The 139082-nt window shown below is 32.4% G+C and overlaps 3 protein-coding genes and 2 long non-coding RNA genes across 8 annotated transcripts; 4 read left to right on the top strand and 1 right to left on the bottom strand.

Annotated features, from left to right (window-relative positions):
* The first annotated feature begins 13977 nt into the window (after positions 1-13977).
* LOC126736939 (E3 ubiquitin-protein ligase RNF113A) lies at positions 13978-46764 on the top strand. 2 transcript variants are annotated; one of them, XM_050441606.1, is made up of 6 exons: positions 13978-14047; positions 15895-16007; positions 21952-22187; positions 27757-28115; positions 28206-28319; positions 46525-46764. In XM_050441606.1, the coding sequence occupies exons 2-6, from the start codon at positions 15896-15898 to the stop codon at positions 46700-46702; spliced, it is 999 nt and encodes a 332-aa protein (XP_050297563.1). In that variant the 5' UTR covers positions 13978-14047; position 15895; the 3' UTR covers positions 46703-46764. The 2 variants fall into 2 exon arrangements, with proteins under 2 accessions (XP_050297563.1, XP_050297562.1); XM_050441605.1 differs by lacking the exon at positions 13978-14047 and adding an exon at positions 15736-15754.
* Positions 46765-77129: 30365 nt separating this feature from the next.
* On the bottom strand, positions 77130-116913 carry LOC126736935 (anaphase-promoting complex subunit 11). Of its 3 annotated transcripts, none has more exons than XM_050441598.1 (6): positions 116598-116897; positions 78241-79974; positions 78032-78186; positions 77808-77975; positions 77551-77728; positions 77130-77491 (listed from the first exon to the last, which is right to left on the bottom strand). In XM_050441598.1, the coding sequence occupies exons 1-6, from the start codon at positions 116605-116607 to the stop codon at positions 77334-77336; spliced, it is 2403 nt and encodes an 800-aa protein (XP_050297555.1). In that variant the 5' UTR covers positions 116608-116897; the 3' UTR covers positions 77130-77333. The 3 variants fall into 3 exon arrangements, with proteins under 3 accessions (XP_050297555.1, XP_050297556.1, XP_050297557.1); XM_050441599.1 differs by having other exon boundaries at positions 78241-78381; positions 116598-116882; XM_050441600.1 differs by lacking the exons at positions 77130-77491; positions 77551-77728; positions 77808-77975; positions 78032-78186; positions 78241-79974 and adding an exon at positions 85846-86287 and having other exon boundaries at positions 116598-116913.
* Positions 115128-116300, top strand: LOC126736948 (uncharacterized). Its single transcript, XR_007660839.1, has 2 exons — positions 115128-115863; positions 115991-116300. It is a non-coding gene; the product is annotated as an uncharacterized LOC126736948 (long non-coding RNA).
* Positions 116914-116954: 41 nt separating the features above from the next.
* LOC126736942 (uncharacterized) lies at positions 116955-117936 on the top strand. The gene is made up of 2 exons (XR_007660833.1): positions 116955-117626; positions 117688-117936. It is a non-coding gene; the product is annotated as an uncharacterized LOC126736942 (long non-coding RNA).
* An 8194-nt stretch (positions 117937-126130) lies between these two features.
* LOC126736938 (uncharacterized) lies at positions 126131-130675 on the top strand. Its single transcript, XM_050441604.1, has 2 exons — positions 126131-129942; positions 130375-130675. Exon 1 carries the CDS (start codon positions 127439-127441, stop codon positions 128468-128470), a length of 1032 nt encoding a protein of 343 aa, XP_050297561.1. The 5' UTR covers positions 126131-127438; the 3' UTR covers positions 128471-129942; positions 130375-130675.
* Positions 130676-139082: the final 8407 nt, after the last annotated feature.

Below are 139082 nucleotides of genomic sequence, written 5' to 3'. Positions count from 1 at the left end.
ATTTGGCATTTATAAGATTCTGTGTTTTTTCTGAAATGTTTGGTTGAAAAGGGAAAAAGGTCTAATTTGAGTGTTTTTGTGAACTGTTTGGATGGTAAAAACTTGTGCCGCAGAAGGCGATTTAAGCCGATCTTTTCACAAGTAAATACCGATACTGTCATAACATCATAACAAGGAAGAACCATCATAATAAACATAAAATAGGGAATCATAGAAATAAACCTAAATAAAAACTTATTAAAATATTTAATTTCCATAAAATTGCTTTTTATGAGGTTATTAGATAGGTTACCTTTACTATGATATGAAGTACGTTAAAAAAACTTATAAAGGGTTCATAAACAGTAATATTGTTTATAAAGTCCAGTGCAACGATATATTAGAAGGGTCACCCGTCAAAACCCCAGCATTTTACTTCTCAAACAATGTAAATAGAAGGTGGATGACATTGTTTGGCAGGTGGAATGCTGGTGTTTTGACGGGTGACCATTCTAATATATCGTTGCACTGGACTTTAACTTAAAGCATAATCTATTACCAATGGATATTTATCATGTAAATATTTTTTGACGACGTCACTGGTAAAAATTCCTTGTGCCGGTGGAATCAGCAGGGCGATCGGCATTGCGATGTTGCTTTTTTCTCTAATATACGTTTAGCTACAATCATTTAACTTTGAATATTGACTTCTTCATCGAGCATCTTATCATATTTTATTTAAAAAAACTTCATTTATTAACTTCAAGTTAATTCGACGTGGCGTTAAAGAAAACTCAGGTCTTAAGCTTTAATATCGCTATCATTTCATATTAGGCCATCCTCAGATTCTAAGTATAATAATTTAGAGTACAGTCTATTTATCTTATTAAATCTTATGTAAAGATTTAATAAGATAAATAGACTTTATTTGGGAATGGAAGCTGATTAATTTAATTAATTTAATACTTCAGCCTTTTTTTGTACCCTGAGCCAGTCCTCAGTATTTATATTGGGCGGTAAATGTATAAGGAATAAAAGTATAGGCAATAATCATGAAATAAAGCTCGACTTACCCATAAGATAGCTTAAAGGACGATAAAATGGGTCACACCCTTAGCACATAAAAAGTAGCAGCCGGAAAAGCAGTAGTAGCAGTACATCAAGAACTCGCGCGCGCTGTAATGACAACTAGGCTCGTCGTCAACATTTTTCTGCTCGGGTACTTTTTTCTAACATTCTTATTCCATCATAGATACCAGGGCAATTGGATAAGAATAAAGAAAATGCAAGCAAGCAGAAAGGAAATATCGGGAAAAAATTACAAATAAAGTTTGTCGAGCATAAAAAGTATGTGAGTAAACATCGTATAAAAATAAAAAAATTAATCTTTCGATTTAATTGCAAATGACCACTGTAGATACCAAAATGTATAGCCTTATCTGACTATGTAAAAAAATATTAAAAAAACAAAAATAAAATGACATAAAAAGATGCATGGGATCAAACCATTTCCACCCCCATGAAATGCTTCAGCATTGAATTTAAATTGGTAGTGGTAAAGGACATAACTTAACCAATAGTCGTTTGTAGATACCCTTAGCCGTCTTAACAATAGCCACTCGAAAAATTTTATCGAAACCGGAAATAAGTTCTATTATACGACCGAGTTGCCAATTAAAGGTTTGTTCTCACTGCAAATTTCTTACAAGTTTGAAACTGTTTCCAAACCATTCTTGATGCGCATGTGTAAAATATTACAACTTCTGATCGATTTGAAACCGTCTGTGCGAACATCAAATACGGGTTGAGTGGAGAAGAAAAATAACCTCGTTTTTTTATGCCAATGGGAAATGGAAAAATAAATAAAACATAAACAAAAAAAAAATACACACAAAACCCACTATAACCTTAAAATAGCTGTATATTATTAATAGAGTTTAAGATTGTGTGATTATTTGCTACTTACGGGCTTACTCTAAAATGGTCGACAAATTCTATAATAGTAATAGTTATATTCTATTATTATATTCTATTAAATTGGGACGCAGTTACATTAAAATAGTTCTCGTAAAAGTAAATCTTCCTTAAAAGTCTGTGTCGGAATCAACACTCGGAATCGACAAAATTCTGATCAGATTCTTTCGACGATTCAAAATCACTCATTTCCTTAATGTTTATTTTTAGACTAATTCTACAATTTTTCAAAACAAATAGCAAGGGCTATATACAAAAGGATAAAATACAAACAACAATTTAGAGGTTATGTTTATATTCCGAAGATCAGCGTTGACTGGCTGTACGAATTCTCTGACACTTTGCTTGAAATAAATCCGAAAACAAGTCTGACTATCAGATGACAATCAGAAATTTGTGTAAGAACATCAAACTTTTGGTTTGAAACCGATCAGAAGTTTCTGTGCGAACGCATTTTACTCTATTGCGCATGCTTATTTGTGGAAAACTTGTTTCTTACTGCTGTGAGAACAAACCTTAAGTAGTAATGCATGTTCCTCCTTAATTAGCACCAAGGTACCTTGTTTTACGGAATCCGTTTTCGTATGCCATTTAACTCATTGTTGTAGAGTATGTAAATACTCCGATTTACATTGTTTCCAAAAATCATTATGTAAACGTACTAATAGTTCTATCTATCTAGATCCATCTAGCTAATCGACTTATGTTAATATGAGACAAATCGGGGTCTGGGAGGGCAGTCAAAGGCTCTAAACACAAAAAATGGCCTAGAGTAAGGGCGGTAAGGTCACTAGGGTCGCTACTCATGGGACTAATTGGCCTTAATTAAGAACAGCTTAATTAAGAGCAGCAGGACCTGTGTTAGGACTATACTAACTGATTGTTCTTCGTATGTAAGAATCTGTAATCCTACTACCCTTAAAAGATGAGTTTTCACACATTTAATGTTTCACTTCCAGATTCCCCCCATATGAGGACTAGCAGGTGGAATAAAACGAAATGATAAAGTTTCTTGAGCAACGCAGTCTGCAAAGATTTGTCGTAAGTATTTTATATATTAACACGACGTCGTCTAGCTAAAAAACTTCAGTTGCGAAGCATATAAACTAGCAAACATTCAGGGCCTTCATTTTGCGCCTCGTACTTTGCTCAATGTGATTGTGAAAGATCTACAAAAATCTACGCCAGTATGTAAAAAGGGTTTTGCCTGCAAAATTTAAAATTTGGGCAAATCGCCCATAAAAGGTTGGAAAGAAACAGATCAGAAACAGATTATGACGTTTTGGCTAGTAGTATCTGGTAAATTTAAAACATTCAGGAAGAGATTTTGAATTTGCGATTTCTTAACTTCATGAGAACTTTTATTTTTTCTGTTATCCAAGGGGTGAAAGCGTTTTTTATTTTGTTTTGTTATAAATAGAGCGTACGTGTCTAAAACTTTAATTATATTATTATTAAAGAAATTCATCTTTAGGGAATAGTTAAGCTAGCATTGATGAAATTTTCAAAATTTATATTGTTATAGTTACGAAATTTGAATTTTGATTTCTTTTCTTCTACTATTTTATATTCAAAAATAGCATAAATTAACTTGTGATCTAATATTTCTTGTGATATCGAAATTGAATTAGCTTTTTTGGATAGCAAATGGCTACTAGATATTATGCATAGACCACTGCGCATCCAATTTTAGACGGATACATAGGGGGCCGCTATTGTTGTATATTGTATGGTCTTCCCCTTCTGTTACATCTGATCAGCTGTTTTTGGCAATTCATTTTATTTGTTTTGAATTAGAGCAGTCGAGATTATTTATTTTGTTCTTTCTGTTTACAAGTCGAAATTTCAATATATTTTTTTTGTATTGGAAGCCTGTTAGTTTTAGTAAATTTATATGTGACAGGAAAAAACACATACAATGCAGCTATATTCTCGTGAAAGAAGATCATACTAGTAGTGGCGATATTATCGATGTTTTTGAAACATCGATCTTCTTGATCGATGTTTTTGCCATAAATGTTTCATATCTATGCACTATCCAGACCCAGATGAAGTTTCAATTTATAAGTGAAGTGTTTATTTATTAAACCCTCTAATGCTTAAATTTATTTCTGCATTAAATACATTATTTTTATATAATTTTGTTATTTAAAACATAAATCTAATAATATAAACTTACTTAGACGTCTCTTTCATTCCCTAGCTGTCCGATAAAAATGGGACGCCTTGAGGCGGACCGGTGCATTACCGCTATATTGTGTTATGAAATAATATAGAAAAATGCTTTTATTTTTTATTATGAAAATCAAAGAAACAGGATTTGGTTGGAGAGTTACATAAGCTTAAATTACATCTTAGACAAAATGCTTGAGTTTCTGACGTACATTTTGGAAATTTACACTGTTTTTTACCTGATCGATCACGGAATATGCACCAATATCCTACTTGATCGAATCGAACGTCTTTTGTTGGTAGGTATGCTCGCTTTTTTGGTACAGGTGATGATCTAGGGGAACAAAGAGGATGGTCGACCAACGCTTCTTTTACGTCCGATTTGTCCATAATTGCAAATCGATTCAGCCACAATCGACCTAAAAACTAGTAACTCGATTTTTTCTTTTTCAGAGTGAATGTGGTGGTACAATATGTACGAATTTACGATCGCGACGTCTATAAGATGATACAAGATGCGGTTAAACCATCATCACCAACCAAGTATCTTTTCTCTTTTCGATCCCAGCGAGCTGACTTTAGAACTTTATTTACGTACGTAGAGGCAAAATTTTTTGTCCCAGCGTAAGAAGATATGAGTCGAACAGTCTTGGTGTCATGCCACAAAACAGAGGTTATATCAATACCAAATGCATTTCCTACATATTCTTCCGAATAACCTCTTTCCACCTTTTTTTGCTATTTCAGCATCACTCGATAACTTACAATTGGGTACACGATTTGGGCGCACAGTGCCTAATGAGTAAATACCTCTACTTCGGAGATAAACAACTAGGCCCAGAGACGTGTAAAAATTATCAAAATAAACGATGTGGCTTACAAAATTTGGAATATGCTGTGATAAACGGACCACCACATTAGAGGATGCCCCTAGATTTGGAGAGTTTGGAGGAATTATACTATCTCCTGCACCAGTATATTTCAAAAGCATACGAAAAGCCTGAAGAATCACAAAGGGGAAAAAATCTAAAACCTCACTTATGCGGTTTATTAGGTAGATATTGCCTAAGAGGGCTTCCAGTCATTTTTGTTGCGCACATTTGTTCATCCACGCAAAGTCTTGGAAGCATTGGTACGGATAAAAATACATTGTTAAAATGTGTTATGAGGGGCCGAACCTTATACAAACTGTCATATTCTGGTCTACCTTTGCCAGGCATCGTTAAGTTATCGTTGAAATGAAGACCGTCGAATCTCCTCAAATCGCAATACCGGCATCGTCTGACGAATCCCTTCAAAAGAATGTCTTCCCCAATATGATCTTACATTTGGATAACGATAAACCGACATATATATAAGTATTCCAATATATTGTCGTAGTTCAGTTGCATCTGTAGTGAACCTCGTGGAAATATTTTTTTGGCGTGCATATAAATTAGTCTGTTTGGTCAGATGCTGAAAAAAATCGTCATTCAAAAAGTACCGAACGCAATCAAAGGGAGTGTTTAGATCCTTCAAAACAGCTGGAAGTTGTTTTTCTCCCCGAAATACGACTTCATTTATGTGTAATTAAAGATTTTTTTTCCTCCAAATAATAGATTTGAATTTCGGCGAAGTTAGTTATGCCAGTAATATCCCCCGAAAACGTCCCTGTGGTAGGAACTTCTGGCCCATCTTCTTCTTCAGCAGGTTCAGGCGGTCGGACACGATTAGAACGCTTATAAGTTGATTTACGCTTTGAACTACTAGCACTAGCAAGAGGTTCATCTTCTTCAGTGGGTGGTTTAGGTACATTAAAACTAGTACTTGGTTTCGTGCTTGGTTCACTTATTGACGAATTATCAGATGATTCGGCTGGTTGCTCTGGCTCTATTTCTTCAAAGTTGTCTACAACTTCAAAAGATGTTTCATTATGATCGAGTTTTAACTCATCTTCGGCAGTAACCAACTTGCTAAGAGGCTCATCGCTGTCGTAGCTATCGTCACTGTCGTCACTGTTTATATCACTCTCGCTATCAGTGTCGTCAGGAAGACCCTCAATTATGTCAAACGCCTCATCTGATGATATTTTGAAAGTACCAAAATACTTGCGACATCCAGCCATAACTGAAAATATCGCAAAATCTATTATATGTAATAACGTTGATTTACCAATTTGTAGAAAAATTTATATTAGGCATTAGATATGTCCGCCTGTAGGCGGGTACGCTTGTAGAGAGGCTCTTGGCGGTCCTATTTAATTTTAGCAACAACTAACATAAATTTCTTAAAACAATAAGGTACAAATAACTTACCGATAATTTTCTTAACACCAAAATCCATTTGAAAACAATTTAAAACTTTCCACCAAAATAACAATCACGTACGGACTTTTTGACACGATTTTTCACGCTTTTTGACCCGATTTCAAATGAAAATTATTTGAACCAGGCGTTGTTGACGTCGATGCAAAAAGTAGGCAACCAAATATACATTAGAATATTGAGTAGAATTTAGTAGATTTTAGTAGCCGAAAGGCAAGCATATGCAGTAGCGTTAATAAAAGACATATTTTGGTTTTAAACGGAATTTGAATGAAGTCCGCCTTAAGGCGGGCAGGTGCATTAGAGGGCCATATTTTAGCCATATTTTAGCGAGTAAGCGCCTTACTCGGTTGCCTTACATCTTAAGCGTTACGTCATCATATGGTTGCGCTCGAATGACGTCATATCTAACAGCTGTCAGAGTTTAAGTATTACCTATACATTTCATCGATATTGCATTCGTTTTGAAGAATGACCTAAACCATGAAAACACCTATTTGTCTAAGTTTTTAAAACATTTTGAGTCTAAATCCGATCTCATAAATTTTTAGGAGATCTAGATTGTAACCAAATACAAATTAATTTCGCCCTGAAAACGTTTATAAAGGGCAAACATTTGCCCAAGAGGAAATACATTAAACAAAAAAGTTACTGGCGTATAACCTCACTCATACTTTTTTCCACAGAAATAAACAAACTAATCAAAAATCAATTTAAAAAAATATCCTTACAACCTCTCCTTTACGTTCTTCACTGTATTTTTTGCAAATCTATTCGCTCTTTTGATAATTTATTCTTTTCTGCATTTTTATTTGATTTGGATATCTTAACGGTCGTATATACATTAATATTAAATAATTTAATCATAATACTAAAAAAAAAAAAATAAAGAAATATAATGCTTCTTAACTCTAAAAAAATATTAAAAAATTGATATCAATATTATTGTTTATTATTGTTTGTATAGCTTCCCTTTGACTTTGACATATCGAGTTTATTGACTTATATGACTTTCTTTGACATATTTCGTTTGTTAGCGGTCTCGGGAGACTCTCGTGCCTTACAGCGCCTTATACGGTGACGTCATGCTTATATGCTGTCATCGCTCGAATGAGATGCCTTAAAGACGCTTATAGTCGCTTACTCGCTAAAATATGGCTTTAATTTTGGTTAAGTCAATCTTCGATGGTTTCCTGATATAGATGATACGAGATTTCTTTCATATCCATAATCAGTTCGCAGTCGTGAATGTGGAGTGTTGTGTGTACAATGAATGAAATGAAAGTATGTTTAGTAGCTGCAACAATGGCAATCAGCGTCAAATTAAAAGATACAAGAAAATTAAAAAACAAGCAACGGCGGACATGGAGCTAAGCATGGTTGCTGCAATGGTCCAAATTCACTCACACAAACTTGTTGGAAGAACTACGTTTGGAACCATTTCTCCGTCTCAACCTTGCGGAGATACCTGATAAAACTTGGATTTAAGCTTAAGATGGTTAACAAAAGAGCTGCTCTAATGGAATTGTCAGGTGGTCTATAGAATGTTTGGAAAAAACTAAAACATTTTGGGAGGAAGAAAGATCCATATATTATTTAGCCAAAACATGGTATGATATAATTATGATTGATGTATGATCTCCATTCTCTGGGAAAAAGTCTCTTTTTTGCCATAGTAAGAAAACCATATTAATAAAACAAGTTTAAAATTTTGATTTTGACAGCGTACTGCCCCTGTTGTGCTTCAGCGACACAATAAAGACTGCTTCTTCCTCCATTCTCTGGAAAAAATTCCCTTTTATGTTATGGTAAGAAAAACACTGTTTTTATTAAGAAAACAAGTTTAGTTTTTTACAGTTTTTGTCCATGATTTGTCTTACAGAGATACTATAAAACCGGTTTAATTATTTTTTTACCGTTACTGCCACACTTGTTCTGTTCCAGAGAGGCAAGACTACTTCTTTCATAATTTACTGGAAGAAAAAAGGCTATTTTACATCTGAGTTGTAATTATTAAAAAAAAAAATATTGTAAATTTATTATTATTAATTAAATTTAAAAAATATTTCTGCTACTTGTATACACTTTTAAAATCTCTTTTAATATCCGTATGCTTCAGTGCGAGATGAAGTTGGAATCTATAGCGGCAACGGAGAAACTGTTTTCTTCCCTAATGGAAGAAACTGCTAAAGAACAAAGGCAAAAGAAGAGAGTTTAGAAAATTGTATTAACTCTTTGGGCCAGATTCAAAAGAGTGGTTAAATTTATAAAACTAAACCCAAAAATCCGGAATAATAAAATTTAAAGGCCGGACCTATGCAACTTTTCACACTTGAATGGCTAGGACTAAGGTCAGACGTCTAACAAAATAGTACGTGGACGTCTGAAGTCAAATTTTACGATTAAAATGTATAAATGTAAAAAATATGTTTAAAACATTTATTTATTTAATGGAACGATTAAATATCGCTGAATATTACTTTATGACTCTTCTCACATAAAATTTTGCGATTTAAACATGCATGCCATGTGACAATACAAGCAACACGGACACACGGACTATTCGCAGCACATCAAAGATTCTAATAGATCTCTGAACTGGACTTTACTTATACCATAAAAAGAATTTTTATGGAAACTAAATGTTTTATAATTATCGATTTCTTAATAAGTTTTTATTATTCTACGTTTATGACGACAGTGAAAAGATCGGCCTAAATCGGCCTTTTTCCCATGGTGCGACACAAACGGCACAAGTTTTTACTATCGTAACAGTTCACAAAAACCATAAAATGACTCAACCTTTTTCCCTTTTCAATCAAAAACTAAAGAAAAAACACAAAAGTTCACAAATGCCGAATGTAAACACAAAGCCGTTGGTCAAAATGACATCAGCTTATGCCTGCGGTGTTGTCATTTCAAATTTTTTAGAAGCGGTTCTTGGGAATAAGAATATTAATAATTGTTTGTTGCTTTGAAGATGTTATTTTTGCCCTTAGAATAACTTATATCTATTTCTACTTTATATTAATATCATCACTCACTTAATAGGAGCGTTGATAGTAAGGGGGCGGAGCCTCTGGCGGACATATTGAGGGCAGGTACCTCAGGTCTGCCAAACAGGTTGCCTAACAGGAACAACCTAAATAATATAAATTATACAAAAAACAATAACATTCTCTATCTATTAAGTCTTCCTGAAACTGTAAAAAAATTGATATTCTTATAACCAAATTGAGAACTTTAAGCGCAAATCCTGCTCTTAAGTTACTCCTAGGTGCCAACTAAGCAACTCTGGGAGATTTATCAAGTTGACTAAGCATTGTTAGTTGGAATTCACAGTCACTTTTTCCTAAAAAATCTGAATATATTGACTTCCTTCTCACCAATAATGGATGTGGCATTGGTCCAGGAAACTTTTCTTAGGCCCTACACAAAATGTAAAATATCTAATTATAAAATCTACAGAAACGATAGACCTAACGTTGTGGGCGGAGGCACAGCTATAATAATTAAAAGAAATATAATTCATAAGGAAGCACCGCAAGGGGAAACAGACCCGGTAATTGAGAATACGGCTATAAAAGTTTTCATTGCCAATAAAGAAATACTATTAATCTCAGTTTATAAACCACCTAATAAATTATTAAGTCACAAAGAGTTAGACGCGCTTTTCATTGAAGACATTCCAACAATAGCCGCAGGGGATTGGAATGCTAAAAGCAGATCCTGGGGATGTTATAAGGAAAATAGTTCCGGGCAAAAACTGGAGAGATATGTCAGAGAAAATACAGTAAGGGTAGCAGCTCCTTCAGAGCCAACTCACTATCATATTTTGACGCCAGACATTTTAGATATAGCAGTAATAAAAAACCTTACCCATAATGTCGCTGTGGAAAATCTTGATCACCTAAGTTCCTCTGACCACTCCCCAATCTTTATCTCCATAGCGCAAGCTTTCAAAAAAGATCCCTTTCCGGACAAAAAGGTAACAAACTGGCAGTTTTTTACTGAATTGTTATCCAACACCCATCCCTTACCAACCCCTAATACAGAAGAAGAAGTTGAATAAAAGGTGGACGAAATCATAAATTCAGCCTATGAAAAAGCTACAATGAGAATCCCTATCCCAAACACCCACACACTGGTGTTCCCAGCGAGAATAAAAAACTTAATAAGAACAAGAAACAGACTTAACAAACAGGCTAGGTTACGCAAAGACCCAGAAGCAAGAAAAATAGTCTAACCAAAAGGATAAAAAATGAAGTCCGCAACTTCAGGAATGAAAGGTGGAATAATTTCTTAGAGGAATTAAATAATGATTATGAAAATCAAATTAAATACTGAAGAGTCTCTAAGGTACTGAGAGTAAGAGCCAAAACAGAGTTCCCGCCCATACAAATACCAGATGGAAGCCTAGTTTATGCAGACATAGAAAAGGTAGAAGCATTCAACAATTCATTAAAAACCAATTCAACTTAAACAATTTTCCAGAGGACCACACTTTATTAGCTCAAGTTAATCAAACCTATAGCGAAATAGAAAATACTCAAAATCAAACAATAACTATCCCAAAAAGAATCAGATTTTAAGAAATAAGAGACATAATCTCAAATCAACAAAATAGAAAAGCATCAGGTGTAGATGGCATAAACAATAAGATGCTTAAAATGTTACCCGACCACATAATATACGATTTAATGATAATTTTTAATCAATTCCTCTCCCTCTGCTATTTCCCAAACGCATGGAAAAGGGCAATAGTAAAGCTTATTCCTAAACTCGGGAAGAATTTAGCAAAACCTGAAAATTATCGTCCCGTTAGTTTACTCCCATCAATAGGGAAAATATTTGAGAGCGGTGCTGAGTAGACTAAAAGAGGAATTAGAAATATTAAAAATTATCCCGGTAGAACAGTGTGGTTTCGTGAAGGGCCTATCTACAGAAATTCAAACTTACAAGGATCCAGCAAAGTTTAGTGGATTTGTTCAATGCCAAGTACTCAACCGCCATTATCACGCTCGATATCGAGAAAGCTTTCGATAGAGTGTAGCATGGCGGTTTGATTCATAAAATAGCGGCAAAATAATGCGACTTTCGTTTTGCCGCTTTTAAAATGGGCGCTCGGTATTATTGATACAGGGCGTCAAAATGAGAAATATAAAATCGTTTTTTTGATGTAAGTCGACTGTTTCATGAGGTATTAAATTAAAATTTGGTGTAAGGGGGTTTTTTGGAACGAGAAATAGAAATCCGTTCACGGATTTGCTATACCTTGCAGGGGGCGCCACCTGCGGTATATTGCATGTGTTAAAAATACCAACACTTTTTTGTTTCCCTGTATAATAAAGTTCTAGTAAAAAATTATAATTATCCAATCTTTTCTTGTAAAAAAAGTATTCTTAGTAAATGTCGGCCTGAGAATCCGTTTATTAGATATCTTAATTTTAAAATCTAGATACTTCTTTCTAAACAAATTGGCTGACCTCGGGATCTAGTAACTTTTTACGTACTGTCAAAGTAACAAATTTAAACGCTTCTGACGCTCTTTACAAGCTTCTCAATTACTCCTAAAATAAATCTACGTTTTGTAATTACATATTTGTATTTGATATGTTTTCTTACAACTTATAAAACCATAATGACTCATAGACCAAGAAATGCACCCTTTTCCAAAATGGCGGATATGTTTTTGATGTTTGGCAAGTTTAAATATTATTGTAAATGGTAAATACCTGTCAATTCTTAACTAGGAAAATGTGACTCTAATGCTAGTTTAGCCGCTAGACTCTATACCCAGACATTCCCAAATGGATTTCATCCCAAAAAAAATATTTTTTAAATTTGATTAACTGTCTAAGGGAGACTGGAAGTTTCATCGAAAGACAGAAGGGTAATTGCGGCGGATCTCGTGCGGTGCAATTAGGGCTAGAGGAAGAAATTTTAAGAATTGTCGAAGAATCACCAAAAAATAATACTAGGGCTTTGGCTGAACGGATGAGAATTGAGAAAACCGAGACACATAATATTTTACGGAGATCAAAAACTTTACCCATTTCATCTTAACCCGAATACCCGACGATCCTGAGGCAAGACTTGCTTTTTGTACATGGTTATGTGAAATGAATAATAAAAATGTGGATTTTATAAGGGCGATTCTGTTTACTGATGAGGCCACGTTCACGAGAAACAGCATGACAAATATCCATAACGCACACGTATTGACTAAAGAGAATCCTAGGGCCATAGTTGAGACACATCATCAAGTGCAGGTGTTCTGGATTACTTTCTTTTAGGACCTGTCATTTTACCAGCTTTGACTGGTGATTAATTTTTGTTGTTTCTACAAAAAATACTGCCCGATTTGCTTGATGATTTGCCTCTAAATTTAAGACAAAATCTTTGGTTACAACCCGATGGTGCTCCGACTCATTTTGCTATAAATGTTAGGAACTATTTACATCAAGTATTTTGTAATCGCTGGATTGGTAGGGGTCGAGATGGTCCTGTTTCGTGGCCACCCCGTTCGCCCGACCTTATATCTTTGGATTTTTCACTCTGGGGATGTATGAAAGACTTCATGATAATTTAAGGGAAAGAAGCAGCTGGAGAGTATTTCAGGTTGAAACCAAATATTTTTCAAAGCCTTAGATTTTCATTAATAAAGAGGGCTCCTATGTGTATACAAACAAATGGAGGTCACGTAGACAAATAATCTAGGGTGATTATTCTATGATTTTTATTATAATAAGTAATTTAGCATTAATTTAGAAAAAATAATTTACGTTTATTTTGTTAACTTGTTAAAATGTATCTAGTTTTTAAAATTAAGATATCTAATAAACGGAGTCTAAGGCCGACATTTACTAAGAATACTTTTTTTACAAGAAAAGATTGGATAATTAGAATTTTTTACTAGAACTTTATTATACAGGGGTACATTCAGGGGTTTTGGCATTTTTAACACATGCAATATACCACAGGTGGCGCCCTCTGCAAGGTATAGCAAATCCGTGAACGGATTTCAATTTCTCGTTTCAAAAAAACCCCTCACACCAAATTTCAATTTAATATCTTATGAAACACTCGACTTATTAAAAAAAAACGATTTTATATTTCTCATTTTGACGCCCTGTATATTGAATACCGAGCGCCCAAAGCAAAAATGGCATAACGAAAGTCGCATTATTTTGGTTGGATTGGTTGGAAGGATTGGCCTCCTTTTTCCGGACACCCTGTATAATGCGGATTTAATGGGCGGTGCGGGCTGTCCGATTCAGTGGGCACCCTGCTTAATGTCTGGGGCCCGTCCATTCTATTATATCGATCACATGGATGAAACTTGTATGGTGAAAATCGGAATCGTATATCGGCCATCTTGCTTGGCAAAATTGACAGGGAGCTGACAGACAGTTGTTGACATTGACTGATAGAACATCATTTGTCATTGTCATACCATTTGAGTTTGTTTTTCATTTCAATGAATGCCAGCGTAGGTTGAGTTTGCTGTTTGTTTTAAGGATGTTATTTTAAATTCATGACTTTTTTTCTAAAAAGTTCTCTTTCAATATTGGGAGTAGTGTTTTAATTAATTTGCGGCAAGTAATTCCAGGTTTCTGGTAAGAAAATCTGATTTTATTTATTACTATTATGTTTTTGTATTGTCAATCTTTAGTCTTTAATAAAATCAAATTCAGTTGATTTCAATGAAGAAGTTTCACTTTTCAAGTATTTAATTTTTAACTTGATTATTATAAATACATATTACAAAATCTCTGGCCTCTCATTTTCTATTCAACAATTAAAAATTGATTGAAATTTTCCTGACCTTGATATAAGAGTATGTATATTTTAAATGTTTCTGAGAAACAGTAATAAAAGATTTTTTAATTTCCTTCAGTTCATATTACAAGAAAAACATGGAGAGGGATATGCAACGTAAATATTATTAAGACTTTGAGCTATAGAATTTCTTCTGATCAGTTCTCCACAAATTTTAATAATGCTGATACCCCTGGCTTTACACTACAATACATATTTATTTAAACATTTATTTTGTCTTTTTTTACATGAATCATTTAGTAAATTGATTTGTAAGATTTGCACTGTCTATTTTTTTATTTTATTTCCTGCTCGTACCATACCACTTCCTGTGTTCACTGAGACAAGACATAGGTATAGCGGCTAAGAGACCTGAGCACCCGGAATGGATCAGAATTAATGTTTTTCTTACAACATGTTTTTTTAAGAGTTTGTTTTTATTTTCTGCAAACATCTGTCCTTGAATTAAGTTTTTAGTAATATTATAGTTCCAAGATATGTTGTTAGTATTATAAGAGACCAACAAATATATTGTATGTAAGTGATATATGTTTATACTAAAAAGTTGTTTTCATTTTGAAAGAGTTTATTTTGTTTTGTCGATGGATATATTTTTTCTTTCGATAATACTGTATTATAGAATTAATTTTAAAAATTAATATGTATATTATAATTTAAATAATTTTAAAATCTGTTTAATTTTTCTTTAGGAAACAGACACAAGTACATATTAAATAAGAATAATTCATCCTCTATTGACTCTGTGTTAATAAAATGAGGATATTATTAACCTAATGGGAATGCCTTTAGATGTATTATGAGAAAATAGCACAAAAATGTTGACCTTTTCTAATCTGTATAAAATTAGGGTAGTTCAGAGCTAACAAAATAATTTTAAACATTTTTAGATTAATTCTAATTTATATAATGTCTGTTATAATGAATTATTGAATATTATGTATATCATTTTAAGTATTTTTTTTTTCAGGAAAATTAAATAATAAATGTATTAAAGCAAAAAAAACATTGTTTTATTTCCATTTGTCCAATTGGTGATGTGTCGTACACTATTGTTAGTACACTTTCGTAGATTATTGCAGTAAATTAACCTATTTAGATATGTAAAATAAAGCTGAAAAGTTTTATTTTTGTTCAGATCAATATCTGATGCTAACACCTAAACAAAAAGGCTCTTTTCTCTATGAGTAACCTTTTTGATTAGGCGTTTGCTTTAGATATTACGATTAAATGATAAGATTGTCAGATTAAATAGAATGTGATTTCCCGCCTTAATTTGGTCACGCCTTTCTACCATTTCGATTGGTCCAATTAGACACGTCAAACTGTCAAGTTAGTTACAACAGTTTCCGCTGCCAAGCGAGAGGCCGCTAGCTGATTTGTCAGAAGAATTTCTTTCAGTTTGTATGCAACCACCACTTCTCTATATATTTGTGTTCTGTGATATCGATGGTTAAACGTCAAAACCCCTAACCTAATATATATATGTAAATGAGTAAATGTTTTATCTACATATCTGTTTCTGATTTTCATGTGAAATTTGCTAGTTTTTATTTGATTTATATATATATAAATTAATTTACATATAAAGTCTTATAATTATCTAATATTTAAATTTTGCTTTCAGTATGTCAGATAATGAAAAAACTGTAGACAGACCTAGTTGCAGCTTTATCTTTAAAAAAAGGACCATAAAAAATCCAGGAGCCAGGAGGAAACAGCAATCATCATCTGAAGAAGGTATGAGGAGCTTCTGAAGCTTATTCCCTTCTGTCCTATTGACGTATTTAAAAAATACGTCGTTATTTATTCCTTGGCTAACCTAAACTAATTTACACAAAATTATTAATTATAAAGTAAGAAAAGTATTTTTTGAAAATAAATATTAAAATTCCTAGAAAAAAGTATTAACATTTTTTGCTGATGGTTGTCCCTTTAATAATGGTATTAAAATCTTTGTGTAATCAAAGGTTGTGTTCATGAACATTTGAGAATTACCAGATATGTTTTCACATACATAATTGTAACTTGTGTACAATTATGTACAGTGTGGTGACTTTAACTGGAATAAATCCAGTTAAAACTAATCAAATTTTATCTCGTAAAATTCCTGAGACCCGTCAATTTTTGTTTATTTTTTTTCACATTTCAAGATGGTTTTTGTATTTTTTCACCTTCAGGGGGGGTCCAAATTAATCCAATAAACTTTTTTTTTCAAATGGAAAGCCACTTTTTTTAAACTCTCATTGAAAAGAGCTCTTTTTCTTGATTAAATTGCCCTATTTACTTTGTGATTATCTAAAGGAGAAATATGAAAAAAAAAAAAACCTTTAAATTATTAAAAGTCTCGAAATGGTGTGTTTGTTTATTTTATTGGTATCGAGACATTTCCTGACATTGTTGTAGTGTCACTGTTAAAGTGAATTTCAATCAGTTGTTAAATAAGTTAACTTATATTGAAAAAATGCCTTATTTATCCGAATCCCACAAGATTGAAATCTTAATTATGATTGGTTATGGGGACAGAAGTCGTACTCAGCTAGAGGTTGTCCACTTATTCAGGCAGAAATATCCAGATTTGCCACCTATTAATCAAGGTACGGTTAGTAAAATCGAAAGCAGATTTTGAGAAGTTGGGCACGTGAGGGATATTTCACGACAAAGGTCTTCTAAAATCAATGAAAACGCCCAATTAAATGTATTGTTGAATTATGTGAATTAATGATGAAGGCCATTGACGAAAATCGCATATCTTCGGAGTGGATCCTTCTTTCTGAATAGGCTACATTCACCCTAAATAGCCATGTTAATAATGGTAAGGAAAACTAATACACAATATCCCCACAAAACTAATGTTTGGGCTAGCATAATTGGCAGGCAAGTTATAGGGCCCATATTCTTCAATGATACTTTAACTGGGGAAAGATATCTAGAATTTCTTGAACATGAACTAATTCCAGTCTTATGTGCCTTATATCCTATATTTGCTTTAAAAATAGTAATTTTTTGTTATTTGCCGATGATTTAAAGTTTTATAAGGTGATCAGTTCAGAACAAGACATGGTTCTCTTGCAAGATGATCTGAATAGATTCTGTGAATGGTGTGTTGGTAACAGTTTGGCTCTGAATGTGGGTAAATGCAGTTACATTAGTTTCTACAAAAGAAACAAACGGGTAACTTCCTCCTATACTATTGATAATGTTAATCTTAGGTACACTGAAGTAGTAAAGGACCTTGGTATCTTTTTTGATGAACAATTGAATTTTAATACCCATGTAAATACTATTATAACTAAAGCATCTAAGGTCCTTGGTTTTGTCCTGTGCAATTGTAAGGATCTGTCGGTTGAAACTTGCAAAAGGTTGTACATATCACTTGTTGTCTCTTTGTTGGAGTATGGATCAATAATTTGGTCTCCTCTGTACATGAATAATTGTATGGCACTGGAGAGGGTTCAAAATAAATTTCTACGATTCTGCCTTTATAAACTTTGCATTCCAGTTCCTAATGACCATTGTTATGATGAAGCAATGAACTTGCTGAATATGCGGAGTTTACTTAAGAGACGCACTGAGAATGATTTGGTGTTTATTTATAAACTTTTGAATGGCCTTGTGATTTGTCCCGAACTACTTAATAGGATTTCATTTAATATTCCATACCGTAATCTGAGGGCAAATCGATTGTTTTCTTTGCCTTATCATCATCATACCAACTATGCTATGCACTCGCCTGTCGAAAGGACCTTGAGGCGGGTAAACTCTACTGGAATTGAAGTTTTAGGAATTTCCTTATTGCATTTTAGGAGTCTTATTAAGAGTTTGTAGGATTTTGTTTTTTGAATTAATTTTGCTCCATGATTAATGATTTGAAATACATTTGATCATTGTCATTGATAATAATATATTTTGTTTTTTCTTAGCTAATTTTGCATTGTTAATTGTTCTGATTTTGAGAGAATATTGTTACTACTTGTAAAATGGTTTAATTATCCTTGGTATTAAGATTAAGTCTGATAATTATTGTTAATTAATAATTAGTGGTTAGGTAGTATAGCTTTTATTTCTTTTTAAAAAATATATATTTTTTTTTTGTAATGGGGTTGATCCCGTGTATAAATAAATAAATAAATAAATAAAATAAATAAATAAATAAATATCCGAGTCAGTTCGATCCAGATTTGTATGATGAAAGAATCTGGATGCAACAAGATGGTGCTCCCCCACATTATGCCCATAATGTATGCCATTTAGATGACGCCATATTTAGATGACAATTTTCCAAACAGATGGATTGGTAGAAAGGGTGCAATCGAGTGGCCGGCACCGGGAAAACGTGCCGGCCACATCTCACCCCACATAATTTTTTTCTGTGGGGACATTTGAAAAGTCAAATTTATATGAGCAAACCGGGAAACCTAGACGAACTCAAAGAACGTATTAGGCAAGAAATCCGACAAATATCTTGAGAAGTGTTAGAAAATGTCAGAAACGAATTTTATTAACGTCTTGGGCTTTTCCAACAAGTAACTGGTGCCCATTTTGAGCATCTTATACATTAAACGCAACTTTTAATAATTTAATGGTTTTTATTTTTTTTTTCGTATTTCTCCTTTAGATAATCACAAAAGTAAATAGGGCAATTTAATCAAGAAAAAGGACTCTTTTCAATGAGAGTTTAAAAAAAGTGGCTTTCCATTTGGAAAAAAAAAGTTGGGGTTAATTTGGACCCCCCCTGTAGGTGAAAAAATACAAAAACTATCTTGAAATGTAAAAAAAATAAACAAAAATCGACGGGTCTCAGGAATTTTGCGAGATAAATTTTGATTAGTTTTAACTGAATTTATTCCAGTAAGTCACCACACTGTATGTGAATTAAAATGAAATTATCTTGTTTAATGCAATGTTTAATGATAATCTACTGGAACATATTCTACATACACATATGCCTTTACTTTTTTTTGTTTTGGCTGCACTTCATAAATATTTTCCTCTGTGCATGAAATTAGTAAACATTAAGAAAAATGAGTAAAATAAATAATTTTATTTGTAAGCTAGTATTTCAGCCGATAAAGCAAATATTTAGACACACAACAGAAAAATCTTATTATGTGAAACAAATAAGGAAAATATTATTTTGTGTATATACAGGGTGGGCCAATCAAAACAAAACAGCAAGTATTTCATACACCGCTTGTTAAAAAGTATTGCTTATACCAATCGATTTTTATTTCGAGGGGGACACTGAATATTTACAAAATCACTCTGGTACCTACAACTCCCTAAGATTGATGGCATCAGCCCTAAAATCGTAAATGGAAAGGATTACACTTTTACATGTTTTGAAAGAAAGAAAGAAAATGTGCTATATTATGTAAGAATAATCTTGAGTACAAGCATCCTACAAGCTAAAAAAACAAAACAAAAATACAAGTTCAAAAATTGACAAAACAATGAACAAAATTAAACACAAGAAGACAAAACTTTTTGAACATACTTAAATTAAAGATAACTAAAACAATCAATTACGACTAAACCTATCATTCAAAAAGTCATCCAGGTTATAATATGCCTTAGCCAATAAAAGTGTCTTTAATTCTTTTTTAAATTTCTTAACATCCGATATATATCTAACACATAGAGGAACATGATTGTAAATTTTTTTACTCATGTAAATTAATGAGTTTTTGGTAAGGGAAGACGTAGGAATAGGTAGGGGAACATCATTTACACGACGAGTCAAATGGCCAGTGTCAGAGGGTAGTTTGGGATTTTTATGAATAAGAGCAGCTGTTTCTAAGATAAAGAGTGAAAAAAGAGTTAGGATTTTTTCAGAAATGAAGAGGGGTTTGCAAGAATCTCTTAACTTAGCAGAACACAGGTATCTAACTGCTTTTTTTTTAATAACAAAGACAATGTTAAGTAGCCCCTTATTGGTTAAACCCCAAAAAGGCAAGCCATACCGAATATGAGCTATCTAATTGTTGCTATATGATGATTTACCAATCCCTACATCCTCCCTCACCAAGAACTCACTTATATACCTTAGCAAAAAAATTTACAACCATGTTCCTCTATGTATCAGACAAATTTTAGAAGTTAAGAGATTCAAAAAGGAATTAAAATCACTTTTATTATCCAGGGCATATTATAGCCTTGACGATTTTTTTAATGATACCTTTTAACCTGTGCTCTGACATCATTTTAGTGTTTTAGTTTTGTTTCCTGTTAAATAATTTAATTTACTTCTTCTAGATTCTGTTTTATTGACAGCTTTACTTATTTTTTAATGAAATTTATCAAAAAGATGCTTTTTTTTTCTCAATCTGTTTTGTTATGATTAATTTTGGTAATGTGTGTAAATTTTATGGTAAAGTGTTTTAGATGTTATGTTTGTTTGAAATTTGAAATTTAAAGCGAATTTGGAATTTTTTAGTTTCTAGGATGCTTGTACACAAGATTTTGTTGTCTTACGTAATATAGCACATTTTCTTTCTTTCTTTCTTTCGATCTACACACTGCTTTTTATTTTTAGTAATTACACCCAAAATAAAAATTATGTGATAAGTTAAAGCAAAGTAGTACTTTACAATTACTTTAAATGCGGAAAAATGGAGAAAGAGATTTGCGTAATAACTTAATTTTCTAGATTTTTGTGATACCGAGGAACCACAGTGCAATGGTTGGCAATTGCTAAATAAGGCTGTGTAAATTAATATACAGGTGTTCCTTGGATGAAATCAAGCAAAAAAGTTCGTAAGAAGATGTTTCCTAAACATCTTAGATTTTACACTCCAAGGTGGTAAAGTTGAAAAATAAATACATTTTTTAAATAAATTTGATACATGTATACATATATTCGAATATTTTACTGGAAAAACTTCAAAAACAAAATGCTGATTAATGATTAAAATAATCAGATGTAAACGTTATAAATATCCACAATAATAGTTTTTATTTTTTATATGAAAACCATGAAATGGGCAAAAAATTACCAAGAGAATATGCACTAAAAAAAATAAAGAATTCAAAAATATTTTTCATTTCAAGAAAAACCCGTGGGGACCCGTTTCCTTTAAAAAACAATTTAGTTCAAAACTTGCATGAACACATTAGTGTTCATGCAAGTATAAACAAGGCAAATATAAAAATTTCGATTGTGTATAGGAAAAACGCTATGGATGCTTAGAAACTGCGTATCAATTTTCAGAAAAATATCTACAAGGGTATCAAATTTATCAAAAAAAGTATGTTTTTTTCTTTCAAATTTACCTACTGTGTAAAATCTCAGACGTTTAGGAGATATGTTCATTGGAACTTTTTTGCTTAATTTGGTTCAAGAAACGCGCCTTTGTGATAAAACTTTAAACTATTTCAAATTAATATGCTAATTTTCTAAAACTTTAATATGTACTGCCACTGATGAATAGTAATAATCCAAATATTAGTCAATCCAAATAATATTAAAATTTTGTGTTTATTTTCTTTGGTGTAAATTTTGGTGTACAGCTGGAGTATGGCGACTATTTGGGACTGATAGATAAGATATATTCTGCCATTAGAAATCTGCTCTCATTAATGTCATTTGTAACATGAGTTTCATTTATAGATACAGTTGTTAATAGCAGTTCAAAAAATTCTGTAATAGGCTTTATATATTATTCTTCTATAAAATTGTTTTTAGAAAAGGAGGCCAAAAATAGTGATAATGATGAACTACCCTCAGTTGTGCGCCCATCAAAGAGAAAATCTAAAATAAATCCGAATATTCAAAAGAGCAGCCTTTTTAAAAAGAAGCAAAAACTCAGAAATGAACATTCTGGATCAGGCTCTGACAGTGATGAAGTCATGATCAAGTACAAATCTAAAAAATCTGCCATGCTGGCTGGGCCTCAAGATCAAGGAGCCACTGCAACATTGGTAAATAAATCTAAAATCTCATTCAAATATTTATTTTATGTTATCTTTCAAAATATATTTGGTAGTTTATTGAACAATATAAAAACATCAATTAAGATAAGAACTAAATTATATAAAAAAATTAAGTTGAATAATGATTTTTTTAACTAAAAACAAAATAATTCATGTAAAAGTAGTAACTGAAGAAAACTCCAGGGGCTGGTTAATTGGTTGGACATATCCTTTTTCAAGAAATGCATTTCGTTTTCTCTATTAAGATTTTTTCGAAATATCCAAATGAGAACGCGTTGCAAAACTTACAGTTTTATTTAAATTATTCGATATTTTTAGATTGGAAGTAAAAGTACTTATATTGCTTGTAGATGCAATTACGGACTAACAGTAAGGTAAATTTTTATTCAATATATCAATAGCTTCAATATCTGAATTTGTGACATACGAGGGCGGTTCAGTAAGTCTTTAGAAACCAAAAAGTTAATCTTTAAATCCAAAATTCAAAAATTATAAATTATTTGTATATTATTATTAGCAACGTTAATAAAATGGGACCGTGTATTTTTTTGGCTGTTACTTTTAGACAGGTCAAAACGGAGTCCACCGAGTCCATGTAAAAAATATTAAAAGTACTCAATAAAACCTTTTAAATGAGGTAACACAAGATTTCTATTTAATGCATTTATTCAAGATGGCGCTTATGTATTATTTTGACATTTAGAACTGTCGTTTTTATGTCAAAATAAAATAGTGACGCATTTATTTTCGTACACTGATTTTTACCTATTCAAAAATCATAAAAATGTAAAACGTTAAAATAAAAAAAAATACTTTTTTATTAGGCCGCCATTTTGAAACGAGTTAAGATATGGGTCTAATATTTCAGGGTTATAAAGTACTCATTGAGACCTTTAAAATGAGGTATCACACGACCCCCCCCCCCCTTTCTATTTAAAATTTTTTCTCAAGATGCCGCCATCTTGGAATTTACAACTACCTAGTTTATAGTGAAAAATAGTATCTATAGACCAATTTACTTATGCCAAGTTTCAAAAATTTTTTTTGACCCGTTCAAAAAATAAATGGCGGAGGGGACTTCAAAGAAAAGCACTGTATATTTCTTCTTAGTAGTTTTGTTTGGTGTGCTGTTACATAAATATAATTTTTAAAATAATTATTTTCGCATATTCATTATTTTTTAGCAGTGTGTTCCCCATCAAAATATCCATATATCCACGGGTTTAAATCCACTCAAACGGTATTTGATTTAGAACCTGAGATTTAAAGCAACTTACATTATTGTTTTTGTTTTTTTTTATTATGAAGTCCTTTAAAAACAACACTTAATTATGTATATTATGCAAGCGAAGTAGCTTTTAACTACGCTAATAAAGAACATAAATTAACGTTTATAACCCAAAATGTTCAAAAAAAATAATTAAATGATCTTTCGAAGTGGACCTGTTGAAAACATTTATAGATATCAGCTCAAAGCGCCGAGTTTTCAATGCCGATGATGCAAAGCAGGCAAACAGTGATTGCCGGCACACGCGTTTTGTTATGAAAATGTTATGAAAATTCATAACTTTGTTATGAATATTTAAATTGAAAACGATGAGAAAACCTACTTGTTTAATAAAAATACCTAATTTGAACCAATATTCGGTAGTTATATATACTACCGTTATCAAGGTAAATAAAGTTAATTAAAAAAAACAAAGCTCCATTTTAAATCAAATTGAATACCCTTGCAATAAAAGTTATACGGGACCGAGGATTTTTTTTACATTTTCACATTTAAAGCTATAAGCCTTGCCGGACTGATTTCGATGGGCCACACTGTATAATACAATTGAAGCTTCTGCCTACATTTTGTTGAAACATCTATATTTGTAAGATGCTAACAATCTAACATCTTAGCTTGCAAGTAAACTATTGCTTTATTTGGATTCTACAGGGTGTAATTCAAGTTTTGTATAAACATGATTTTGATCTTTGGCCTAAATTAACGTTTAGATGTTTTTTAACTTAATTACACAATACATCTGATGTTTCTTGAAATTCAACGAAATAAAATAATTTAAAAACGAACATTTTCAGATGAGGTTGGGTTGAGTAACTAGAGTGTCATAAAGATAGTTTAAAATAATTTTTTTTCTGTGTTTAATTAAATTTTATCAAGATCTTAACTTTAGAAGTTACGTCCTTGATTATTGCTTTAATTACAGTAGCTCTAAAAAGGTATTAAATTATAATTACAAATAGATTCTGAGGAAAGATGATATGTAAGCAATATTTCAGAAGATAATTTTGTACAGTAAAAATATATCAAAGGCTCTAATTTTATAGTTGCTCTAACTATTCACTTTTTTACAAACTCCTGAAGCCAGTTTACCCCTTTTTTATTTATCACATTAGAGATCAACCAAGCAGTTGCTTTTGCTCTATTTACATAAAATCTTAGCTCAATCAGTGCTGTTCTTTAAATTATAAGAATAAAGTCATAAAATTGAAATTTAAAAAATAAAAAATGTATGGTGCTTACAACTGTTATATTAGATGAAGACTGAATTATCTGAACAGTGTTGCATTAACAGACCATTGGACGAACCACAGATGAGACACCATAAAATATTGTCAAATGCTTTCCCTGATTTCTTCAAAAGTGTTTAAGTAGATTATTAAATAGACTTTTACGAAAAATAAACATACAATATTGATATGATAAAATAACCTCCTTAATTATTCGTGATTGTTCTACAAGTCCCCTGCATTATATCGGGTGGCCCCGAATAACGTCAAAAAAATTGAAATAGGGTGTTATGAATAAGATTAAAAAATGTTAAATTGATGTCAAGTAACCATGAAAAAATAATTTTGATCATGCTTTGTTTTGTATGTGGTCGACATAAGGTTTGTTCTCACAGCAGTAAGAAATAAGTTTTCGACAAATAAACATGCGCAATAGAGGAAAACGCGTTCGCACAGACACTTCTGATCGGTGTCAAATCAAGTTTGATGTTCTTACACAAATTTCTGATTGTCATCTGATAGTCAGACTTGTTTTCGGATTTATTTCAAGCAAAGTGTCAGAGAATTCGTGTAACCAGTCAACGCCGATCTTCGGAATATGAACATAACCTCTAAATTGTTGTTTGCATTTTGTCGTTTTGTATAGTCCCTGATATTCGTTTTGAAAAATTGTATTTTAAATTGTTGGCTTAGTTTAAAAATACACATTAAGGAAATGAGTGATTTTGAATCGTCGGAGGAATCTGATCAGAATTTTGTTAATTCCGAGTTATGTTGATTCCGACACAGACTTTTAAAAAAGATTTACTGGAAGAACGACAATCAAAACTATTTTGATGAAACTGTGTCCCAATTTAATAGAATAGAATTTTTCGATTATTTTAGAGTAAGCCCTGAAGTAAAATCTATTATAATCGATCGATCGATCGATCGATTCGATCTTAAACTCTATTAATAATATACAGCTATTTTAAGGTTGTACTGTAAATTTTCTTTGTTTATGTTTTATTTTATTGCCCTTTTCCCACTGGCATAAAAAAGTGAGGTTATTTTTCTTCTCCACTCAACCCGTATTTGATGTTCGCACAAACGGTTTCAAATCGATCAGAAGTTGTAATATTTTACGCATGCGCATCAGGAATGGTTTAGAAGCAGTTTCAAACTTGTAAGAAATTTGCAGTGAGAACAAACCTATAAATGTCCAAAATAAGTAAACACGTATTTTTCTGAATATTTTGGGGAAACCTTTATTAGAACGCTCCGAAAAATAACGTCATAAAAAGGAAATAAATCAATTAGATATGGGGATTTTATAACATAGATCTCAAGAATATATCATATAATACAAACAACACTTCTCCAAGAAATTAACGCACCACTTTGAAATATTAAAATATTTTATTAGCCTTAATAAAAATTTCTATTATAATGTGTTTATCGTTATAGTTTTTTTTTGCAACAAAACAAAAATATATATATAAGATGTACTAGAATTAGTATGGAATTTGAATGGAATCTGAATAAATTCCATGTGTCCACGAATTTGAAAAGTATTATTATTCGAACACTGTTTATTTGTTGATAATTTTTAATTTGTCTTTATTACCGAGCGTCAATCACGTAATTTAACCCGCGATGAATATGCCCAAGCAGTGATACTGTTGGAAGAAGGTTGGAGTTACCAAAGAATTGGCCGTCGATTTAATGTGTGCCCCACATCCATCTCACGGATGTTAGAAAGATTCCTCGAGACAGGGAATCATATTCGCAGACCAGGGCAAGGACGAAACCGGGTAACTACCCCTATTCAAGATGGGTTTTTAAGAATTTCTGCTCTTCGACAACGTTTTGTAACGCATTGAAGTCTACAAATTCAGCTTCGAGACGTACATGCTATACAAATTAGTACTAAAACTGTTCGCCAGCGACTTACGGGAATACAATTTCAACAACACCTAGGATCGCCGCCCGACGTCCTCTATTAACTGCAGAGCATCGCAGGGGGAAACTGCGTTTTGCCAGAGAATACATTAGTTGGTTAGAAGCTGACTGGGAACGAGCTATTTACTTATACGATTTTATTTGTACAATAACGACAAACGTGTTTGTGCGTTGCGACGACCCAACGAATGATATGCTCAGCGTAACTTCTTACACAACACATTATTTGGTGGGGCATCCATTATGGTGTGGTGTGGTATTTCTTTGACCGCACGTACGGATCTAGATACAAAATGGAACTGTTACAGCTAAAGGTATATATTGGAGATCCTGGAGCAACATGTGGTACCATTCGCCCCTTATATCGGCGAAAATTTATTGCTAATGCAAGACAATGTCATACCTCACGTTGCACAGAGAGTCGCAAATTATCTAGAAGAGGTAGGAATTAACACTATGGAATGGGCAGCACGTAGCCCGGACTTAAATCCGATCGAAAATCTCTGGGATATCGATTAAGAGCGACACCGATCCAACCAAACAATCGCCTGGCGAACTCTTTCAGCGCACCTTCGACAAATAAAACTCAAAATAGAATGTTAGTGGAGGCCAATATGTTATGTTAAAAGAAGATTTGAAAAAATGTAGTCTCATTATATTCTATAACAGACTACAATTAAATCTAAATTGCTGTATGTAAATATGGTATGGTTAGCTAATAAATTATGAAGTATATTATCTTGAAAATTGTTAATATTTACTTTTAATATGCTTAGTCTGTTTTTCTTTTTATATTTAAAAAATTCTCTTTGGCTACATAGATTGCATAAATTTTTCTAATTTTTACGAGAATTGACAAGTTTAAATATCTATATTGTCATGTTTTGATTAAGACAGAGATTTGACTGCTGTTTTTATGTAATGTGATAGGTATTGCTTATATTAGATTTAATTAATGTTATGATAGTGAGATATTGCTTTTTGTTTTTAACTCTGGGTTAAGTGTGATATGTTGTTTTTTAGTTTATAATTGTCTGTAGTGTTGTTATGTTATTTTACACTAGACAATAAATAAATAAATTAACAATTATTGACTTTACAGGAAATAGAAACGGAAAAAGATAGAGATGCCCAAGCCATCTTCGAAAAACGCCTGGAAGTAAATAAGGAACTTGAAGGCAAGGAGGATGATAAAATTTACAGAGGCATCAATAATTATCACCAATATTATAAACCTAAGGACACTGCAGCAGGTAATGCTAGTTCAGGTATGGTGAGAAAAGGACCAATAAGAGCCCCAGAAAATTTAAGAGCTACAGTTAGATGGGACTATCAACCAGATATATGCAAAGACTATAAAGAAACTGGTTTTTGTGGGTTTGGGGACAGTTGTAAATTTTTACATGACAGAAGTGATTACAAGCATGGTTGGCAGTTAGAAAGAGAGTGGCAAGAAGGAACGTAAGTTTATAAAAAAGACAAAAAAGTAATTTGCTTTGTAAAAAGACAAAGTGAAAATAACAAAGTAGAAATAAATGTTGAATTTTTTAGATATGGAGAGGAAAGTGATGATGACAAAAAGTATGAAATTAATTCTGATGAGGAACATTTACCATCCAAATGTGTTATTTGCAGAAAAAGATTTACTGATCCAGTAGTCTCCAAGTAAGTAATAATTATTAGAAATGATGGTAATACAGTGTCCTCTAAAAAATCGTATATTCCAAAACTACACATTTCAAAATATTAGTAATTTCCTTATTTCAAATTATGAATAACTTTGCTTGTGGCTAAAATGGTTCCGCAACGAAATCAAAGAAAAAAGAATAAAATTATTTACTTTAGGTTTGTATATTTTAGTTTTTAAATTTTAATTATTAAGTTATTTTTTTATATAGGTGGTAGTAGTAGTAGTAGTAGTTGGGAGGACAAAAGTTCACTGGTAGGGTTAAAAGTCTCTTTCTGCAAATCTCGGTAATGCCGCTAACTGTCCTTTATAACCTTACCCAGAGGATCATTTAAATCTGCTATTTTCAAAAAATAGTGATGTTTTTTCATAACAGAAAGTGTTTGTAGGTATTTTCCAAAATTAAATAAAACTATTTCTGGCCAATGTTTCTTATTATAGCTAATTCAATATCAGTAGTCTGTCATTGGGAATTGGTATCAATTTAAAAAAAAATCATTAACCAAAAATTAAAAAATATGGATATTGATAGGGAAATAAATTGTATAAGATTATTTACGATTATGTCATGGGGGTCATAGAATAAAATAAAATAGCCATTAAACAAAAAATAAAAACCCAAAATTTTAGTATTCTTACATCTAAAGAAAGTGGTAAGGAGATTCCAGATTATATATAGAAAATATATTTTGTTTATCCAGAGATCTGGCATTTTTAAAGTAAAAAGTAGATTTTGTTCTCCAACATATGTAACTAAGGCAATGGGATTGATGACATTGATTTAAAAACAAAATATTATGTAGGAAGTTCCTTTATAAAATTGATTTGTGAAATGTTTATATTTCTTATGGATGTGTATAACCAATTGTTGAAAATGCTGAGATATCAACAAGATAAATAAAAAAAAAATACCCAAATTAGCAGCTCAATTTATTTTGCGTAAAAATAAATATTACCCCTATAAATTTAGGATTTGCCAAGAACTTAAACCAGGGTGTTAGGAACCGTGTTTTTCTTGGCGGAAGATTTTTTGACTACATTATTAGGTGTAATTGAATCTTTCAGTCTTATTTATTTTTTGCAAATTTTATTTGGCGCATCACGGTTATTCATATTATTTTATGTGATCAACGGCTGTAATTAGGGGTAATTGGTATCAAAGAAACACTAGATATAAAAGATTAATGGCTGTTCCCGGGAACACGGGAAAAAGGGAACACTTAATAACTTTTTTACTTGTTAAGATCTTCCGGTGATTCAGCTTAGTATATTATTACATATTTCGATAGAAAATAATATTCTTAAAAGAATCATACCGTATTTGCTACTTTCTGCTTTATAATAAAAAACAAAAATTTTAAAATAGGATGGCATGAATCCGGTAAGAGTTTTAATTTTTAATCAAGTAATCACGTAAAAAATGTTTTCTGTGTATTACTTAAATATTTTACATGCCTAAGTCATATAAATAAATGCATACAATTAGTAAATTCCAAGTTTATAAAAATAGAAGGCTTTGGTTTATTTCATGGCAGAGATCTTTTTAATGACACGACTGTCATTTTTTTTCAACTAACATTTCACATCATATTTTGTCAAACGACATATGTATTACTATTTCAGAATAAAACGACAAACTTTTCAATGCAACATTTGTTTACAATAGTTTAATACTACATATTTAATTTAATTAAAATACATTCTATTAACATTTACCTACCATAACACACAAATGGTAAACAAATAGGAAAAAAATGTTAGCAATACAGTTTATTCAATAATTTTAAAGTAATTATGCATTTAGAGTGTGCATTCAAAGTGAAGAAAAAATATTAATTTGTTTCAAATTATTCTAAAACTTTTATTACTTAAAACTTATTAAACAAAACTTTTTACTTGTAGAAGTTACCACTTCTTAATTAACTCTATGTTTCCGTGAGTTACGGTTGCTGCAATATATTCTATATTGCTGAATATATGCTTTGAAAAATTTCCGAAATTCTCCATCGTAATTCCTAAAAGGCAACCATCGGAGTAAAATATACAAGGTTTTTTACGTACCACCACACCAAAAAAATCTTGTAAAATTGCCTGTAATGTAAAAAAAGACAAGCGTGTATTGGGAAAAAAATTGCCTTCAAAAGTGGCTGCTTCAAAAAGCGCTAAAAGTAGCCCAATAATGTATGTGATTTAAAAAAAAACATAAGTAAATGCCAAAAATACTGGTGTGGCGATTTTAAGTAAGCTTGTAAAAAAAGTTGTAAGTAATAAAATACAATGAAAACTGTAAAATGTAAATACGTTAATTATTTTTCTAGTTTTTATACTGTTTTGCTCGTATTTTGTAGTTTAAGTAGATTAGCTAAGTTTAGTTAGGGTTCTACTTACCTTTAGTTTATTATTTTCACCTTCTAGTTTCTAAGAAGTTTATCTTTCTTGAGGGCTCATTTGGGTCCCAATTTAGGTTATATTATTGTAAATTATAGTAAGTTTTGTCTCCTTAAATTAACTTCTTTACAAAATGTTAGGGTTCGTCGGAACTTAGGGGTAGGAATAAAATATTATCAGTTTAGTGCGAAGTTTCGCCGGTTTAATTCCAGCTTCCTCCGGCACTGAAATAAGGATATGGGTTTACATACCAAAATAAGAAGTTTCTTTTCTTAAAATAGGCAAAAATTGCAGCCTTTGTTCAAATATAAATACAAAAAAGACAACAAAGTTGAAAGAATTAGAAAATTACAAAAAAAATTAAACCAAGTTCATAAAAAAAAAAAAAATAATAAAAACGTTTCTCCTGAGAAACGTCGTACTAAACTGATAGTGTTTTATTTATACTCCTAAGTTCCGACGAACCCAACATTTTTGCAAAGAAATTATTGTAAATCTCTGTATTTTAAATTTTCTAGAATTTGTGTTAATTAGTTTTGTCATTTACCTTGGAAACAATTATTAAACGACAGTCAACGCGAAGTCAGATTAGAATTTTTGGCGTTACCAATAAAAGTGTGTTCCTTACATAAAAGAGTATTCCTGGAATAAGTGTGTTATAAAAAGAATTATGTTGCTGAATTTCGTTACAGTATTCTTGGCACCATTGATTGAAAATTTAAAGAAATATGTATGTAGAAAATAATCATAATTATAAAACAAAAAGTAGCAAATGCAGTATCATTGTTCTCAGAATATTATTTTCTATTGAAGTACGGAATAATATACCTAAAGTCCCATTTAAAATAAGAAAGTTAGTTTCATTTGGTCGAAATTTAGTGACAGGAAACAATTGAATGTCAATTGAATGTCAAAAGGTACTCTTATAACCATTCTATCGATATACGAAATTTTATTTCTTTATCTTGAAAAAACAGCAGTGGCTTAGCTAGAGCAGCATTGCTGAAGTTGCGTCTCGTGGTTCCGGACGGCGATAACGCTGTGGCGCACGTTTGTGGCTCCTGTCATTGTAATACAATGTGGGAGTACCAATATAAAAGCACTCTATGTAATAAAAAAGTTGGTGCTATGCAACCGTATTGTCGTTTCTAGGATTATCCCTTCGGAATGGTTACTGGTTCTTTTTGGGATCAGTCTTTTTAGTTGACTGGTTTCAGAGTCTGGACTTGGTGGATAATCGTCGCAGGAAGACATAATCGTATCGATCTGCTGCGGCAGCACTTCAAGTGTATGTGACACCGCACCAAGCCACCCACCTAAGCCTCCATAGAAATGTTTTACGGGACGGCCGTGAAAAGGTTGCATATTTTCTCGAACGAGCATACCCAAAGGTATAGGCTGCACATGCGACGTGAACGAGTAATTGCAAGTGGAAGGAGGAAAAAAAATTGCTCCGTGCGCACATTAAAAAGCAGTTACTAAACGTAATAAAAATTTTCCAATTACACAACATTCCAAAACACCATATATATTTTTAAATTTTATTTTGGGTCTTTTTTAATTATAATTCCATAAACCTATCTCTAGAGGCTTTCGAGAAAAAATAATAATTTTGCGTGTTTTTTGTTAAAAACCAAGCTAATTGTTTATTTTTCAGCTATTTAAGTTCCTAAAAAGCTGTAATTTTAAACATCACTAAGAGATCACCTTGATTATCTTCCTATAGCCTGATTTAATCAGGATTATATAGAGTCGTCGAAAATTAAATTAATATGTTTCATTTACTAAAATGGCGAAAAGTTCATTTTTTTAAACACCCTATATTTTATTTTATATTCTAATGGACAATTAAAATACCTGTAATTTAATATAACATATTCCTATAACATATATTCTTATAAGTGGCCGCGTTTTAGAAGTAAATACTTATTTTCATGAAATTTGATCATTTTAAACATTTTTATTTTGTAAATTACTTCGTTCGTCATGAAAATGTCACAATGGTTTAATAAATGACAGTGACATATTGAGTTAAAATATAAACATTGTGATTTATGATCAACTTAATTAAAAAGTCTAAAATTGGAGATATTGACTACTTGAGATCATTGGAGATATTGAGTTTTTGATGAGGCTATCTATTTTATATGGATAATGTGATCAATTAATAGTAAGAACATGTGGAAAATTTAACGAAATGTATCTAGATCTACCATCAATGAATCAGCAAAAGTTTGTCTCTAGATTAAAACCTGAATTAGATAAATCACAGCCAATAAGAAGATAATATTAAGAATGTATTGGTATATTTTACTGCATATCCACAAGCTTAAATTAGAAGCGCTAAGGATCATTTAGGTTTGTCTTTTTATTCAATTTAAATAAATAATAGTTAAAAAAAACTAAGAGAACACTTTTTTATTGCTAATCGAAACTAAAAAGTAGAAAATAATTTTTGATTACAAATAGTTTTTATTACAGTAGAAGAAGCTCGGACAATCAGTAATAATTAATTACCTCTATAATAAAAATCATAAGAAAAATTTAAGTTATTAACAGAATAATTCAAATCAGAGTAAAAAGCGTGGGGTGCTCGATATATTAAATATGACAATTCTATTGGCAACTATCTATGAGAAACGAGTTATGAAAACAATGTAAAATGTACCCCACGCTTTTTGCCTTGATTTGAATTATTTTGTTAATAACATATATTTTATTTTTGATTATCTGACCTTCTACTACTGTAATAAAAACTCTTTGCAATTTAAAATAATTTTCTACTTTTTAGTTCGATTAGTAATAGAATCGTGTTTTTTTTTGTTTTTTTTTTAACTATTTTAATTCATATTTGTTTATTGTAATTTAATCAACAAAACTTTATGAATTCAACTATTTTGATCAAGATAAATTCCTTATTTACTTGCCAAATTTTGTTCCGTAAAATAATTTCGGAATTTATGTTCTGATTATTTTCTTTTAAGTAATAAGAAGCCTTTGTAAATCACGGTTATCATATTACATTTTATATGAATATTAATTAGAGTAACCTGCGTTTTTAAGACTTATTAGTACTGACGCATCTGTAACGAATAAACAAGGTGAGAATGCAACTACCCTAAAGATATTTTGGTCTCCGTTGTGCATGAGCCGCGTGCCCAAGCAAGTGCGAAAGAGTAAGTTGTAGGCTCCAGAAATAAGTAAGACTAACTCTGAGAGTGCAGGCAAGCGCAGTTCGTCCTATCGAGGATCTAAAAAAGAATTTATTAATCCTGACAGTCCTTACTAAGGATAATGAAAAACTGTTCTCAACTTATTGCATTGTCATCCGACCTTGATATGTGTGCAAAGTTTCAAGTTAGTCAGACTTTTTCAGACGAAAGCAGTGAAAATTAAGCTCAAAGATTCACTTACATACATTACATACATACATAGATATAACCCGAGCTAATAAAACTTGTTAAAAAATATTAGACAATTATAAAATGTATCCATACAAGTTCACCAAAGTTCAAGCTTTGAAACCACAAGACTATTAAAGAAGGGTGAAGTCTGTGAAAACATTTGGTTCTATATGGATGAAGACGCTTTTTAACGACTTTTTAAGAAAAATAATTTGGACCGACGAAGCAAAATTTTGCATATTTCAATATTTTGCCTTTTAAAAGATAATCAAGTACAATTTTTCATTTATGACGAGAATTTAAGAACTTAGTGGTAAATTCTGTCAAATTTTTAAAAATTTTAAGAAGTGTAAGCAATTTTTTGGAAAATCTGCCATTGCAAGATTTTTGTCCTTGTTTATTTATTTAACGGTATCCACCAATATTACAAAAATAAAATAACACAAAAGATACTAATAATAATACAACTTAAGCAGTAGATAATAGTAAGACATAAATCAATCAAAGTTACAAATTAATTTAAAGAAACCTGTTTGTTATCACCTTCGATAATAGTGGACTTTATTTAATAACACAATTTAAAGATATGGACTGTATTTTTATTACACATCGAAAGAAACATTTTAACAAAACGTGCAAAAGACGTTATTAATTAGGTGAAGTACAAAATGACGTCACATGTTTGATCTTGGTGACGCGCGAGAACCCCGCCTTTCATCGATCGTACGGGGACTGACTCGACCGTCGACTCGTCGTTTTACTTATATTCCTATGAACGCAAGCGCGGTGAGATGCGCGATGCTACTGACGCCGGCGTTGTGTTTATATATATCCGTGGAACCATTAGTCCTTAACATGCCCCCCGCCTTGAAGCACTGCACTTTATCAGCTTCAACCTTAACAGTCAATTGGCAAAGGACATATTCTAGAAAAAGCGCGTTTGATCACACCACTTGAAGTCTTAATATCAGCAACACGATTAATCTTGTCTTTACCGGGATAAACCGACAAAATTCTACCCAACTTCCAATTCATTGGCGGTACGTTATCCTCCTTGATGATGACTAAACTATTTACCTTAATATCTGATTGTGTTTGTTTCCATTTCGTTTTTTGCTGGAGTTCACTTACGTACTCGTTATTCCAGCGCTTCCAAAATTTTTTTCTTAACTTGCTGAATGCGCTGATATGTGGAAAGTCTATTTTCGGATATTAGTGTTACATTAGGATCGGGTATTCCGGTCAGGCTTTTCCCAATTAAAAAGTGGGCCGGAGTAAGGGGATTATAATCGTTGGGATCAGTTGAAAGGGGAGTAAGTGGACGGGAGTTCAAAATAGCCTCTATTTGGGCCAATAGAGTTGTCAACTCTTCAAAAGTAAAATGTGCGTTACCTGCTACCCTCTTTAGGTGATGTTTTGAAGATTTGACACCCGCTTCCCATAACCCACCGAAATGTGGAGAATTGACTGGAATGAAGTGCCACTGGATCTGTTCGTTTAAATACAACTGTTCAAGATGACATTTCTCATTTATTAAATATTCACCAAGAGCATTTAATTCCCGGTTAGCTCCCTTAAAATTAGTGCCATTATCGCTATAAATATGACTAGGTTTTCCACGACGCGAAACAAATCTGCGAAGTGCCAAAATAAAAGCTTCACTACTCAAATCAGACACGATTTCAAGGTGAATAGCTTTCGTTATGAAACACACGAAAACACTCACATAACATTTTAGCAACCTTGCTCCGCGTCCCCTTTTATCTTTAATATTTAGTGGTCCCATGTAGTCAACACCAACTACATCAAAAACTTTACCAGGAATCAATCTGTTTCTTGGTAGATCACCCATAATAGGCTTAGTCTGCTGCGGCTTAAAACGAAAACATGTCAAGCATTTTCTTACGACAGCCTTGGCTAAATTTCTGCCAGCAATAGGCCAATATACTTCTCTCACAGATGAGAGTAACAACTGTGGTCCCGCATGCATTAAACGTTTATGTTCGAACTCAAAAATAAGCCTAGCCAAACGATGCTTTGATGAAATTAACATAGGATGCTTCTTATTAAAATCATAATTAGATTGATTTAATCTGCCTCCTACACGCATTATCCCATCCTTATCCATGAATGGATTTAAACTTAATATTTTACTTTTGGGATGCAGTTCTTTTTCGGTCAACAATGAATAATACTCATCGGGGAAACTAGTTTGTTGAGAAAATTTGACTAAAGTATTCCTAGACTCAATCAGCTCAAAGAAATTAATACGACCCTTTCTAAGTTCATTTGGTTTCTTTGAAACTTTACAACGCAAGTTGTGGAAATATCTTAACGAAATAGCAAAAAACTTTACCAGTTTCCAAAACTCGGAAAACTGACTAAATACCTGCTCTTGAAAATTAACTGAAACAAAGCTAAACATTTTTCTATCTGGACGTAGCTCAGAAAGGTTTTGAATGGTTACAATGGAAGTGGGCCAATTTTCCTCAGGTTGGTACAAAAACGATGGACCATTCCACCATGTATCTAATTTTGAAATCTGATGCGGAAATACGCCTCTTGATAAAACATCAGCTATATTGTTTTCCGAAGTAATATGTCTCCATTCGTGATTTTCGGTTAAAGTTTGAATTTCATTCACCGTGCTACTCACGAAAGTTTTGAGCAAATTAGGAGCAGCTTTAACCATTCCAGCACTATTGACGAATCCGTTCAAAAGATACACCTCTCAATATTACATGTTAAAGACCTAAGAACCTTTTCAGCTAAGCGAGCTAAAACCAATGCAGCACACAACTCTAATCTAGGGGTAGTCAAAGGCTTTAAAGGACTAACCTTTGATTTAGCACAACACAATCTAACTGTAATAATACCCTGTGCATCAATTGATCTTAGGTATATACAAGCACCATAACTATAATCGCACGCATCTGAAAACCCATGCAGCTCGATTTTTTCAGGCTTTACACAAGTAACATGACGTGGAATTTTAAGGTCATTTATGTAAGGTAACTCTTCACGAAACTTAGTCCAGGTGCTGTGGATTTCAGCTGGCAAACTGTCATCCCAGGATACTTTCTGAAGCCACAATTTTTGTAGCAAAACTTTAGCAACAACAACACATGGTGCGAGAAGTCCTAAAGGATCAAATATCGAAGCTATTTCACTCAAAACGCCACGTTTTGTACTTCTACTTGACCTTTCTTGTATCTTTATCCTGTATGTCAAATAATCAGATTTACACGACCACGTCAACCCGAGAGTTTTGGTATTTTCGCCTTGACCAAATTCCAAAACTTTCGTCCACATCACTCACAGATCTCAAAATTTCAGGCTCATTTGAAAGCCACTTTCTTAATACAAAGCAACCAGTTTTTAAAACGTCAGACACTTTCTAACACACATATTGTCCGTGTTCTATAGAGTCAACTGAGCACAAAAAATCATCCACGTAAAAGGATGTCTCAATGGCTTTAGATGGTCTTACAATCTTGGGCTAATTGCACTAAACATCTGACTGCTAAGAAGCTAGCAGCAGACTGACCGTATGTCACGGTATTTAAATCAAAAATCTTAACCTTCTCATGGGGTGATTCGCGCCAGAAGATTCGTTGCAACGGTCGCTGTGTTGGCTCAATAAGTACGGCCCTATACATCTTAGCAACATCAGAAGACACCACAAACTGATACTCGCGAAATCTGAACAAAATACTCAATAAATCAGGTTGCAACATAGGCCCTACCATTTGTAGATTATTAAGCGACTTACCAGATGTTGTTGGCATACTACAATCGTACACGACTCTAAGATTCGTAGTGATACTCTCTTCTTGTATTACCCCATGATGTGGCAAATAATACGCGAAATCACACCCTTTTTGACTAGCTTCAGTCATATGTTGAAGTGACTCATACTCTTTCATAAACTGGACATATTTTTCCCTAAAAGATGGATTAGATTCAAACTTTCTCTCTAGGTTCAAAAATCTCTTAAAAGCCTTATCTTTTGATTCACCTAAACTTTCTAGCGGTTCTTTAAGCGGCATAGACACAATAAATCTGCCGTCTGCATCTCTACGAAAAGTTCTCTGAAAATGAGCCTCACATTCATTCTCCTCACTAGAGAATATTTTATTATTGCTAGAAAATTCTTGCTCTACTTCCCAAAACTTAAATCAAATTTAATACCTTTTGATTCATTTACGCTAAGATTGCAAACATAAGTACCTATAGAAGGTGGAACTGTCATAGGCCCACAAACTACCCATCCAACCTTAGTTTTTTGCAAAATAGAATTTTGAGGTCCCAAACGTATCTGACCTGTACACAAAAGAGAATAGAATAAATCATTGCCAATCATTAAGTCGATTTTATTTGGCTTATTAAAGGAAGGGTCAGCCAAAGTTACATTATTAGGAATCACAAGTCTGTTTGTGTTTACATAAACAGCTGGAATGCTACTAGTGATATGTAGCATAACTAAACAATTCAAAGTAGTCTTGAAAGTACCATGTAAAGATCTAATATTTAATTCACATTTAAACTTTACTTCAGAAGCATTTTGACCTATGCCACTAATTAGAAGCCTACATTGCTGCATGTCTAAATTAAGCTTATTACACAACTCAGAAGTTATATAAGATGACTGACTCCCAGAATCTAGTAAAGCGCGCGCAGCGTGCCAAGTTGTCTTGCACCTTTACTATAGCCGTCGATAAGAATACAATATTTTCTGTGTTAGAAGGAACACAAGATACAATTTCTCCAGTGGAGTCTTGACTATTCTGCTTCGGCGGTTGAGGTTCGGAGTTCTGCGGGCTAGATTCCCTGTTTTTAATACCATAATCAAGATGCAATAAAACGTTATGTTTACCCTTACAGGCTGGCTTTGTACAACCACCAAACCTACAAAATTTGCTAAAATGACCTGGTCTTAAACATGACAAACAAAGCCTTAATGATTTAGCCTTTTCGACGCGATCATTGACTGATAATTTTAAAAATGACTCACAAGTAGATATAACATGATCCTTTTGACAGATAATACATTTTATTTCATTTGATACAAAACTTCTGCTAGATTTCAGTTTATTTTTGTTATAGCGACTTTGAGAGTAAAACCTTTCCTTTTGCACCGAGTTTGGTACAGTATTTTTCCGTTCAACTGTCTCTAAAAAGTCAGCTCTGGATTTTAAAAACTCCTTTAAATCGTTCCATTCCAATATTGTCAAACGAGTATCTTTAAATTTTTCCCACTCACGCTCTGTATTTCTATCGAGTTTAGTGCTAACCAAATATGCAATCAAAATACCCCAATGATCAGTGTTCTGATTTAAAGTTTTTAATGCATTTAAACCCTTTGACACACTATCAACCAAACTTCTAATTTTGTCTGGCGCCTCACGGTCTATAGTTTCTAATTCAAATAACGATTTTAAATGCATATGTACCAACAGACGATTATTATTGTATCTTTCGCATAAAGTCGTCCAAGCATTTTCATAATTTGCAGCGCAAAAATCTAAAGATTTTATAACTTCTGCAGCTGAGTCTTCTAAACAACCGCGGAGGTAGTGAAACTTTTGAATTGGCACTAAGCTAGTACTCGTGTGTATTAAACTTAAAAATAAATCCCTAAACTCTAACCAAGATCTATAGTCCCCAGAAAATTTAGGTAAAGGAATTTGAGGTAACCTAATTCCACTCAAATCTCCACCATTTTGACTTATTTTATCGCTGCTAACATTACTGCGAACGTCATCATTTATCACACTATGTTTTTTCAACAGAGCGCGTGCCCTAGCCAATAAGCTAAAGAAAGAGTTTTCAAATAAAGCTCTCTCTTCTAAGTCTTTCTTCAAGTTATCGGAGATGTATTCGATTTCTTCTTGAATACCCTGAAATTTGTTATAAATTTCCTCTATTTTTTCTACCCGATTCGTAAGCTCACACATCTCAACATCACCTATTTTTTTTTCAAAATGTGTTTTTTGAGCTTTACAAGCGCCACGACTAATATTTAACTTTTTAAATGCTTCCTCAGCCATATTGAGTTATATTTATAAGTGTCAAACAAATCAAAATAACCCTATTAACGCCAAATAAACTGCTTTTCAAGAAGGGATGTAGGCAAAATAGGACTTACCCACTTTTGACATCAACCTTTCCACAACACAAAATTCTTATTAATTACGGTTCATATGTATTTAGAGCTTATAGGCACTCTAAGAATCACTTTAAGGTCCAAAAAAAATAGAAAAATCACTGTGGTTCACAAAATTGCTACTAAAAAAGCCTTTCACTAAAACAGTACAATTTAACAAAAGTCCTTGATAGTCCGTAATAGGCACAAAACTATTGCCACCAAATTGTCCTAGAGTAGTCACAAAAAACGTTCAAATAAGGTCCAAGTTTTAAAGTCCGATAAAAACCTGGCTATTTTCACACATTCGACTCGAGGGACCAGAATATGTTATCACCTTTGATAATAGTGGACTTTATTTAATAACACAATTTAAAGATATGGACTGTATTTTTATTACACATCGAAAGAAACATGACATTTTAACAAAACGTGCAAAAAACGTTATTAATTAGGTGAAGTACAAAATGACGTCACATGTTTGATCTTGGTGACGCGCGAGAACCTCGCCTTTCATCGATCATACGGGGACTGACTCGACCGTCGACTCGTCGTTTTACTTATATTCCTATGAACGCAAGCGCGGTGAGATGCGCGATACTACTGACGCCGGCGTTGTGTTTATATATATCCGTGGAACGATTAGTCCTTAACACTGTTAAAGTAACGAGTCACTAATTAATTAATTAATTTAAGAGAACTCCTAAAACTGCTAAAAGAAACGTGCAAGTCAAGACTATACCTATCGAAAGAACGTTGCATTCTAGTTATAGGATTATGCTGTCCATAAGAACTACTATCAAAATCTACATAGAAGAGTTTTTTCAGTCTAGTCAATTTTTGCGCCCGAAAATTCAGCCTATTTAAAAGATAATCACAATCAGACATGCCAGATATTAATTTAAAAATAAAACACAAGTCTGAATTATTACGCCTTAACTCAAGTGAGTCCAAAGAGAGAACTGACATGACCGACTTGTAATCAGTATGACCATTAGCTAATGGAACCTTAAGTTTAAAAGAACAATTTCTTAAGAATTTATTTTGGACTTTCTCAATATTTTCAATATGCGATTTATAAAATGGAGACCATACGGGACTAGCATACTCCAAACCAGAACGGACTAACGAACAGTACAGAACTTTATAGACAGAGCATGAGAAGTCTTGACTGCATCTAGTTATAAATCCTAGATTTCTTTACGCTTTCTGAACTAACTTTTTAATATGAGACAAAAATGTCAACTTAGAATCGAAAATTACTCCGAAATCCCTAACTTCCGTTACCCTTTTTAAAATAGTGGAACCTATACTATAATCAAACAATGTAAGATTGCGAATTCTTCCAAAAGTTATTGAATAAAACTTCGGAACATTTAAATCTAAACCATTAAGGTTGCACCATTCATAGAGATTATGCAAGTCATCCTACCATCCTGCCGTAACAATTGACATTGAACATTAGAATCAATAGACAAAAACAATTTCAAATCATCAGCAAATAATAAAAATTTACAATTTCTTACAAATAATCCTATATCATTAACAAAGATTGTAAAAACCAACGGACCCACATGTGACCCCTGAGGAACGCCAGATGGCACAGAAAAGCTGCTAGATAAGAAGTTATTAAGCCGTATACATTGCGATCCACCCAGTAGATAGTCCCTTAGCCAACAAATAACATTTAATTCAAAACCCAAAGCTTGGAGCTTTGCCAGTAGAAGCGCATGATTAACTCTGTCGAACGCCTTCGAAAAATCCGTATAAACAGCATCAACTTGTGAACCCTTACCAAAAGCATTAAACAAATAATCTTCATAACATATCAAGTTAGTAACAGTGGAACGACCTTTTTGAAAACTATGTTGACTGTTAATAATAAGGCTTTTATATTGCCATGACAATTGCTTGGTTACAAGTGCATCCAAAAGTTTAGGCAATGTATACAAACTCCCCGATAATTACTGACATCACTAGTATTACCAGACTTAAATATCGGCGTAATATACGAATCCTTCCAAAAAGAAGGAAATACTCCCGACTTTAAAGACACATTGAATAAAGTGCAAATAGGCTTCGACAGAGTACATACACATTCACCAAGTAGCAAGCTGGGTATGCCATCCGGTCCCGCAGAAGTCTTGCTCTGTAAGCCAAGAATCTCGTCAAAAACCTCTACTAAAGATAACTCTACAAATTTGACATCGAATTGATCCCTTTCAAATACCTGAATATTACATAAACCCTGTTATGTAATATTCAGGTATTTGAAATGCTTTATCAGAATATACGTTTGACAAATATTTGGCAAATAAATTAACAGTATCGCCACCACATTTAGGAATAATATTTGACTTTGTTGGTTTGGGTTGGGTTGAGTTGGGTATTTTGGGTATATTGGGATTCAACTTGACGGAGCTCTGTCTCACTGTGGAGAAAGTGTAAAAAAAGAGCTGTAGGACAGTTTGATGATAGATGGTTTAGTCTTATGGGACCGGGACCATGGGATTGGCCGGCGAAATCGCCAGATCTTACACACCTTGATTTTTATTTGTGGGGTATTATAAAGGTACGCAACAAGTAAACAGTAAAAAAAAACTACATCAGCGAGTTATTACCTGTTTTGAAGAGCTAGATGAAAGCGAAATTAGAAGAGCGATTCACGAGGAAACATGTATAAAATCTCACACGCTCACAAATTAATTTTCACTCATTACTTAGGTATAGGAATGTGTTATATTAAATTAAAGGTATTTTAACTGTAGGAAACAAATAACAAAACATAGGGGATTCCATTTAAAACAATGAATTTTTTGTTATTTTAGTAATTGAAGAATTTTAATTCAATTTTCGAAGACCATGCATGTGAAGTTAATCAAAATGATCTCCTAAAGTCGATGTTTAAAATTTGAGCTTTTTAGGAACTTAAATGGCTGAGATATAAACAATTATAACAATTATAGTTATCCCTTGGTTTTTAACAAAAAACACATACTTTTTTTCTCGAAACCCGCTAAAGATAGGGAAGTATAATTAAAAAAGAATTAAAACGAAAAAGAGAATCAAAATATCTAAAAATATATAGGTGGTATCATTTTTCTATATAAGTAGCAACGCTGCAGTGCTGAACATATTTTAGACCGATAGAGCAATGGCTGTTACCATATCTACCGAATTTTCGGAAGAATGATTCCGTTTTCCATATACGGCTTACGCACCATCGGTCGTCAATTACCCTGTATATTATGTAATTAAAATTATATTATGTGAAAATCGTAAGCCAGTGAACATGCTTGGTTATAAAGGGTTCGTCAATTAACTTTTCCAGTTTTTCGAAATACTGCTCTCTGTTTAGGTATTGAAATACGTAAATGTTTAAGTAGTAGTCTTAAGTGATTATGTTTAGTGTGTACGTGTAATAAACCAGTTAACTATTTTTATGCATCCAGTGTTTTAATTCATACTTTAAGGAACGGTAAAAAAAACGCTACAGTAATATGTAAAATGAATTTTCAAAGTGACATAGTGACGTCTGACAATTAATAATTAAATTATAAAAGTGATTTTACATTTTACATTGGAAACTACATCTCAGCTCTAAAATCACGCAGTGCCTTGTCTAGACTGTATTTCCACGCTTAGAAGATTGTACTAATGTTTAGAAAATAACGGAAACTTGTTTAACCACGTGCTTTGAATGAAATAAAAAATAGTTTCTTTGTAGTTTTCATTATTTTTAAAATTTATTAATTATTGTATTTATATTAGTAATAAATATCTTAAAAATTGTACTGTGGCACCGTTGAATTCGTATTGAAAAATGGAATCCAATATAGTTTACTTTCTTTTGGGGCATATAAAAAAAGTTAAAGGTCGGATATCAAATCTAAAAATAACATCATGTAGGATCTCCAAATTACAAATGAAAACGTGTTTTTTTGATATCTCTTAAAGTAAAAAATAAATGAAATCGATATTGTCAAATTGTCAGGCATGCAAATTTTTTAAGTTTCTTAACGGCATATTAATGCAGTTCAAAGAACCGAACTTTCTCCGTGCATGGTATTTTTACCTTAACACCCTCTACTTATGTGCATATACAGGGTGTCCCGGTTCATGTGTGAAATCTCGCGGATCCAGGTAGAACATCGAAAAATAATACCGAACGTTCCTTATAAAAAAAATTCCTACAGGCCTTCTTTACGAAGATACAGTCTCCTAAAGGACGCTGCTCGAAATTGGTTTTTCATAAATTACTTTTAAACTACCCGGTAGAATTTAATAAAAATTTTCGGTGATGAACACAATTAGGGACCTCTTAAAATGACATCCTTAAAATACATTTACCTTGTTTATTTTACTAGGGGCGGACTAGGTTGTACACTTTAATGCGTATATTTTTAACACCCTCTATGTTAAAGTCTAAAAAGAATAAATTTGGATACCTTGAACTCATCATAGGTTTTTTTTTAATTATTTTGTAAAAGTATTTTTTAGGACACGACAGTATTTTTAGGAACATGTATTATTTTAAATTAAATTATTTACATCGAAATTTCTCTGTTCTTTAAATAACTAGCGTACTTATCTCATTTAAAAAAAATAAAAAAAAAAAACATTGGCTCGTTTATTATTTTTTTTCTCCAAAACGGTTCATTTTATCGATAATGAACAAGAGTACCTTTTTTTTAGCCTAGAGTTCAAGGTATCCAAATTTATTTTTTTTATAGACTTTAACATACAGAGTGTTAAAAATATACGCATTAAAGTGTACAACCTAGTCCGCCCCTGGTAAAGTAAACAAGGTAAATGTATTTTAAGGATGTCATTTTAAGAGGTCCCTAATAGTGTTTATTACCTAAAATTTTTATTAAATTCTACCGGGTAGTTTAAAAGTAATTTATGAAAAACCAATTTCCAGCAGCGTCTTTTAGGAGGCTGTATCTTCGTAAAGAAGGCCTGTAGGAATTTTTTTTATAGGAACGTTCGGTATTATTTTTCGACGTTCTACCTGGATCCGGGAGATTTCCCACATGAACCGGGACACCCTGTAGAAATACGATGCATATTCGAAAAGTAACTTTCCCTAGTCTGACGTTAATCTATCACGAAAGCTAACGAACTTGGAAATTTAAGTCTAAGACGACTCAAAAAAATTGCTGCTATGGGTTTCCAACCTGCACAATTTTTGCAGATTACTTTGGTTCTGTGTACACTAGTCAAATTCTGAACATACCCACTCCTAATTTTTTCGATTACAATTTCAGATATTTATACATAATTAGGGATTTTTCACCCTCACAAAAAGAGTACGTCGTGATAACATATAACTAATTCTACTTGAAAATTGTTTCTTTGTTCTGTCTAGACCCTCTAAGCCGCTACGTTTTTTTTTCTATAATTAGTCAATTTTTGGAAAATGAGCTATATTGTTCCCATCCACAAGTTGATGATGATACTTCGGATGTAACAAATTACCGGCATGTATTCTGAACACCACCTCTAAGGTTTTCGTGAACTAAGTTACAAGGTTCATCATTTTCCTATTGGGTTCAGAAATGTGAGAAACAGCTTAGTTTCAAGCAAAATTTATCAACCGAACTGAACTTAAATATGTGGTCAAACTGAACACTGCTTTAACTATCTGAAAGGGTACCTCTCTGGTGAAACCTAAATTTTGTGTGAAAATTTACATTTTACTGGTCATATCATTTATCTATCAATTATCAATATCAATAACGTTAACTTTGTTAAAATACGGTATTTTGACTTTCACAGAACATACCTATAATGTGTATCTTCTGTCTGGAGCCCAAGCTATGCATATCTTATTTTTAGGCTGGAAAGAGTTAAACGTATGGTTGCAGATACATTCACAATAGATTTTTTAATTACCATGAATTTTATTATGAGAATCTCTGCTCAATACTGATCCTAAAACTGAGCAATGAGCTGGAAGTTCTGGATTTCTTTAGAACTAAAATTGTTTTCTGGGAGCCTTTACTTAGAGAATAAGATAATATATCTCTCGTTCATTGTTAGTTAATTTCTTTGCTGTTTTTTATTTAATTTTAGGCAAGAGTTTATCAAAAACTTATATATTTAACTTATATGCGTACGGCAATGGATTCTCGTATTATCTATTGAGCTAATTTAAGATACAAAAAACTATGCAAATAATGTGTTGAATTATTGTGTTATATTATAATAATCACACTAATTAAAAACTAACATTGTTTTCAGATGTAAACACTATTTTTGTGAAAAATGTGCCCTGGAACGATACAAAAAAACAACCAGATGTTTTGTCTGCAATGGCCAAATAACAACCTTTAATCAAGCTAGAAACCTAATCACACAATTAATGAATATGGAAGAAGGCAAAAAAGGAAATAAGAGTTCAGATGAAGAATCAGATTAATAAAATTTTATTTTTTAGTATTTTGTTTTTTTGTCGGCTTTTTAAATAAAATATATATTGGACTTACTGCTTATCATTTATTAATAATACGGACTCCTATTACAACATTTATGAATCAACTGAAGGCTTCCAAATACCACTTCTGTCACGGCCAATAACGCCATCAAACTACTAAGCATGTATTCCAGTTTGATCACTGGGTTTTGTAGCTTAAATGTGTACACTAGTGCAGCTATTGTGATAAGGGTAAAAAATACTGCTATTGCCGTTATAAGATCTACAAAAAGTAATTTTATGTGAAGCAAAAATTTAATTGTTATATTTTATTATATCGTCTATATTTAATTTTAGTGCTAGGCAATAAAATACTTAAAATTCCGCAGAAAATGAATATTGGTTCTGCATATTCAATAAATGCTAATTCAATTACAGAAACTAAAACCACTTACGTCTTTTTTCTTGCTTAAATCTTCTATAAAGCAAAATCTTACTAAATTCGCAAAGGAGTTTGGTAAAAGTGACTGCGGCGTCTCTTCCAATATTTGGCGTTGATACGATACTAACGTATTTGGCTATGGTCATGATAGTCTCGCAAATCCCAAAAACTGGGAAATAAAACATGTTAAGGTATATGAGACATTCAAACATCAATTCTGCATCTACGTTTATCATTTTTTTTTAAAAACTTCAAATCGTTTAGAATATAAACTTCTCGAAGAACGTGATGCGTCACCGCCCGCAATACCACTTCTATTTTTAAATATTTCTAAAGCCACATGTTTCATAGTTGGTTATTTTTAGAATTGATTGAAAACTAATTGAAATGTGTTATTATGTATTTTGTGTCAGTTTAGGACTTAAAGAGGACTTATATATTGCTCATATAAATAATAAAATAATACAAGGAAATGATTATTTATATATTATATATTATATTTTGTTTGTCAAATATTTTTAATAAAAATTACGTCTTGTTTCTACAATTATTTTATTGGTTATCATGCCACTGTATTTAACTAAATAAAAAATCGTTATAGAAAGGAGAGTAAAAAAAATCATATATTTACTTTTAAAAATAACTTCGTTTCTGCTTTATCGTTATTTTAATTACTTTAATAAATCTCAATTACAATAATTTCCTTATAATACAGGATGTTAATTTAAAAACGTACGATTCTTAATATTTCAAACCCTATGCAAAATTTTAAAAATACAATAACGCGTAAACTTTTGGCATCATTTTGTGCTCTGAATTATTTACTAGTAATATTAACTTATCAATTATTAAATCAAGGGAGGTTTAGTAATTTCTTGTTTTAAAGGTATTAATTATTAATTACCTTTTTAAAAATATGATAAGTTTGGTGTTTAATAGTACCTAATTTTCAAAAAGATTCACACATCAAAATGATCTATGGGACAAAGCTATTATAAAAGACAATTGAATGAAAATGTGAAAAATATTGAAAATAAATACAACTAAATTCATGTTAAGAAACACTGCTGAACATTTTTGGTAGTATAATACCGAAGGGTTAATTGTATGACTTAGAAATAAAAGATCGAAAATTCGAAATAACAAAATTAAAAGAAGCATCGTTCTGAGATTGGGATTGGCAAACTGAGCCGTGCGACAGTCGAGGGCAGTTATTTACTTAGCCGGAAAACCTGAAACGTAAAAAATCGGTAGAGCAACATGGAAAATACTGGGTTTCACTACGCCCCCGCTCCTTCGCAGAGCCGAATGCTTTAAGTTCGACATCGACTGGAATGTGTTTTACGCAGCTTAGAAGGCTGTATAAAAAGGTAGTTCAGAACTTTAAAAGACGATTCTCTGATAAGGTTGAAAGTACATCCTCTACGGCAAGCCTTTGTGAAAAGTGCTGTTCATGGCCCCTGGTGCTACAATGGGGTCACTGTTATTTTCAGATGGCGGCTTCATGACTATAATGAGCGGGAAGCCTTTATAAGTTATGCAATCCACCCACTCCCAGGACTCCGCAACTCGTTTTACGAATCAACCATCAGCCCTCAGGCTTCGTCTTGCATTAAGCATGGTACTGCCAGTAAATCAATAACCTACGAGTGGGTGAACTGAGCAACCAAGTTATTTCTCCCTCCCCTTTAAGTCCCCGGTCATGCATGAATTATATCCCTGTCTCCTTCCATATGAATTAACTCCCCATATTGTCAAACTATTCAAGATCTTTTTAGTTCAGGGCTACGTCTCTAAGCAATGGCGAAAAGTTGTCTTTATTCCGAAACATGGAAGAAGCGATTATGCTGATCCCAAATCGACCAATCACTTTCATCGGTTTTCTGTTAAAGACAGTGGAAAGGCTGATTGATCGCTATCTAAAAGAAAGCATCTTGGTTTAAAGGCCACTGTGCATTTGCAACAATATGCCTACCCGATTGGCAAATCCACGGACCTGGATCTACACTCCCTCATGGGAAAGATGCTTAAAAATAGAAATGCTTCTCGTAGTGCATTTCTAGATATCTGAGGAGTATCTGAACCATGTCTGGTGAAATACATAGGGACAATGCCCTCGCAGCGCTATGAACATTAACTCGAAAAAAACGAAGCTACTACTTTTTATAAGGAGTCGTAACTTTGGCACGCCTGCCACTGTATCTCATTGAGCTTGGCGTGCAGCTAAATTACTCTAGGGCAGTTCGATTCGAAAAAATACGCAATTCACGTCGGTATATTTTGTTTTTAATATTTATACGTCTAGACAGTTTTTTTTCAATTCAAAGTCAAGGGGTTAATTTGTTTCAAAAAGAAAAGTATACCGCCAATTTCTGTTTTAAAAGAGCTTTCCAACAAACCCATCTCATTTAAAAAATTAGGTTTGATCCTTTCGGAGGGGTTGAAAAAAAAATTCTTTAATACATTTTTAAAGGCTGCAAAAAGTATTAGTAGAAGTGTTTTTGCATTTTTCTGAAATATTTTTTCAAAAGCGCTGGCTAATTTATTCCAGTTATATTTTTTAAAAGAAGGTCTGCTAACCTTTGAGTCGACTCGCACAGGAGATTACCATGAAGACATGAACTCAGACGTTTTCGAGGACTATTTTGGTGAAATCATAAAATTTCTTCCGGCTAATTCGGTGGTGGTTATGGATAACGCAAGCTATCATTCACGGCGAATAGAGAAGACGCCAACTTCAAGTTGGAGAAAGCAAGAAATTATCGATTGGCTGACTGCAAAAGGTATTGCGTTTGAAGCAAATTTGATAAAAAAAGAACTGCTGGCAATAGCAAACTTACACAAAACTCGTTTCATGAAATACGCCGTGGAAGATATAGCCGAAAAATATAATATAACTGTACTGCGCTTACCGCCATACCATTGCGAACTAAATCCTATAGAACTGATATGGGCGCAGGTAAAAGGATTTGTAGCAAGACAAAACACGACTTTTAAAATGAAAGATGTTAAGCTACTGTTTGATCAAGCCATTACGGAAGCGACACCAGAGAATTGGCGAAAAGCAGTCCAGCATGTAATTAAGCAAGAGGACAAAATGTGGGATCTTGACAACCTCATCGATCAGACAGTCGATCCTTTAATTATAATGTCAAGAGGTGATGACAGTTTGTCAGATAACGAAGAAGACTACAATCTATTATAATTTAAAATTGTTATACACTGTTCAAAAAGTGCCAGATCCAAAAGTGACATTTTCAACTGTTTTACTCTACATATTATGTTCAATAAATTTGTGAAAAAAATATATTATTCCATTTAAACAAAAGTAACTTTCTAAAATAAAATAGCATTTAAGTACATTAATTATAAGGTAAAAAACAAGTCCCAGTTGCACGCCTTTGGCGAACCGTTTTCAATGTTTATCAGTGGGTAACAATGGGCAAAACTCATAAATTGACCCAAAACCGGGTGGCACTACCTGCAATCAACGAAAAGAAAGAATTTTACATTGAAACTAATACCCAACTAAGGTAGTGGCATAAAATATTGGTGGATCACCAGGTACCACTTTTGCATACCTAATGAGGTTTTATTGCTCTACACACTTCTGAAATAGAGTATAGAGTCCCTACCCTGTATATTGTAGCATTTTTTTACTGTTCGTTTATTTGCAAATTAAAACATTTAATGCATAAGAACAGTCAACTGATGCTAAGATATTTTTCATTAAAATGGCGGCACCTCAGGTTATACCGGGAGTAGGATTCAACTTCGTTATTTTAAATGGAACACCCTATATATTATTATATTTTTGAATTCTACATCTATTTACTTACAAATCTAAATACTAGGATATTATACACAATAATATCCTATATCTAAGTCTAACCATTTTTGACATATTTATGTTTTTATGTCAAAAATTATGCTTGCAGACCATATAATAACTATCAATTTTTTCTATAAGGAAACCTATCTCATCATATTTTGTTAAGGCTCCTTGTATTTATTTCTGCAGTCATACCTTGAGAATAAAACGCAGATTGTTAGGTTTGCTGGGGAGTCCTCTGCATGTTCTGAATCATCGGTGTTCCTTAAGGATCAGTTTTGGGGCCTAATTGTCTTCTTAATCTATATAAATGACTTACACCTTATCGAGCCTAGTGCGACGTTCACTTTATTCACAGATGACACCACTGTGTCCATGTCGACAGAATCTCCAAAAAATACTTTGTCTGAAGCTACCAGAGCGCAGAATAATGTCGAGAAGTGGTTTTGTGCAAACAAACGCCTTCTTAATGCGGGTGAGACTAATAGAATGATGTTTTCACTAAGAAATATGAACGATACTATTAACCAGAACCCAAGCGTACATTTGGAGACACGCACCCCGAGCAATTATAATATTTAAAATACAGAGAAAAGCTATCAGGGTGTTGGCTGGTCTAAACTATAGAGACCGTTGTAGGGAAGCTTTCAGAACTCTTGGTATACTAACTGTTCCTTCTCTCTATATTCTTGAAAACTTACTATTTGTCCATAAAAATATACAGGGCTATGCGACTCATGTAGAGGTTCATGCAGGGCCTCCGTAACCGGGTATGCAAGAGTTCAACATAAAATATAATAATATAATATTTTCACGGAAACCTATACTAAAATATGTGCGGAAGGTTTTGTAACTATAAAGATCTAGCGATATTAAATAAAATCCTTTATTAACAATTAAAGGCTTATTTTAAATTTTTGTTAACATTTTTAAAAAAATTGTATGTAATTGTATTGTAATTTATGTGGAGTTTATGATAAAAATCAGCTTATTACTCTCCTTAATAAGGCAGGAATGTTATTACATACGTGGTTTTCCAATTTCCCTGAATTTATAAAGGAAATATCAGCAGTTTTTCTGACAAAAATTATGTGATATTGTTCGAAAATAATACCAAAGTTTTAGGCGTTCTTTGGAATTCTCAACTCGATATACAGGGTGAGTTTTTTAAAGTGTTACAATGCGATATGTCAAAAACGGCTGCAAATTTTTTTTTGACATTTTCAAGTATACCAGGGGGCACTTTTTGTGATATTTTTGACATTTGTCCCTTTAAATCCTTAAAACATTTTTGATCATAATTCCGTAACCAGCAGAGCAATTTTAAAAATTTTTTGTAAACAGACTTCATATCTTATGTGGATTCGTATTTAAGAATAAAAAACACATCATTCCATTTAAAATAAGGAAGTGACCCTCTCCCCCTCTTAGGGGGATGAAGGGACAAATGTCAAAAATATCAAAAAGTGCCCCCCGGTATACTTGAAATGTCAAAAAAAAAATTGCAGCCGTTTTTGACATATCGCATTGTAACACTTTAAAAAACTCACCCTGTATATTTGCTATATCTTTTCTATTTCTAATTTTTCTATTAAAGAAGCTTTTAACAAAAGAGAAGTCCTCTTCTTAACATCTCAAATTTTCGACCCCCTTGAGTTAATAAATCCAGTAACAGTAACAAATTTGGCTTGAAAAAATTGATTGGAATGATAATCTGAGCTATGACACATTAAAGGGATGGTTAAGTTTCCTAATAACCTTCATAATATTAAAGATCTTCAGATTCCCAGGTCCTATTTTAATGAGAATGAGATATTGTTTATAGAGCTACATGCCTTTTCAGACGCCAGTCTAAAGGCCTATGCTGCTTGTGTCTATCTTCGAGTCATGTATAAATCTAGTGTGGTTGTATACTGGTGAGGTCACCAGGGTGCCATTATCTTGGCCATTATACTGGTGAGGAGGTGAGGTGAGCCGTGTTGCCTCCTTAAGAAAATTGTTTCCTCGTTTGGAGTTCAAGGGCAAAGTAGCAAACTTACTCAACGAGTTTTAGCTTAGTCTTAAAAGAAAATATTGCCTTTCACTCTGTAAATTTTTGGTGTGAATCGGAGATAGTTTTAGCCTGGTTGCGCTCACGCTGGTCAGAATTAGTCTCTTTATATTTCCAAAGATTTTAAATGGTGGTATATAAAATTAAAGGAAAATCCCGCCGATATTCTAATAATATGTAATATTACCTTCAGATCTAAAAACCTCAGAATTATGGTGGCAAGACCCACGATTCCTAAAGGATCCAAATTTTAATGTGAATAATTCTCCTAAAAGACCTCAAGTCTCATACAATAGTCATATAACAAAAGAAGATATTTATTTCTAATCTTTAGGGAGGCTCTGACTTTTACAATAATTTAGTTCAAAGATTTTCTGTGTTTTCTAAACTGCATCGCTCTTTAGCTTACTGCATCAGATTTGCGAAAAATTATAAAAAAAAATGAAAAAATTGCAGGACCTTTAAGTGTAAAAGAGCTTCAAAATTCTGAGAAACGAATAATTTATATTATTCAGTGAATAACTTTTAAGCATGAACTTTCTGAAATTATTTGGAATAAACCCATTTTGAGTAAGTATATTTTAAGTCTTAACCCCTTTATTGATCAAGAAGGTTAAATTCGTGTAGGAGAGCGATAAACAAATGCTACTATTCCCTATGATCAGAAATTTCCATTGCTTTAACCCTCAAAAAATCCTATTGTACAGAGATTAATAAGAAAGGAGGATATTAGATTAGATTATGTCATGCAGGACCCCAAACTACATTATCTAACATGCGACTTAAGTATTGGCCTTTGGCTTAAGAGAATTAAACGTATTATACACAAATGTATGACTTGTTTTAGGTTTAATGCTTAGTTAGCATCTCAAAATATGGGAAATCTTCCAAGAGAGCGTATCCAAGCCACTTTTCCATTTTCATGCGTTGGAGTTATTATGGGCGTCGCTATTTTATAAAAGCTTTGTCCTTGCGTAAGGCTCCTCTTATAAAATGCTATATAGCGCTATTTGTATGTATGGTGACAAGAGCTATACATGTAGAACTCGTATCAAACTTATCAACTGATGCTTTTATTTTAACTCTTAAATGATTCATAAGTAGGCGTGGCAATCCGTATACAATTTTTAGTGATAAAGCCACCAATTTTTTAGGCTCAAAAAATCAATTGAAGGTGCTTCATGAGTTTTTAAAGAAAAAATTAACTTCTCAAGCTATAATTTCATTTCTTTCATCCACTGAAATAAAATGTAAATTCACCCTTCCTCGCTCTCTGCATCATGGAGTCGTAAAATGAAGCCGCATTACGATAAACGGCGAAGAATTGCAATTCAAGGCAAAACCCTAGGTTCAGGGCGAGGTGAGGTTTTTAAAAAGGTTGATTTGGCTCTGTGGCGTCCAGCTTCTCGGATGCAAAGGGGGTTAATCGTAAAATGATTAACAATATGTTCTTATCAGGTGATGAGGTATTACTCATGACGGATATGAAATAGTTTCTGTAAAAGGCAAATGTTGGACATATTATATCGTTGGACAATTTTATAAACTAATCGGGTTTAATAAAGTTGTGTGAAACCCAAAGGTGCTTGATTTATTTCCCAAAGTAAGGCGAACCCTTGGGCAAACCAATAATCGGAAATAAAATCCCTTAAAAAATTAGGAGTTCGTTTCAGACATAACTTAGCGCACTACTGCACGAAGCAGTAGTAAGCTATATGTGGAACGTAACCACCACAGAGGGAATAACTCATGATATATACAGGGTGTTCCGTTGACCATGTTACAAACTTCTAGGGCAGATAGAAAACGTCAAAAGAAAAACAAAAGTTCATATAAACATGGGTCCGGAAAAGCTTCCTCAGGGAGCTAGAGCTCTTTGAAAACTAGTTTTCTTTTAATAGCTCCGGAACTACTTTAGCTACCGCAACCAATTTTGGGAGGTAAATTATTGTTAATACGTTTATTCTTTTGAACCTATAAAATAAAAAAAATATTTACCAGGGGCTTCAGAATCAGGGGGGTATTTGGTAAATTTAGGCCCATTTCTTTAAGACTTAATTAAATTAGGAATAGAATAACCGCACGTCGCGCGTGTACGAGTGCCTGCGACAGAGCACCGCCTCGGCCGGCCCGAGGACGGGATTAGTAAAAGTAAATGACACACAGATTAGTATCTGACTTTCGTGGGAGCTGCGTCGTTTGGCGACAAAATGTACCAAAATATTTATTCTAATGCGGGTTTTACAGACATGACAATGTGTAAAACCCGCATGGAATTGTAATCTTAAAATGTTTAATATGCTGTGTTTTGCATAATGAAAATTAAAGCGTTATTCTAAAAAAAAATAAAATATCAATTCTGATATAAATATAATAAAAAATCAGAAATAAAACTCTAATAAACAACATGTCATTTTTTAAATAAAAGGCTCAAATAAACCGCCTTCTTTCGCTAAACAAAAACTTAACCTATCGTAAAAGCTATTTCGCACCTCCAAAAGAGTTTCAGGTAAAATGGAATTGGCACCTGCGACAATTTTATTTCGGAACTCCTCTAAATTTGTTGGCCTACTAAATTCATGCTTGTAAATGGTCTGCTTAAGGTAACCCCACAGATAAAAGTCATTTGGAGACAAATCTGGAGATCTAGAAGGCTATTTAATATCGCCAGTCCCACTAATAAGGCGGTTAGGAAAAGTATTTGTTAAAAATTCTTTTACCCTAGCCGCGTTATGAGCAGGACGGCCATCTTGCTGAAAATAAACCGATCCCAGGTCTACATCAGGTAGGATTTGAACAGCAGGAAGAACTTGATTTTGCAGCAACTCAAGGTACTTTTGGGCGTTTAAAGTGCCATCAATAAAAAATGGCCCTATAACATTGTCGCCCAAAATATCTGCCCAAACATGCAATTTCTGAGGATACTGGGTACAAAACTGAAAACTTCTGTGCTCGTTTTCCTGAGACCAATAACGAACAATGGAAGGATTGTATTTGCCATGTAATGGAAAAGAAGATTCATCAGAAAACAAAATATTTTTTTTTAAATATTCGTTTTGATTTGCTTTTTCCATCATGGTTTCACAAAATTCCATTCTTCGCCACTCAGGAAATACTTCCTGAGTTTTTGAATACTTGAAACATTTGTACCTATATTTTTTCAGCAACAGTTTTATTGCTCATTCCCAGTTCCTCTCCAACACTTCTAGTGGACCGTGTCGAATAAAGTTCTAGGGTACTGCAAACCATTTCTTCCCACCGTTCTATATACTGGAACACTTTAACAGGTGGTTCTTGACGTTTTGTGTGGCATTTTTTACAATCTTGAAGACAAAAAGATGCCTCAAAATTTGTAACCACATTTAAGACCGTTTTTGCACAAGGAATCGGTCTATTCTCAAATGTCACTGAAAACAAATCTCTACATTGTACTGCCGAATTGCCTCCATAAAACCATTTAATTAGTTGAACTCTTTCGGAAGGGGTATAAACAGCCATAGAGAAAAAAACACGAAAATAACGCTCAAAAATTATTAATGCAACTTGCAGTAACACAGCAAAGTGAGGTCTGCTGACTCCCGATTCAAAAAATAAAAACGAAAAATTCCGCCGCCTGCAAGCCGCGACCAAGCGGTGTTGCCATTATTTTGGGTAATACGTAGCTCACGATAACACGATCTGTATAAACCTAAATACATCAAATATCATATTTCAATAAAATCGGACTATACTCTATTTCAGAAATGTATAGAGTAATAAACTGGGGAGTTCCGTTCTGTTTGGCTAAATTTCGTGGTCGTTCATAGGTGTAGGTACTTATTAATAATATTTATTAATTTAATTTTCATGGAATAAATGCCTTTATTTTGAAAGAGATTAAATACTAATTTATTCTTTACCTTTTGTATAGATACCTCTTAACGCTTTGTAGCATGCAAAAATGGGGACAGGTAATATATACAGAATATAAATACTTTTAAATCATATTTTAAACGTTAGTATTCACTGCTACGCTCCAGTATAATCAAAATATTATTATAACAATATTTTAAAAAATGGAGGTATTTAGTGCAACGAAAAGATTTTCTAATAATTCTCTACTATCACTGAGTGAAAAAGTTATTATTTTAAATATACATGATTGCATAAACCACGATTACCGTAGTTTTACTGTGCAAGAAATTGTTGAAAGATGTTCTCGAATGACTGGAAATCGAAAGTCCATCATTTTCAAATTGTTGCGGGAAAGAAAAGTAGCAGGTCAAGTCTGGTCAAGTGGAATCTCCCAAGCAAAAGCCAGGACGACCAACTATGTTTTGGTGGATCCGGCTAGGCGGCAGGCGGCTACGCTTTAACAGCGCGGATCTGCCGAGATGGACGTTCAATTTTGATTATGCTTTATTTACAAATGAGAATATTTTATTTATATGATTGATTTATTGTTTCAAATATGTATAATAAGTATACGCCGTTAATAATTATATAAATACATTATTAGACTTTTTCCCCTATAGTCTAATCTTTTAGTTATATAAATTTCTTCAATTAATAAATTAACAACTTTCTCAGTCGGTGCTAAAGAAGTGGATACAATGTTTAAATAATTAGTGGTGTCGTTAGTTTTATTTAAGTCAGAATTTGGTGGCACATCAAATCTAGAAGAAATAAGATACTGTAGGTGCAATAATGTTTTTGCTTTAAAATAAATAAAGTTATTTGGTCTATTACAAGTATTACTCGATTACAAATGTCACTATCTTTTTCATCCTCTAAGTTGTGTGAATTTCCAATAAACTTAACGCTCTTAAGAAATCTGAATTTTGGTTAATGAAATCATGAAACTTCACAATAATCAGTGGCTCACAATAATCAGAAGACTTATACCTAGTTAATAAATTTTCGAATTGAAACTCCCTACATTTCAATTCGAAAGGTAAAATCCATTTTAGGTCATTTTGGCATAACTCATTGTTTTTTAAAAAGACTTTAACATGTAGGTTACTATCTATTGATATTTGATTAATAATATTTATACAAGCATCATTCAAGCTTAAAGTATAGAAATATAGTTTTGTATCCCCAACAATTCTTACATTCCACATGTCAGATATTAGAATTTTTTGGGTATAATTACACGTAAGATCTTGAAAATTTGTTATGAAATCAAGTTGCTCAGACGCTTCATTGGCAAGTTCTTTATGTTTTTTCTTGTGCACTATATCTTTCGTCCGGACTTTTTTAGGAAGATTTCTTGCACTGTTTTTGTTAAATATGCATGTAAATTTGCAAAAATTTGAGGCATTGCTGAGCAAACTAATCTTGCTTTAACTCTAATCTTAGTGAGTGTGCCATCATGTAAAAGACATTCTTTAAGGATAAGAAGATCTTTAAGGATAATATCATTCGGGTCAAAATGCTTCACACAGATAAGAGCACAACACAAAAATCTTAAAAGTCATATGTAAAATAAACTTGAAAATCGATAAATAGCACAATGGCCCATTTAAGAAGCCGGTTCCAACTGTTTCTGTTTACAAACAAGGTATTTATAACCATTTATCACTGTTTTTATAGTAAATAACACAATGATACTGGCTGGGAGATGTTACTAAGACTTAGTAAGTTTGTTACAGTTTTTTTTGTGAGCATAACACTTTAACTCAAAGTATTCAAATTTGAAATATTTTAATATAATTTAATAAAGCTTCTTTCACTTATCAAAGTCTTAGATTAGTGGTTATGAACGTAGAAAGCAAAAAGTGTTTGGGCTTATAAGAAAGGATAATCTCCATAGAAAAATCAACCATAATTGTATAGGTTTCAATAATTATAAAATTTTGATCAGTTTAGAAAATAACCACATTTATTGCAAATGTATTTAAATGGCGAATATATGTATAAATATATCAGGGCAGAATATAAACATTAATGGATAGGATATTTTGTTTTATAACAGTAACTACTTATTAAGAATAAAATCCATATTAAAGCCTAATCTTGACTAGGTTGATATTGTTGGTACCTTGATCTTGCAGTGTGAGGTTGTACAGGGTCTGATTTTTTTTGTGAGATAATTAAAGTTTTGCCGAGTGCAGTTTTAAAGAAACAGACTAAAGAGTTTTTAAGGTTTCCTGTGTTATTTTGTCATAAAAAAATTCCAAAGAAAGGCCACATTCCAACCTAGTTCACTGATATTGTGAAGGATTTGAAGGAATTTGATGGTCTGACTTCTGAGCCCTATCGAACACACTTAAGCTTCTTCTGGATATCCTGAAATCCATCACAGGGGGTAGTACTGGCTGGATCACTTTGTCCAACCACCACAGAAGATACTGTCCTTCCTGAGACACACCAGGTGGGCCCCAAAGTCAAAGTCAAAATATACTTTATTTGCCAAGTTTACAAACTTGTGCTAAAAGCTTCCTAATCCTAGAATGTACAATACTAGTATTTATTTGGTTATACAGGATACAGGATGAATACAGAATCGATTTTGATTGTATATAGAAGCATATTTTATATAATCAAAGAAAAAAGCAGAAAAGGCAAGAACCAACATAAAACAAGAATAATAAAAAAAATCTGATCAACAGATATATAATTAATTTTAAATATTAAAATGAGTCGTTAAAATATTCTTCAATGCTGTAGTAAGCTTTTGGTACGATTAATTTCTTTAGTTCTCTCCTAAACTTTTTAAGGTCTGTAACAGTCCTAATCGAAAAAGGAACATGATTAAATATTTTACGACTAATAAATATAAGAGAGTTTCTAGTAAGTGAGGAGGTGGGGATTGGAAGAGTGAAGTTGTTTACTTGACGAGTATTATGATTGGTGCAGGATGGTTGACTTACGGAAAGAGTGAGAAAACTGTTAAAATTCTTTCAGCTCCAAAAAGAGGTTTACAAGAGACTCTCAGACCAACACCACACAGATACCTTAATGCTTTTTTCTGAATAGTAAAAATTATGTTAAGAAGTTCCTTGGAGCACAAACCACAAAATGGCAACCACGTTTAAGGTGTGCTATCCCTCACGAAAATCCAGATGCAACCACCCTCTGGGTGCGACCAGACAGGTATGACTTCAACCACCCCAAATCCACTCCCCTAAATCCGTAAAAATCAAGCTTTGACAGCAGTGATTCCATGATCCACACAATCGAAGGCCTTGGGCAGATCACAGAATACCGCTGCTGCAGCCTCCTTGGAGTTCATAGATAGATACACACTTTCCAAGAACCTAAAACTGGCACCCTGCGTGTCCCTAGATGACTGAAATCCATACTGATTAGGGGACAGCACATTGTATTTGGTCAAAAAAGAGACAATTCTCTTTTTTGCAAGCCGCTCAAGAACCTTGGAGAGGGTAGACAAAATTGATATGGGACGGAAGTTAGAGGGTCGCCCAAGCTACCACCTTTATGAAGAGGGATAATCATAGCTTCTTTTAAACAGGATGGGAACTCGCCCTGAAGCAATGACTGATTGATTTCCCAAACCAAAGCACCTAAAACTTAAAGATTAACCAACTTTCCTTCCGCCTGTTACCGGACGAGTCTAAGCGTTCATTGTAATATAGTTCATTTCTGACTTTTATCAGACGCCTATAAATTTTCCGATAATCCTAAAAATAAGACCTGATGAATTGATTGTCAATAGATTTGAAAAGTCTTGCTAAGCATCGCAAATTTTGGGCAGATGTTTTTAGTCCCGCGGTGATCCATGGTTTTCGTCTCTTGGATTTAAGTCTAACCAAGGGAAAGCAGATATTTATTTTATCACGTAATGTATAATAAAAGGAAGAAAATGGTTATGGAGCAGCCTGAATTGTATTCCAGTTAAAAGACGAAATGGATTGAGAAAATAAATTCAAATTATTCCCACCAAATACTTTCCCAATGCGGCGGCCAGATTTGTTTTTAAAGTCACCAGGGAATTGGACATACACCCCGTCGTGATCCGATATATCCATCAAGAGAAATTCTTTGTGGTAAGGAAGCTTCTGAATAATTAATATTAAAATCTCCAGCCAAGATAACACGCGAGTGAATAGGGAGCTAGGACAGAAGACAATCTAACCTGTCAAGAAACACACTGATATCCCCAGAGGGCGGGCGGTATACAGGGTGTCCGGAAAAGGGAGGCCAATCCGCCGGCCACAAATAGAATGGACCAAAATAATGCGACTTTCGTTATGTCATTTTTTAAATGGGCGCTCGGTATTCAATATACAAGGCGTCAAAGTGGTAAATATAGAATCGTTTTTTTTTTATAAGTCGAGTGTTTCATAAGATATTAAATTAAAATTTGGTATGAGGGGGTTTTTTGGAACGAGAAACTGAAATCCGTTCACGGATTTGCTATACCTTGCAGAGGGCGCCACCTGCGGTATATTGCATGTGTTAAAAATACCAAAACTATTTTGTACCCCTGTATAATAAAGTTCTAGTAAAAAATTCTAATTATCCAATCTTTTCTTGTAAAAAAAGTATTCTTAGTAAATGTCGGCCTGAGAATCCGTTTATTAGATATCTTAATTTTAAAATCTAGATACTTCTTTCTAAACAAATTGGCTGACCTCCCGGATCCAGTAACTTTCTACGTACTGTCAAAGTAACAAATTTAAATGCTTCGGACGCTCTTTACAAGCTTCTCAAATACTCCTAAAATAAATCTACGTTTTTTAATTACATATTTGTATTTGGTGTGTTTTCTTACAACTTATAAAACCATAATGGCTTATAGACCAAGAAATGTACCCTTTTCCGGAAATCGCGGATATGTTTTTGATGTTTGGCAAGTTTTAGATATTATTGTAAACGGTAAATACCTGTCAATTCTTAACTAGGAAAATGTAACTCCAATGCTAGTTTAGCCGCTAGACGCTATACCCAGACATTCCCAAACATATTTCATCCCAAAAGAAAATATTTTTTAATTTGATTAACTGCCTAAGGGAGACTGGAAGTTTCAGAAGAAGACGGAAGGGTAATTGCTGCGGATCTCGTGCGATGCAATCAGGGCAAGGGGAAGAAATTTTTAGAATTGTCGAAGAATCACCAAACATTAGTACTAGGGTTTTGGCTGAACGGGTGGGAAATATTAGGAAAACCGAGACACATCATATTTTATGGAGTCAACAACTTTATCCAATTCATCTTCAAAAAGTACAGGGTCTTTTACACGACGATCCCGAGGCAAGGCTTGCCTTTTGTAGATGGTTATGTGAAATGAATAATAGAAATGTGGATTTTATAAGGGCGATTCTGTTTACTGACGAGGCCACGTTCACGAGAAACGGCATGACAAATATCCATAACGCACACATATTGGCTAAAGAGAATCCTAGGGCCATAGTTGAGACACATCATCAAGGCAGCAGGTGCTGTGGATAACTTTCTTTTAGGATCTGTCATTTTACCAGGTAATTTGACTGGTGAATTATTTCTGTTGTTTCTACAAGAAATACTGCCTGATTTGCTTGATGATTTGCCTCTAAATTTAAGATAAAATCCTTGGTTTCAACTCGATGGTGCTCTGGCTCATTTTGCCATAAATGTTAGGACTTATTTACATAAAGTATTTTCTAATCGCTGGATTGGTAGGGGTTAAGATACTCCTGTTCCGTGGCCACCTCGTTCGCCCGACCTTACATCTTAGGATTTTTCAGTCTGGGGATGTATGAAAAACTTTGTGTATATGGTTCCGATTTTAAACGAGGATCATTTAAGGGAAATAATCCTTGCAGCTGGAGAGTATTTCAGGTTGAAACCAAATATTTTTCAAAGCCTTAGATTTTCATTAATAAAGAGGGCTCATATGTGTATACAAACAAATGGAGGTCACGTTGAACAAATAATTTAGGGTGAATATCTTATGATTTTATTATAATAAGTAATTTAGCATTAATTTAGAAAAAATTATTTACGTTTATTTTGTTAACTTGTTAAAATGTATCTAGATTTTAAAATTAGGATATCTAATAAGCGGATTCTCAAGCCGACATTTACTAAGAATACTTTTTTTACAAGAAAAGATTGATTAATTAGAATTTTTTACTAGAACTTTATTATACAGGTGTACAAAAAAGTTTTGGCATTTTTAACACATGCAATATACCGCAGGTGGCGCCCTCTGCGAGGTATAGCAAATCCGTGAACGGATTTCAATTTCTCGTTTCAAAAAACCCCCTCACACCAAGTTTTAATTGAATATCTTATGAAACACTCGACTTATTAAAAAAAAACGATTTTATATTTCTCATTTTGACCCCCTGTATATTGAATACCGAGCGCTCAATTAAAAAATGACATAACGAAAGTCGCATTATTTTGGTCCACTTTATATGTGGCCGGCGGATTGGCCTCCTTTTTCCGGACACCCTGTATAGAAATAACGTACATATTAAACAATTTACAAAAACACACCGAACACTCAAAAACCCGTTCAACTGAGGCATCACCAAACTTATCAACAGTACAGAAAAAGTTTTGAAAATGTCTCCTAATTAGAACAGCAGTCCCTCCATGCAGAGAGTTTTGTCTATAATAAACTGACAGTGGTACATACTTATCAATACAAACACATTCATTAGGTCTAAGCCAAGGCTGTTAATATAACAATGTCAGGAAAGTTAAAATTAGCAATCAGAAGTTGAAGCTTATCCACCTTAATCCGAAGGGATTGAATATTTAATAAAAATGCACTACAATGCTTTAATTTTGATATTGCAGTTGAATGAAAGGGAGCTTCAACCTTTACGGTCTCATCTATAAAAAAGAGTCAGAATCAGTCACACGCTCAGACGCAGTGCCCACGCTTTCCACAAAATTAGGTGATCTATTTAGTTATGCTTAGAATTATGCAGTGGGTTTAGAAAATATTTTTTTATTTTTTTATACAAGCCAAATCAGCAAAATGATTAGCATAATTGCACTCAAGTATTCGACTTAGGTCAATATTGTTTTTATAGAAAGCTTTATATAATGACAGATTGCTATTATATACAACACTGCAACTTGGTCCAAAACAAGGGCTTGTCATAACGAGGAAAGTAGTGTTTTTACAGGGAATGATAAAAGCGTTAATAATAGATGTAGGAGAATTTGTTCCTTTCATCCACAAGATCACCAAATCGTTCTTGGTAAAATTGGAAGCAAGAGCTGAAGCAGTTAGTACCAAATCACGAGTCAAGCAACCAGGTTTTAGAAAATATCAGCAATCTCTTCATTAATAGAAGAATACTCATCAACATCTCTTTGTAGCAAAGAAATTTGATGTTTATATGCAAGACTCTCCTTTTCTATACCGTGAATGTTGGTAATTAGGTCCTTATTTAAATCCGTCGATTTGTCCATTTTGAGTGAAAGATCCATTTTTTCCTGTTCCAGAGACTTTACCAATAAATGGCCATGACCATCTAGTCATCAATCAGGGCGAGAACAAGGACCACAGGTATCACGGAATAATATAACCATTTAGAAGTGCAAAACAAGGGTCACATACATTATTTTTGCCATTGTTAATACTCATTGAATAATTTATTGCATATATATTTACTAGTTTTACTTTAATTTTTGAGGCACCTTGTTGCTGTAATCTTTGTTGGGAACTGAGTGTATACGTATATGCGAGGTATATTATAAATTGTACCGTATTTATTCATCCATAAACCGCTGGTTTTTATCACTTTATTTAACTTTTATGAATTGCTTAATTCTAGTGAACTTGTAGATTTCATATGATTAGTATCAATTTCTTTGTTTAGCCTTTGGCACATTCACATTTAAACCACAGAACACAAATAATTATATAGTTTTAACAAAATACGTAGGACATTTAAAACAGTTTACAATAATTATTTGTTTTTGAGGAATCGAGAGCAGGTCCGGTGTTATTGATTTTATTCAGGATGATTCGATATCTGTGGTCAAATAAAGCAATTTAAACTTTGATATTTAGAGATTAGGTTATTTGTCAATATACTAAAGCTGAATTTACGGATAACTTTTAATAGTTCCTTTTGCTGACCTAAATTAGTTGTGGTTTAAATTATTATCTAGAGATATTTCCTGCTTTCGGTTCAGGGCCATATTAGGGCAAAATTTTGAAGGTAGCAAAGCAAGTGGCGCTTATAGATACATATTCAGTAAAATTTACCCACACCACTCTCGTGGGCTAGCTGGAGGCAATTTGAAACCCCGGATACCCCTATTTTGCTATAAAACAGCCTTAATTTAATTAAATAATTTAATAATAATCAAATTTAAAAGAGGAATTCAAGCGATCCCCATTAAGTCCCATGAGAACTGAAATGAAAATGGATTGAATGCAATGTTGCCGATGTTATCAATTCGCGGCTTGAGTAAAGTCGGCTGTGAAAATACTAAATGTATAATTCGAAGAAAATTTCACTCTTTTTATTTTAAAAAAGAAATACCCACCCTAGACAAAATTTTGATGGAGCTTGGCCGAGACGACAGTATTCCGTTGATAAGTAGAAAACTATCAACTATAACTAGAATATGGATTTTGTCCGAAAACAGCATAACTGCAAAGCACTTTTACTGGAGAGCGATGAAATTGTTTGCTGGAGACGAAAATACTTGAGAAGTATCAAGCAGTACCGCAGGGAGCAAAAGAAAGTTTTTTTATCTTGATGGGACGTGAATTAACGAAGGTTATATAGTCCAAAAAATGTGGCAAGACAAAAATATAACCAGTGCTCGCCAAGTTTTTATAGAAGGCCTGTCCACGGATATTAAAGTGCCTTCGAGAAAAGGAAAAAGCCTAATAATCACACATATTGGAAGCGAAGAGGGATTTTTAAAAGAAGAACCTTTGAGTCGACTCGCATAGGAGATTATTATGAAGACATGAACTCAGACGTTTTCGAAGACTATTTTGGTGAAATGATAAAATTTCTTCCGGCTAATTCGGTGGTGGTTATGGATGACGCAAGCTATCATTCACGGCGAATAGAGAAGACGCCAACTTCATGTTAGAGAAAGCAAGAAATTATCGATTTGTTGACTGCAAAAGGTATTGCGTTTGAAGCAAATTTGATAAAAAAAGAACTGCCATAGCAAACTTACACAAAACTCGTTTCATGAAATACGCCGATAAATATAATATACCTGTACTACGCTTACCGCTATATCATTGCGAACTAAATCCTATAGAACTGATATAGCCGCAGGTAAAAGTATTTGTAGCAAGACAAAATACGACTTTTAAAATGAAAGATGTTAAGCTACTGTATGATCAAGCAACTACGGAAGCGACACCAGAGAATTAGCGAAAAGCATTCCAGCATGTAATTAAGCAAGAGGACAAAATGTAGGATCTTGACAACCTGATCGGTCAGACAGTCGACCCTTTAATTATAATGTCAAGAGGTGATGACAGTTCGTCAGATGACGAAGATCATCTATCATAATTTAATTGTTATACACTCTGTGCAAAAAGTTCCAGATCCAAAAGTGTAATTTTCAACCATTTTGCTCTCCATATTAGGTTCAATAAATTTGTGAATAAAATATATTATTCCATTTAAACAAAAGTATCTTTTATTCACGATTCCGTTATAAGGCTCCCTGTATACCTAAAAATATTTTTGTAATATAGATCTAAAAGATATCTATAAACTTTCTTTGGGACACTTTTATATCTTTGTATATATTATACCATGTACAGGGTGTCCCAAATTCGTCGGCCAACATGGGGCAGGCATTTTATTATGCATGATGTTGCGCAACTTTTTACTAATTTAACCAACCCAACCAACCCTGTATCTCTAAAAGTTTACCAATTCCCTATGTTGACCCAAGAATTTGGGATACCCTGTGCATACGTATTATATTACATTTTTTACTATTTTTTTTTTAAATAAAATAGCATTTACATAAATCATAAGGTAACATATAATATTAAGTCTCATAAAAAAAGCAAGTTCCAGTTGCCAACGCCTTTGGCGAACTGTTTTCAATATTTATCAGTGGATAACAATTGGCAAAACTCATAAATTGACCCAAAACCGGGTGGCACTACTTGCATTCGAGGAAAAGAAAGAATTTTACATTGAACCTTATACCACAGAGCAGCTATAGTGCGGAGCTATATACATCTATGCTAATACCTAATTAAGGTACAGTGGCATAAAATATTGGTGGGTTACCGGGTATAGCGCTTTTGCATACCTAATGAGGTTTAATTGCTCTATACATTTCTGAAATAGAGTATTATAGGAAGAAAGTTTTGATAATCACGCGACATAAATCTAAATCTTAACAACCTCTTTTATATTACAAACATACCGGGTGACACAGGAAAAAGGGAACACTTAAATACTTTTCAATAACTTTTTTACTTTTAAAGCTAAATAACTGAAATATGAACTGTATATCGATAGAATGGACATTGGAGCATCTTTTGACATATTCTATTATATTTTGTTACTTCCGGTTTAACAGGAAGTGACACAAACATTTTTATTTTAAATGGGACAACTGGTATATTATTATGTATTTTGATAGAAAATATTATTCTCAGAATAATGATACCGCATTTACTACTTTTTATTTTACACTTGTAGATAAAATGTTTAAAATGTTGAAATAAGATGCCCTAAATGCATTAAAAATTTTAATTTTTGATAAAGTAATCACAGAAAAAAATATTTATTGTATTTTATTAATTAACTCAGAAATACAGAAGTCAGTAAATGGTTCAAATATTAAAAATCACCAGAATTGGTTCAAAAACTGCGGAAAATTTATTGGAATGACAAATAGTAACTTGACAAGATGTCATGTATTATGTCAATAGAAAAATAATTTAAGAACACGTCAAAACGAAGTCTCTTAGTCAAGAAGTCAAAGGCTTCTATGCTATTTCTATTAACTAAATGCGTTTATTTATATTACTTAATTTTTTTCTTCTTATGGGCTGATTTATACACCGATTTAAAAATATTTATACTAAATTATTGGGAAAATTAAGAAAACCTTATTTCAAAAGTGATTGTTTCCAATAACGTGCTATTAAGAAAATTTAATTTAAATGCCAAAATTAATGGTTTTTAAGACATTTTAAATGAGCGTATAAAAGATTTAAGTCATAAAATGCAATGAAAACTATTTTTCCCTGATTACTTGATTAAAAATTAAAACTTTCAAAGCATTTAATGCACCTCATTTTAAACTCTAAAAAATTGATTTTTTCTATAAGTATTAAACAAAAAAAAAGCAAATGCAGAATAATGATATTTTAGAATATTATTTTGTATCGAATACATAATAATATCCTAAGTGTCTTAAAATAAAGTGATTATTGTGATTAAAAATAAGAAATGATTGATTTAAAATAAGAAAGTTAGTGTTGTGTGTCCGGTTAAACAGGAAATGACGGAAAAGAACTGAATATGTCAAAAGATGCTCTTATAGCAACCGGTATATTTGTTAATATTTATTTTTAGTATAATTATCCTAATAATTCATTAAAAAGTTTTATCCCTGTAATATAAATAAATAATTAATTAAACGGCCCGTATCAGTGCATTACGTTACGAGTTCAAGTTCAAAACAGAACTCGATGCGCCAGACATCAGCATCCTTTTCCGATACTACTATCCTACTCCCACTCATACTCATTATGCAAAATGAACCTAATTCGTTTTCATGGTCCATTCATAAGCATAATTATATAGTTGTTCTTTTTCCACCCACTGCCCTTGAAAATGTAAATCTGTAAAACGTCATCACACAGTGAATTTTCTCGTCCTAATAAAGAGCATTCCATAAAAGATATGCATTAAAAGCATAAAGATATGCATATTCGGAAAATTAAAAGTTTCTGGATATCGTCAATACCATTTCTTGATCATTTCGACCCATTTTAAGCCTCTAATATTGGAAATTAAAAAGTCGGTTCCGACCCGATTTAGTAATTGCCGCCATCAGCTTAAAAACCACGCGGATACGTCATATGGTCATATGATGGCCCGATTCAGAACGTATATGCATTTACACGCACAGAACACAAATATATATTTTACACGGGACTGTTCGACAGCACATGTATGAAGCTTGGTGAAAATCGGAATCGTATGTCGGCCATATTGCTTGGCAAAATTGACAGGAGCCGACAGAAATGACGTTGTTGACATTAACTGATTTGTCTTGTCTTTGAGAAAATCATTTATCTTATCATCTATCATGACATCATGTCTAACCGCTGTCAGAGTCTAAACTTTAAAGATTAGCTATACCTTTCATCGATATTGATTTCGTTTTGAAGTCTGACCTATACCATCAAAACACCCATTTGTCTAAGTTTTGAAAACGTTTTGAGTCTAAATCCGATCTCATACATTTTTAGGATGAGATCTAGAACGTAAGAAAATACAAATTAATTTCGCTCTGAAAACGTTTATAAAGGGCAAACATTTGCCCAAGAGGAAATACAATAAACAAAAAAGTTATTGGCGTAAACATAACCTCCCTCGAATTTTTTTTCCAGAAAAATAATCACAAACTAATCAAAAATCAATTTAAAAAAATATCCGTGCAGTCTCATCTTTACGTTCTTCACTGTATTTTTTGCAAATCTATTCGCTCTTTTGATAATTTATTCATTTCTGCATTTTTATTTGGTTTGGATGTCTAACTGTCTCATATACATTAATATTAAATAAATTAAAACTAATACTAAGAAATATAGTGCTTCTCAACCCCAAAAAATTTATATCAATAATTATTGTTTGTATAGATTCCCTTATCCCTTAATTAAGAAGCGAATTAAGTACGCAAGCCTGCGAACTTCCTTTTAAAAAACTTTTATTATTTACTAAAATATACACACGATATTCTTATATTAAAATCTTAAAATTAAATGATAACGATTAGACGAACAGCTACTAGCTTTGACACTGGCGTAATGTTACCTGTAATTATTTCATATTATTTTTACTATTAATATGATCATTCGACTTTATTCTTATGGTTTGTGGATATCACTCCTCCACCTTTAGAGTTTTCAACGTCCTCGGTCATTAACTTTTGTAAAAGTTTTACAGGAATTGTTTTATCTAACCTATTTTTTTGATACAAATAAATGCCTAAAACTAAAATACAAAATGTTAAAAATAAAACAATAATTATTATATATAATTTTTGTTGCTTAATTTCTATATCTTCAAAGCTTACATCTTCTTAGGGTTAGTAAGATGTCGAAGTTATATATTTATGGATAAGTTGGTATTATTTGTATAATGTCTTTTAGGGTAAGTATTTCCAAATCTAGTGTTTCTAAATGTGCAAATGAGATCATACGAAGTAATTTCTCTAGGTAGTCATTTAAGTTAGAAAGCTGTTTAAACTGATTTTGTAATAATATAATAAATTTTATATCGTTTTTTAAATTATAAAATTCAGTACGAATGCGATAAGAGTTTTCATTAACAATCTTTACATTTTCTTCGAATTGTCTCATAATATTTCCTGCAAATGAACTGAGTTCGTTAATCTTGTGCATGGATTTTATTATTTCATTATTTTTAAGAATTTGTAAATTATAGATAATGTTGTTAAGGTCGTTGTTGTCTAGCTTTCCGGTGATAAATTTGATACCTGTTCCGATGTAATTTGCTAAGACTGACATTATCAGGTTCGTAATGATTTAATTTTGCATAGGTGTCATATCTTATTAAGTAGTTTTACTAGGTCATTAACTTGTAGTTTGGAGAATGGTGTCCATGTTCTGGGATGTATTTTTATAGGTATTTGCTAGCAAACACAGTAGAAATTAAAGGTCTTATTTCACCAGAAATTCCTTTTATTATGACGACCGGTTTCGCGATTACAATATCATCGCATCATCAGGTCGAGGACTAAAAGTAACAGACACAATTTACATAGATACTACGCTTATCAAAAATTGGTAAAATGCTGAATAAAATCGAGTTTTAAAGCGTACTTACATTGTTAAAAAACGAGATTTGTCAAAACAAAACAAAAGCACATATAGAACGGTACAGTTAAAATTAAGCGAGTAAATCCTATCGTAAGATAACAAATAATACACTTAGGTTCAAAACAATAACATCTAAAAAGCACCGTTACAACACAATAGACAAAACGATCTAAAAACTATGATAACCGCCATTCAAACTAATCTGACCAACAGAGTCATCTATATCTAGTTTTCATAATTAAGAAAGAACGTTACAAAGAAATCTATATTTTATATCCTATAACCGAATGGGTACTAGATAGCGGTACCCACAGTAACTTTAAAATATTTTTTAAAAACTGTTAAACAGATGTCTCTACCAGTTTATATTAAGAAAACAACGGGGTTTTTATTAAAATAAATTAACCGGAAAGGGAGGGAAGAGTTATTCAAATAAAATATTAATTAAATTAGTTTCAGGAATGTTAATCTGAATATTAAGAGATTTATCATATTCTTTTTTGAGAGATCTTTTATTCTCGAGTAATTCAAGATTATTTAGATTTATGTTGTCCTGAACTCTATGTAAGATCTTGTAATTATCTAGTAGATTCGATGGGTGACCGGTCTCCATAATATGCTTAGCAAATAATGACTCAGGATTGTTTTGTCTAATGCATCGGTCATGTTCGCTAAACCGAGCTTTAAAACTACGCTTCGTTCTACCTACATAAAAATAACCACACTCACAATAAAGCTTATAAATTCCTTTACAAGATAACGGATCCGTTTTGTCTTTATTATTAATCAATAAGTTACCTAATGAATTGCTCGATTTAAAGGCAACCTTAACATTTAAAGAAGTTAGAACTCGTTGGATTTTATAAGAAACTGCTCCATTGTATGTAAGTGAAATGAACTTATTTACTGGCTGATTACTTAATATTGTTTGATGTGGTATGTAGACATTTTGGAACGCATTACGTAATAGAAATTTATTTTTTATTTTTATTTTGTCTACTAAATTGGGAGAAAAATTATGAGTTTTGGCAATTTGTTTGATAATATTCAACTCTCTATCCCTGCTTTCAGTTGTTTGAGGAATCTGTAGTGCTCTATTTACATAACTATTTAAAGCTGCTACTTTATGTGAAAAAGGATGGAATGACTCATTGTGTATGATTATTCCAGTGTGGCTAGGTTTTCTATATATCTCAAAATCATGTTTATTATTTACGTTTTTAATAAGTAAGTCTAAAAAGGTTATGGTTTTATTGATTTCCACTTCTTATGTAAATTTTATTTTTGGATGAATGTTATTAATGAATGATAGAAAATCACTAAGATTTTGTTTATTGCCATTCCATAGTAAAATGCAGTCATCTACATATCTATAATAATACAGTATATTAGATAGGTAGGGGTTGTTATTCAAAATATTATTACTTTCGAAGTGATTCATAAATGTATCAGCTAAGAGGGGGGATAATGGAGATCCCATGGCTAGGCCATCCTCTTGTATATAGGTTTCATTATCAAAATTAAAGAAATTTTGTTTTAAGCAAATTTCTAGGATATTTATTATTTCTTGTGTTTCGATATTGGTCAATGTAGAATTAAATAATTTGTTTTTAATAATATCCACTACCTCGAATATAGGAATGTTAGTAAAGAGATTTGTTACATCTAGAGAGATAAAAAAGGCATTTTCAGGGATAATGATATCTTTGATTTTGTCCACAAGTTGAATATTATTTTTTATAGTGTAGGGAAAGTGACAATCTATAGTAGTAATTAAGTGATTATTAAGCCATTTAGCTAATTTATATGTTGGAGAGTTAGTGTATGCTACCACCGGTCTTATGGGCATTGAAGCAGGTATATTTGATTTATGAACTTTAAGAAGGCCATAAAGTTTAGGAACATTTGTGTTGTTAGCTGAAAGAAAATATCTTAATTGAGGATTGATTAAATTTGTACAAAATTTTAAGGTGTCATTCACTTTTTTGATAAATGATGGTAATCTTGCACTCTGTTTTCGAAAATTATTTTCTTGGATAAATTGAGTCACTTTAGTGTCATAGTCATTTTTATTTAAGATAACAACACAGTTTCCTTTGTCAGCTTTTGTCAGGGTTAAGTTTGAATTTTGTAATTTATTTTTTATAGATTTAATTAGTGTAGAATTGAAATCACCTTCAGTTTTATTAGGTGCATTTTTAATTGACTTTAACTCAGTTCTTAAAATGTTACTACACTGGGCTCTAATTTGATTTATATTATCTGCTTCTATATTCTGTAGAACCGTTTCAGTTTCCACTGTTAACATTTCTAAATTTTGTAAGGCTTCTTTTTTATTATGGATGACCGGTCTGTATTTCAAACCCCTAGATAAAAGTGCTAATTCTTTATCATTAAAAGTTGTATTAGAAAAGTTAAGACAAGGTTTATGAAATTTATGTATAACATCAAATTGTTCTATCGAAGGTCTGTTGAAAGCAATCTGTTTTTCTTGTTTTAGTTTACTAAGTTTTCTTTGTAAAGATACAATTTTTGTGTTTTTTAAGTGTTGCATTTTACAAGAAATATTTCCTAAAGTATTATTGAGTTCTTGAAAAGATAGCCCTGTTCTTAGTCTATCATAAATACATTTAAGTTGAATGTCTATATTATTAATGATAATATAACTTTTTCTAATCTCTTCTCTTATAAAATTACCTCTCAGTGTATTTAATAAGCGGCTGTTCCTGTTAGATAACCTTTGTTGGTTGAGCTTGATATGTATATACTTGGGGGTAAGTTTCCACTTCAGGCACTGGTTGTTGAAGTATATACTTGTATTCTTACATGTCTTTTTTACCATTAGCCTCTCGTAACGTCGAACACAATCTGCCAGACTCGCAGAATTAATAGTTTGGAGAATGGTGTCCATGTTCTGGGATGTATTTTTATAGGTATTTGCTAGCAAACACAGTAGAAATTAAAGGTCTTATTTCACCAGAAATTCCTTTTATTATGACGACCGGTTTCGCGATTACAATATCATCGCATCATCAGGTCGAGGACTAAAAGTAACAGACACAATTTACATAGATACTACGCTTATCAAAAATTGGTAAAATGCTGAATAAAATCGAATTTTAAAGCGTACTTACATTGTTAAAAAACGAGATTTGTCAAAACAAAACAAAAGCACATATAGAACGGTACAGTTAAAATTAAGCGAGTAAATCCTATCGTAAGATAACAAATAATACACTTAGGTTCAAAACAATAACATCTAAAAAGCACCGTTACAACACAATAGTCAAAACGATCTAAAAACTATGATAACCGCCATTCAAACTAATCTGACCAACAGAGTCATCTATATCTAGTTTTCATAATTAAGAAAGAACGTTACAAAGAAATCTATATTTTATATCCTATATCATTAACTTGTGTTTGAAGCAAAGATTTATTACGATGATCTAAGAGATTATTTGAGATTAAAACATTCGAGAAAATATGGGCTAATGATATTTTTATTTTTGTAAAATTAAATGGGATATAGATGGAGTGGTAATGACTTAGTACTAGGGATGGGGGGATTTCTTCTAAGTAATATCCATTGTTATATCCATAGGTAGTTTTTGAACTTGAATTGCTAGGTATGGACTCTTCAGGGTCAAAAGTATTTTTTTGTGGAGATTACCTTTCCTTATAAGCCCAAACCCCATTTGCTTTCTGTTTTTATAACCATTAATCTAAGTCTTTGGAAACTTATTAAATTATACTAAAATATTTCAAATTTGAATACATTAAGTTAAAATGTTATGCTCATAAAAAAACTACCGTCAAACTGTCAAATATTGGCTAGTTCCCAAAGACAAGCATGAGCTATGCCGGACGAATTTGCCAACATTTAACGAATTCGCAAAACTATTGACAATGCTCACAGAAGGAGAAAATTCCAATAGTTCCAAGACTGTCAGGAGGCCTTCGTCACCTATAAGAAGCTCTGACAAGCGCACCTACCATGAGCTATCCCTTACCTGAAGGAAAATCTGTACTGGACACGGTTGCAATGTGGGCATAGGAGCTGTGCTTGTACTAAGTCCGGATGGTCAAAAAGTCATTGGCAATTTTAGTAAGACCCGGTCTAAGCTAGAGTGTATTTATTCCGTCAATCGCCGAGAGTAGCTGTTGTCAAAGCGATGGAGTACAAGTATCTCTATAGGAGGAAGTTTCTGCTGCGAACTGTTCATGCAGCTTCAAATTGGCTCCTTCAGTTGAAAAATCCGTAGGGCCAAGTGGCATTTACAGGGAGAATCCATGTAAATGCAGATGCCCTATCAAGAAGGCTCTGTCCTGAGGACATTAAAAATTGTCAGCGGGCAGAAGAGCTCAGTTGTTAAGAACCACTATCGTCGTTGCAACGTTAGCATAAGTTGTTAAGTACTGTCCCAATGTCAAATTATATTGGGCACAATGGAACTAATTTTGGAAAATGCACTGATGGAAAATAGTGGATCACAGTGGCAAAAAGGAAAGATGGCAAATCGTTGTGCCTAATTGTCGGATTTCGGAATTGCTCAAGAAAGTCGAAAAACATAAAGCCTTTACTATCGCCAATGCCTTAATAAAAGAATTCTCTGGATATGTCGATGTAGTGTACCTTTGGAGCTTCATTCAGACTAAGGGTGAATTCAGCTTGTTTCAGAACAGCTGGAAGACACTTGATATTAAGAAAACGAGGACTGCTGCATTACACGTGCAGTCAGATGAATTAGTGGAACGAATGAATAGAACCTTTAATCGGTATTTGGCCAAAGTAGTTTCTAGCCACTTAAGAGACTGAGATAGGTTTCTTCAATTATTGCTGCTGGCTTATCGATTAGCCATTCATGAAAGCACAGAGTTTCTGGCACAAAAAACTTCGTCTGCCATGCAATCCTAAGTTTGGACAACGGTGACCGGGTTTGGCTCTTTGATCCTAAGAGACAAAAGCGTCTGTCACCGACACTTCAAACATCCTGGGATGGGCCATACAAAGTGCTGGAAGCCATCAGCGATGTTCTTTACAGAATACAGAACGGTAAAGCTCGAGTCATTTACATTAATCGCCTGGCTTCTTTTTAAGGAAACCACGAAGACGCTGAGCTGTGGCAAATGCAACCAGAGTAGGATTTGACATTCGATGAATTCATGGCTCAAATAATCGATAAGACGTGACCTGTGATGTAAGTATGTACTGGCATATTTTTTGGCTAAAATTTTATAAATGCCTGGAGGAATAGCTGAGGTTTTCCGTATAAAGTTCGGAAAAAATTCAGGAGCAATATCGGTCTAACTCCAGAGTCGGGCGAGCACTCAAGATAATCGATAAAGAGACTGGTAGAAAGATTTTCTATCTGGTTACCAAAGGGGCATCACATCAGAACCCAACCTATAAGGATGTTTGGGACGCTTTGTGATGTCTAAAGGAGGAGTCAACATTGTTCTCTAGAGAAAAGCGTTGATTGTTATTTCTAGAAGAGGAGATCCTTTTGCCGACATCCACCATCTGTGGAATCATTTTGGGACGAAATAAGCTTACCGAGGGGACAGTGTAACGATATTGGCAACGCCGCCAGTACCAGTTGTACTCCATCGTTCCGGAATTATCGTCGTGACAAGCGGGCACACCGCCCCAGATCTCTGGAGGTGCGTGTAAGGTTAACGAATCTTAACGATACTCGCATGGTCTGCCGAGTATATAAGGAGCCTGCGTCGCCCGCCCAGAGTTGATATAAATCAACACATTTTTTCGACATTATTTCGACATATTTATTATTAACCTCTATGCAAATTTGAGTATCTGGAGAGAACATCCTCTGCGATGCGATCTGGAGGAGGAGATGCAGATAAGTGATAAGCATTCTAGAATAAAATGTGCACCGGAGAACTTGCGTTACGAAGTTAATTAACTTACCTTTATTTAAACGCTGTTTGCTATTTATTAATATCTATTATTTTCCTCGAATTAAATTATTATAAGTAAGGTATGCAACATATATATAAATGTCGTAGTGAGGCTAAATAATATTTTTGAACAAGACATTTCGATTTTCTTCCCACATCTACAATCATTAAAAAAAAACTTAATACGAAGGATTACATCTATCAAACACATAAAGGTCATATTTTACAAATTTTATTTACATATCAAACAAAAATATAAAACTTCAAAAGTATTACAGAACATACTAAAATTAAATTGTACTCTCATTGATATTAAAAAAAAAATATATGGCAAACTGACACTAAAAAATAAAACTAAAGAAAAAATTAAACGAAACTATACTGTAAAAAATATGGCTAGGATATAATACTGATTCTGCCTTACACATAATAAACCAAATAATTTGCAGAGTTAAAATATTTTTCGGCAAACGCAGCTCCGTCTTCAGTTGGTGAAGTTAAAGCCACGTCATCATTCGATAAAATATGGCCAAAAACGAAGTTGTTTTTTACTGCAGTCACAAGGGCACTAGCTATGCCTAATACATAAAAGAAAAAAACATTACAATGTTGAAAATATATCTTACACAACACTAACCTTGCCTCCTGAAGTTCTGTGCAACCCACATAAAAGTCAGCCCGCACTTTATTGGATACGATTCTTCAGAACACATAGAAATTCCACCGATAGTTGGAAGCATGCGATGGCCACCTTCTTTTGGTGATGTCGCAACAACACATCCAGCAATAGTTCGGCTTTTAATGTAAAGATAAACCTAAGAAAAAAAAATTACTAGAATAAAAGTCACTTAAACTAGCGAGTGAGAAAATGTATTTTACAATAATTATAAATACCTGGCTATTATTAAGATCATATTCCATATCATAGCATCCCATGTCTCTTAAAACTACCTGCATAAGATCTTTAACTTTCTTTATCCAAATTTTGGAATCTGTCGGCATAACGCGAATGATGCGATCTTGACTCTGAAAATTAGCCACTACATGCTCATTCTTCCAACCCTAAAATTATAGAAATTAGGCCGTAAGGAGTACCCTAAATTGCAGAAACAACTTACAGAAAACTTCAGTACATTGTGAGCATTATGGTAATTTAAATGTTGTGTCTCATCGTTAGGGTCACCCATATGGTACATCGTCTTGCACTCATTACACAAAGTTAGGCCGAATTTTTTCTGTCCAGCATCTAATAGCATTTGATCAGGATCTAAACCTAGGTATAAAATAATTTTATTAAAAAGTAGAGTTCCTAAACACTGGTCCTTACCTTTAAACTTCTTAGCACTCCTTTTAACAATATCTCCGCTTCTTTCACGCTTCCCTCCCCTTTCTTGCCTATTCGTTTCAATGCCCGAGCTTGTCCCTTTATAGAAAATCGGAAACAATTTCTTTCGCTTCTCCTCCATATCTACAGAATGACAATCACTGTTAAAACTCAACATTTTTGACACCCTGGAGGACACATTCAGCATGGCGGCCAAGCCTCTCCGTTTGTCCACGGGACTGCTTAGTGCCAGACCGGATGTTACATCACACATGTGAGATATTGGAGATAGAACTAATGTAGTCAATTCCGTTGAGTTACCAAAATTATCGTCATGTAACAAGATCGAATGTTCTGAATGTAATATTGAGCTGGATGCTTGTAATGTTATGTTGGACTCATTTAAATTGGATATTAGTTCTTTTGCTTCTATGTTGCTATTGGTAAAGCTTTCTTGACCATAATTAACATTGTCACTGCTTGGCACATCGTTCTTTACTGGACTTGGTTCAGTCAAAGTCGACAAAATTTTATCAATGTTTGCCTGAGGCTCTGAGATATCTTCGTCCTTAAAATCAACATCAAGATTAAATCTATCGAAATTTAGACCTCCTGTGAGATGACATTTTTCAATAAGTACTTTATGTTCCTCATCAAGCCCTTTGGATGCCTGACCAGGAGTTTTAAAAGTCCTAGGTTTAGATATAACAGACTTGTTCCTAGTACTCTTAAAAAACTTTCTAGTTTTAACTACTTCAGATAATGGACTCAATGCTTCAATATTTTCTTTATCTTTTGCGAACACGTTAAAAGATTTAATAGGTGTAGAAATTTGATTTTTGGCAGTGAGAACTTGATTTAATTGCTTAAAATAGTTTACCACCTTAATATCTTCAATTTCTATATTCGTATTTGTTTCTGGAGATTTTATAGTTTGCTTCGCAGGCTCCTTTTGCTTGTTTTTTAGCTCGGACAAGTCCTGAATATATTCGTTAAGCGTGGAGCCAGTTTCAATCATTTTTTTATGTGCTACTGTATATTTTTTCTGTTTGGGTCTTTTAATCTTATGCCTCACTCCATTGTTGATTTGACCCAATCTTCTTCCATTTTTATTTGAAATTTTGTGTACGCTTACTTTTAATGGTATAAATACTGACTTTGCTTTAGGACGAATAATTTTTTCTAAAATATCCTCTTGATTCTTCGAATAAAAGCTTTTAGGAGGCACAGAAATATCTACGGAACTTGCTGGCTGAAACAATGCAGTTCTAACTTTAGAGTTCTTGGCTGCAGGTACAAGTTTTTTGTCACCGTCAGGAGATATCGGACAATATTTCCTCTTAAGATTTTTTGATTCTTCTAACAAAACCTTTTGTTCTTTTTGCAACACTGATTTCGTAGAAGTGTCATGAGGTGTTTTAAGATCTCTAGTAGGAGAATACTTTCTTGGAGTATAATTTAAATTTGTTTCAGTAAAAGGGCTGAGTTTTAAAGGTGACATATACTCAGACCAATTAGTTCTATCACTCATAGGGGTCTCGCTGCCAGTGAGCGCTCTGGATTCAGAATCAGAATCGCTCTCAAATCGTATGGGACTCATATGACCCAGTCCGGAGTCCATGTCAAGATCATGATCGGTTGTAGGGAAGAGATTGCGTCTGCGTTCTGCGATGAACGGGGAACGAACATGGTCATTTATCAAGTGTGTGCGGTGCTGTGAAGCCATTGCGAGAATTTCTGAAAGAAAGGCTTAGCAATTTTAGGACGGGATTATAAGTATTGTATTCTTGCTGATAGCATACCCTATACTTAAGCCCTTTTATTAAACGGGAATTTGGTAACAAAATATCCAATGCACTAAAAATCCTCCCTATAAAGATGAAATAATATAAGAATCCTCCATAAAGCTTAATGCAACTTTGGCGTTTTAATGCAGTTTTAGTAAAAGGTATAATACGTAGGTTAATTAAAATCATTGTTTACAATATTTTTTTTAAATAAGAAGTTATTAACTATTTTGTAATTATAAGAATATTGTGAAAAAAAATTATTTTTATTTTAAAAAAATTTAATTTCAAAAGTTAGTTACCTAGTAAAGTAAAAAAATTATTACGTTTTAGCCGGTTTTTCCAAAATCATGTGCACTTTTGATACATGTATTGTAGCGTTTTTAACCACTCTTTAGGTGTAAATTAAAACACTCGATGCACAATAATAGTCAGGCTGATTTATTTTACATGTATGGACTAAACACGATCATTTAAGACTATTAAAAATATTTATTTACACTGTATTTATTTACTACTATTTATATCGATTTAAATATCGCGACTTGAACTGGTCTCCCGGTGGCGCGGGCTTCTGGAATATTCGCTAACCTTCTACGCGTCTCCTGAGATGTCGTGCGGTATGCTCGCTTACATCACTGCTATGATGGAGCAGTAAACAGGTCTTGCTGCACTTTACAGTTTACGCCGTACCTACTCTCTCGTCCATTAGAATGATGGGCCTTTAATTGATCGAATTTTAAATTCGACTCAGGTTAGATTTGCCACAGCGCAGCATCTTCATCGTCTCCATAATAAGGCCGGTTAAAATTAACGACTTTAGCGAGCTTTACCCTTAGGCGGTAAAGAACTTTGTTTATGTCTTCCAGAACTTTGTATGATTCAGAATTCAATCTTTGGTCTGAATGTAGCTCGAAGGGTACACCAATCGGCATATACATTCTTTAATAGCAATCTTTGTAAGAAATTTGCAGTTAGAACTCATTATATACCCGCCACACCATGGTTCCGGAAGATACAGTAACCTTCCAAGTTATTAAGTTTTTATTTATTTGCGCTTTACAGATATATTTAGTGAAGATATATTCAGCGAAGAACCATAGGAATCTCAAAAAATTTAAATTTTGAATTGAACACTCAGGTAATTCTGCAGTTTAGCGGCTTTTGTTAAAACTAACGAAAATGATCGGGTTTTTTGCAAAATGGGTGGATTTGGATATATATTTTTCACTCAGAGTGGCGGAAAGCCAAATTTTATCACGAAGAGGGTGTTATCAGGCACTATGGGACATGAATAGAATACCTTCATTAGAATAATAGAAACGTATCATCCATTTTTTCTCTAAGAGACCAAACGAAAAAAAAACAAAGGTAAAAACACAAAGACACGGTCTCATCAAATCCATATAAATTTTTTTTTTAAAGCTACACGTGATTCGCTCCTATCGGAGCATCATCAGGCCTAAAAAATACATTAAGATATTTTTCACAAAAAGAACGCTTATAAAACTCATTACCTAGACCTACACCGATCACATTACAACTAACAACAAAAGAAAAGCTAGGTTAAGTTAACAATTCCCACCATAGATAAAAATATATGCTTAAAAAAATAAAAATGTAAAATGTCACCAGTGGGGAACGATCTCTGTGAGATCGTTCCTATTATATACATAAAATTTGGCTTTAGAAAAAGCTACCAATGGTTTGTAAATTTTACCCTAGTTCCGCATTCGTGCTACATTTTTTCTCCGATGGGTTTCGCTATTAGTGTTACAAGTTGACCCATTGATTCCCAGGTCGCGATAATCTTAAAATGTCATCTACAAATAATTCAACATAAATTTGACAGCCTTGCATATACTATTTATTTAATAACGGAATGAAAGTGGATAATCTTTAATATTCTAAATGATTTAGTAGCAGGTTAGGTGAAATATTTGAGTATGAGCCAGAGAATGCATAAAATGATGCTAGAAATAGTAGTGCACTTGAAATTTCCAATAATAACTTAATTTTTACAACTTATTAGAAGCAATAAACTTAAAAATATACTGTTAAAACACATTGATCCCTTGACGATATAAATCAACCAGCAACCTAAAAAAAGTCTAGATAGATGCTCAATCAGTTAGGTAATTTTTTATTTACAAATTTTTTGACTGTCAAGATGGACTATCACCGTACACTCTGCTCTCCAATAATTTTTAGACAACTCATTTCTTGGAAGATGGATTGGAATAAAATTAAATATATTTTAAAATTGAAATCTTTATAGTTCTATTGCACAGTATATACAGCTTTCATTTCAACAATAAAAGACACAATACCTTTTTAAAAAAACAATAGGATAGGCATTTGATATACCAAAGTATGACATCGATAAAATATTCATTATTACCAGACATTTTAGCTCACTATTTGCTGATACGTCAACCGATTTAATTTTTTTGGCACTGTTGAATAAACATTTTAATGCTGCTTACAATAACGTGTCACAGGATGGAGGTTCCTATTTAACATATCAAAGGTTTGATTGTTTTATGTAAGTATTTTGGTTTTGTTTAAGTAATATTTTTATTTTAGACCTGATCATGCTCCAACTAGAGCGAAACACGTGTATCCCGTTTTATTACATGTTGTGAGACCGTAACTTTGTGTTTTTCTTTGTTGTTCGTCAATTTCGTATGCAGTGGCGAAGCGTACGAGTAGACAAGGTAGACACTGTCTACCCAAAATTATCCAGTTATTTGTCATTAATTTATTACGTAATTATTTCATGTAATTGTTGAATTAAAATTTAAAAAAAATTAACACAGAACGTAGTCGCTCTCCTTACTATTATGATATAGTATCTAAACGGCTATATCTATCTATCTATAATATCTCAGCCCCGCCTGACGCACCAATTAAAATAAAAATGCAGGGCTGACACCCAATTAATGTATGCGAGCCCCAGGAAGACACATTGATATTTGTCTTCCGAAATTTGGAGCATCTAATCGAACCATATACGCATCAAGCAGGTGACAGAGGTCCGGCCGTATCAGTATTCAGCCTATTACGTATGCAAAATTTACTCGCGGGAAAGACATTCGAGCTTTTGTCTATCGAAGTCGACCAGCTATTTTATTATGCTGTTGAGGGTTATTGCTTATGGACACGCTTGATCTGGTCGGCCGCAATACATCTTCAGTTTTGTTTTTTGATCAATCTGCATTTGGCATTTGATGCGGACGCGTGCTATAGTAATTAATAATAAGTATTTTTATTTTTGGGTGTATAGAAAAGGTTTTTTTTAGTGGTTATTTATGACGTTATATATTATATATGAGTTATTTATAACGACTGTTTGATATTGGCAATTGTATTTAAGTTGTGTTTTTATTTGTCTTTAATTAATTTTAAAATAATGGATATTATGGATTTATAAGTTATGGTTATACCTATGTTGTGTTTGTTTTGTAAGTAGTATTTATTTTTATCTATCTATCTTTTTATGCTAGTAGTAATTTTTTTTTTCTTTTTTATATCACTACATAATTTTTCTCTATGAGTTAATATTTCATGCGCTTTCATTCTCTATTTCATTAAAGTGAATAATATTGAATACACATTTTTTTCTAATTAACGATTTTTATTATTTGTCTACCCGAAAAAAAAGTTCACGCTTCGCCACTGTTTGTATGTTGGTCTCTTAGAGAATAATGAATGAGATTTTTGGACATCAAAGTGAGGTTAGCTGGAGGCGAACACGTGATTGATAGAACTTTGTCAAATATAAAATTAAACGTCACTCTGCATATCTAGATTGACGTGTTTTTTTTTCTTTTAAGAAGTTACTAAGGGTCGTTTGTTTTGAAATAAAAGTACTGTAAAAATATGAATCTTAAAAGAAAATGTTAAGTAAGGTTTACAATTGGTTAATATAAAACATAATCAAGTTTTACAATAAAACATTAGCATCTTTTGCATTACAGAATTATAATTACTTTGAAAATCAGTTACACTAATATATTTTACATTTATTAGTATGATAGAATAAAGACTAATATCTAAATAGTTCTGAACTATATAATATTAATTCACAACAGTGAAAAATTTAAAAATAATTTTGCAACATCCTTATGATATAACAGTACAAAAGCGGGCTGGATAATGTTATGACAAAGTTGACAAACAAAAAAATTTTATTCTACATACCGCATTTTTTTGCATATTTACATATGCTAAATAGTTCTTTTTTTACGTTATTAAATCATGTTTATGATTAGATATTAATTTGTTAAAATGAAGAATAATTATCCTAGTTTACTATGCAAGTAGGGGCACTCACGCATCTGACATAAGAATTCTACTTTCAATCCACTTAGTCTTTTGTTCAAGGTTAGGATATTAAATATCTTTAATAATGTTTTGCTTGTCAACCTATGACGATAGTTTATGTTCAGCCGTGTCTAGTATGATTACTATAATATCTTACTTGAAAAAAAAACATATTGATACATATTGATATATGCTTTTTGGAAAATTATGAGCTACCATTAACTCTAATATAGTATGACACAATAATTGTAAAAATTAAAAATGTTTATAATTCACTACCGCTTCGTATATTAATAGTCCCTCCTGCCCTAGAAGGCATCCTAAAAAACATACATATATTATAAAGTGAATCAAAAATGTAAGTAAATTTATATATATAACGGGTGGTGCGTCACCGATCGGAACATAGGAAATCCCATGTAAATTTTAAGGGGGTCAATTATTGGCTTCCCTGTACATTTTACAGAAAAAATGTAAGATAACTTTTTGAAGGGACCAATCTGGCAAACCCTCGTGCAAAGTTTCAAAAAATTTTAATAAGCGAATCTTGAATTATTCAATTAAATGTAATTGCAAAATTACCAAATTTTCGGTTCAGGTAAAACCAGACACCAGCCACCAGCAAACAATTTGTTATAAGGCTTTGTCAAATCTGACGTACAGCCGAATACAAGAAATGTTTTTTTTTTCGTTTTATCAATCTCACAACCATACATTTAAAGTAAGACTTAATTATGACTATTATTTATTAAATAATTATTTATTAACTTAATTATGGCTATTTTTTCGTCGATTGAATAATTCATACTTGTCTTCAAATATCGACTGTCACTGATTTATTGACACTTTTCCTCACGTCAGGGACATTATTCATTTTACTGGTGCCCGTTTGGTTTTACCTGAACCAAAAATTTGCTAATTTTGCAATTACATTTAATTGAATAATTCAAGATTCGCTTATTAAATTTTTTTGAAACTTTGCACGAGGGTTGGGTTGGGTTTGGTCTCTTCAAAAAGTTATCTTACATTTTTTCTATAAAATGTACAGGGAAGCCTTGTTCCGCTCGGCGACGCACCACCCGGTATAAGGTTGAAATAGAAAAAATTGAAGGACATAATAATATACTACTTGTTCTGTTGTAAGCTATCCCTACAAAAATACTCACAACAGAAACTATTTACCCCATACTAGTAGAGCTCATATAAAATTCTTCTTCATCAGCACTAGACGCAGTAGGTGAGGGAGAGGGAGGTGACAGAACCCTGGTATTCTGCATGATCTGCCTGAAGTCCTGAATGGACTCATTTAATGACCATAGCTGGCTAAGCAATGCCAAGTCTTGTTGTCTCAAACTGTACATCTCTCTTCTTAAAACTGATAGCTGTGTATCTAAATTGGATAATTTTTTTGAGGTACTGTCATCTCTGCCAAATCCCGGTGAGCTTTGCCGCGACGCATTGTACTGACCTCCTCTGATGGAGGTACTTCTTATTGACATAGGAGGATTCGGACGGGCATTATGGGAATCGATAAAGCTGAATCCCGAAAGAGATTTGGGTAGTGGAGGCAAGCCATGCAAGTGAGACATCTTATTTGTAGTTATTTGAATGTTTTTTTTTTGCTTTTAAAATGCACTTATTTGTTATTAAATTTCCACTCTTGTCTACACATTGGACATTGTTGATTCACGGGTTGGCTTTGTAACCATTTAACGATACAATGCATATGAAAACAATGTGAGCATTGGCCCCACACTAAAGGGCAGTCGTCCCCAGGTAGTTTACAGTCAGGGCAGCATCCATCGAAGGGCATGCGACAGATTCCGCAGTTATCGTCGTTCGCCACCCATTTCCACGAAGCGACGCCCGTCCACTGTTTGATAGTCACTTTCATTGTAGACAGGATGACATTATAGTTGAATATGGAATAGGCCGATCTAGATGTGAGGGGTGAATTTGGTTAAAGATTTGGGGTGTGGAGGCTGAAAGTGGCGTTGCCGGTTTTGTGAAGGTAAATATAGGGAGTTTGGCATGGGAAATGTATATTAACTAATAATTTTTATTAACTGGTTCAGTAACAAATTTAAATAAATATTTGGATATATTTACGAAAGGAAAATTAGCTTTTGATATAAAAGAGTCAATTACGGGCGGGCGCAGATTTTTTTTTGCAGATTTCTTTTTTTTAGAGGGGAAAGAGGGAAGCGGAAAAAAGCCCTTTCTTTGCATTTTCAGTTCATTTGGCAGGGTTCTAATAATAGCAATCCTGGCCCATTACATGATTAATAACATTATTATGCATTATACTCACCAAACAAATTCTGTAATTTTTTCGGAGACGAAAATAGAAATGGTCATCATTAGAACCCCGATAAGTGATTTTGTCAACGTTTGAAAGCATAAATGCCTTTGCCATCCAACCCGTTTGTTTAACTTATTTAACTAATTTAATTGTTTAACTACTAAGGCCAACTATGCTTGGATTGAATTTACAATGCGTTTGTGATTTGCCAAATTTCGACAGTTTAACGTTAAACTCCAATTCGAAGGATTTACCAACACACACTTGGACTATGTGAAATAGAACAGTCTGTAAATATAATTTTTCTCTAATTCTCATAAATTTATTCTCACAATAAATTTGACAATATCAATCTATTCATATTGAACGAATTGTTAAAATATTCATGATTTAAAGGAAAAAAACCTTTTTTTGAAAATGATTAATAGAGATGAAATTGGACAATCCTAAGAAAACACAGCTTATTTTTCAACCACCTTTTAGAAACTTTTAGCCAAACAAATATTACTTCAATATGTCTCTAAAACTTATGAATAAACGTAAATAAAACTAAATAAACTTTTAGTGGCCGGTCTTAATATATTTTTATATAATCTTTAATTTCTTTGAACGGTCGAGTAAATAAAACTAGTGTACTTTCTATTTGACGCTAATTTTTTAAAGGCTGAATATAGATGGAAAGATGAACCTAAAAGCAATTAATAAAAAACTAAACTCATAAAATTGCTTTTTTCCTATAATAATTATTTTTTTAACCTGAAAGGATATTTAATTTTACTTCTACATAACCATATTTAACCACGTTTTTTTAAGTAAAATGCAAAAAAAGCCTAAAAGTATTAATAGCTCTTGAATTATCACAAAATTCAATTACTTTATCATAAGAAAATCACATCAAACCAAAAGTTTTACCTTTTTTACAATCAGCATTGTATATGCAATATTTGCCTAAAACAGGCTAATTTGGTTAAAAATGCCAAAGTGGCAGCATTTTGTGGCAAAAAAACAGTAGTTATTTGATAATGGCTTAATATATTGTTTGAGTTAGATAGATAAATTTTATTCTTTAAAAAATATGAAATATTAACTCTTCCTTCTTTCTTTATATTTGAATTCATTTGCTTAATTCGCAAACAAGTTTCAGCAATTCCAGAAAAGCCATTTCACAATTATTACCTACTTAGGAACGGGGACCATGATCTTTATCTACCAACCCCAAGGTCAAAGTTAGTTAAAAGCTCTATAATGTACAATGCAAAAAAATACACAATCATATGCCATCGAAAACAAGTTCATATATCTGTTCTTTTCCCGCATTTCACAAGGCTTTGAAATCACACTTGCTGAAGATATGCAATAAACCACTTTTTTACTTAATTTTTTATTAGCGTTATAATTTCAAAATGTTGACTTTTCCTATTTGTGATATGACTATGTACTATAATTTTATATTTTATTGTACAAAGATGTATAGCATGTATTTATGTATATTTATATTTAATGTATATTCTGTATTCTTTTTTTTTTAATTATTTTATTAGCTTTCTCTACAAAATTAAAAAAAAAAAAATTGAGGATTATTCTTGAGGGATATTTAATTGTTTTAAATTATGTCAAAAAAGAGGTCTACTCTAGTCTATTTGATAATCGAAACTCTAATTATTCCGCTAATGTAAGTAATAAGAAACAAGCACATCTAAAAAGCATATCCTATATAAGAAGAGAAAACACGAAAGACATCTAAATCTATCTGCCAAAATGATAGTGTTTTTACATTATAATATTGAATGGGTTTCACTATTTGTAGACAAACTAATACCCAGCGCTGAAAAAAATTCATACCCTTATGCAGAGGCTCATAGCCTTCATATTTTTTAACACTTTGAGATTCTATTCATATGAAAAAATATATAGAGGGCTCGTAAATGTCGAGCAGATGTTTACATGGGTTTTTAACATCCTAACTCAAAACAATTTATCCCAACCCAATCGAATCCATCCCATTCCAACCCAACACACAGGCGTAAGCTTCCCGTGCGCTTAACTCTATCTAGCGCCACCCAAAATCAACCCAATGCAATTAAACCGAGCCCAAAACACTAAAAAAATCATATGGAATAAAAAAGTCAATAACTCAAATATCAAATGTCAATAAAAAAGAGTAATGAAGGAAGATGGAAGGGAATTTTGTTTTTGTTATTTATATGAAAAATAATTTTGTTTTAGACTTAATTTTGAATAAAATATGCCTATATTTCATATTATTTTTAACTCAGACCAAAACAATAAATAATATATTATGGGTGTCTTCGGTATGTTTTTTTACATGAAAATAAGGGACTTAGTTACAAAAAAAGGTAAAAACAATTTTTTTATGTGATATAAACAATTTCCTCTTTTTGGTAATTTTTTATGCATAATTTCATTAAATTTAAATAATTTTTATGTCATGATTTTTTTTCTTTTTTAATATTTTATTAAACAAATATTATTTATTTTCCATTTTTTTGGCATAAAATAGTCCAAAGAAGATTAGGTTACTATTTCATATTCAAAAACAATAAAAAACGGAGATATCTAAAGTCGACTAGAATCTATATATATATATATATATATATATATATATATATAAATATATAATATATATATATATATATATATATATATATATATATATATATATATATCCATACCTCAAACTTGAAATTAATTTTATTTGATTTTTAACATTTTAAATTTAAAATAATTGTAAGAACAAGCTAATCCATTAAAATTATTGAAATTCTGTTATATTAAAATGAGATATTTTTATTTTATTATTTCGCAACGATGAACCACAATTTTTACTCACAATTCGAGGCGAAGGAGAGGTCGGAACCCTTATGAAATGTTTTTTTTTTCTGAATTGATATGAAAAAAAATGCATCAATAAAGAAGCTTTTTAAATCTATAAATAAAAATTTATATTCTTAAGTTTTGTGGAATTGTCCTTTCGAGTAAATACATGGACTAATGAAATGCCACTCATTGCATACAACTCTTAATAAATTTTAATAATATAATTATAAATTTTAATTAATTTGCAGCAATTCCAGGTTTCCAGTAAGAAAATGCGATTTTTATTTATTACTAATATTTTTTTGTATTGTCAATCCTTAGTCTATAACAAAAATCAAATTCAATTGGTTTCAAGCAACCTTTCAAATATTTAATTTTTAACTTGATCATCATAAATAAATATTACAAAATGTCTGACATCTCGTTTTTAATCATCAATCAAAAAATAGATTGAAATTTTTCTGTAAATATCCCATCACATAAGAATATATATATTTTAAGGGGTTCTAATAAACACATTAATAAAATATTTTTTCAATTTCCTCCAGACCCCAGTGCAAGAAAAACATGGAGTGAATTATACAATGTGAACTTTGGTCAGACTTGTAGGAGCTATAGAATTTGTTCTGATTACTTGTCTCCAACAAATTTTAACAACTTTAATAATCCTCATAAGCTTAGGTATTGTATGCTATACTGTATTATATGCTATACCCTGGTCTTCTAAGTTCTAACTGAACACAATTATTCCCTCATAAGACCAAAACAACATTTCTTCAATACATCTGTTGAAATTAAGACTAACACTAATCTATTGCTGCAAGGAAAATATCTACAAGTGAAGGAGATGCTATTTGTTCAAAATTAATTACAGACTATTCTGATAAGTATTCTTTTCTCCTAGAGAAAGAAAAAAATACTTTCTAGCTAAGACTGAGCATTCCAAAAATAGTTTAAGTTATGAACAGTAGATTATGTATAATGTTCATAAATCTTCAGTTACTTCTGAAAAATGAGAAAGCTGATGCTGCCTCTTTAAAGTTCCTTTACAATGATGGAAGATTTCAATTTATAGGGAACAACTTTAATGAAGTAACTAAGGAATTCATTAATTCACAGTTGTTAAATGCTAATCGACCTCCGTTAGGTTGCAGATGGTCAGTGACAAAGCCTTTGCCCTCTCCATTTTTAAAAGAAGTCCACGTCTTTACAAATACTTAAGATATTTTTTAGAACTACCCGCTCCAAGGCCCCTCCAAGAAATGCTTTAATGCATTCCTTTTAACTGTAGTCAGGTAAAACCCATTTTGGAACATCTGAAATTTCAGGTTGAATCAACGAGTGAACTAGATCGTTACTGTGCTCTGATTTTTGATGAGATATAGTTATATGTTCGGGACTTTTTAATGGAAAGTCCAGACAGAGAATTTCTGAATTTAAAGCTTTAAGAACACTTAGTTGAAGCTTCAAGCAATCAAATTATGCTCTTGTTTTTATGATAAGGGGTCTACACGTTTAAAAGTGTTAAAGCGGATTGATAATGGTGAATCTGTGGCGAAAGTCTGTGCAGAATTTAATGTTGGAAAAAGCACTGTAAATGACTGGCGAAAAGATAGGCATTCGATTGAGCAATTTTGTTCGAAAATGGAATCTGATAAGAATCTGGGCAGCCGTTGTACGAGAAAAAAACTGATTTGCGAGGTCGTCGATGAAGCTTTGTGGATCTGGTTTCTTCAGGAACGTCGAAGAGGTACACCGATTGGCGGCCCAATTTTGGAAGAAAAAGCTCTGGCTATCCAGAGACTAATAACCAGAAGACTAATAATGGAGGCGAATTGGTGGCAAGTGAGGGTTGGCTTAATTGATGGAAAAAGCGACACGGAATTCATTTCTCACATGTAAGTGGAGAAAAACTGTCTGCTGATACTTCAGGTGCAACAAAATTCAAGACTAAGTTTGGTGAAATGGTTAAAACAGAGGAATTATCTCCAGAACAAATTTATAGTATGGACGAGACCGTGCTAAACAGTAAAATGTTACCAGAAAAAACTTTTCTAGGCAGTCATGAACAGTCTGCCTCTGGCTTTAAAAACAACAAAGAACGTATTACAGTGGCCGTTTGTTCGAATGCAGCGGGAACTCATAAAATTCCTCTTTTCGTTATTGGAAAGTCTGCTAAACCACGGGCATTTAAAAACTTGAATCCATCGTCCTTTCCGGTCTATTATACGTCACAAAAATCAGCGTGGATGAATTCAGACCTGTTTAAAGAGTGGTTTAATTTAGAATTTGTTCCAAGAGTTAAAAAAACATTTAAAAAGTGTTAACTTGCCTATCAAAGCAGTTCTAGTGTTAGATAATGCTCCAACCCATCCTCATGACTGCGATGTAGATGACATAAAATTAGTTTATCTTCCTCCTAAAGTGACGATACAGGCGTAAAGGCGTAAACTTGTTTCTGAAATTCTGCAACACTCGGAGAGTGAAGACAAAGGTCTTTTAGAAGTCATCAAAAAGATCAATATCAAGGACGTTATCTATATGTTAGCTACAGCATTTCAAGAAATGCTCTCTTAAACGTTTATTAAATTTTGGAAAAAACTTTGGCCAGATATTGAGAATCTAGTTGCGATCTCGAATATTGCAGGAACTGAAGAAGAAGAAAATAAATCCACTCTACAAGACCTTCAAAAGTTAACGGGTAACGAAGCATTGCAACCAGAAGGTGTGGAAAATTGGATGATAAGTTGTGACGATCACCTTGAAAATGAAGTTGTTAAGATTGTTGACTAGTTGAAAAGAGCTATTATTAAGCTACGAATATTATTATATTTCATGTTTTTTTTAGTTTTACATCTCGCCGCTAGAGGGCTTTTTTCGGCTTTCTGACACAAATGACTAATTTTCTCAAAAAACTTAAATGCAATGGTATAAATTTTTTTATACAAAAAAATAGCTTAATGACGCCTAAATATGCTTGCGAAAACCGCATCTTAATATCTTCATCCTAACCTAAAATTTAGGCCAAAGAAAATTTTATATGGAAATCCCTTAATATTTATAAAAACTACAAAATAATTTATTTCGAATTTCTTTTATAATGTAAGTTGTGGCCCTATAAAGGTCCGATTTTAAAAAGAAAGGGGTTTAATGCCCCCGTAAATGCTCGAAATGCTGACCATCACGCTCTATGCATTGCTGAAGCCTCTCATGGGTAGATAGAACTGCAGCTTCAATTTCGGCTCTCGGTATGGTATGTATTGCATTACGAATGCGGTTTTTCATATCTTCTCTAGTCGTAGGCTGAGTCTGAAATACAATGTCCTTTAACCGCCCCCATAAATAGAAATCAAGACAGGTTAAGTCTGGGGATCGCGGAGGCCATGGAAACAGGCTTCCTCTTCCAATCCACCGCTGTTGAAAAATGTTATTAATATGCTCTCGCACATTCCTAGCAAAATGTGCTGGACAACCATCCAACTGCAAAAACAAATTTTGCCGGACTTCCAGTGGCACATCTTCCAGCAACAACGGTAATTGATTTACCAAAAAGTCGAAAAAAACATTGCCATTTAGAGATTGCTCAAAAAAATATGGTCCAATAATGTTGCCTCCAAGTATACCACACCACACATTTAAACTCCAGCGCCCTTGGTGCTGAACTTCACGCAACCAATGCGGATTTTCTGCAGACCAATAATGCATGTTATGCAAGTTGACTCTACCGTCACTATTAAATGTGGCTTCATCGGTCCAAAGAATTTTAAATAAAAAATCTCTGTCCTCGCGTATCATGCCTAATATCCAATGGCAATAGTCCAACCTACGGTCAAAGTCTGCTTCTTCCAATGCTTGATGTAAATTAACATGATATGGGTGCATTCTATAAATATATTAAAAAAAAAGCTAAACTTAAATAAATCCATATATAGCGATGGCTATTAGAATTTACCTATTGTCCTTCAAAATATTTTGAATCGTTGTTCTTGATATGCCTAATTCAAGGGATAATGCTCTTGTGCTAACATGAGGATTTCCTTCAATATATCGCAGTACGCTGTTAATATTGTCCACATTTCTTCTAATTCTTGGCCGTTGAAACCTAGGCCGAAAACTACCATTGGCTCGTAAGTTCGCCACTAATCGGGGAAAAAATCTAATATCGCAAGGACTTCGATTTGGATATCGAACAGCATAAACTCTTTTTGCTACTGCAGCATTTTGAAGACATTCAAAATAAACCGCAAGCATATCAACAGCTTCATCGTTCGTAAAACGCATTTTGCAAAAACAATAAATGCTCAAGTAACGTAAAACTTTTGACAACTTACTACTGACAATTTGAGGAATGTTTATAATTTGAGTAGACATTTGTTTTGTTGCATTCCATGGCCTGCTTTCTAATAATTATTTTTTTCGTATTATATCCATAGTGAATATATAACATAAAATAGGTCTGATTTTTGATATAAGCATTATTAATACTTACCTTTTAGTGATATTAGGTAATATTTTCAAAAATGGTAAATTTTGTTTTCAAAAGTAGTGAATTTTAAAAAATTCCAAAATAATTAGTATAAAAAAATGAAAATTTAAGGCTATAAAATATTCTTTGGCCTATATTTTAGGTTAGGAACAAGATATCGAGTTGCGGTTTTTGCAAGATTATTTAGACATCATTTAGCTATTTTTCTAGGAAAAAAATTATATCAACGCATTTAAGTTTTTTGAGAAAATTAGTCATTTGTGTCAGAAAGCCGAAAAAAAGCCCTCTAGCGGCGAGATGTAAAACTAAAAAAACATGAAATATAATAATATTCGTAGCTTAATAATAGCTCTTTTCAACTAGCCCAAGTTTGATAAAATCGGCTAAGGCGTTTTTAGTATACAGGGTGTGTTTTAAGCCAACTTTTGAACACCCCCCACCACTTTATTTTTAGAGATACAGCAAAAGTATTCAAATAAAAAAGGTTCGGATTAGTCTCTACTTTAATAATCAGCAATTTTTTTGTTAGGTTAATTCAGCAAAATTTACAGAAACATCAGTTTTCTAGATTCAAGATTGCAGTTGCGCCCCCTAGCGGCCATTTCAGAAATTTGAAAATATTTTCCCCTCTTGGCCATTTTAGTAATAAATTTTTTTATCGCAAGCTTCTACGATGAATAGTTTCCCAGATACAGTACCTCGCATTCTTATTTGGCCACCCTGTACATGACCAGGTATACGGTCCCTTCTGAACATCTGCTCTATTGCTCTCTGTCTCTTTTTATTTTTCTCTGTCTATCATACATAGCTTTATGTATCATAGGGCATTATTTTCGCTGGAAGGAAGAGTGACGCATTTTGCAGTTTAGCTAAGATATAGAAGCGTACAGATTGTTAGCGTGTTTTCATCATCAAATATATTTGCGTTTCTGTAATGAAAGTATATTGATAATATAAGATATACAAAATTAATTTGGATACATTCTGCGTGTTTCAATGTAAGAATGTGCCTGATAAAATATTAATTTTCACTAAAGAAAAATTAAAACAATGCCAAGAGAAGCTATGTGTTTGTAAAGCGTTGCATATGAAATACGGCGACATTGATCTTCCTGAACATGTGACTGAAACTTATGGGTACCATTCAATTTGTTCTAAAAATTTCTTGGCAATTCCGAAGAAGTACCTACAAAAATATGCAGAATTGACATTTCCTGAAAAAAATAAGAACTCACTGGCGTCTTTTGGAAGTGTCTCAGGTAAATTAACTAATTAAAGGTAGATTTCATAAAATTAAATTTAAAGTATGGATCGAATGTGGTATTTCCGATAAGCGTCACGTTATTGATATTAAGGCGCTACACGAATCCCTTGGATCAGACTTGTGCAGAGCACTACCGGGATTTCACGCTTTGACCGGATGGGATTTTAATCCCGCATTCTACAGAAAAAGTAAACAACGTCCTTATAAACTCTAAATCAATAGACTATCAAAATGCATTCGCCAATTTAGGAAATGCAGGCGCCAATAAAGAGAACACTTTTTCCGTCATTGAATCGTTTGTCTGTAACATGTACGGTATTAAATCATGCGAGAAAGTTAATCAACTCCGATATGAATTATTTCACCGAAACTATACGATAAAAAATATAAATAAGCCCTTTCAAAAAAAAAAAAAACAATTGAAAAATTTCGATGCTGCTTCTTGCTTGCCACCTTACTATGTTGAAATTGTTGAATTACGTCAACATTTGGAGAGGGCTCCTTTTATCTCCAACATATGGACAAACGCGACTTTGTTTGATCCATATGAATTGGAAGCCGAAAATTGCGGATGGATCCAATTATGAGTTCAATTGGTTTGAAGGACCGCAATCGCCACCATCAGTCAAAGATATTCTCACTGACAGTGAATAGTCGGAAGGTAATTTTGAATTTACTTTTGACAATTTATAAATTCAACTAAATTACTGATTTGTACTTTCAGCTAACGATGACGAAACCACATATATCAGCGATGATTACTTTGAATTTGATGACGATATGGAGGAATGTGGATCAGACTAATTTTATTTTCGATCAATATTAGTATTTGCAAGAATATATATTAATTAGTATTAATATTCGCGATTTATTAGTATAAGCATGCGGTAATAATAATATGAATATTCAATAAATATTAAAAATCTGTAATGAAATAAAATTATTTTTTTTTTTTAATTCTTTGAATTATTAATTTATTGATAATTAGCAATGTCTTCCGAATTTACTTCTGACAGTTGAGCAATAGTATGTTCAAACATTGTAAATTATGTTCTCAAAGTGTCAGAAGTGAACAAAAAAAGTGATGACAAAAAAATTAAAATACGAGATATTATGAAGGTGGGATTGAAGCGCCGATGCTCATATTATTAATAATATCTCCGTTATTCTTCCTCCTGGTCTTCTGACGACTTGCAGGTAATTTCAATTTGAATTATAAAATAAGTATGCAAAATGTCAGAAGTATACCTAGTGACAAAATTGTTGCGAAAATTTTTGCAATATTACTGACTTCTGACGACCTTTATCTTCCGCGCAGACTTCTGTCAATTTTTTTTGTATTTTCTACTAAATTTCAAGAGTTTAATTTTATCATGATCAATATCTGATGCTTACAGCTAATGAAAAAGGTCCTAATTTCTAATTTCACATTGAGTGCATTCCTATACCCAGTGAAGCAGCAAACCTATGGCGCAGTGCCTCATGTCGTACTAGCACTATTACAGAGTCTATTAAACAAAACGTTTCATCTGCGAAAGACTCATTACTGATGATCATTGATAAAAAAATCTCTGCTTTCCGAAAAACTCTAAACCCAGCTATGCGTATGCCGACCAGGATAAAGATCGGACGAGAACAGATATTTGAAAATATATCAAGCCTGCTAACGAAAATATACAAATCGATCTTGATATTCGACAAAGACAAAGAATCGACAAAGATATTGCTGCTGGAGCACAGTGGTAGAAAATCCTAAATAACGCACCAAAACCCCTAAACGCCAGAAAATCTTGTTGAAATATACATACCTGAAAGTTTTCAAGGTAGCTGAATTCGGAAATGATGTTCATTAAAAAAAAAATCAAAATGGCGGTGGGAAAATATCCAATAAAGGGAAATCATGCAAATTATAGGAGCTATTAAAAGTAATGTCATGGGAGTTGATGGAATATCAATTACCCTGCTAAAATGTACTTTTCCTTATTGTGTCAAGCCATTAGTCAAAATTATAAATGTTTCCTTGGAAACTGACATTTTTCTGGCATTGGTGACTTCCTTGGCCAAGGTTGGTGATCTAACAAGTCTTAATCAACTGGGGCCAAAGTTCCTGCCGCATTAAAGATCTTGGAAAAAGTAATCAGGGGCCAAATAACAGAATATCTTCAGGGCAAGCCACAATAGACCTAGGGTTGCAGTGGAAGCACACAAGGTGCCCCACTCACAACAAACCTAAAAAAGACCATCACCAGATCAAAAATATAATTCCCAAATTTCTATCAGGCTTCTGTCCAAATCACAGTTGTGTCATGGCACTCCTAAAGATTACCAACGATATTGCAAGTACTTTTGATAAGGATCAGAAATCTGGCTGTTATGATTGACATGACAAAGTCGTTTGACTCTTTAAATCAGGATCTTTTAATAGCTAAACTAGATCAATACAACATTCAGGCACAACGCTGGTTTAGGAGTTACCTTTACGAGCGGCAATATTGTCAGAATATTGGAGGGTGGCGAGGATTTAAGCTCGGATAGGAGGATTGTGCGGAGAAGTGTCTCACAGCGCTCTATTCTTGGGCTACTTCTTTTCACTCTATTCACATCTGACATGGTTAACAACATTAAATATTGCAAATATCATATGCATGCAGATAATCTTCAGATTTATATGCCATCACCACATTCTTGCATTCATGATATCAAACATAAACCTGGATTTAACTAGTATCTCTAGTTGGGTAAGATAATTCTTTGCTGATTAATCCACAAAAAACCAATTCTCTACTCACATTCTGATATTGATTTCTCTACTTTACACATTTAATGTCATTGATGTCACCAAGCATCAAAGTCGAATGGTCCTACGAAGTTAAGACTCTTGGTTTGATAATGGATTCCAAACTAAACTTTAATACTTATGTTAAGAGCATCTGCCAGAGGGCATATTACGAATTAAAATCAATTTATGAATTCCGGGAATATCTTACCAAGCTCTGTTAAAAACTGCATTATGAAACCTTAGTTCTTTCAATACCTAATTACCTTGATGTAGTATGGACCATTTCTTACAATATAGAATCAGTATCAGATATAGAAGTTGAAGAATTGCTGGCAACAAATTAATAGTCATGTTAAGGAATTGTTTCTATGCACTATGGCAGAACAAAGATACTTTCATTAAAATTGTTTTAGTTTTAAGTAATGCAGCATGCGCCTATTGTTAAACATATTTAATGGAATCCTAAAATAATTTTCAAAAATTAAATTTACCTGTTTTTAAAAATAAAAAACACATTTTTGACAATTCATTAGAGATTCATGTTTTAATATGCACTAATTTAGATATAAGTATTTTGTTCCTTTATTGTATACTTTCATTTATCATTTTAGCTTTATAGATAAGATTTGTATTGTTTATAAGATAATTTAATTTTTATTTTGTTCATACAAAAAAAGTCGGTGAAATATATGTTATTTTAGTTTTTTGCTTTGCAAACCTTTAACACTAGTTTTTTATTAAATGTTTCCTTACTTTTATAGCTTTATCAAAAATGTAGTGTTTGGATAATAATTAATAAAAAATTATAAAATAATTTAGCAACTGCCCTTTAGCTTATACCTGATCTTTAAGGCAACTGTAAATAAACTAACTTTAAATTTTAATAATAGTTGCAATTGGATATGCACTCAATAAAATGTAGAATAAGTAGTCACTGTTGTTAATTGGTTATCACCAATAGGTGGTACTGAAAGGGTTTACCTTTGATGATGATGTTATCAAAGGTGGCATCTTTGATAATGACAGAAACCATAAAATAGATTATTGACGGAGGGAACTATAAAATAAAATAGTTATAAAAGTTTTAACTCGGAGATTTGTCAGCCAACTAATTGAAAATGTAGGATTATTGGACATCTGATAAGGCTCTGCTAAATTTATAAAGATTCCATAAGTAAGAAAAACCAACTTTTAGTCTTATGGTATAACTAAAGTAAATCAATAAATAACCACTTTCAAAAATTGATGAACTCCACCCATCTTTGGAAATAACCTTGCCAAAGTGATTTCTCCCTGAATTTGGAGGATGATCACTTAAAACTATAACTTTCAAAAAGCATATTAAAAACATCTAAATAATTATTTCGAAAGTGTTGACTGGAATATGCTGCAATGAACATACAGGATGTGAATGGTATGGTAGGCGGGTTTTATTTGTTTACAGAATATAAAATTTCCTTTTTTCACAAAAAAACTATTAAACTCACAAAACATTTTTTTACATTTACTTCTGGTCCTTTGTAAAATCAAGATGTAATGTGGTATATACCCTAAGCAAATAAAATTTGGAAACTGTGACTCTTTTCAGTCTGTATATAACTTGGCAGTTGATAATTCTTTTCTGCTTTCTGCTATTAGCTGAAAACGCCAAATGTAATTTTAATCAATGCATTTCAGATATCGAAGATAATAGTAATATAGTTTTTAAAAAGATTATTGATCTAAAGGTAGATAAAGCTAAAGATAGCCAATATAACACCATTACTTAACTTAAAGGAAGAGGTAGCATATAAGGTAGCAAATTACAAATTACAGGCCAATATTCAGTCTAAATATTTGAAGCAATTGTGAAAGATAAATTGATGGCAAGCTTTTACAATATAATTTCAGAAAATCAGCATGGTTTTTGTAAGGGACGATCTTGCCAAACAAATATGACAATTTCTTCAAGATGTTGCTCATGGCTTAGATTATAAGGTCTAGGTTGACATCATTTATTTTGATTTTAAAAAAGCCTTTGACAATGTTGATCACAATATCTTGCGACACATATTAGGGTCCTATGGTATGTTATGGGGATTCCATGGAGAGATAATAAAAAACTTTAATTTTTTTTTGACAGATTTTTTGACTTTTTTGAATATTTGTTATTCAAAAAAGAATTGTATGAGCAATATGTGGACGCGATTTTCGAGTGTCGCCGAGTGGAGTCGATTTTGCAGCACCTAGACAAAAGACAACCATGTATGAAAGGAGTCCATACTATGTGTGTTAAGATATACGGTGCATTGCCCTATGAAATTAAGAAGATAGAAGGATACAGGCAGTTAAATCCAAACAGATACTGGCCAATATCTGTTTGGCTTTAACTGCCTGTATTGTTCCCATTTTTTTTTATACAGGATCTCCATTTAATATTGCGGCACTCGATTGCTGTTTAATCTTGAAAATGGAAAAATCTTTAATAGGGGGAATATTAATTGAGTTAGAGGGGCTACTTTTTAAAATTGGTTTGGTTGATAGATACAGGGTGTCCCCAAAAAGCGTGGTACATATATATATTTTTTTTAATGGAACCGCCTATATTTTTTCTCTGAAATGGAAATCTCATTTGACTCCCTCTTTAGCCCTAAAATGCGACGTTGCCTAGTTATTAACAATTAAAAGAAATTTTCAAGAAAATCAATGTTTCACTTAAATATTAATATTTATCACCGACGCTTTTAATTTTTTTTGAAATATCTACGTAGAGTCCTTGGTTAAGTTGATTTTACCTTTCGAAATTCCAAAATTTATTTATTTTTCTACGGAGTGATCAAAATCGTTACTGAAATAATGATATTTTCAATTCAATTTAACGCAATTTTTTTAAATATAACACCCTGTATCTAATCATTCGTTTTGATAGAACATTCTTTTATCTTTAATTTGGTATCAATAAATTTGCCATTATCTCTTAACTGTTTTCTCAAAATTTGTTCTTAAAGGAAAGGCATTACAACATTTAATTTTATTTGAGAATTATTGGAGCATACTGGAACCGTAGAGTATAAAAAACAAACTAGTACAAAAACAGTTTTAAATGAAGAAATCAAATTGGCATTTACCAAGTGGGTTGTAGAAAATCCGAAAATTAGAGTAAAACAAACACAGACTTACACTGCAGAAATTTTCCATAGGAAAATGCCACAAGAACAATAAATATCACTCCCATCAAGGATTCACCAAAAACATTAACAACATTAATTCAGAAACATTATAAATAAGTTCGATCATAAAAATTGCTCAAAATGTCCACCGTTCTGCGCCAAACACAAATCAGTCGTACGTGTGAAACACCTTCAAACTACACGAAGCGTGGAAGGCGTAATACGTCTAAAAGACTCTTGTATACGCTCCACCGTATCTTCCCTAGTAGCTTCTTACACTTCCCGATAAGTAAAAATCCAGAAGCATTAATTCTCATAAAAAAATCTCGTTTTCTGCTGCTTGATTTTGTGCCCATTGACAAAAAGTAATTTTTCCATTTCTTTTTTCAAAATCATTTTCAAGTTCTTGATGTAACTCTGCACATATCATCAGGATGTCGGTTTTTACGAAATTTTTCCTAATAAATCCTTGAAGCCAAAAAATACTTCCCAAGGCATTCACCGATAACGTAAATCATATTTACTAATTCTCGCCAAGAGTAATTCATTTTGACACAAATTTACTTAAGATGAATAATAAGTAAACATTATAATTGGCATACGTCACACAACAAAGAATAAATGAATTATGGCCAACTTTTTACTTGTAAGAAAAAAAATCTTATTTTTAAATGAGATAAGCTTCAGGGATTAATACTACTAGTATTTTATTGTGGTTATTATAACTGTTCACCTTATTCTTACTAAAACGTGTTCGAAATGGAATTGAACCGAGTGACAAAGCGCTTGTCATTCGCAAATTCGCAAAACCATTGCGCAAGTGTCGTAATGCCTATGAAAAATATATCATCAGTCACTCTTCTTTTAACAATAAATTTTATTTATTAACGATTATTAATTATTAAGGTAACGATTTTGATCACCCTGTATAAAAAAAGCAATCGAGCACCGCGATATTAAATGGACACCCTGTATATTGATATTTTGATAAGTGTGTGTCTGTTCTACACCAACAGACACACACTTACGGTGTCTTTTACTTTTTATCTTAATTTTACTTAGTACTTTCTATTTTAATTTTAAGCTTTTTACCTATATTCATTTTAATACTATTCTAAAATTGACAATGAAAAACTGTGAAAATAGGTGGCTATCCATCAAGAGAGAGAGAAGCTACCTCTCAGTGGATATCCTCTAAAATGGATGTATGAGTGTAATGTATGAGTAATGAAAATCACTGTAAAGAACTGCAGGCAGATATTTCTGATCTACAATTATAACATAAGATTATAATAAGAAAGACAAACCATCTTAAATTTTGATATAAAGTGAATAATGTTGAGATGATAAAGGTAAATCTCATAAAAGATCTTTGTGTTATTTGATTCTAAATTTAGGTTCACTGATAATATGGGTCATGTAAATGGTTTTTAAAATATTGGGATTCATTGTTAGATCTAGAAACTTCAAAAAAATTATATTTTCTAATATAAATAATAATTTTCTAAATAAATAAAAATTATAATTTCTAATATAAAATAAAAATTTTATTATATTTCTCTGGTTAGGAGCTACTGCTGTTTAGTGTGGTTACCTTATTATGTAGTTCATATAAAAAAAATTGAAAGATTTCATCATAAATGTATAAACTTCCTCACGTATAAATGAAATATTGAAAACTCAACATTGACTTACAAACTGAAAATTGTAAATATTGCAATAGGTTAGCCATGAGGTTTGGTCACAAAGTAATAATTAATGAAATAAACTGTCCAATGGTATCATTACTCAACTTGTATGCTCCTGTGCATACCAGCAGACAAACCAATATGTTTTAAGTGAAACAGTGAATACCTAAGTACATGTATTTTGCATTTTTACCTGGCCATATCTTAATAATTTGATTTTTATTTTCCATCGATCTGTGGGTTAAGATACAAGCTATTTTTTTGCCAATCAAGTTCTTGTGTGACTTAAATTAAGGAAGAAAAGTGGCAGAAGAAAATTATTATAATATAATATATTTGCTGCTGAATATAATAAGCCATTGTTTGCCACCAGAGAAATGTATACTATCAGGAATTTGGAATTTACAACAGTTTTTTGCATAACGTTATTTTAACGTAACGTTATTGAGTTATCCTTATTTTATTTTATGCAGAGTCTTTACATAAGGTTATTACTTCTTAAATTGGAAAAGTGCTTTACATGCAACAAGCCATACATACAAAGGGAAGAGAAGAATACTCTTGTTAAATATTGTAATGTGAGCGTGTAATTGCTCTGGGGTTAAGGCATCTATTTACGAGTGATTCCATAGTCGTTTCTTGCTTCACGTTTGTCCGAATTGTAGTAAAGTGTTCAAAAAATTACCATCAGTAATTGATAGAATTAATAGCCTGGAATCTGAGGTCAAATCACTAAGGCAACAGTGTGATTGCAAGAATCTTAGGAAATAGAAGCTGCTAATCTTAAAAAACTAGTTAACAATAAACTTCCTGATAAAACTGGTGATGCTGCTAAGAACCTTGTGGATCTGTGTAGGGAGGAAGATGAAGATTTGACATACTTAAGGATAACGCAAATAGAATGCTCGTTCCAATCTAATCTGAAAGCTGAGTTGCTCAACCAAGGTACATTTATTGTGGAACAGTTATATAATCTGGACAATGTTATTAAGGACTCAAATAAGAAATTAGTTAGATTCGTGTGTAATAATCCACCCAGACCCTAAATTAAGAGAACCCTAAATTACGTGACTCTTCTCTGTCTGAAGCTGCTAATAAAGCATAAATGGATAGTTTACAGAGTAATTTACATAATCAAAATCATATTTTAGGCAGAAATCCAACTTATAAAGGCCCAAGCAAAGATCAAAACAGGTTAGCAGCAGCTACAAAATAATCATGGTTTTACATAAATAATCTCCATCTGGATACTACTGAGGATCAACTTAAGGATCATTTGAAAGAAAACAATATTCTGACTTTTTGTTTTGCAATGACATGTGAAAAACTTACATCAACAGCGCATTATTTCGCTTCTTTTAAAGTGTTTGATGAACCAGGTTGTTTTCAGAAATGTTTTAATTCCGCATTATGGCCGCAGGACATTATCATAAACCCATATGTTTTCCATAGAAAAAATTTTTCTCAGCAACAACGAGGTTTTTTCAGGAAACGACAACCAGTACTGGGACGCAACGATTAAGGAGCCTGAAAATAAGTAACTTGGGTGTTGCCATGTCAATATTACATCACTCATGCAATCATTTTCCGATATTAAAGATTTGCTTCTGGAAGAACAATGGCATATCTTTGGTATTTCAAAAACATGGTTACATCCAGATTGCCCTGATCAGCATGTGAACATCAATGGAATATGGAACTTCTTTCTCAGTGACAGAGTCACTTGGGGAGGTGGTATTGGTCTATGTGTTACATAATTTGAGAGCCTCAGTAGTTGATGTATCTTTAGTAGGAGATAATTTAATAGAGCAATTATAAATTGAGGTTACCCTCAGAAGTAAGAAAACTTTAGTAGGAATATTATATAGGCCACCATTGGTAAACAATAAGAGTTTGAGTTCTGTAGAAGTAATTTTACCAAGCCTTTCTCCCCTTTATGATCATGTAATAATGTTAGGTGATTTAAATATTAATTTTTTAATAGACCGTCTGAAACTAGATATATCCAATCAATTTTACAGTTGTTTAGATTTAAATATAGATTATTTTAGAGCCAACTAGAGTTGTAACTAGAGTTGTAACTAAGTGAACTAAAGAAATGTTAAATGGAGATTAATGCTCCCAAAACTGTTAACAAAATTGTTTTTTTTTTAACAAAGATATTTTTGATTTGAAATGCGTTCTACAGATTTAAATAATATAATTTTACTTGATGAATGATATAAATGATAGGATAAACTGCTTTAATAGTCAACTGACATATTTAATAGGCATGCTGCTTTAAAAACGCGCTCAATAAAACGTAAATTAAAGCCCTATATAACAAGTACTATTAAAGAAATAATAACCTAAAAAAACAAAGCTTTAAACGAATATAACAAAACCAAAAATCCTGCTCATAAGCAACACTATTTAGACTTAAAGAATTCATTTGCAGTTTGAAGGGAGAAGGCTTATCAAATCTAAAGGAATATTTCCTCATGTGTGGAAGGTCCATATTATTAAGCCATCGCCAAAGACTGCTAAAGTTGCAAGTCACAGTGATCTACGTCAAATTTCTCTATTGCCAATTATTGCAAAAATGTTTGAACTAGTTCATGACATGATCAGTTATTTCATTGTTGCCAAAAATACATTGCCATCAACAGTCTGGTTTCAAAAAAGGCCCCAGTAGAGCAACAGCTGTTTGTAATGTAACAAATGAAATTTCTAAGAATATTGACCAGTCAAAAGTGTCCTATTTGGTCCTATTAGACTTTAGCAAAGCATTTCATCTTATAAATCATGAAATCCTGCTGGCTAAGCTCTCTTACTATGATTTTTCTGAACAAACAATTTTATGGTTCTGAAACTATTTATTTTGTAGTGGTTTTGTTCGATGTAGAGAAAAGTCTGAAGCAGTTGTTATTAATCAGGGTACTATTTTAGGACCATTATTCTTTTCATTATATACGTCGTACCTTTCTAAGCAGGTTTGCGTCGTGCCTTTCTAAGCAGGTACCTTTCTAACCATTGCTCTCCTCATCTTTATGCTGATGAATTGATTTCAATTTTCTGTAGTTTATGTAAAAGCTCTTAACTTTTAAATTATATGTATTCATCGTCCTCCCATATATAAAATTGGGGAGTTTCTTATACTCTTTGAAACGTTTTTGACACTATTTCCAGTAGGAGTAAAGCTAATCGTTTGTAGCGATCTTAATATTGATTATCTATCATATTCACATGAATCTGATAGTCTAAAAAATCTGCTGGCTTCTCTTCTTATGGTTATTGAACAACCAACAAGAATCACATGCTCCCAAACATTAATTGATTACATCTGTTCAGATTTGGTCTCTGAGCTAAATTGTGTTGTCCAGGTTATTCCTTCTAGGTTCTCTTCATGAGTCAATTCTGGCTAGAGTTAGCGTACCGAAAATAAATATGGAAAAAAAAGCCTATAGCGATGCTAATTTTAGTATGCAATAATATTGGTTGGATGGTGGTGTATCATTCTTGTTTCTCTTAAACAGTTAAGTGATTTTGATTTGAGTATTTTCTATAAGAATTTTCCGATAAAAAAGAAAAAAATAAAGCCTAAGAAACCATGGATTACACATGATCTTAAAACCTCATTAACTAATTTAAGATTTCTACACACTTTAAGAAAATATATCACTAATCCCTGGTTTCATACTTATTTTAATACATAAAGACGGATTTATAGCAAAACAATATAAAATGTTAAGCAACTTTATTATAGAGTCAATAAACCACACAATAAAGCAAAGGAAACCTGGATTAATTTAAATGAACTAAGGGGTAATTCCTCAAAGACAAGTGAATTTCCAATCAATGAAGATAATTTTAATCAGTTCTACTGCTCAGTATCAGCATGACTTAAAAATCAAATAAATCTTTAAATGATCTATATGAAATCAAGAAACTGTTGAACGAAATAAAAAAAAAACATCTGGGATTGATGGACTGTCCATCAGAGTTTTGTAGAGTTATCCTGATCAAGCAATGAGCTCAAAGGTATATTATGCTAGAAATGTTTCTTTTGATACATCAATGTTTCCTAGAAAGTAATCTTTCCCCTGTGACAGACCAATTTCACTTTTGCCCTGCCAGGTTATTGAGAAACTGGCCATAATAAGAATGGTAGCTTTCCTAACTAAAAATAACCTATTAAATGAATGTCAATTTGGTTTTCGAGAGTTTTGAGCGCACATGCACATGCAGCACTCACTGCATGTTTTCATTCCTGGAGAGGTTATATTTGAGCTTGAATAATGGTTAGTTTGCTGCAGCAAACTAACGTGTTCTGTGATTTCTCTAAAGGCTGTGTCAACCATGGAATACTGCTAGGTAAGCTTTCTAGATATGGGTTTAGTGGAGTTGCTCTAGAATGGTTTCAATCTTTTTTGTTAAACAGTCTGTTTGGTCAAATGGCACTTTGTCTGAACTTTGTGTAGTGAGCCATGGAGTTCCACAGGGTTCGGTTCTCGGTGCCATTTTAATTCTATTGTATATAAATAACCTGGCGTCTCTTCAGATAAAAGGATTCTTCACTATATTCGCAGATGACACCACCATCTTATGGGCAGACAATAATAAAAGCACAAGAACTATTTCTGTAAGATTTATTAATAAAACAGTGGTGTTTAACTGTAATCTGTTGTCTTTAAATAAAGATAAGGCTAAATTGTTAAGTTTTAAGTTTGTATGTTCAGAGTAGCTAATGATTCACAACAAAGAATTGGAAGTGAATAATTTTAACAGATTTCTTGGAATTGTTACTGATGATAAACTGAAGTTTTGTGACCCTATATTAGCATTGAGGCAAAAACTGGCTAGAGGATGTTATGTTGTTAGAGTGGTTTCAAATGAACTGGGATAGGAATCTGCAAAATTGATATATTTTTCTTTGATTGAAAGTCATCTATAGTACAGAATACCATTTTGCATAGTATTGTGTAGCAATTGCATGGCATTTTTGTAGTCACAGACATTTTAACTCTGTGTTTGTTTTGAAAAAAAGAGTCATTATATATATGTGTCATAAATGTCCCCAGGACTCATGTAGACCCCTATTTAAAAAAGACCTTGTGTTCCTTGTTTATTTTTAAGTCTGCTTGCCTAATATATAAAAAATATAAATCGTAGGTCAATAGGTCAATTGTAGGTGCTAGGCCACTAGGATGGCCAATTCGATAATTAGTTTTTAGTAGTTTTTAATAAGTTTTTATTTTTACATAATACTCATCTATTCTGTTGAGTATTATGTAAAAATAAATTTATAAAATACTCCCATACCCTCAAATATTAAAAAGAAGAAAATAAACTTATTCAAGCATTTAAACGGAACATAAACTTAAACCTTTAACGATACCGAACGTTATATTTAATTTAATGTAAGTTGAATAAGTCTTAAATACAATAATTTACTTGAGGTGTAACTTGAGGTATTTTTTTAATATATCCAGGAGCTGAAGTTTAATATCTATTGATCTCTGAGCCCCTTTCTTCTTTTCAATATCCTGCCTAATTTTATTATACTTTGTTTAAAACTTGTTCTTAATTCGAGAATAGCTATAATACTTTTTTACACACCAGTGTGTGAAGTATTTTTTGTATGCACTGGTGCATAAAGCAATTTGGTATTTTTTATTTCTTTTTAATGTTCGGTAGTAGAAAAAAAATTGTATGTTACACGTATGTAAAATCTCCTTTTTTTATTCATGGGAATTGTCCACGAAAAATACAAAAATAAACGCAAAAATAAAATAAATAAATCAACAAATATTTATTTAATTAATAAATCACAAAAAAAAGGCCGCTAGGTTTTAAATTTCAATATGAAAATAATATTGGTGTGAGAAATAGAGCACTCCTGATATTAATAATTGAATCATATTAAATGTATTCGTTAAACCCCACAATATCGTAGGTGTTCAAAAAAACTTAAAAGTCGGTTATGTTTTTATCTCCAGTTACTAAAAATGAACTAATTAAATATATTCAAAATCTCAAAAACAGAAGTTGTTCAGGTATTAGTGATATATCTGTTACACTAATTAAAAAAAACCCAAGTTGAAATTCTTGAACCTCTACTCCGCATAATAATAAAATTTTATGAAACAGGGCAAGTATCATCTCGTTTTAAAATATCAGTTGTTACCCCTATTCACAATATTCAAATGTTATAGGCAATTACCATCCAATTAGCCAAATTATATCCTAAATAGGAATAATATTATATCAGATAAACCATATGGGTTTTTATCAGGTCATAGTACTATAGATGCTCTACCCGAACTTACTTGATAAACTGATATAACTGGTAAAAACTGATATAACTAGCCACTTGAACAATAACAGAAAATGTCTTGGTGTTTTCACTGACCTAGCTAAGGCCTTCAATTAATTTTTTTCTGAATTTTTCGTTAAGCAATGGTGAAATTATAAAAATAGAAGTGCCACAAGGTCCCGTACTCTGTCCAATTTTGTTTAGAAATTAACTAAATTCTCTTCATCATATTAAACTAACAAATGGAACTATTATCTCATATGCAGATGACTCTTCTTTACTTTATAATGGTTTGAGTTGGAATCAATCAAAACAGTATGCTATAGAAGACCTGAATAAAATAAAAAATTAGTTGGAAACTTATAAATTAAGTCTGAATGTAGCAAAAACATATTATATTACCTTTTCTCTCACTAGGGTAAAGAGACTGGATTATTCATATCTTTCGAAAATAATTATCAAATAAAGGAAGTTTCACAGACTATACATACTGAATATCTAGCAAATAGACTTAAAAAGTTAATTTACAAATTTTATATTATCAGAACATTCTTAAAATCAAAACAACTTATTACCATTTATAAATCGTTAACTGAGTCAATTTAGAGTTGTGGCATTTTGGTATGGAGAGGCTTGTACAATAATGCATCACATAAACTAAATATTGTACATAAGCATATGTGTGAAAAGGTGAATTACAGAACTGAGGTTCATAGTCGTAATATAAGGTAAAATATAGTTTCAATGCCACGTCACACTACATCAATGTTTGAACTTCTTTCACCTATCAAGCTGTGATTCTATTTAATCGTTTTAGGCCTAATTTTCATGATACCATTTATTGTTATTGAAGATTCTATAAAGATCAGTTAATTTAATTTATTTAATTGTTACTTAACTGATGTTTTACTTTGTAGTAATTTTAGTTTTTTAAAGTGGATAGGTTAAGAGATAAAGAGTAACTTTTAGCTAATCTTTGCCTGTTCAGGCAAATACTGTAATTTGCAAGGTTTGTTAAGTAAAGACAATTTATTATTATTATTATTATATTTTTTAAAAATTATATACAACAAGCCAAAACATTACCCTGCAGAATATCTATTTATTGAACAAATCACCAACATAAGAACTTTATAATATATAACATTAATTTATTCACACATTCACAACCATGATATTATTAAAAACCAAATAAATCACAACCAAAATACAAGAGCAAGAGCTAAAGGTAACCTAAGGATACCAAATAATTTCAAAATTGTAGAGAAATAAGTCCATACTTGCAGTGGAGTCAGAAGGTTAAGGTGAAATGAAAATCCTGCGGTCTTCCTTCACTTATTTATTAAGCATTTAATTATTTAAAATTCCCTACATGTTTAGGACACAGTGGTCTCCATCATCAGGGGATAAAAGGTTTAAATTTGGTATTGGATATACGCCTCAGTGTTTGATTCCATGTCAAAAGCCCTCTATTTGTTGTTATTGTGTTTTTTTTTTAATTTTATTGCCTTAATAGAATCAAGGTTGAGATATGGTCTTTGTTTTTGGGGGTTCTCTGGTCAGGGCCTCATGGAGTCACTTTTGGTGTTGCAGAAAAGAGCCATACGATACATTTGCGGCGCAGCCAGTAGGGCACAACACTGTAAGCCCTTGTTTAAAAATCAAGGCATTTTAATTCTATATAGATTAATTATTTTCGCAACCGCGACAATGATTCATACCTGAATTATTTACCAAAGCACTAAGATCTACAATCATCTACCAAATAACTTGTCTGCCATTACTTCCCTAAAAATGCTTAGAAATAAAGTTAAAAGTAAGATTGCTAGCTGGTAGACCCTATTATAGTTTAAATGAATTTGATTGTGATAGTTTTCAATGTTCTTACTATTCTTTATTTTAAGATTTTAAACATGTTAGTAAGTTCTAGTTGCAATTGTCTGATAATATGTTATGTGCACTGTTTATATATTTATGTTTTTTATATTGTATTTTACCCCATTATATTTTAATTCCATGTTTTGTTTTTTGTCTAGTTATTTTATATCTTTTATTTATATCTAATATATGTATGTGTGTTAAGTCTACTTTTATAGTTTGTAAGTAGTGCTATTTCTATAAAATTAAGTTTTTGAACTAGGATAATTTATATTAGCTTTTTCAAGAAGATCCATGTCTTATGACAATAAAGCTTTTTTTGACTTGACTTGAACTTGTATTAGTTTTTGACTAAATAAATGATACCAGGAAAAAGACAACAATTATTTTACTATTCAAGAAAAATAAATGAAATTTGGTATATTGATAGAATTATTATAAGAGCATCTTTTGAATATAAATAATCAAAGCATAGAAAAAATAACTTTTTTAAATTTTTAAATAGGGTGCCATGAATGCATTGAAAGTTTCAATTTTTAATCAAGTAATGACAGAAAAATACTGTTCGTTAAATTTTATGATTTAAATCTTTTACATGTCTATTTAAAATGTCCAAACCATTAATTTTGGTATTTACTTAATTTTTTTAAATAGCACATTATTGAGAACAACATCTTTTAAAAAGCGGTTTCTTTTTCCCAATAATTTGATTTAATTATTTTTTAAATCACTTGATAAATAAGCCCATAAGAAAAAAATTAAGTCATATAAATAAATAGGTTTAATTAAAAATTAAAATAATCTTTATTGTATGCAACAAATAAGTTACATCTATTCTATATATATACAAAGGTGAAAAGTACCGCTAGGCGTGTTTTAATAACCACCACAATAAATAATAAAAGGACCTAGTACAATTTTCTTAAAAATAAAAACGTAAACAAAAATGATTCAGAGTACCATACCAGAATCAGAGTTACACCAGTATTAAAATATCAGCAGTCTCCGAAAATTTAGACTTATTTTTTTTAAATTTAGACTTAAAACAGGCCATGCCTAAATCTTTAATTTCTGCAGGTAGGCCATTGTAAATAAAGGCAGAAGTATATATGAAAGAACTTTTCAGAAATTCAATCTTATGCTGGGGGATTGCCAGTGTGCTTTTATAGCAAATATTTACAGTATGTGTATCTCCTGTTTGAATAAGGAATTCTGACAGATACTCTGGTTCATGAAAATTAAGTAATTTACGTACAGTGCAGCTTATACCCAAAAATCTTCTTTGATGAAGTAAAATCTTCACATGAGCCCTCCAAGGCAAATTTCTAGTAAATCTTACACAGGAATTTTGAATTTTCTGGATTTTATATTTATTTTGTTCAGTTAAAAAAGGACCGTATATAATATTTAAGTATCCAGCAATACTAAGCACTAAACTCTCTGTAAGGATTTTTTTTGTACCAGCAGGCAAAATATCCTTAAATTCATATAATGACTTTAATTTATAATATGACTGTTGACAGATCTTATTTACATGCGCATTAAATGACATTTAATTATATAATAATAAGCCTTTATTTCCAACAGGCAACTTGCCCAATAACAGGAAACAGTTGCAAAACAATGAAAACTATAGTAACAAAAAACACACACAAACAAACCTAAAAGAATGAAAAGAAAAGAAAAAAAGTAAATTCACATTCTCAAAAGTCATCCAAAAAATTAGAACAAATAACTATTAATATGATATAAAAACCCAATTATAAAAGTTTAACAAGATAATCACATATTCAACAAAATTAAATTAAATTAACTGCAATATACCTACTACCTATAACTTAAACACATGGGTCTTAATCCCAAGAGTAATGATCCACCAAGATATCGACAATCACATGAACCGGAGAGAAATTTATATCGCACATGTGACAGATCGGATTAAATATAGCGCATATTGTATATAGTGGCGATTTCAACAGGATGTTAGTATGAGGCCTTGGCAGAAAGAATGTTAGGGGATGTCTAGCATTAAGCCTAGGCACTATGACACGTACACCAGAAATAAGTACAGGACTATCAAATCCATTCAATAACCGAGACAGGAATTTTACAGAGAAGATCCTTCTTCTGAGATGTAATGGATGTAGATTGAAGCGTTCCAATAGTTGCCGATGATCAAACCCTCTTACCAGATATATGCCATCCTGTCTGAAGGCCAAAAACTTAGCAAATCTACGCTGAACAGGTTCAAGAAGACCAACATGATTCTGATAGAGTGGGTTCCATATAATGCAGCCAATCTCCAGTTTTGATCTCACAAAGCAACAGAAAAGCAGTTTTAATGTAGACTCCAAAGTAAAACTCTGAGAACTTTTAATTATGAACCCAAGCCTTCTCAGGGCTGACTTGACTATGTTATTGAAGTGTGGAACGAATGTAAATTCAGAGTCAAAGGTTATACCAAGATCAGTAATTTGCTCTAATCTACTCAAAATAGTATCATTAATAAAGTAATTAAAATTTAAGGGTGTTTTTGATCTAGAGTAACTGACCACACTACACTTAGCCGCATTCAAGCCTAACCTGTTAACAGCGCACCATACCTCCAATGTATTTAGACAGTTCTGAAGAAAAACACAATCCTCCAAACCATATACATTTAAATATAGCTTCAAATCATCGGCAAAAGCCAGCCTATATATGCTATTAATTTAAATTTAAAGCCTTAAGTAACAAAATTCTGCAACTTTAGACAACAAGAAGGATTTACATCACTTCTTTAAGTGATAAACACAAATTTCCACACGCAAATTAGGAATATCAAATATGTAAATACAGATTTATTCATAAATAAAAAAAAATGTCAAAATGTCACATATTTATTGGGAGTGGCTACTGTACTAGTACGCATATCGTAATTTTCTGTCCTGTCTCATTATAGGTAAGTATTTGTTTATTTATATAATCATATGTTTGTGTTCTTATGAAACCAATACTGTTCATTTTTAACAAATCTCTAGGTACTGGTTCTTATCCCACTCTCTGGAAGAGAAGTTTTCTAAAACCCATTTTTCAATCTGGTAGTAGAAATGAAATTTCCAATTATTGGGCTGTGTGTAACCAATCTGAGTTGCCAAAGCTGCTTGACCACCTGGTCAGTCATAGGATTGCCTGGGGTTTTAAATCTTTATTTAATCCTAAGCAATTTGGATTTATAAAAGGCAGATCTACTGATGCTAATTTGGTGCTGTATGTCAACTACCTCTACCGCTGCTTGGAGAAGGGACTTCAGGTTGACTCAATATATACAGATTTTTCCAAAGCTTTTGATCTGGGTTAACCATGGGGTACTCGTGCAGAAGCTTAGGGCTTTAGGTATTGTGGGGCCTCTTCTTCAGTGGATTTTGGGATTTATCAGAGGTAGAACCCGGATTGTTAATCTTGGAGGTACATGTTCCTCTGAAATTTTGGTGCCATCTGGGGTGCCACAGGGCTCTCACTCGGGCCCTGTTTTGTTTTGCCTCTTTTTGATTGATTTAGTTTGGAAACTTGAAAATTGTTGTGTGCTAATGTTTGCTGATGATGTGAAGCTATTTAGGCTTATCACATCCCTTTCTGATGCTGTGTTCCTCCAAAAAGACCTTAATTTGTTCTTTGATTGGTGCCACTTGAATATAATGTCCCTTAATATCAATAAGTGCCATAAGATTACTTTTTTTAAGCAAAGTAACCCTATTGCTTTTCTTTATAAAATAAATAATGTAGCAATTGGTGTCAAAACAGAGGTTTCTGACTTAGGAATATTTATTGACTCCAGGTTGTCTTTTAAAAGTCACATCAGGTGACTGGTAGGGCAATGAAAATGCTGGGTTTTATCCAACGGTCTACAACTGATTTGTCTTTGCTTACTTTTAGATTACTTTATTGCTCTCTTGTTAGGCCTATCTTGGAGTATGGCTCAATTGTATGGTCCCTGTCATATAACTGCTACATTGAGCAGATTGAAAAAACTCAAAATCAATTTTTAAGGGTGGCTGCTTTTAGATATGGTTACAGGAGACAGGAATATTACTGTCAGTGGGTCAGGGATAACCTGAACTTACCCACATTAGAGTCACGAAGAACATTACTCGACTTATGTTTTATGCATAAGGTTTTAAACGCTACTATAGATTGTCCCAAGTTATTGTCTCTTTTTAAACTTAGGGTGCCTTCCAGATTGAATAGACGATCAGAAATATTTTCAGTTCCACAGGGAGGTAACCACATGTGCACATGGGACTGTGTGGTTGGCGCACATGTGGAGTTGGGATTGCAAAAAGCGATTGGAACCTTGGGTTGGCGCTAAATAGTGGGTTAGGTAGTTGTTTGAGCCCTACTTAGGGAATGGGATAATAGTTAGAAAATGGGAATTATAGGCACAAACACGCGGGGCTCCCCCTCAATTAAATTAATAATAACTATTTTTTAACACCTGATAAATGTGTTTTGTTCATGTAATATAAAATCTAACTATATTATGTCTTTATTATCTAAAATTGAGTCCACAGCCAACCCCTCCAACTAAAAAGTGTTCCAGGCAAAACCAAAAAATACTACTGGGGACGTAGTGAAGCCACTGCCATTTTTGTCAATAAGGTTGTTGTTTTATTTTTCTTGTGTGTAATTTACAAATTATGTAATTAAAAGGGGTATAAAGCGATAAAAAATTATATAAATTTACAATAATAACCCCCAAAAAGTTCCAAAATTGCCCCAATATATATATTTTTTAACTATAGCAAAATCAAGAGCTAAAAAACCTTGTGCAAGTTGGCAATAATATGTATTTAACGTATGTAGAAAAACCTTCATAATTTCCAAAATTTTGTATTTTTTCCAATCATCCTCACTTTTTTATCAATATTTTGACCACACTCAACATTCTATGTAAAAATTTTCAAAAAAAAATCGGTTTTTAGATGTCCCTTTAACTTTACCGGACCCCATGGTCCATTGGAGCCATCCTTCAAAATGGTGAAGTTCTATGCTGTTAAAAGCATTTTAGGACATTCAATATAGTGACTGCACCATATAAATTTTAGGTATCTTATAATTTTAGTGTAGTCCGCATTATTTAATACGATATAATATAATATTACATTCTGTGTACCTTAAGTATGAAACGTTAACCGTAGGTCATCTTTCTGACATATTACTTTTATTTTATTGTACTACTTGGGGAAAGCCCTGTTTGTACCTTGCATAGTAAATAAATAAAAACATTCAATGTACCAGAGTTTTGAGCCCTATAATACCTACTTACACAGGCTACACCACTATCAGCAAGAAAACCCAACTAAAAAACTATGATAATTATACAAAAATAAAATATGAGAAATTAAATTCGGATAAATCTCTACAAAGTTTAATAAAACACAAATTAAAGGAACTTTTTGCTAATGGCTTCTTGACACTTAATAAACAAGTAAATATATAATAAATAAGTAAAATGACAAATAAACAAGGGTCAAAAATAATTTGAAAACTTAAAATTATTATTATTATTGTAATTCTACTGTACTGTACCTGATACCATAAAATCCCAGCACCAAAAGAAAGCTGGACAATCGTCTGCAAATTTTGTGAAATTTTTGTTTTAAAGGCTTGTGCCTAAATAAAACAATAAAGCCGATCGCCCGTTACTCGTCAGCCGTCTACCCCTGCTTTACTACCTTTTACATCTTTATGGCGCGAATCAAATGTCAAAAAGTCATATGTCAGCTGTTCCAATTCGCATTTTTTTTCAGGAATACTGTAGAACCGGATAGAAATGAGCCGATTTTCAGCGTTGAATTGGTAAGAACTGCGATTACTCTTTTGGTTGACAACTTTGACAGGTAAGTGTGACGTATTGTTCCCACATCACTTCTGATCACTAAAATTCTGATCAGATCTAAAGAAACAGTCGCTGAAATGAATCGGTTATTAGGAATCAAAGAGTTTACCCAAGTAACATTTTCTCAAGCAGTTGGTTTATAAAGTTGCCTTTTAGCCGCACCGAGGTTCTCCAATAGTCATTGGCTTGCTTGATGGAACTATTTAGGTTAAATTTTGTGCTAATAGGAACTAGGAACCTTAGGTAAATTAAAATTCTAATTAGTTCTAGTCAAATATCAACAATAACGTTGTTATGGCCATAAACGAGGGCTTGATGGTTTTGAGATAATAAAGTTTTGGAGAGGTTATATTTCAGCATTAATTTGGCAATCAAAATTCCAATATAGAACGATTTTAGCATTAAAATTACCTATTTAGAATCATATGGTCTTGAATCAATCGCCTAACTATTTGGCACTTTATACGGCCTATTCCGGAAATTATAGCATTTTTTAACACCTAAAGGACTTGCTAAAAGTCATATGGATAATAAGATAACTTTATGGGATAAGGTTTAACCAACTAGTCACAATAAAACACAGTTTGGGGACGGTCGCGACTATTAGATCCTACGTCATTTATTCTTAGAATACAGGGATGTCTTGGCACAAAATTGTAAGAAGTGGTAATTTTAAAAGAAAAGTGAAGCGAAATTTCCAACGAATTACAACTGGTCAGGTAAATATGACAAATAAAATATTGACAATTTTGGTAAATTATAACGTAAAAAAAAATTTAGTTTGCAATAGATACACCGGAAGAAGATAATTCTCGTAATTTAACTGATGGCGGTCTTGGCATTGAACCTGATCCTCTAGAATCAGATATTCACGATGCCAGTACCAGTGGCTTAACAGAAAAACTGACTTCAGAACAACCGAGTTCATCGATGGATTGGAATGAAGATGATGAAATTGATGACTTTAAGAAATTTGATTTTAGTCAAGATTTAAAAGATTGCGCACTGAAATATAACATTAGACACGTTGCCATTAAAGATCTTTTAAAAATTTTAAATAAAAATACAGAGGTCAAGTTTCCGAAGGACCCTAGAACCTCCGGCTACTCCATGTAAAATAAATTTACGGGATATTGCGGGAGGTCAATATTGACAAATCGACTGCTGATATACATATCGTTCCCCGTTCTATAGTTTGGACCACTTTAAACGGCATTTTCTAAAAAAAATATTGCTTAGGTTAAAGCTTGATCCAATAGGTTTTCCAGTACCTAATCAACTTAATTCAATCTAAAATACTATTACAAAGACAAAAATATAGTGTTAATACAAGGATTAAGGTAGGTATAATTGCTCACAGTAACCAAAAACATACCAAAATATGAAGTCCAATACTATACAATTTTTAAGTTTTATATATTTAAAAATCTGCTGTATTATATTTTTGTATTTATTAAATTTACTAAAAAAAAAATCCAAAATTTATAAAGAATATAAATCTAAACATAAATTACGTTTATTGTTGAAGCTTTTTTTTTAACTTTAAAAAGTCAAAACCCATTAAAAAAGAGTAAAATTAAATAAAAAATGTAATTTTTTATGACTAGTGTTGTGAACGTTCACGACTTATTCGTGACGTTTATCCTCAACAGCACGAATAAGCGTGAATCCGAACGTTATTCAAAAATTTAAACGATCCCATAGCGTTAGCGTTAATATTAAGTATAAACGGTTCTTTAGCAATAAGACATGGCAACACCGGATCGCCTCGCATTAGGTTGGTTGTCGTCGATTGTTGGCAGCAAATAACATCTGACAGTGTTGATTTTCGGGGATTCACATCGTATTAATTTACTGGAAATACATACAATCTTACAATCATTATATTTCTTCAATTTTTTTGTGGTGCTAATATACTTTGAATTGAAATATTGCATGGGTGTGTTAAAAGAAAAATGATTTGGTACTCATAACCTCTAAACTTGCAACAATCTGTATTTATCTTTATCAAAAACACTTTGCCTATCTTTATTATATGAACTAACATGAACTTACCTTTTTATGTACCTAAATACAGCCCTGTATGCAATTTGAACGATAAAAAAATCACACTTTTATTTTCACAGTAACTGGAACCACCAAAACCAAACGCAAACTGAATTGCAATAATGAAGACCCGCGTAGTAATAAATAATGCCATAGATCCTACTAAATGCCTAAAAGCCATTTATTGAAATTCTCCCAGACTTTGGTTATTAAAAGTAGCCTAGAAGTCCTGGAAGATGCTAATTAGCCCTGTTTTAGCTTTTTTTAAAACCCACTGGCATTTTTTTAAGCCTTTTGTCCTACGACATAGCTTTTGATACTTACTTAAGTTATTATAGCAGCTTAAAAGCATACCCTGCTAGGCGTCCATTTTAAAGAAAAAATGTAATTCTTCCATTTTTATAAGCTATTCAAATACAGGCAAAAATAATGTAATATGTAAGCAATTTAGATAATATATAAAGACACTGGAGCATTTAATTATCACTCAAGCATGTCAGAAATAAAAATATAATAATTTTTTATTTTTTTATTGGCACTAAATAATGTTTAATTTGTAAGATATCAAAGGCACGCGTGTTTTACAGTTAAATTACACCCAACTTTTTCAAGAAACTGGTGTGCGCAATGAAAATCGGCCATCTATTCCAGTATAATATATTTTTTTCTAAAATAAAGTCATACTGAAAATGTCGCAATTGCTTCTTATTTTGGCGTTGTCTTATTTTTATCCTGGCTGTTTCATATTTAAAACTATAAGGTCAGATTTCTATACTTTGGTACCTCTGAAACACCATATTTAAAACTAAATGGCAAAATTTTAATACTTGGCAATATGTATCTGAAATGCCAAAATCCGGCGAACAGGCTATATAACCACCCTATATAACCACCTAAAAGTCTAAAAGGACTTTGCTAAAAGGTTGTAAACAGGTAGGCGTAAAAGCTTTCAGGTTCTACACAGGTTACTTTTAGGCATCTTCGGGTTCGATATAGGTTCTGTGATATGCGATCTGGTTTCAAATTGGCCAGGGCCTATTGGCAACGACAACCTCTTTAGGGCTGGGCCTTTTTTTACTACAGGAGGTTATGCGGGCTAATAAATAACGTTGTTTGTGCTTAATAGCATAATCAATAATTTTTCTTAAACAGGTTCTAGGAGTTATTTATAACCTTTTTAGAACCTAAATTGTTACTTGGGTATGTTTATTGTTTTTGTTTTTTCTTTTCTGTTTGATTAAAAAATGAAGTCGAATTTTTTGATTTTTCGGAGCCTTGCCCACTCTTTTTTCTCGAATAAACTATTGTGCTTTTATTGGATCTAAAATAAATTATGTATAATGGTCATGTAAATTTGCATGGGTAAAAACGCCTTATTGCCAGAATTGATTTTAAATATTCTCTCCTTTAATTTAACTTTTTTTTACTAAGTAGACTAAACACTTTACTATCAAATAATTGAAAAGAATATAAAATATCTATGCGTAACACATATAACATAATATAAAATTTCTAAAATAGGTACATAAAATTTCTTCAAATACAAAATATACATCAACATACTTACAAAATATACATCTGTGGTACCATCAAGCAAATTGCTTGTCGTTTCAAGGTCCTCAACCTTAACTACTACTTGTTCTTGATAATTTTAATACTAATTGGTATTTATTTTTCTCCGTCCAAAACCGGGTAATAATTGGTAAATACCAAACGCCAAACAGCTGATCCGTGACGCCACGTTTTCCCCTATTTTGGTTAAAACCAGAATGGCAGAAACGCATTGGTAAATACCAACTAAAAACCGTTCCACGCTGAAAATCGGCTTACATTTTTTCGTAATACATGACGTCATTGACGCATCGTTTGGAACTGCCTCATAGTTTAATACTTTTGCTGAAATATATAATACGTCAATACGATAGAAAAAAATTAATATATGATACAAAACCTCCATAAGACCCAATAGAACAGTCAGCGGCGTTGACTGTTCTATTGGCAGTTGGATGTCGAGTTGAATTAATATTATACTATCAGGCTTTATTTCAATATTTAAAAAAAAAATTGATAAATATTCTTTACTTTTAGAGAATAAAAAGGCATTCTTACTAAAACTGGCTTTTCAAAAGATAGCTTAGCTCGTGAGCAGGAAATTGTTGTTATTCACTAAAAAGCAATGTATAATGTCGATAAATCTAACACGAGCGAGTTATCTAAATTGAGCTTACTTCTGAAAAATGAAAGAGCATATATTGCTTCTTTAAACTTTCTTTATAATTATGAAAAGTTTCAGTTTATAGAAGAAAATCTTAATGAAGTAAGTACAGAATTCATTCACTCCGAATTGCTAAATGGAAATCGTTCACCTTTTGTTCGCAGGTGCTCAGTGAACGATGAAGTCTTTATCCTCTCACTTCTTAAACGCAGCCTTACAAGTATTTAAGGCACTTTTTCCAATTACCATCTCTAAGAACGCTTCAAGCTATACTCTCCAATATTTCAATTCTGGGCAAATCAAAACAATGTTGAGTTACAGTTTACAAAATGGTGTTTGTGTTATTTTACTACTATAAGAAAAATTCTGTATAGGCCTTTTTTAGTGTCTTTATAGAACACAAAACTATCGCGCTACTTTAAAAAAAAGGGTTTTTGTGTGTTTTTTTTACCCTACAAGCTTCCGGAACCCGGGAATGAATAGAGGTGCTGGTTGGGGTAAAAAATATCAACCCAACCCAATCCAATCCATCCCATCCCAACCCGTTCAGCACACAGGAGGCTTACGCCCCCGTATGCCCCGAACGTTTGTTCATGTGTTACAGTTGGTAGATCCTACCAACACTCCATGGTTCACTAAAAAATCCACCAATTTTCGGCGATTGGAACTCATCATTAATAAATAACACTCTCATTGTAAAAGTACAACTTTCATAAATCATTGTTTTGGTTTTGAAAGGCACTCAACATTTATATATTTCAAGATAGTTTTTAACTATTTTGAGTTTTTTTTTTAATATCTTTTTGTTTAATGTAATTTATATATGTCTATTTATATATCCAGGGAAAATATTCTTTAAAGTTCCAGAAGAGACTTGGCAACCGCGCGTTTTAACGAAGTATTTAAAATAATTTAGTCATGTAATCTAAGACATACATAGATACACCATTGATATAATATGAAGAACTATTTGTGATCAAGGTAGTACTAATATAGATACTATAAAATAGTTAACTATTGAGTAAAAGGAAAACAAGCCAATTCTATATCATTTTGTTATTAAAAAGCAATTTATTACTATAAAATATAATGTTAAACAACTAGTTGAACACTACAGAGTCCTATGTATAGTGTCTTTTACTGTTCCATCTTTTATTATTTCAATTTCAATTTTTGTACCCGAACTAATGCAGACTATACCAGCAACTTACTATAACCGATTCCAAGCGGTCTATCGGTACTTACCGTTCCTAAATGGTATTAACCAAATACGTCCAAGCGGGTATAGTTATAACCGCTATGTTATCTTAAGATTGATATAAATAGTTGTTAATTTTTGTGGATAAAGAAATATTGAGTTCTACACCCAGTAGTCTTTCATTGCTCAACCTACTACGGCCAAGCCACCTTGTCTTAAACCTATAGTGAGGCTGCTATAGGGTAGTAGGGAAAAAAAGATTTAGGGAAAAGCTCTAGATCTTTTCAAACAACATTTAAAGAATATAACTGCTGGAGTATCCTCAGAAGGCAATACCATCGAAATCGGATTTAAATAAAGATTAATAAACTATTTTGCCAATCCTTGAGCCAAGTTCCTAAATACTGATCCTGAGAGCAAAGTTCAGTCAAATCCAGATGTTAATTTATTGGCAAGAATATTCATGTATGTGTGAAATTTGAGCTCCTTACCGATGAAAATTTCAAGAAATTTGCCGCCCGGTTTATTCTTAATTGAATTGTCAGCTAGAATAACATTTGAAAGACTACACTTAAAAGATATCAATTTTGTCTTTGTTGGATTAGCACATTAGAATTGCACCAAGTTTTCACTAACTAGAGATCCTCCGGAATGATCGTATGAAGGTAGACTAGGTGTAAAGCCCGCCACAGTATTGTGGTGTCATCTGCGGATATCATGAACTTGCCACAGATTAATAGATTAGCAATATCATTAATGTAGATCAAGAAAAGGACTGGATCCAGAACCGAGCCCTATGGAACGCCCGTGAAACCGATACACAAGTGAATACAATGTAATTATTACACTTGAGTCATGTTACTTTTCTAACCATATCACTAAAGTTCATACTCATATTTATTAGAGATATATTATATTCCTTATTAGACAGGAGTAAAATATTAAAAAGAGAGCAACATAACACCTCAAGGCGAAAAAGTCGGCAATAAAAATAAACAATAGCTGAATGTTTAATTAACTAGGCCTTAAACAAATCTTAATCAAGTTAGCAGGATGCTATAAACTTGAACTTAAGATCTTCTTATGGTTCTCTATCGAATTTCATATTATAGTATTAAATTTAGGCATGGTAACGCAGACTAAGGACATTAGAAAAAGGCGGGACAGATTACCAGAAAGCGGGATTGTCCCGGACGCTTGGCAACCTTGTTCTGTAACACCCTGTAGAATAATAGACAAACTCTTTAGCGTAGCCATGTGGCTTTTTAAATATTTCACAGTGGCCAGACTGTGCGGTTAGCTCAAAATGTTATCAATACGCTGTCTTGATATTTTTCTTTTATTGCAGAAACAGCTTTATTTGAGCAACACCTTTCAAATGTATTATTGGTTAGTGATACTGTCATTTGTCATCGCAGTGACGCTCAGGTTTTGGAAACTTCAAATTATTTGTATTACGTGAGTCAGATATTTTATCTTGTGAGAATTGGGAGTATACTTCTAAGTCTTCTTGTGCTTAAATAAAAATCGAAGATAAAAAGCGCGAGTTTTTCTTTTTCTGTTCCGTTTGTGTTAATTATGTTTATGACTTTTTCCGAAAACTTTAGTAGCGATTTAAATAATAGTGAAGATTTAACCATGCCTGCTATAATGAGTAGTAATTGTAAAAGGTAGGTTCCATATTTCAAAGTTATTTTCTATTTTATTTCTACATTTAGTGTATAAATTAGTTCCCTTCACTTATAATCTATTTTGTATTTCCTATATCCTCAAAATGAAATTAATACATAAAGATAAATAAGGTCTAAAATCTCCTCTTAAAAAAATTAATACTTTCTCTCACTATTTTAAAGGTCATCTAAGAAATTTGTTATCATGTCCCATCAATTTTTTGCTTTTGCTTTTATAGTAAACTAATAATAAATTTACTAGGCATTCATCAAGCAAGTGTGGCAAGTGAATCTTTACAATTTTATCAGTACAGGAATTCTTATAAATTCCTCTTATCTGCATTCAGAATGCAGGAATATAAAAAGATGAATAACATTTATTTATTTATTGAATTAATAGGCTACTTCTTAAAAAAATTACATATAGCACTATAAAATTATAGGACAAAATAAAAAGCTTAGACTCTATGATAAAATGAAAAATGAATTACACAATTTCAGACAAACTTACATAGTTACCTAATCCTAATATATTAAATTGTCATTAATAGGTACTTGTTGCATTTTAGATTTTAATTGATTAAGAGACACATTAAATAAATCTATTAAAAGGAGACAGTTAACCAAAGATTTGATTAAAATTGAAGTAAAACATGCTATTTTCCTATGTTATCTCAACAAATAACTTATCTGGAGATTGAATAGTGTTGTTGATAAGTTTGAATATAAAAATTACATCAAAGTTTAACCATTGTTTTCTTAATGTTTCAAATTTAAGGAACACTGAGCAATGTCCTCATAGCTAACATGTTCTTTCGAAATAAAAAGTTTGTATCCAATAAATATATGCCATAGCAATAGTAAAAACTTTTTTTGAATATGCTTGATTTTTTATATGCAGGTCAAATGATAAAGGGAGCAAACAAAAGTTCAGTTTTTACTTTAGAGAGCATTTTACTCAGTAAATGATTTTTTTAATACTTAATTTTAACTTCACACACACACAGACATAGCTATGTAGTGTTTTGTTTATTTGTTTATTTATTCATACTTTTGACCACATAAAATTATTGATTTGTATAAGTTTGTATATTTGTTTTATTAGTTTTATTTTATTTTTGTGTGTTTCCCCAGAATTAAGGAATCTTATTTTATCAAAAAAGACTGCTCATGCTAAATTCAAAAGTACTAACTTAGCTGAAGACTATATCCTGTTTGCTAACCTACATACTCAATGTAAAGTTCATACTGAGGAATGCTATAGATCTTACATTGCTAACTCAAATGAGTCAATTCAATCTGACACCACACAATTTTCGAATCATATTAACTCCCTTAATAAAAGTCATGGTATCCCAAATGCTATGCAATTAAATGGTATTTCAGCAGATTCGGGGGAGGATATTAACTTATTTTCTAGTGTTTATTACTCTGATGAGGTTGATCTCACTAATTAGTAGCAAATTCTGTCGACATGCCTTTTATCCAGTTCACCCTTTCTGAGGTTTTTGAATCTATATTTGGTCTTAAGGACAAACTGAGTTATGGTCCTGATAATGTTCTTACCTATTTGTTCAGCTCTCTATTTATTTTGCAAAAAAGAGCCATACGCTATATGTGTGCAGCTCCCTTTCGTAGCCCCTGTAGGCCATTATTTTTAAAACACTCTGTCCTGACATTGCCATGCCTTTTTATTTTAGAGACTGTTTGTCTTATCCACAAAAAATATGGCCATCAACTTGGCCCCCCCTCCTCGGGTTACAATCTCCGAACAACCTTCTCTTTACCTCTGCCTATCCCAAAAAGTGAGCAGATTAAGTCCTCTTTTGTATACGGGGGCAGAAGGCTTTTTAACCACCTACCCCTTTATATAAGGCTAATAAATTGTGAAAAACGTTTTAGGAAAAATATAAAGAAACTCTTGCTTGCTAAAGCATTTTATTCTGTAGACGAGTTTTTAAATACAATCTTTTGACAGTGAAGAATTTTGTGCAGAGTAATGTGAATTCTTACTACCCTTTCTTTGGGTGTGTTCTATATTCTATGTATGTAAGAATTGTTAAAATTTTTATATTTTTGTAAAAGATTATGTTGTCAACCATCTTTAAGATTTTATATAATGCTTTGTTAACAACAGATGATGTTATGTAACAATAAAGCTATTTTTGACTTTGACTTTGACTGTTTCCTAAAAATATGTGTTTATAGTTTGTCTAGACCTTTGTGTAAATTATTTAATTTGTCTTTAAAATTACAAACTTTCTTTATATGGCTTATAACTCTTGTATTCAAAAATGGTGACAGGGATGGTATACAAAATTACAGGCCCATTGTTATGTTATCTGCTATCCCTAAGCTTTTTGAGCTTATCCTGAACAAATATCTTACTTGGCATTGTAGAGGTCTCTTGATCAACGAACAACATGGGTTTAGGCAGGGTAAATCTACTTCTACAAACCTTGTATTATATCATGACTTGGCATTCTCAGGGCTTTCGAGAAGGGTCATCAGGTCAACTCCATCTATACTGATTTCTCGAAGGCTTTTAACACAGTCATCCACTCATTGCTCATTTTTAAATTAAGATGCTATGGTTTCCCTAAGTGGTTTCTTTCTTGGCTAAATAATTACCTACATAAAAGGATACAATTTGTTAATGTATCTCAAAATAATAAATTTAGAATTAGTAAGAGTGCTCTTTGTGTTCGTCTGGTTTTGTTTGTTACTGTTAGTTATGCATTAAAAAGAAATTTTGTACTCTCCCCCGTTCCATTATCTAATGTAAATTTTGATAAGCATTCCAGTGGCTCTAACTCTGATAGTTCTCCTCTTACTCTTAACTCTACTTCAGCTGATGCCTTGGTTAATTCTTCTTTTTTAGGGTGGGCAACTTTCACGCATGCATTTCTATTATACTTTTGAATATTCAATCACTGCGCGGTAAATCTGATGATTTGTATATACTTTTAGACAGTTTAAATTTTCCAAACATTGTCTTACTTACTGAGCACTGGTTGAGAAATGAGGAACCAATTTCCCTTCCTGGCTACTCTGTAGCTTCCAAATTCTGTAGGGCTGGCCTTGGATATGGTGGCACTGTGGCTCTTGTGTATCAATGTTTTTGCGACGGCTTTGTTTGTTTTGGCGATTTTGATGATCTTAGTGTCGAAAATGAGTTTGAATTCTCAATTGTTTATTCTGGTAAAGCCAATTATTATATTGTGTGTATGTATCGTTCCCCAAATAGTAGTATAAGTACTTTTTTAGATAGGCTTGAACAATTCCTTTTAAAATTTTCTCCTAAAAATACTATAATTCTTGCTGGCGATCTTAATATAGATTTTGAAGATGGGGAGAATAGGGCTACATTGGATTTAATTAATTTGCTTTCCTAATATTTCTATGCATGTTAACAGCCCTATGCGTGTAACAGGTACCACATCAACAACCATTGACTATGTTGCCTCCAATATACAGGAGAATGTAATTTGTAATGTATTTGATCCAGCTTTGTCTGATCATAATGCCATCCTGGTTCAGGTGCCATTCAGAAAAAGATACAAATCCAGAGGTTTGGGTAGAATTTACAGCACAAGGAACTTCCGGTCTTTTGATGCAGGATGTCGGTCTTTTAATTGGGACTCAATATTTTGTGAGCAAGATGCTCTTGCTTCATTTCACGCATCTCTTTCAAAGTTAGTTGATAGATACTTTCCCGTTCACCCATTAAAAGATCAATATAGGGACCGGAAAAGATGGTTAACTCCTGGTATTCGCATTTCTGGTCGTAATCTTAGATTTTTTGGTATTTTAAAAAAGTTCTACCCGATAAATAATTTTGTATTGCCGCTATTCTCGAGATATCGAAAAGTTTACCGGAAAGTTGTGTATGAGGCGAAAAGACTCTATTATTCCAAACGTTTGAAATATTCCTCCAATGAGCAACGCGAAGCGTGGTCAATTGTTAATGAGGTTGTGTCCAGAAGTAATGGCTCTCACGAAGTGCAGATTGATTCTGACATATTGAATAAGTACTTTTGTTCAGTTGCTGATATCCTCACAAAGGGTCTCTCTTCCACTTATGACCCTCTCAAATTTTTACCTACCACTAGTGGAAACTCATTTTACCTCAGCCCCACTACTCCCAGGGAGATTTTTTGCACTATAGGATCGATGAAAAAGAAAAGGGCATCTAGTGACGATGGTATTTCAGTGAATTTATTGGAAAAACTTCCTTTGAGTGCTATTCAGGCTCTTTCTGATGCTATTAATATTTCATTTCAGTCGGGCACATTTCCTCTTTGCCTAAAATTACCAAAAATTTTGCCTCTTTATAAGAGTGGTGATCGTTCTAGTCCATCCAACTATAGGACGATTTCAATTTTGTCTACTTCATCTAAGTTAATTGAAAGACTTATGAAGGATCGTCTTTGAAGGTTTCTTCTGGGGGAAGTGGTTCTTCGAGATGAACAATTTGGTTTTCTGTCAGGGAAAAGCACCTCTGACGCTATGTTTGATTTCTTGTCCAGGGTGTTAATGGAAGAGAGGCGATTGCGGCGGTGTTCTGTGACTTGTCCAAGGCTTTTGATTGTGTGAGTCATAGGATACTGCTTCAGAAGCTTTCTGCTTATGGAGTTAGGGGTGTTGCACTGAAGTGGTTTGAGTGCTATTTGTCTGGTTGCGAGCAGTCTGTGTACCTTAATGGTGACTTTTCTAGTAGGGAGTCTGTGGATTGTGGTGTTCCACAGGGGTCAGTTCTTGGTCCCCTTCTATTTCTTGTATACATTAATGATCTTATTACTCTTAGCATATGTGGACATTTTACATTGTTTGCTGACAACACAACAGTTTTATGGTCGAATAAAGATCCCAAGCAGCTTGTCAGAGATGTTGCAGCCGATCTCCTGAAATTAAAGCAATGGTGTGATTCCAATCAACTTTGCTTAAATATGTCAAAGTCCCATATTATTGGTTTCAATTTTCAAGCTGAGAGTCTTGATTTTGGTGAGAACGCATTGGACATGGTAGACAATTCTGCATTTCTCGGTTTAGTCATTGATAAAGATTTAAAGTTTTCTGACCATATAATAAAATTAAATAAAAAACTTGCTTCTGGCTGCTTCTCTGTTAGGGCAACCGTTCATGAACTGGGGAGAGATGTTGCTCGTGATGTGTACTTTGCTTTGTTCGAGTCGCATTTAAGGTATGCTCTTCCATTTTGGGGTGCATGTTCAAATTATCTGTTTCAGTCTGTTTTTGTGCTGCAAAAGAGGGCTGTCAGAAGTTTCAAAGAGAGCCGTATTTTGACCCTACCATCATTATTTATTTTGGAAACTGCATGTTTAATATCTTAGAACATTGAAAGGCTAGAATTAGTAAACAACAACTTTGTTTGAGTCCAACATGTGCACAGGGGCAAGAGGGGTGTTTTATTTACAAACATATTTGCCGATTCTCTGTTGTCAAGTCGACACAAATTTCCAACGGAGGAAATTTTTAGCTATATTTTAACAAACATTATAACGTTAATTTAACTTATTTCTGTTATATTTTATAGGAAAATTTAAAATAAAAAGTATAAATACTACAATTAACCTATTTTAAGAATAAATATAATATCCTTAAGCAAAAAAAAAACAAAATTATTAACATTCTTATCCCTAAAACTGCTTCTAAAAAATTTGAAGCGACAACACCGGAGCTTAAGCGCCTAAACCATACGCGTTGTGTCATCTGTCAAACGGCTTTTTGTTTATATTCGGGATTCGTGTATTTTCTTTAATTTTTGGTTTAAAAAGGAAAAAAGGCCACGTTTTAGTGTTTTTTTAAATTGCTAGGATGGCAAAAACTTGTGTCGTGTATGCCGCATCATGATAAAAACGTGATTCAAGCCGATCTTTTCACAAGTAAGTACCGATACTTTCATAACATCACATCATGGGGTAACCATCATTATAAACGTAGAATAGGGGATCTTATAGATATAAACCTAATAAAAATTTGAATGTGAAAGTGTGCGTAAAATACCAACATATTTATATTTTTAAATCTAAATATTTTTTTGAACATATTCATCTATTAATAGGCTATAAAAGATTTTAGTACAGGATTTTATGTTTTTTTTTTTGTTTTGGCAGAAAAAATGCATAATACCTATATCTAGTTTGATATCTATGTATACAGTTAATTTTGTCTTTCTTTAAAATTTGTTCCATATTTTTTTTTTTGTTTTACCTTATTTCAACTTTCAATAATATATATAGTAATTGGCACCACATATTAATTTATTACTGTAATTTTTTTCTGCTTTTTGATTAAATATCAAATACTTATTATAGATTGCCCAATGATTATGCCCAAAGGGAACAATGGGTTTCATTAATGGAAATCAACACATTTAAAAAGAACATATTTGTTTGTTCAGATCACATCCTTAGAAGTGATATAAGGGAGATAATATTATCAGTAGCCAGACTTTATTAAAAAAATCAGCTCTACCTCAAAGGTAATTTTTTTAAATATATTTTTCTAGTATATTTATAGGTATGAGTATATTTTACCTTAGAATTATTGATAAAGGTTTGCATGCTTTTATTTACTACATTATGTAAGCTAAAAAAACAACCTTTTAAAACTTGTGCTTGGGCTATGTTGTAAAACATACAGCTTCTTCGCAAAAAGTATTAGTGTTACTCATATAAGATTTATTTATACCTAATACTTATTAAATTAGGTATGTGTGTAAAACTTTTTTTTTACTAGGTTTCTGATGCACTGGTTAAAAACACAGCAGCCAATAATTCAGTTAATTTACCAAGTGATTTACCCTTTAAAGCTACAGGGGTAGCTTTCCTGAAGAGTGCAAAAACTTCTTTAGCTTTCAAAATGGTATATAGTACAAACAGTGAAGCTAATATAGACACGTATGGATAATTAAAATAGATTAATATTCTTGATATTCTTGATATTCTTTTCTCGTTTCTTCGTACTTTATTTTCATTTACTTAACTTATATCGACTTCGATATAGAGTATCTTATCAAATTTATTTTTAAAAAATGCTTGATATTTTATTAAAGGGGAGCAGTAGTATTGTTTTGTGCCTTCGGAAACAATTGAAAATTTTTATGATATTATAAAGTGATTTTTGCCATTTCTCTATAAGCACTTGGCATCATTGCATCAGAGATGTTGCAAGCAAACAAACCTGCCCATAGTTCCACGGCACGCTACTTCTAGCCTTTCAATGTTCTAAGTTTAATATTCAAAAATAAGAACAGCTTTCCAATCCGACATCACAGTTATCCTACCAGACAGATTAATAATATTCCCCTTCCTATTCCTCATTTTACATCTATCAAAGATTCATTTATATATCGCGGTTTAATGATTTATAATCACATTAGCGTGGAATTAAGAAGTGTTCAGTCTTTGCACCAGTTTCGTTGTAAACTGTAGTCATATTTGCTTCTAAAAGCCTTTTATTCGATTGAAGACTTTTTTAAGGCTCAGGATGTTGTGTAGTAGATGCTAAGCTTTTAATCTGTTAATTTTAATTTTGAACCTACCTTTATGTGTCCCTTTATCTCTGCTACCTTTGTCTACATGCATATATTTTGTTTTATAAAGATTTTGTTTGTAACATTTTTCTCTTGCATTTTTTTTTTAGGCATTTTATATGTTGTATAAATTTTTTATATTTGTTTTGTAAAATCTGATTTGATTGTATTTATTTTCTGAAGCTTTGTCAATAAAATTCGTGTACATGTACCAAATTTTCGATAATAAAGTACTTGAAAAAAAAAATGTAAGGGGTTCACTTTCAGTTCCTATTTTGGTCACTTCAGGGGTGCCTCGGGGGTCATATTTGGGGCCTCTACTTTTTAATTTAATTATTAACGATATTTTTAGTTTTGCCAATTCCTATTATTTGCAGACAACCTGAAGCTATTTTTACAAATTCTAAACATGTCTGATTGCCTGATGATACATCAGACATAGATTCTCTATATAATTGGTCTGTCTCTAATGGTTTACATCTTAATAAGGATAAGTGTTTTATTATTTCTTTCACTAAATCTAGAAAAGTTGTCCCATTTGACTACCACATAAATGGTAATATACTTTCAAAGGTATCGCTAATTAAAGATTTGTGGGTTGTTGTTTGACAGTTCCCTGACTTTCATACATATAGATAGTTTGTCTAGTAAAGCCCATCTCACTCTTGGTTTTATAACTAGAAATACTCAAGACTTTTCAGTAGCTGCCTTCAGAGTTTTATACCTTACACTTATTCGTAGTGTCATGACTTATTCTTCCATAGTCCGGTCCCCTTATTATGCTAACCATATTTACAGTTTTGATAAGGTCCAAAATAAATTTCTCAGGACTTGTGCCTGGCAATTAAATGTACGAGATGAGTCTTTATTGGAACTAAGTCACGGCTAAATATGACTTCTCTTGAGGACTATCGAATTAGGTGTGATATGATATTTCTTCACAAGTTGATTAATAATCCTATTGATTGCCCTGAATTGTTATCAGAGTCCTTAAAGAGACGTCCCTTTTTGTGGTTGAATGTCACCATACATGGTAAATTATTAACTATGGTAAATTTTCTAGATATATTGTTGATTTATAGAAAATTTGGATATTTAATAGATTAAGTTCATTATTTATATATTATTAATATATTTGTTGATTGCAGAATAATTATGTACATTTAGGGTAAGGATATAATTTATTTTGTAATATTGTTAAAATGGGGACATTCCGTAAATAAATAAATAAATAAATAATAATAATATCCTTTATTGCTAACAAAATGATCTCTAATCACACTTTATTTCTCTAATGCACTGTGGAAAAGAGCGGTAGGCTTTTACTGCCCTGAACATGACCCATGCCAAAAAATATAAAGATGGAGCAGTTAAAACCCCCAGTTCTTGCTGACCAACCAAAAACACATCTAATGATGCATTTCTGTGCCCTTAAAACACCCATAGTCTCAACAGACGACCCCCAAAACAAAATTCCATTCAAATTCATTTATTGGTGCCAAGATACAAAGTATTTCCACAAGTCAACAAAATAAAAAATACATATATGATTATAAATGCTGCATGTAAAATATGAAGTAACACAATAATAATTACAAAATGTTATTCTTCATAAAATTAAAACCTTAACTACGGATACACTATATAGGCCCATGTTTAAATGAAATGAAAGTTTAAAAATTCATCTACTGAATAAAATGAGTTTTCGCTTAGAAGATTTAATTAAAAAAATGTGTTTTTATTTGCTAAATAATAACTTATCAATTTTGCTTAACAATAGAGTTTGACTAAAATTAAAATATGTACATTATAAAATTACATGAAAGTTTACTCCTAGGACTTATTGTGGCCCAAGGCCTGTTATTCCAATTATTGGGACACCAATATTCAATGAAGTACATCTAAATTTGGTTTCTTGTGCTCTTCATTACAATATGTCCATGCCTGAAACAAAAAGAAAAGTTTTTAAATAATTATGCCGTAGTATGAAGTTAATGGAATGACTATTAGCTCAGTTAAAAATGAGCTAATAGTTGTTCGACTACAGTCTATTTATTTAAAAGAGGCAGAGCAAGAGTACAAAACTACCCAGTATTTATGCTTATAACACATTACTGAAAGTAAATTAAGTGAGTCGACGAAAGGTGATCTTATCATGGTACACAATTCTAGCGTCTATCTACTAGCTTAGTTTGCTTTCAGTCATGCGTTATAAGCATAAATATGTACATATAGGTAAAATAATGTTACTTACGTTCGTTACTAGAAGCATTAAGCCTCGCCAAGCACTATACTTTTGATTTTTCATAAATTCCGCCTTAAAATAAGCACTCATGTGTTCATTAATGTGTATATTGTGTATATTCATTAATGTGTGTTCATTAAGAAACTAAGGGATATTTTAATAAAATGCGCTGTTAATGTCCAATAAACTTATTAAAAGTATAATAAAAAGTCCAGAGTGAAAACCATCTTCACTTAGCTTATTATTTATATACAGTAAAGCCTCGATAGTCCGGACTAATAAAAACGACGGTGATCCGGATTAAGGAAAAATTCGGATTACTGAAACGTGATGTCTTTTTACATACATATATGTTTTTTATTAGGGAATATTATATGTATATAATTAAAAAATTGCCTACAAATATGTGATAAACGAGAAAAACATACAAATTAAAAGGATAAACTAAATTACATGTTTGCTTTGTAGTAGGTACATAATAAAGCTAATTAAAAAAGTCTGTAATTTTTGCTTGCTTTACTTTTTCTTGGTTTTTCATAAAAGCCATTTTTTCCAAAATCAGAACAAGAATATCATGCAATGGCACTCGATTTTCTTCAACCCACTTTAAGCATAAATTAAAGCCTTTCACTGCTTCATCATTTTTGACTCCTTTCTCTCTCCCTTGATTTTCATAATCATCTTCACATTCTTCGCTGCTGCTATAATGCATTTCGTTGCTTTCTATCTCATCTAATACCAAGTTGTCGCTTTTCCTGTAATTGCTTTAGCGAAATCAGATCATCGGCTTCGTATTCTAAATCATTACCAAAAACCGTTCCTTTTGGAATTACTTTTTCCCAACATTTTTGTAAAACCTCTACAGTAAGTTTTGACCATGCATTGCTCAGTAAGTATGTTGCAGTTTTGAGATTTAAGGTCTTTAATACCTGGATAACATTTTCTTCATTTTGTGATAAAATGTGCGCCAAAAGGCTCTTACGGTAAAACAATTTAGTCAACCTTATGGCATTTTGATCCATGGGTTGCAGCAATGCTGTGCAATTTGGCGGAAGAAAGATTGTTTGGAAATGGCCATCCTCACTTCTCAGTTCTTCTGGCGATCCATGGCTTGAGGCATTGTCAATGATTAAAAGAGCACGTTCAGTTAGATTTTGGCTTCTTAAATACTCTTTTACTTGCCTAATAAATGAATTATGAAACCACTCTTTAAATATTGCAGATGTCATCCAAGCATTGCAGGAATTTTTGTACCTACCGGTATGGGTACATTTTTAAATGCTCTGGGATTTTTTGCTTTTCCAATGACGAGAATTTTCAATTTGTGAGAACCATCTCCATTTACACATGTCAGGAAAGTAACCCGCTCCTTACTTATTTTTCGTCCCGGTGCTGTCTTTTCTTGAGAACGAACAATTGTTTTTTCCGGTAACATTTTCCAGTACAACGCTGATTCATCAGCATTGTAAACCTGCGTAGGAATTAAATTCAGGTCTTTTATTTTCTGTGCCAACATATTTTTAAAAGGCTCAACAGTAGTTTCGTCATTGGATAATTTCTCACCACAAATTTTTAAAGCTCTCAAACCATGTCTTTTTCTGAAATTTGCGATCCAACCTCGACTGGCTGCAAAATTCTCATTTCCATAAACATCATTGTAGATTTGCTTTGCTTTGGCTGCTAAAATTTCATATGATATGGGAATGTGTCTGGAACGTTGCCTGCAAAACCATTCGAACAATCGCTTTTCCATTCTGGGATATTCAGGTTTTCTTAGTGTTTTCCTAGTTTGTGGTACGCTATCACAACCGCTAATAAAACTAAAAATAAAATACAAAACATAGTAAAAATAAGACGTCTTTATAAACCTTGGCACATACCTTTTAATGCTGAATTTGTTCTTTTTAATATCCGAAATTGTGGATGTGCCTACATCGTATTCACTAGCTAAGGCTTTTCCACTCACGCCACGTTCTAATCTGTTCAGTATATCAAGCTTTTGTTTTAAAGATAATGTTTTATGCTTTCGTCTTGGAGCCATATTCCCCAGAATTGGTGTAGGAAGGCCAGGAAGCAATGTGTCGACTGTAATACCTACGTAACGTTAAAAACACAGAACACAAATATATAGAGAACTTAGAGAAGTGGTGGTTGCATACAAACTGAAAGAAATTCTTCTGACAAATCAGCTAGCGGCCTCTCGCTTGGCAGCGGAAACAGTTGTAACTAACTTGACAGTTTGACGTGTCTAATTGGACCAATCGAAATGGTAGAAAGGCGTGGCCAAATTAAGGCGGGAAATCACATTCTATTTAATCTGACAATCTTATCATTTAATCGTAATATCTAAAGCAAACGCCTAATCAAATAGGTTACTCATAGAGAAAAGAGCCTTTTTGTTTAGGTGTTAGCATCAGATATTGATCTGAACAAAAATAAAACTTTTCAGCTTTATTTTAAAAATCTAAATAGGTTAATTTACTGCAATAATCTACGAAAGTGTACTAACAATAGTGTACGACATATCACCAATTGGACAAATGGAAATAAAACAATGTTTTTTTTGCTTTAATACATTTATTATTTAATTTTCCTGGAAAAAAAAAACTTAAAGTGATATACATAATATTCAATAATTCATTATAACAGGCATTATATAAATTAGAATTAATCTAAAAATGTTTAAAATTATTTTGTTAGCACTGAACTACCCTAATTTTATACAGATTAGAAAAGCTCAACATTTTTGTGCTATTTTCTCATAATACATCTAAAGGCATTCCCATTAGGTTAATAATATCCTTATTTTATTAACACATAGAGTCAATAGAGGATGAATTATTCTTATTTAATATATACTTGTATCTGTTTCCTAAAGAGAAATTAAACAGATTTTAAAATTATTTAAATTATAATCTACATATTAATTTTTAAAATTAATTAAAAATTCTATAACAGAGTATTATCGAAAGAAACAATATATCCATCGACAAAACGAAATAAACTCTTTCAAAATGAAAACAACTTTTTAGTATAAACATATGTCACTTACATAGAATATAATTTGTTGGTCTCTTATAATACTAACAACATATCTTGGAACTATAATATTACTAAAAACTTAATTCAAGGATAGATGTTTACATAAAATAAAAAGATACTCTTTAAAAAACATGTTGTAAGAAAAACATTAATTCTGATCCATTCCGGGTGCTCAGGTCTCTTGGCCGCTATACCTATGTCTTGTCTCAGTGAACACAGGAAGTGGTATGATACGAGCAGGAAATAAAAAAATAGACAGTGCAAACCTTATAAATCAATGTACTAAATGATTCATGTAAAAAAAGACAAAATAAATGTTTAAATAAATATGTATTGTAGTGTAAAGCCAGGGGTATCAGCATTATTAAAATTTGTGGAGAACTGATCAGAAGAAATTCTATAGCTCAAAGTCTTTCTTGTAATATGAACTGAAGGAAATTAAAAAAATCTTTTATTACTGTTTCTCAGAAACATTTAAAATATACATACTCTTACATCAAGGTCAGAAAAATTTCAATCAGTTTTTAATTGTTGAATAGAAAATTTGTAATATGTATTTATAATAATCAAGTTAAAAATTAAATACTTGAAAAGTGAAACTTCTTCATTGAAATCATCTGAATTTGATTTTATTAAAGACTAAAGATTGACAATACAAAAACATAATAGTAATAAATAAAATCAGATTTTCTTACCAGAAACCTGGAATTGCTTGCCGCAAATTAATTAAAACACTACTCCCAATATTGAAAGAGAACTTTTTAGGAAAAAAGTTATGAATTTAAAATAACATCCTTAAAACAAATAGCAAACTCAACCCACGCTGGCATTCATTGAAATGAAAAACAAACTCAAATGGTATGACAATGACAAATGATGTTCTATCAGTCAATGTCAACAACTGTCTGTCAGCTCCCTGTCAATTTTGCCAAGCAAGATGGCCGATATACGATTCCGATTTTCACCATACAACACTGGGATTCTAAAATCACGATTCGACACGATTACTCGATATGACTGATTCTAAATAAACGTTTCAGTCGTAAGTGTCTTGCGGATTGCCTAGTTTTTAACGATTTGTCGACGACACGCTTGGATATATCGTATACACCAGACGATATAGCTTCTTCCTTTTTTAATACGTGCATAATGTAGCAGCATCCTTTTTTAAACGTATTTGTTTCATTTATTGTTTACCAATAGTCATACCAGGCATTTTTAGTTATTATATATATTATTTATGATACCAGGTTTTCATTAGTATATCAAGAAGCTTTCTTAAACACAACAACTAATAGATTTAATTCGACCCTATTTTCCACAACCTTCTGTTAATAATAGAGGCGTAGGAAATAGAGTTACCATTGAATGGGCAGTTTTAGTACATACAGGGTGTCTCACGACGAATAGACGCGATCGATATCTCAGAAACTAATTTTTCAAAAATTTTGAAAATTTGGCAACATGGCACAGTCGATGGGGGCTACACAACTAAAATATTTTGACAGTTGTGACGTTTCCGGTTATACCGGAAGTAGGTGTCAACTTCGTTATTTTAAATGGAACACCCTGTATATTTTTACATTTTTGGCTTTTACGTGAAATTCTAAATATATTTTGTGTATAATGTCCTATACCTAAGTGTAACCGTTTTTGACATATTTTTAATTTCATGTGAAAAACTATGTTTATAAGGCCTAACATAATTACCGATTACTCCCTTTTAGTAGCCTTTAATTATTGGTTAGTTTTGGTTTTATTTTAGAGAAAGAACCACTTTAAAAGACTATTTTAATATTTGGCTAAAAAAAAGATACAGGGGGGTCAAAAACTAGCATTAAAAATTAAAATGAAAAAATCATTAAAAGTCAATTTTTTTAAATGGAAACCCCCTATTTTTATAATTTTTTCATAAAGATAATTAAAAATAAGGTTAACTTTGTATAAGGTTATCTAGTCCAAAAATTGATAGTTTCCGAAATATTGGCAGTTTAAATTTGGCCTAATATTAAAAGCCGTATAGTAACACGGCCCAAGGATTGTTGATTAGTTGGGCATGATGGTTGTCATAGTAACCGCTAGAAGCGGCAGTAAGATAATGGATTATAACAGAAATGTACACTTTTTAATTAAATTACACTTTTACGAAGAAAACTTAAATAGCAAGTAACTTATAAATATAATGCATATAATCCATTGTC

Source organism: Anthonomus grandis, chromosome 5, assembly GCF_022605725.1.
Source record: "Anthonomus grandis grandis chromosome 5, icAntGran1.3, whole genome shotgun sequence".
In the NCBI taxonomy this organism is placed as follows: domain Eukaryota; kingdom Metazoa; phylum Arthropoda; class Insecta; order Coleoptera; family Curculionidae; genus Anthonomus; species Anthonomus grandis.
Note: the sequence above shows the minus strand (reverse complement) of the source record. Positions and strands in the feature narration are given on the sequence as shown.

Bases quoted from the DNA above. Each gene is read 5' to 3' on its own strand.
- LOC126736935 (XM_050441598.1), bottom strand. The intron at 77,729-77,807 runs GTATTTATAATT...TTTTTTTCTTAG, and splicing joins ATGATCTTAATAATAGCCAG to GTTTATCTTTACATTAAAAG. The intron at 77,492-77,550 runs GTTAGTGTTGTG...TTTATGTATTAG, and splicing joins ACAGAACTTCAGGAGGCAAG to GCATAGCTAGTGCCCTTGTG.
- LOC126736939 (XM_050441606.1), top strand. From the start codon at position 15,896: ATGTCAGATAATGAAAAAACTGTAGACAGACCTAGTTGCAGCTTTATC. The intron at 16,008-21,951 runs GTATGAGGAGCT...AATTGTTTTTAG, and splicing joins GCAATCATCATCTGAAGAAG to AAAAGGAGGCCAAAAATAGT. The intron at 22,188-27,756 runs GTAAATAAATCT...TTGACTTTACAG, and splicing joins AAGGAGCCACTGCAACATTG to GAAATAGAAACGGAAAAAGA.
- LOC126736938 (XM_050441604.1), top strand. From the start codon at position 127,439: ATGCATGTTAACAGCCCTATGCGTGTAACAGGTACCACATCAACAACC.